Raw genomic sequence first — 144,179 nt, 5'->3', positions numbered from 1 at the left:
TATAGTTTACTTTCAAAACAAGAAGATCTTTTATAACAAACGGTAAAAGGAATGAAGTTTACATTCAAAACAAGAAGAATATATATACAGAACTGCAGGGGAGTAATTATCAAGGCACTTGTTTACCCATCGAAAAAGAAAGTAAAGAAACGATAACTTAAGGTGAAATCGTATGTTGTTATTTTGAATTACTTATTTACTGTGACTTCATTTATTTTCGTTGATACCAATTTTCATTGATTGAGGAAAACTTACATATTCGAGGATATTTAAATTTGATTTTGGCAAAGTTTATATATTTGCCTTTAGATTATTTGTATTCATGGTTTCCCTGTATCCACGAAATCCACGAAAAGTAGTATCAAAGGAATATTAATGAATCCATAGTACTTAAGTTTATAATACTGTGAATCACGAATTTATGCTTTCGATTTTCATATATTTGAAATTCTACCATACGTACATGTTAGCATGAAATGACAGTTTTTGTCTAAGTGTCTAATTATTACAACTATGTTATGCAATCAGTATTATATCAAGACAGAGATTGCACTGAATGAGTCATATTTAATCAATTGAATAAAAATAACGCCTTATGAATTCGATGCTTAAAATTCCGAAGCGCTACTAAACGTATTTAAAACTGATTTTTTATATGAACACTCAGATTTGATAAAATAAGAGCGATAGATATGCTGTTGATATAATTTGGCACAGAATAATATGCTATAATCGGGTTTAAAGTTATTCTTATTACATAAACAGAACCACTTTTGTCTGTACCAGGTGTTCATTTCGATATTAAATGTAACTTTTGAAATAGTGATTTTAGATATTATATGGTGACATATATAATTTTACCAGTTATCCAAAAAGCCCTAGACAGGAAATAAAATAACAACAAAAGCACATTTTTTTTAATTAAAAGTGCTTATACCTCCATAGTAGAACAGAAACAACCATTATTAATGTTTGTAGACGACCTTTTTGCATTAAATAATATAACAATAAACGCTGAAAACATTAACTATGACCATAAAACTGTACTAGGTATGGTGAATTAATTGTTGTGTGTGGTTTTTTAAAAGACATTTTCTATGTGAATTAAGTAAAACTTTGTGTTTGATATACATAACTTGCTTGGTTTTAAGTCTTATTTTTTGTACATAGATTTGTACAACAAGCAAAATCTAACACAGTTTATTTTGATTCGTCTTGATGTGGTACAATTTGACACGGATAAGAAATTTCAATATGTCAGAATTATGAATGTATGTACAAAAATAGCAAAGCTTGTCAAAATAAATGTTTTTTTTAATGAAATAAAAAATGACGTCTCATTCGAATGAATACTATAGCTTAACATATCTACTTTAACAAATTTCAGTTCAGTACATATTTTCCGCAATTATTGATAAATAGGAAATTATACTAATAGTATATGTTTCGAAGCAAAAACATGGTTTTATACATGTAAGTCCTTTGCGAAGCATTTCGTTTCTGATTAACAGTAATGTTATCCCATTTTCGTCAATGACAAGCTTTCATTTAGTGTTTTTTTTTTTTTTTTTTTTTTTTTTATAGATTTTCTCTTTAAAATCGCGACTCAAAATGATTCGTGCAGGGAATTTTATAAAGGCAAATATAACTACGACACAACAGAAACACAACAGTAACACACATGCTTATGTTTTCATACTTCTTAACTTCAATTTGTTTATAAATGAAATATGTAGCTTTTTCGCAACCGTAAGTAATATTGCTTCATTTGTGACCTTAGACCTTAAACTTTTATCGGATAACCTAATATCACATTATAGGTTATTGGTTGGGTTGAATTATTTTTTTTATGTTGTGTTTTGTAAACTGATGCTGGTCTCCTAATCTGTTTTTTTTTCCATTGCTTTGTTAGTAATTTTTTTACTTTGATTTTGACTGTCCCTTTGGTATCTTTTGTCTCTCTTTCAAATACATTTAAAAAAAAATACATGAACATAATATTTTAGTATATAGATATAGGAAGATTTAGTGTGAGTGCCAATGAGACAACTCTCCATCAAAATAACAATTTATAAAAGTAAACCATTATAGGTCAATGTACGGCCTTCATCACGGAGCATTGACTCACACCGAACAATAAGCTATAAATTAAAGGGCCCCAAAATTACTAATGTAAAACCATTCAAACGGGAAAACCAACGGTCTTATCTAGAAACGAGAAACACGTTTAAATTACATAAACAAACGACAACTACTGTACATCAGATTTCTGACTTAGGACAGGTGCAAACATTTGCAGCGGTATCAAACGTTTTAATGGTACCAAACCTTCTCCCTGTTCCGAAACAATAGTATAACATCACAACATAGAAAAACACACGCTAAAATATCAATTGGAAGGCTTAACTCAATCAAAAAACGTAAATTAACACACTATGCGTGGTTTTTACTCTTTTACTTTTATAACAAAACGGATGTATCTTGCTTCTTTGCGGCGAAATATATCCAACTCGGACAATCAATATTTATTTGTCGAAGACAGTCCATAAAAAGGGGAAAACGTACGAAACGACAATATAAGTCTACAAAACGACCACAGTACACATAAAACTATTGACTGAGAAAGTCGAACCTTACTTAAAATCTAAGTAATCGCAATAATTTTATGTTGAGAAATAAAAAAAAAACATCCGTTTCAAAAAACTAGAAATTGTTTACAGCTTAAAAAGGGTGTTTGTTAATGTTTACATCGTACAATAACCTTTGTCATATGTTGTGACCATTTGAATTATGTAAAATCTTCTTTAACAACTTGAATGATACATTGGACGAACTTACAATTGTTTACTGTTTATCATAAATATGTTGGTATACATAGATACAAATTTGAAAGAGATTTTAACAAGTTTACTAACATATGTAAATTTTGTAAGATCTCTTACACCTTTAATGTGTTGGAAAAACTTTAAATTGATTTCCGTGAATTTAGAATTATTTTATTTCAATGTAGATTATACTTTTGAAAAACTGGACAATTTGAACAGTATGTACTACACAATATTAAGGAGCAACATTTAAAGTACACGGGGGTAGGAGGAGTTAAGGTTTCTAGAGTCAGAAATGTTTTCTATATTTTTTTCCATCAAATTTTGGATCATAATATTTCTTAAGAAAAAAAAACTATTTCCCCTCATCCCTTTCTAAATTTAAATGGCTGTTCGCTTAACGCAAAATAAAATAAACAATTGGTCAACAGCTTCGTATTTTGACAGGTGATTTCCCCCTAATACTAATACGCAGATGTGGTGTGAATTATCCACTAGAGATCAAAGGAGGAAGATGTAAACAACACTATAGGGCACTGTACGGCCTTCAAAAATATACATCATGTGAACATTCGGACAATGCTTATTATACACATGATACATTGCCTGAGTTACATAGCAAATTTTCACATTACACACAACGTCTATTACAACAATAAAATTTCCCCTTTGATTTATAATTCTATAAATCAAACTATACAGTGTGGTCATTTCAGATGACAAAATTGTCTCGATGTTAACAAAAATAAACACAGGCTATATATGTTCAGTCCATAAAAAAATATACGTTTATTATCAATATGAATTTGTATGTGGGGTTGTTACATTGGCATTGGCTCAGACGTGTGCGGAATACATTTAAAGCAAGCATTCTTTAGATATAAGAAATTGTGGTATGAGTGCCAATGAGACAACTCTCCATTCAAGTCACAATTTAAAAAGGTGGACCATTATAGGTCAAAGTACCGTCTTCAACACGGAGCCGAACAGCAAGCTATAAAGTGCCCCAAAAATTACTAGTATAAAACATTTCAAACGGGAAAATCTACGGTATAATCTATATAAAAAACGATAAACACTTATGAACCACATCAACAAACCACAACTACTAAACATCAGATTGGTATTTACTAATCTCAACTGCGTTATTTAGAGCGCGAGTTTTTCTGGTGCAATGTTTTTTTTTTCATTTTGTGACTTTTTTACACGTTATTATTGAGTGTTGATTCGCATGCAAAGCAGAAACCCCTATTCAAGACGACGTATCTTGTACATTGTATTGCTCCGTTCTAAGATATGCTTTCCCCCAAGGTTTGTTTTGTAAGTTGTATGGATTTACGAGATTTAACTATCGGCAAATTACAGTTGTCTCTAATTTTCATATGTTTTCTGATAATTGAATTAACGTTTTGATTTTGAGAGTTTCTGACTAAGATTGCATTGTCTCCTGTTCTGCTATTTTCACAATGTCAACCTAATTCAAATTCAAGTCAGATTTTGGAGCAGGAACTGTGGATGTATTCAAGCATTATCTTAGAATTCATTATCATTAGAAAATGACCGAATGTTTAAAACTCGAAAACATTTTGTGAATATTTGTATGTCATTTTATTTAAGTATTTTTTTTTAACTTGTCAAGATTTATAGTAATAATTATACAGGATTGATACCCTATGGAGTGAAAAGTTCAAAAACAGTTGTCAAGGAAATATGTTGTTAATTTAATACAGAAGATATCACCCAAGTTTTTGGTGGGGTTCGTGTTGCTTAGTCTTTAGCTTTCTATGTTGTGTCTTCTGTACTATTATTTTTCTGTTTGTGTTTTACTTTTTAGCCATGGTGTTGTCAGTTTATTTTCAATCTATGAATTTGACTGTCGCTCTGGTATCATTCTTCCCTCTTTTAAATAAAGGCAATATAGTAGTATATATAAAAGTACATTTAAAAGATTATGACAAACGTTTGAGCGAATAGAGAGACAGAAAACACCCTCATACATATCAACCCCTTTTCTGTGAAAATTAAGGCAAAATAACTAAGAACATTTCGATACTTTGATACTTACCCTGTGCAATTATCTTAAGCTAAAAATACATATAACTCAAGTCATTTAACACCATGGTTTTATATTTATACTAGTCTAGTAAATCGAAAGCCTTTAGATGGCACTTATTTTCAAAAACTTCGTTTCTATGTACGTTTTTATTTGTTTTTGTTGCACTTCGGTGTTAAGGTTGTTCCGTTGTTTTCCTTTTATAGTTGATGTGTTTCCCTCGGTTTTAGTTTGTTACCTGAAATTGGTTTCTCTCGATCGATTTATGACTTTTGAATAGGGTAAACTGCTGTTGCCTCTATTTACATATCAAAGCTTTTCTTTCTAAATTGTGTAATTCGTATTCAAGGACGAGAGATTAATCGTCTGTACCATACTCGTTCTATTTAACCTAGACATTTGAATCATACAAGGAAATCCGTTATGATTCTACATCTATAAATTAATATATGATTAAATGAAAACTAACACATTTAACTGCTTCAAAGGATTGATGATGGGTGCACAATGTCAAGTGGAAATCTTACATGTATATTTACTTACTACTTTTTGATTCGTCATTTGTTTATATCTTTCGCCACTTTAAAAAAAAAAAGTACATGTTAAATTGATATGACTTTTCCCCTTTTAGTACTATGCTGAAATGCTGACACTGCTCATAAGTTTACAATTCCTGGCCATATTCATCTTACTGTATGCAAACAATTTGAAAATAAGAAGATGTGGTATGTTTGCCATGAGACAACTAACCATCAAAGTTCACATTGAAGTGCATGTACATGTAGCAGTTATAGGCAACCCTACGTAAATATCATATGAATGGAAGCGAACGGCAATTTCCAGTCTGAAAGTTTTAAAAGTTTGGTTTTACCCGGACGGGTTTTAATCCAAGACTCCTTCTATTCGAGACGAGAACGCCACTACGAAACCGACGAGAATGTTATTCGAACATAGGGTTGTTAACAATCGTGATAAGCCAAATAAGCAATTTTCAAGAAGTGTAAACACTGTACACGATATTCTTTGGAAAATAAGTATCTGTAAAAATCTCGTTACTTTAATCAAAGGATGTATTAATTTCTGAGAATTACTTACAAATAATATGCAATGATAGTATCCATTGAGAATATGCACAACTTTTGAAAATTTTATATATTTGATTTCTTATATTTTTACCTGAAAAAATATAGAATACGAAGGGAAAAATGTTTTTAAAACAAATAATGGACAACGAATGTTTTCTTAAATTCATTAACCAGTTTTAAGCATTTAAAGGTCAATTAGGGTATTGAAAAAAACATAATGTATTGTCTATCACATAAGTTGTACTACACAATTAGTAATAGTAGTAAATCAAATATAACACACAAAACTGTTATTACTTTTGGACAGATGACGCGAAAAATGCGACAAATGCAGCGCTACAAAATTGCATAATTATACATTCCAGCCTACCGTCAATGATTAATCGAACAATGTGTTACATTTAATATGTATCCAGTGTAATTAAAATGGTTCATTCAACCTATGCTAACATTTTCAAATTTAGGTATAAAATTGTATGAAAAAATGTTGGCATTAGTTGAATAATTTGTGACAGAGTAAGTGTTATAAAAACATAAATTAATTAGGGACTAATCAATTTACAACCAGTTTAAACCTAGCGTTAAAGTATACTCAATATACTTTCTTTTACAAGTACTTAGACTAGTGAAAATGTAGGTACATTTGTAATTGTGTGTGTTAAGGATCTCTATTTCATATAGGAAATAGTTTAAAATTAGTATAATGAAATAATGGAGAAAGAAAGAGGATTTTATGCGTTATTATTAAAGGAACAATCATCTAGTCATATTAAATATCTATCAGAGTCATTCTCATGAATAATATATAAAAAAAAAAGATAAAAATATTAAATTTGATATAAAATAGATTCCTTCAAGTACAATGACATACAACACTGTTGAAACTCATGTATTTCATAAATACTGACTAATAAAATCTATTATAAATGTATACTATAAATTCCACCACATACAGAGAATACGACAAATTTCACTAAATAAATATGATTGTCTCAAAAGTCATTATATAAGATACGATGCTGCATCGATCTGCACAATCTATTGGTTTTTCTAAGTAAAAAAAACTGTCCATGAAGTTAGCCAAAGGTTTATACAAAGGAAGTTTACTCTATAGGAATAAGTTTTCAATTTCACCCACCATCCACCCCAATCTACCACCTTCATTTTTTCACTGAATGTGGGAACAGTTCTCAGCAACCCAGTGGTGTTTTATTAATAAATGACCATTACGAAATTCACCTATAATTGTATTATGTTACTCAAAATGATATATCTATTAAACAATCAGGATCTTCGTCGTACATGTATATTTGTTTGTTGCAAGTAGTTATGTTACAATTAATTCTGCAATTGACCCATTCACTAATCCAATACAATCATGTGAACGGGTTTCCGACGCGTTTGTACATTATAAGTATATACTATAGCCCAAATATTTTCGCCAGCGATTTTATTTCCGCAACCTTCACGAAAAAAAAATGTAAAACTTGGATCTTTCCTTATTCAACTATATCGAGTAAAGTAAAAAAGAATCGCTAAATTAAATAGCCACGAAGTTGACTAGAAAGGAGAAAACGCAAAATAAAGTATTTTCGAAAACAAAGTGGTTTACCGTTATCCCCTGTTATAGATGACAAAAAAACTTAGGAAAGCATGATAATTTGACATATCGTACGAAACATGTGTCTTACTCCTCGCATTAATAATTCTTTAATAACTCGGAATAATCTGGAGCTGATATATGGTTGCACACTTCATTTGTCTCTCTCTATGTATTTTGGGTTTTTTCTGTCGTTCAGTTGCTGTCTTATTGACTTATACAGCATCTCCTTTCATTCATGATGGGTTTTTTTTTTCTTTTTTTCTCTGTTTTGCCATGTTGTTCTCTGGCTTTTGTTTGTTCCCTTGGTCTTTACTGCCTCTCTTATCATTCTTTCGGTTAATATATTTTAACTCAGTTTTCTTCTGTAGCAAATTCAGTTGTTTTCAAATCAATTGCTTTCGTTTTTTTTTTAAAGTTAAGCTTACATCATGTGCATGGAAATAACGAACGTAGTATTGTCTTAAGGATAAAAAGAACGTGTTTAAAAGGTCAAAGATTAAAGTAAAATAAATAGTAAAATATTTTTTAATGCATAAAAATGTCACTCATTTTTCAAAACCACAATTTTGAACACATTATTTATGTATCTTATCAACGATGATTCAGACATTTTTTTTTATATCCGAAAACCACAAATTACTGGTCAGAAACAATGAATAGGCATGTACACATGCAGCGTGATTAAAGTAATTAGATTTATTCAAGATACTATATCGTATGTTAAGATGCGTAACACTGTCATAACATAGCATTGGCAGTTGGGAAAATTTGAACAATGTTGAATAGAATTTGATTGTTAGCGCATATCCGGATACTCACCTGAAGATTGATGATTGGTTGTTTATTAGAGTTTGAACTCCCTGTCAGCTTTTATGATATATCATGGCGTTCAATTTTCATAGATGGAGTAAACCAGATAACCCAGAGAAAATCACCAGCATGAACACTAACAGTCCTAGTCAATTAAGATTGAATTCGCACCACGCTCCTACTACGTGCGGGGTTCGAACTCACAACCTCAGTGTTGAAAGGCTAGTTGAAGAATATATAATGTATCCTATGGATAAAAGAACGTGTGGAAAGGTTAAACAGTAAAATAAATAGCAAAATAAAAATATAAAATGCATTCTTCCATTTTTTCAAAACCACAATTTTGAACTCATTATTAATACAACGTGTTGTATCCAAAAATTACTGGTCAGATATACGTAACATTTGATAGGCAAATAAACTAGAATTGTGGTTAAAGTAATTATGTCTATTTCAGAAACTATGTTGACTAATTGATTTTTGGTGTTTGATCGAAACCTTCAGCTCTAGTGGCTTTTTGTGGCGGTCAGTTTTGTTGGTGGAGGCGAGGACAGGAAAAGTTACACGACTAGTCTATTGAGAGTCTGACGTACTTGTCACGTGCAGGTTTAGAACTCACAACCTTAGTGTTGACAAACAAGTGATCATGCAAAAGATAAGATATCTTAAGGATAAACACAACGTGTTGCTAAGGTTAAAGATGACAGAAAAATAAATAGTTAAAACAATAAAAAAAAATCTTACAATCAATTTTCCTAACAACAATTTTAAACTCAAATTGATGCAACTTCTCAACGAAGACATAATCTAACTATTTAGACAGCGTGGTCACATAGCCCCAAAACCAACACCACCTTTACCAGAAGAGCTGAACACGACTGGTGAAGGACGTTTGTCTATCTAATTACGACAAAACAGTCACCAAAAGACCAAAATAAAAAAATAAAAACCCATCTTAATTCATGTTTGTTAATAATGCCGTTAACTTCAAAGTAAAACTTCCGATTGAGTTTATGTTTTTGTTCTTTGTCACATGCAGATGTTTCGTAACAGACAAACTTCGCACTATCTTATGGAAGTTCATTTTTTCAAATTGACACACTTTTGATTTATATTATCGTCTTCCAATTAGCAACTGCATGATTTTGACAGAGTATGTACATCAAAATTAGTTATTTGTAACATGCGTACGTATTAGAATTTAAAAGTGCGTAGATCTGTAATACTTCCTCTGTTACAAGGCCTCGCTGACTAGAAATATGGGTTCGGTCTTTTTCCACACATTTTCACAGATGTTTCGTAACAGAAGTATTTCGCACTATCGTATAAATATGTTTTTTTATTTTAGATTGACAAGCTTTTGATTTTTATTATCGCTTTTCAATTGCAATTGCATGATTTGAACAAAGTATATCAAAAAAAGTTATTTGTGACACACGTACGTACTATAAGTAAAGTGCGTACAGCTGAACTTCTTCTGTTACAAAACATCAAGTACAAATAAGGCATAACGGGTTCCGCTTTTAATTTACTTGTTCGTTTTAGCTTAAAATAACGAAAAAGAATTATAAAAAAACAAACATAAAAAGATTTCATTTGAAAGTAAACTTGCACTGTACCCCAAAATGCACAATTAGCAGTTTTGATCTTTGGTGGTACATTTTTTATATGTATGAAATAAGCACTTTATTATCCCGTGATCCGAAACGCTTTTCTTGATTTACCATAATCAGGATCGCACAATTAAACATAACAATTTGTATGCCATAGGTGCTGAAATACGCTCAAACGTTAGAAGTTTATGACAAAAAAGGACCAAACAGAAATGTGAACTGAAATATTTACATTTAAGGTGTATTAATAGGTCTCAAGGCAGAATCAAACTCTAAATATGGGCCTTGAAAACTTAGTTAAATTACTAAATGTTTAATATAATTAAAACTATAGATTTTCAAATGTAATGTGCTGTTTATCAGCCGAAATAAAGATCCGTTCATATACATATAAAAAAAGAAGATGTGGTATGATTGCCAATGAGACAACTATCCACAAAAGACCAAAATGACACAGACATTAACAACTATCCCCGTACGGCCTTCAACAATGAGCAAAGGCCATACCGCATAGTCAGCTATAAAAGGCCCCGATAAGACATATATACAATTCCACTTTAAATGGTACAATACTGACTAATCTAACTTCTCAGTAGTTACAAACCATGCACCCATTCTAATACCAAATTTCATCCGGCAGAATACAAATACGCCAAAAATAAAAATTCATTTCATGTACTATCAGCCTTCCACTGAGCATTGACGAGCGACTATGTAGAGTCGTTTAAAACAACCGCCTCACCCTACATGATTTGTATATAAAAAGAAGATAAGGTATGATTGCCAATGAGACAACTGTCCACAAGAGACAAAAATGACACAGACATTAACAAATATAGGTCACCGTACGGCCTTCAACAATGGGCAAAGCCCATACCGCATAGTCAGCTATAATAGGCCCCGATAAGAAAAACGTGTCTATTGTCGAAGACCACAAATTCCATGTTTTCCTTCAGAAGTTTTTAAGGTTCTTTTTTATGTTATTGAGTTTCAATGACGTACATTGTATACCCTATATATCTTTTTAGTAACATAAGGGAATTAATTTTCGATTGCTTCCTGATACATGTATCACGAAAAGCCCTATATATTTATCAAATTCAGCAAAGTATACAGCCATCTTTCAGATGATAACATCTACATACATTTGTGTATACGTATGACAAACTTCAGTTGACACACTTTGTCCAAACCCAGTCTCACTACATGTTTTAGATGAAGGCGTCTCAAATCGTGGGGGTATCAGTTCCTAAGTTATGAGACTACAACGTGTACATCTGATATACATAGATATAATATTATATTTTCTCTTGTTCTAAAAAGAGCAATTCATTTTGATAAAACAGTAAAATTGTCGTTATCTCAAATTTTCCAAATATAGTAACACTTTCTGACGATTTTTGTAGTTATAGATTTGGAACGAAATCTTTCTTGCGTCTATGTGTCCGTCATCACAACTCTTATTACCTCTTTGTATGGCAATTTGAGTAGCTCTACTATCTAGTCCTTTTCTGGTTTTATTGCCGAAATCGGAAGTTTTTGCTGATAAATGGTAACACTTCTATGTATTAGTACTAATCTGTAAATATCATCATTAGACGCTGGTTTGCTCTCTATAAAAATACACTGTATCTCACTGATATATTCAACCTTAAAAATAAGTTCTTCAAATTGTTTCACGTTGTTTAAAAATATATACAAATTTATAATGTTAAGAATTTAAAAAAAAATGTACAAAAATTATTATATTGAGATACTGTAATGAAATATCTTACATGTTAAACAATTCCAAATCCCCCCATTTTGTAAATAAACGAAACATTGCGAGAAGTCCAAACGAGGAATGTTTGTAATGTAGCTAATAGTCGTATAACATTTTAGTGACGCAAGTTTAAGTGAATTTAGAAACAAATACAGAGGTCATCATCAGAGATCCCCTATAGCTAAAAATACCTTACATGTTATAGAATTATTATAATTTGAACTTACAAAGGCGGCAAACTCTAAATTTGGTAAATTGACGACACATGGCGAGAATTAACGAGATTTGAAAGTTCGAATTTAGTGAGGCAAGTTTAAGATAGCTTCAATAGAGTACTTGTGTTGCATCCATATCTTTGTGTAGTATTGCAAACTCATACACATGTACAAATGTACAAGGATAATACATGAGGTTAAAATATAGAGAATAATAAGACACCAAAATAATCTCAGAAAAAGAACAATTGGATAAGTAGATAATTTTTGGGTACACTATAAACGAAATAAAGAAATACGACCTAATAACTACGAAAATAAATTTTCATGCTCAGAAGAAGCTATTCAAATTCTGATTTTATTACCTTACTCATATGGTTTATTGGGGTATAAAGTATAGCCAACCTGCAGCTTCTCCTATCCGGCAGTACAGTGGTGCGTGTTTGGCTGTGCACCACGCCCGGTCGGAATGCGAGCTTCAACTCTAATGCCTTATGCAAAGAAAGTTTCAAGTTCTATGCATTTTAAGGTAATTTAAAACCCATGCAACAACTCTTTGAAGGGTTCGTATGTGGGCTTTTGCAAGGCATAATGTATGCCCCTTTAACAATGTTCCTCTCTTTCTAGTGACATTCGGAATTCCTTGTCCTTCATCCCGGTCGACCTTCTTTGGTAACATTCCAAACGAATACAGACGAGGTCATAATGACAATTCTATAACTAGCCTAATCATAAACAATTGAAATTCGGGGACCGTCCACTTCACGGTCTAACACATTTTTACTGGTAAGTATGTCGGGAATGAGAAAACACGTGTTTTGACACCTAAAATACATATTAATGTCATTTTCATAATAGGATGTCGTAATTTAGAATGAGGAATGATCACCTCTGATTACGTAATTATGGCGCGATGAGCTACATACAAATTATTATAGGCTATTGTTATTATTAGATTAGCTGTCAGCGATAAAATCAGCAATTTGGCATTTTTATGCAAGATTGACAAGACAAAAATAATTTCATATCTAACATGCCATTATATTTACTTTTGGAATTTCAGTAAAACACTATCAAACAAGACAAAACTCGTAAAGACATATTTTCTTTAATACTTCTACGATAATAACTATAAAAATAAAAAAGGTGTCATACCACCAATTAAAAGTCCCTATCTGTTCAACCAAATTTTGCAATTTTCACAGCTTTCTAAATATTTTAACTTCATAAAACCAAGTATATCCTGAATTGTACATGTATCAGCTTTTTACATGCTAATTTTTACCATACCTTTAATACCCCAGTCCCACTAGGCCACGATCGCACTACGATCTGTGAAAACATTGCAAATTTTGATGATCGTAGTGCGATCGTGTAGATCGCAGTAAGGTCGTATCACGGTCGTGGTGAGGTCTTCAAGATCGCGAAGAGCGTGGCCAACTTTGAACATGTTCAAAACAATCGTGGTGCGGTCGTGGCGAAATCAGGTCGTAGTAGAAGCGCAGTGAGAGCGCACTAAGATCGTAGTAAGATCGCAAAGGTCGCTGTACAATCATAGCGAGAGCGTAGCGAAAGCGTGATTCTATTCGGAGAGACTGCGCTACGATCGCACAGCGACGTTATCACGACCTCACTACGACCATCACGTTCTCACTGCGACCCAACTACGCTTTCACTACGACTATACCACGCTGTTCACGACCATAGTACGATTCTAGCACGCCCTTGCCGTCCTCATCACGCTCTTCTTACGACCTGACTGCGTTCACACTACGACCATCATTCTCATTGTCATTTTCACATAAAATATATAAAAAAGATCCCTAGATTTTGTTTGTTTGAATGTAATTATCCATTTGCTCTAACGGCTCAACCATGCTTCTCGTTTTTATATAGATAATTAGACCGTTGGTTTTCCCTTTTAAATGGTTTAACACTAGTAATATTTTGGGTCCTTTATAACGTGCTGATTGATGTGAGCCAAGGCTCCGTGTAGAAAGCCGTACCTTGGCCTATAATGGGTTACTTTTATAAATTGTTACTTGGATAAAGAGTTGTTTCATTGGCACTCATACCACATCTTCCTTTGGTGGCATGACTGTATTGTTTCCGAGAAATCTACGATTTAATCAGAAATAGAAGGAATTGAACTGTATTGATATGGAACACGATGTTAACGTTAAATTGCTGAGAACGTAGTAAGATCGCGCTATGAACGTAGTATAATCGTGGTAAGATCGTGTTGCAATCGGATAACTCGTGGTATGGTCGTTGTGAGAACGTGAAGAGCGTAGAAAGATCTTGATAAGCGTAGTGAGGTCGCAGAATAAGCGCGGTGAGAACGTGGTATAATCGTAGCGGGAGCTTGGTAGAAGCGTAGAGAGGACGTAGTAGCATCGTGAAAGAAACGAAAATTTTCATTTTCATGCCGCTCATACCGCGACCTCACCACGATCTAAATTTATTTTAGATCACGGTGAGCGTGGTGCGATCGTGGTCTAGTGGGACTGGGGCTTAAAGCCTTCTAACAAAATAACTGACCTTCGAACAGAGGTACCTCAAAAATAACCCCTGGTTTTCTGGAAATCTTAAATTAGTATACTATGGAGCGCATTAATCCTCAATTTTAAATGCAAACTCATAGACAAGTAAATTTTGGCTCAAAATGGTCAAGATATATTTTTCTTTCACCAAAAGTTTCATTTCTGCACATGTGTTGGTAAGTTTAAGTAAACAAGGACATCAAAAGCACTATTTTGTGTCAGAGTAGGGCTAATTTCACATAGTTACGTTCTAAATTGGAGGGAGTAATTGGTGGTGTGACACCAAAAACAATCCGGAAAAAAATGTAGAAATATTCGTCCTTAGCCTTAAAAGAAGTCCATGATACATGTAATTATAATAGATAAAGGAATATTATTATATAGAACACAACATATTTGATTAACATGACTTTGTACATTTTTACATTCAAATCAAAACAAAAAAATAAAGATTTAATATACTGTTCACGAATATTTTAAACAATACAAAACATAACAAAATTAGCACAAACTGGTAGGCTTTTGTAAAAAGTAAAATCACAAAAATACCGAACTCCAAGGAAAATTCAAAAACTAAAGTCTCCAATCAAATGGCAAAACCAAAAGTTCAAACACATCAAACGAATGGATAACAACTGTCTGATTCCTGACTTGGTACAGGCATTTTCTTATGTAGAAAATGGTGGCTTGAACCTGGTGTTAAAGCTAGCTAAACCTCTCACTTCTATGACAGTCGCATCAAATTCCATTATATTGACAACGATGTGTGAACAAAACAACAAAAACAATAGGTAAAAATGTCACAAATAGGGGTAAATAGTCTAATTCGGTAGGTCACATTCGTGAAAAGGGAACGGGATTTTTTGTAAATGTTTTGAATAACAAAAAATCAAAAGTGTTAATACTGCTAGTAATAGATGGTTTCCGAAAGAATAATGAAGCTTTTCTATAGAAACTACGGAAATATCTGAAAAACAAAATTAAATACTATGATAATTGATATAAGTTCAAACTATGGCAACCGCATTGAACACACGAAATTACCTCAATTTTGGTTTTTGCGTTTAATCATACATGTATCATTGACAGATTCAACAAGTATTTGACAACCCCAAACAATGCAAATGCCATTAAAAACATCAAAAATTTAATCAAACATAAAAAAATGTACACAAGTGTGAGAAACAACATGTATGTACATGTATAATGAATAAATACTTTGTTTTGTAATAAATAATAAAACTGCTACATTGTATATAATGATTTTACCATAATTAAATCGGATCCGTTCATTTTTTTCTTGACGTCATATCCTTAGTCACTTTAGTCTGACGGACAACTATAGTAATCGTCTCTTTCACAATTCCGTTTACTAATTGACCCTGTTAATAAAGATTCATTTGTTTGATTATCTCAATTACATGTAGGAAGAACATTGACATTCATGAGCTAGCGAAAGGAACAAATTCATCTGAGTTTGTTATGGTTTTTTTTTAAAAAAATATTCGGATCCCTGATTTGATGAAAAACCATATCCTGGTCAAGCGGATGTCAAAAATTGTTGCTCAAAATTATGGTCAACATGTTCATTGAAAACAACTTTGAAATTTAAATTTTAGTCTAGTATTCCTATATTTGTTGTAGGTTTTAGACCCTTTTTTAACCATTTCTCCCGATGCAAATTAGCTAATATGCACTGACCCAATCAATCTTTTCAAGTCTTAATCATCAATTATAGTTTTATAAAGTACATATCCCATACATTTATATCGTTTTATTTTTTAAAATATATATCTTTAAGGAAGTTCGCTACTCAGTTTCAAAATAACAAGCTTTTTATAACACTAGTATAAATTAATAGAGGATTAATAAAGGAAAAAAAATGCAAAAAAAATAGATAGGTCAATGTGCTTGTTTTCGAGATAATAGCCATTGAAATTTTGGCGGGAAAATATTCTCTCTTGACTTTTCATAGCTTTATCATTGACAAGTTCAAGTTCTCAAAAACTATTAAAAAATAACAAGAATTTTATAAGACTTTTACAGATGGCTTATAATTATACAGGTAAAAGATTTATAAAATAAAAAGTGGGGGTCAATGGGCAAAATTTTTGAAGGCATTCAAATGGATAAAACCAGAGGAATCCGAAAATCTGACAAAAATCACAAAACATGACAAGCGAACATCTTTAAACATCTAATTATGTTACAATGTATGTGTACAACAATAACTTCAAGTTTATTTCTATTTTTATAGACCTAGTCGTTTGTTTGAGTAATGAAAAACTGGGCCTGTATGCATAACACCATTTAAGTTAAGATAATTCAATCGTAGTACTAATTTATCGCAGGACATGTATAAATAAGGCCGTCAGTTTTTTCGTTTGAATTGTTTTACATTGTCATTTCGGGGTCTTTTATATGTGACTATGCGGTATGGGATTTGACCATTGTTGAAGGCCGTACTTTGACCTATTATAGTTGTTAATTGACGTTTCTTGTGGAAAGTTGTCTCATTTGGCAATCATACATATACCTCATCTTCTTTTTTTATATGTAGAAAAATCCGTCCAGGAGCCCTTTTCACCAAATATATTAAGATCTTAAGTATAAAATTTATCGTAAGTCTAAAATGTTCCTTAACAATTAAACTAGATATTTTTATCGCAAGATTGATTTTACACTTTTAAGTTTTTTTTGCGGAAAGGACTACTGTATACTTATACCGAGTTATTAACCGGGAATACTTCAGCTGATTATTTCATTGAGAACGTCTAAAATTGATCGTAATTATGTTATACTGCTACGTCATGTCTTCAGTGAAACTGACCACGGGATGTAAGTATTATATTTATTACATCACAAAAACCACCTATGATACAAATCTTTGTGTGCATGTCATGTGGTTTTGGAAGACATTATACTGTTTAAAGACCAGGATATGGGTATTATGCAAAATATAACATAAAGTACCTACAATACCCATACCACACTGGTGACATGTGGTTATGGAAAAACCTTGATCAGACACGATTTGCACAATAGAAATATCGTACAGTAAAATATGTTATTCACATCTTATAAAAGCGGATGCACCGGCTTTTTTGGAGCTGATATAGTCGTGGCTTTAAGTTCTCCGTGAGCGGAAGCGACTGATTGATATAAATATAAAAAAAAAATATCGATGTCAGCGTCTGCGTCTAAGACATAAGTTTCTGGAATAAACTTTAACAAAGTATACTCGAGACTAAAATGTTTTGAAGTCAAATACATAAATATTTCATGGCATCAAAACGAACAGGCCTTAACATACTGCTAAACTTTTACTGAGATATTTGACTTCTTTGTTTCAACATCATGTTTTAGAAAAAGTACAAACAAATAGATCATTTTAATAAGAGGGGTAGGACGGGGGTCTTATCCTAAATTCCTTAATTCCCGAATTTCAAGAATTCAAAAAAAGTCATTCCACTCCTTAAATTATTTGGTACTGGCTTCTGGACAGTTGTGGACACATTTGTAAAACACCAAACGTCAAGTAACCAATCAACCATTAATTGTGTATGTCTATAATGTGCTTGTTTAGTCAAGTTTAGATCAGCAGTCGACCTCAGATCTCAGTAAAGCATATAAACGCCGCCGATTTTCATCTGCTTGTGGCTGTACGACATGGTCTCTCGCATGAAAGCATAGTCCCCTCGTTAATACGAGATTTAAAAAAGGTGTCTGCCATCTTACTCCAATAGTTGTTGGTTAACGAAAAAATAAAATAAAACGGGCATGTGATCAGGAATGATGTTAACGCCGTCGAGCGGAGTTATGTACAAACCGTATTATACTTTTTAGATTTGTAATTCTAATATGACGTGCTTCTTTCGCTTTGTAAACAACACTGTGATAAAATGCTCGATATATCTATACTTAGCGCAGACTCCGAGATATACATAATAATGGCTGTTACAATATACTTCCCACGTAAATCTACATGCATTGGAACCTATTTGCAGACCCTTTGCCGATGGTATTGATTTAAAAAGTGCAATTAAAAACATGACAAAATAACTGTTATTCTTATTCGGATGCATAATAAAAAGCAGTAATGCGCAAAAGCTCGGAGAAATCAACAAATAAAAATAAAATAAAATTCCGCTAAAGTCTATGGCGCATCATAGTTAAGTCCGATTTCAAAACATGACGTTATAGAAATGAAACCGCTAAAAGTGAAAGTTTTCTGTTACGTGAACCATCGAAATTCGTATGATATTGTATTAAAACTAATTTTTGAGGTTAGGTTTTGTTTTATTTTCTATTCTATTGAATTATTTGCATATTAAGTAATTTCAGCAAGTCAACATGGCGGCTCCTTAGTTACGAAAGGTCAACTTTTGATTTGACGGAAGCTTACGGAGAAATCATGTAAATTATAAATGACAATTGTTGGGTTTGAGAATTAGAAGAATTAAACAGGTTTTTTTTAGCGGTTTTTCACGAAATAACCCATGCAAGCTACGGTTTTATTAAGATAATTGAGCTTTTTCTAACAGGGAGTAAAAAAGATCAGCCACACACAAACCAAACCAATCCTCGCTTCAGTATTTTAATGACCGTATTTGTCCTATTAGAATCGAAATAATTCATGGAAGCCATAGATTGTTGGAAATTTACACATAACCTGGTCCGTGATAATCGTTAATTTTATCCCTCACCAACGCTCAGGATAAAATGAATTTCCAACAATCTATGGCTTCCATGAACTATTTCTTAAATTGAAAACTTTGTCTTAAGATGCATAGCTAGCAAATGTAATAAAATGTCAAATAATACATAAACTGACAAAGTTTCCATCTAAAGGTGTTGCTTTTCTATATAAAGGAAAGATGAGGATATAGGTTGACGAACACATTTTAGCACAGGTAGATGCAATTAAGGCTTTTTATTAAGATAAATTACAATTTACTAATGTACTAACATGTTTATATGACATTTATTGTTCTGACTATCCATCTTGCATGTGAAAGTTATTTTTGATTCTTGACCATTCAATTCGTCCGAAAACGAGGTTTTGAGCAGATAATATGCAGGAGTATTTTCAAATCAAGACTGTCTGGGTACATGTATTATTAAGTTGAAAACATAAAGTATAAAAATGTACATCGCATATACCTGCATGTGCTATAAGGCCGTTGGTTTTCTCGTTTGAATTGTTTTACATTGTCATATCGGGGCCTTCTATAGCTGACTATGCGGTATGGGCTTTGCTCATTGTTGAAGGCCGTACGATGACCTATAGTTGTTAATGTCTGTGTCATTTTGGTCTCTTGTGGACAGTTGTCTCATTGGCAATCATACCACATCCTCTTTTTTATATATACAATTGGATTATATTATATAAACTTAATTTTTATATGCATGATGTAATATGACCACGTTAACATTCGAGATATCTCTGACCTTACCATGTAAATTGTAGCTGAGACTACTATAACCCGTGTGTTATAGTAGTCTCAGATTGTAGTTGAAAACAGAAGTAACTAGGTGTTATGACTACTTGCACGTCGTATTTTATGTAGGTTTATGGGACACTTTTCCAATTTCAGGGGTGTAAACATACATAGTCATCATCAATGTTATGAGGGAAGTTAAGATGTGTACATTTTTAGCCCAAAACAAAATACAATAGTGACTGTTTCCGTGTTGTGGTTGTGGGCTGTACTAATCATTCTGGTTTCTCATTTTCTACTCATACATGTACGATGTATAATTATATATAAACAATAGTTCAATGTTGGATGTTACATGTCTTCTGATTGGCTAAAAATATAAGTCTATCAGCTCATATACATAATTTTGTCATGAGACATCTACTTTTTTCATGATTTACTCCTTGATAATATAATTTAGAATTTAATTATAATAAATGACTGTAATATCTTGCTGTCTATTGGAAAAAAAACTAAAAAAAAAATGTGGTGCACACTTTCAAAATAAACTACTACGCGGGTTATTGATCGTGCACCACATTTTTTATGCAATTTCTTAATTGTTAGAAAAAATATTTCTTAAATGATATTATACCTGTATCTTTTTATATACAATGTACAAGTGTAAGATAGAAATAAATCGAAAACATTTGGAAACATAAACTTTAAAACGGCAACCAATAACAAAAGAAGTACGTTCAGTAGAACTTATTTAAAATTACATTCATGCTATATAAATGATTATTATAATTGAAATCATTGTACTTTTTTTTTAATGATCTCGGGATATAGTTTTCTAATCAAAATTTTCAGGTTGAACTTATTGTTTTATAAAAATTTTTAATTGAAAGAATGACCTTTTTAGTTCATTAAAAGTAAAATTCCTTTTTAAACTACCACTTTTCTATACTGTAATGTTCCGAACATAGACACAAAGGACCACTGTGTATTATGCTTATTGAGTCTATAAATCTAAATATACTAGTCAACTAAATAAACGATACAAGGCAATGCATTTTTCCATATATAATGAACGATAAGATACACTGTACCAAAGTAAATAAGTGCAAAATTGGTATAGTTTTTACAGAGTGTAGTTTTCAAAACGAGAATTTTTGTTTTGAATTTTTGTTATTTCAAAAAACGTATTTCAAAAAAAATAAATATTAGATCTTACAATTTAAAACTTAAACATGATCTGCTTAAATGCCTTTGTAGATATGGATAAGTTAATACTTTTAAAATTATCATCTTCGAAATTAAGTGCCGACTTTTCTCATCATTTCCCGCAATCTAAATTTAAACCCTGTGTTCAATAACTCGATATTTTCTAACTTTCCAAATTTGGTCGGATTCTTTTAAGTATATGTTTTTGCTTTGTAAATGAATGTTTTACATTGGATGATTTAACAGTTTTCCCTATCTATTATATTTACAGCTAATTTCCTAATGCATGTAGAACAAAACTTTGGTTAGCTTGCTTGCTTTGTTTGTATATTGTACAATCATAAGGATAACACCCAGTTAAATTCAAATATGAAATATACAGGTTGAGCAATGCCTGTATAAATTGTTTAAAGATGTCAATCTTATTTACAAAGCTTGTATAAACAAGTATACAAACAAAGCAAGCAAGCCAACCAAAGTTTAACTTTGCAAGCATTAGGAAATCAGCTGTAATGATGAATTGGAGTTTAAACTTAATTAGCGTTTCTTTTGTTGACTTAGTAGTATATGATACGGTAAAGTTTTCGATCCTTTAAATTACATTATGTCAATTCGTTGCTAGTTTAACACTTTGATTAGATCTTTGAATATAGTTCTTATTAGTATGACTAATATAAAAAAGAAGATGTGGTATGATTGCCAATGAGACAACTATCCACAAAAGACCAAAATGACACAGACATTAACAACTTTAGGTCACCGTATATATAAAAAAAGAAGATGAGGTACATGTATGATTGCCAATGAGACAACTTTCCACAAGACACATCAATTAACAACTATAGGTCAACGTACGGCCTTCAACAATGAGCAAAGCCCATACCGCATAGTCAGCTATAAAAGGCCCCGATAAGACAATGTAAAACAATTCAAACGAGAAAACTAACGGCCTTATTTATGTAAAAAAATAAAAAATAAAAATGATTTAGTATGACTAAACTTTTTCTCAATATTAAATTAAAACCCAACTAAATATTTATCCCAGGAATAGATTACCTTAGCCGTATTTGCAACAACTTTTGTTAATTTTGGGTCCTTAAAGCTCTTCAACTTTGTTCTTGTTTGGCTTAATAACTGTTCTGATCTGAGCGTCACTGACGAGTCTTATGAAGACGAAACGCGCGTCTGGTGTATTAAATTATAATCCTGATACCTTTGACAATTAATTATAGTTTGCAATTTTACACTACTCACTGAGCAAGGAAACGTTGTGTCAAAATGACGAGTGTTCTTGACTTTTATTGAAATGAATCGTGTTCTTCCTAACTCATTCAATTGCATGCAGCAACACAAGTCCAGACCCGGTAAGCTGTTAATAGTAAAACAGTAAACACATAGTTGTAAATACAATATGAAAAACATTTTTTATGTTAATGTAAGTCAGACTATATCGCCAACAGAATATACAACTGTAGATGTCAGACTATATCGCCAACAGAATATACAACTGTAGATGCCAGAATATATGGCCAACAGAATATACAACTGTAGATGTCAGACTATATCGCCAACAGAATATACAACTGTAGATGCCAGAATATATGGCCAACAGAATATACAACTGTAGATGTCAGACTATATCGCCAACAGAATATACAACTGTAGATGCCAGAATATATGGCCAACAGAATATACAACTGTAGATGTCAGACTATATCGCCAACAGAATATACAACTGTAGATGTCAGACTATATCGCCAACAGAATATACAACTGTAGATGTCAGACTATATCGCCAACAGAATATACAACGGTAGATGTCAGAATATATGGCCAACAGAATATACAACTGTAGATGTCAGACTATATCGCCAACGTAATATACAACTGTAGATGTCAGACTATATCGCCAACATAATATACAACTGTAGATGTCAGACTATATCGCCAACATAATATACAACGGTAGATGTCAGACTATATCGCCAACATAATATACAACTGTAGATGTCAGACTATGTGGATTCATTAATTTTCGTGGGTACCAATTTTCGTGGATTAAGGAAAACTTGCATATTCGTGGATATTTAATTTCGTGGTTTTGCTAAAGTCTGTTTACAAAACCTTAGGAAATTCGTCATTCGTTGAACATTGAATTTCATGGTTTATCTGTACCCACGAAATCCTCGAAAATTGGTATCCAACGAATAATAATGGATCTACAATATATCGCCAACACATATGATGGAATATGATGTTTCAATTACTGCATTACATAGGGTTAATAGATATAGACAGATGTGGTGTGAGGTTAATGCATGTTTTAAGCTCCTGCACTACAAGTTAAAATTGATCAGAAGTGCAATTGACAGACGGAGCATTTAATAAACTTAATCAATAGAACATGTAATACCATTTTCGCATATCCTTGTTTTTGATCGATTTTACAAATGTCACATAATTTTTATACGTTATGCATAAAACAGTATTATGTAATTTCGTATTTTTATGTTGTTGAAAAATGACAATTTTAGCGGTTGGAAATTTGGAAAAAAGTGACAAACATTAATCATGCGGATATCTTTAACAAGAATATAAGACATTTTAGATTTGTAAGTGTTACAGTTTTTTAAGAATGCCCAGTTGACAAAATACAATTAAATGTCACAAAAACTGATAAAGATTACAATTAATGTGTTGATCATTCTATATATAGATAAATAGCTAAATAGGTTGACCGTCACATTCTTGCAAAAGTAGATGCATTTTTTGTATTGTATTCATGATGACATAAATCACAATTTATTAATGTTTAGATATATATATGACATTTATTGTTGAGACTATCTGACTTGCATGTGAAAATAAATTTAAATTCTTGACCAACTATTCCCAGATGTTTTTATGTGATTTTGGACATACAACCTAGAGATATATTATAATAAACTCACCATAGATACCAGGTTTTAAATTTTGTACGACGCGCGCTCGTTATCTCTACAAAAGACTCTTCAGTGACGAAGGTAATGTTTTCCTCTGGTAGAAATCCTTAGTATTTCGAAAACCTTTAACACTTGATTTTAGTATTATATGTATGATGATATCACCAACACAAAAGTGTTGTGTACTGGGCAGGTGATACCCCGCCCAAATAGCTCACAATGCCATGACAAAAACTATTAGGAAAAATCTCAAAAATGACAAACAAGTCTACTTAAACACCTCACAGATAACCTACGACTGGACAATACGAATTCGTCCGAAACCGGGAGTTATCTCAAATACACAATCACAACCTGCCTCATTCACAATTTCAGATTGTTAACGAGGTACCCCATCAGAAGGCAGAGGACTAGAATTGACACAACTATATGAGACACTGTACAGCATTCAGTCATACCGTAATGTACAGATTTGGTTCTGACACAAATATCTAACTATATTCTGATATGTTATCGTTTGACGCCAGTGTAAGCTTGTATTGCTCATGAAGTTAATTATACTTACTAAAATATTGTTACGTGTACGGGTACCTTTATTCTTTTTTGTCATATATGATTAAGCATCTGCTACAAGGCTACTGAAATGATAAAAAAAAAAGAGAAAATGTCAAAGAAAATATAATTTAAAAACTCATGAAACTGAGAAACTTGAATATTCTAAAAAAGAAAAGAGATTTTAACAAACTTAATCAAATGAAAATTGACTTTAATATTTTTTTTTACCCCGTGGTCCATATAGTATTTCAATTTATTGTTTTACGAAAACGGAAACCGAAGTCTAAGACATTATTGTTACCTTTTTCTTAAAATATTAATGTAGATACATGAACAATGATTTAGTACATTTAAAAATGTTTTTTATAATTATTATCCTTTTAATGTCAAGGACACATCTTCACTCTTTGCACTTGTTAATTAAGTTATAAATGAAGTGTTTTGTCAACTTATTTAATTCTAGTTGGCCACACAAGGACGTATATAAATGTGTATAATTATTTTTATTGTCTACAAGCATTTTGTGTAATAAACAAACAACCGTTTACGGTTTAGATATGAACTCATTCAAAGAAGCTTACTGTACATTTTTTCTTTTTTTTTATTACCACTAACAGAATCGAATGTCTATTTTGATTTCCAAATTGTGTTTGCCACATTTCATATTTGTTCATTGCCTGAATTTAGTTTCAAATGCAGTTGACGAGATTCATAACATAACATTAAAATTCTTACACAAAATATGGGAATAACTAGACAGTGTAATTATTAATAAATTACCAAAAAATACCACTGACTATAAGGCCTTTCCAGCGTCCAATGCACCCGTAGAAGTTTGAACCACTGTTCCTCTGCAATCCGGCATCGAATGTTGAGCAGATGCTTTCGTCTAGATTATCCGACTATCTACATTTACAGCCATGTTCGGTCAATGAACATCGAAATAGCTTGAAGTTTTCCTTAGATAAACCGACATATAAAACGTTATCATAACATTTTTTGTTTGTTTGTAAATGGTGTTTTTGACCTTGATTTATTCTTGTGGTTGCAATAATTGCTTTGTACCATTATAATAACGAGTTAATCTTTTTTCATAAATATATACGGGCAATCATGTTTGAAATCTTTGTTATTATTTCAAAATTTCAGAACGATAAATTTATTTTAGTTTTATTTATTTGGAGTCTGGCCCTTGGATACAATCTGTATTTGAACATTTAACACCCCTAGTTTGTGGTGGGGTTCGTGTTGCTTAGTTTTTATTTTTCTATGTTGTGTCAGGTGTACTTTAATTTGTCTGTTTGTCTTTTTCATTTTTAGTCATGGCGTTGTCAGTTAATTTTCGATTAATGAGTTTGACTGTTCTTCTAGTATCTTTCGCCCCTCTTTTAGCAATTTATACCCCAGTAATTTATTAATAACTATTTATAATATAGCAGTTAACATTTTCCTTTGTTTTCATTTACCCAATAAAGGTTTTATTGCTGGCCGAAACACATACTATAAATAACATCTGTTTGTATTTATCACATCACAGAGGCTGCTACGAGGCAAACTATTTCTATAAATAAATATTAGTATCTATTAATAAAACATTATATGTTCTCAATTGTGACCATGTATATATGTAAGGTCAATGAGCCGACACACCTGCATTGTTTCTTTAGTTGTTGATAATAATGATGAGATGCAAAATAGTGGTTATCTTATATTTATATCAGATACACCCATGATGGTATTAGTCCGACTGGGTGTATATTATTAAGACAATATGGTTAGTTCAAAAGATTGACTTCCAAATGTTCATAATGTACATGTATTTGTTGAATAAGATACATTATTTTCAATTTTCATCTCATGACATTTCTTGTAATTAAGAGTCCATGTTCATGGTAGAAAATGACATTTTACATTCCAGACCTGTCCAGCTGTTGAATATGACCACTCGGTCAAACACATTAACTCAAAGACGATTAAAAACAATACAAACAGTTTCGGCATATGATACAAAAAAGTTAACAAAATTAATTCCGAATCTGGAGGAAAATTCAAAATGGAAAGTCCGTAATCAGATGGCAAATTCAAAAGCTGACTGACATCAAACGAATCGATAACAACTAGCATATTCTGAACTTGGTGCAGACATTTGCTAACAAATGTATGTAGACAATGGTGGATTAAATCTGGTTTTATAGATAGCTAAACCTCTAACTTATATGAAAGTCGGATAAGGTTCCATTATATTGTTAGCGATGTGTGAACAAAACAAACAAACATTATATGTAAAAATGTAAAAATAGAGGTACAGCAGTCAACACTGTGTTATAATCTTGATTACTATAAAAACAAACACATATGCAACAACGAAACTTAAAAAGGCATATAGACAAAGCTCATTAGCAAAAATAAAAGACAAGAATACAATAATGTATCATATCACAATAATCCAATGAAGGGATGTATAAGAACAGAGCCACGTCAAACTGATATCACCAACAAACAGTACCCATAATCTATGCTTCAAGACCATCGTGTTTTATTTGTGAAGCTGAAAAGGAATATTTATCAACAAGGTCTAGGTTCCCTAAGTAAAAACAAATCACGTTTCTATGCTTCATAAACTCCAACTTAGAATCTGTTATATAAAGTACACATTGCATATAAAAGAAAATATGGGTATCAATTTCACTATTGAAATCATGTGTTTCGGGAGATAAATAATAATGTGCACCCTCTTCCCAACTCTCCTCAAGCTTCGTCAATGATACGATTCCTAACAAAAGATACATGTGCAAGGAATGATTTGAGTCATTTCATTATAATTATGTCTTATGATACTTTTGTCCATCGACCAAAAATAATCCGTATGACCTAGACTAGCAACACAGTTAGATATATAAAAATCAGGAAATAAATATAAATTATTGTACATGCATGTACACCTACAAACATAACCTTTGTTTGACTGAGTATCATCTGACCACCTGGTCTTCTAATGACTACTATGGACATGGCATGATGCTGTATCTATAAATAGAATAAAGGTATTCAGTTATATTATAACAGGACCACTTACAGAAAAGGTCATCCGATGGACAAACATACATAAATAACATTAAAATAAACAAAATTATGTATATACATTAAGTAAAAGATCACGAAGACAATTATAATACTACACGATAATTTAAGATAAAAAAATGTTTGTGTGGTTTTAAAAAATGGTGTTATCACCAATTGCCCCCTTCATTTCCAATGTTTCACGATGACCTACGAAATTTGACAATTGTCCACTGTTTGACTGCCAAATTCTGACCACAACCACAAAATAAGAACCAAATTGATAAAAAAACACCGAAAAGTAAAGTGAAATTAAGATAGAAATGGTACTAGTTTTGATAAAAGGGTGATGTGATGTCAATGGGGGAACTCACAAACAGTGCAACATTCATCAAAATACTCATACCTACCATTAGAATAAAACGGACATTGCAGTCGAAAGCAATATGTCGAGAAGACACAACAATATTTTAAATGTCGTATTTCTTAATAAGATTGAGAATAAGGAATGTGTCAAATAGACAAAAACCCAACCAAAGAGCAGAAAATAGTAAAATTCAACCATAGCCCCAGAACTAAAAAAACAGAGTTATACACGAGGAACATAAGCTAATTGGTGTCAAATGATTTCATGGGGTCCTCTATGCTTTTCAACTTTGTACTTGTTTGACTTTTTAACTTTTTTGATCTGAGCGTTACTGATGGGTCTTATGTAGACGAAACGCGCGTCTGGCGTAATGAATTTAAAGCCTGATACCTTTGATAACCAATTAAACCGTAATGTCTGATTTTGTCTTATACATGGGACCAACACAGATGCCTTTACTTGTGAAGTGTTATTCTGAAATGATGACCGTGATCAAGGAACCAGTGTTTTACAATTGGTTTGAAATTATAACGTGTTTTTGAAAATATTATTCACAGGTGCATGATAAGCAAATTTTGAAAACATATGGTTATAACGCACTCATGCAAATGTGACCATAAATGGTTGAAGCTATTCTAAGTTAATTGTATGTGTAAGAAGAAGATGATTTTATAAGTTAAGTAAAAACGGATTATTTATTGTGTTGACATTCTTTTAAATAAGTATGTACTTTTATTGTATACGAGAACATTTATTATGATGTTTATTTCTGACACAACCAGGGGCTAATGATAATGCAAAATATTTCTATAAACAAAAACAAAGGTGTTTTTTTTTTATAATTTCATGTTCACTTGGTTACTTGATTTAATGGTCCAATTTTTAACACGCAAGCCTTTAAAATTGTTTGCAAGAATTCAACCCATACAAACCGCTCATAATTAATTTCTGTCATTTCGGTCTCTTGTGGAGAGTTGTCTAATTGGCAATCATCCACATCCTGTTTAAAAAAAAAACTTTTTTATTCTATGCTAAAAGTTTACAATAAAAGACATTCCTGTGACAAATGTTTTTCTTTTAGGAATAATGACATCACAAAGAATTTCCCAATCTCCTAAACTAATTGTGTGATGTACATCACTTACAAACTACTCAAATTGCTTAACGTTCGTGAACATACTGCCATTTGTGCTCAACGTTGTTCGCGAACAGATTTTTTTATGTACTCCGTATTTGTATACAGATGACCTTAGATGTTACCTATTCGTTTAAGTAAATGACAGATTTGTAACGGCTTATAATTCAAATCCGTTATCTTTATGATCTTTGGTTATGATCTCCAGAGGTCGTTTTGTTAACATGTATTCTTAACTGGTGTGGCCCAAGTGTTTTTAATTGTTGTATTTATTTTTTTTGCCAATTATTCCAGAGTAAATTTCAGTGGAGCATTTCGCTCTTGTCTTTTAATCTCAGAAAAATATAATCGCTTATCAGTGTTGTATCAATCAGTTACAATTGCCATTTAAACGTGCACACGTTTTCTCATCACTTCCTCTGTGGTATCATGGTACCATGATCGAAGGTAGTTTAGGAGGTCATTGGAAAAATTAACGACCGGTATGAGACTTTACAATTGGTATCTGCTTCTTGGCTTAGCATGCGACATCACAGCTAAAAGTAAGAACAAATACTGATAATGTCTGAGACTGTAACAAATTATGTCAATGATGGTTGACATGACTTCCTGAGGACTGTTGAAATTTCGGGTTAAACATCTGACCGTGTCTGGTCTAATACAAAAGGGGGTGAAATATTCATATCATACTAACATATTTTGTTCTTATATAAATTTGATTTTTTACCACTGGACATTAAACAGTCAAATATCATCATCATTATATAATTCAATCATCGTTATGGTTTAACAATTACAAACTTCAATTGGCCGTTTCAGAATCTAAAGAATCATGGGTAATTTCATTGTTCGTACCCCAAAATGAAAATAACGTCACGTCATTGGTTAAATTTTCATTGTTTCTGACATTTTTAACCAATCAGGACGTTTTGGTGAACACTTTTGAAAATATTACCCAGGATGCATTAGATTCTGAAACGGCGAATTTGACGGTCTGAACTTACTTAACAGTACGAATACAAGTAATTCAGTTTGAAATCATTACAAACACTAATATAACAGGTTAGAGAAAGTTAAAATATGTAGGGAAATATTATAAATGGGACGGTCTGTGATTTTATATATTTTCTAACTGTTGAAAGCCGTATGATGATCCATAGTTGTTTATATCAACCTATGTGAACTCTAGTGGATAGTTGCTTCATTTGCAATCATATCACATATCCTTTTTTTCAAATCAAAATTATGCATACCAATCATGTTTGGATCGTAAATATCTTATTATGATATAGATAAAATAGCGCGAATAATTTCACCCGTGATATGAGGTGTACAGCTTGTTATAGTCGCTACCTGCATATTCCCTGGATACTGGCTGTTTATCAAATATAAATAATTGACCAAAAGTATAATTTTACAGTTATCACTTTAAGTTTATTATTAATGTGTATATGTGTGTTGTTGATTAATTGTCCTTCATCAAGTTAAATTTGTCCAAGTGGACCCCGATTAATACAAGTGACAGTATGAAAGTAATACGGTCATGTTACGGGTCAGGTCCGGACAAATTATAGATATGAAAAAGGATCAACTCTTTACGCTTTCCAACACCACTACTTCAGTATGTAATATACAAATAACGACAAAATAGTTTCGACAAGTGTTCGTTTTGATCCCTCTTACCTGTGTATCTTTGTTATTTCGTAGTCATATACGTTGGAGGTTTTGCTAGCTTTTAAACCAAGATCAACCTCCATTTTCTGTCTAAAAATGTTCATTGCAGGGCTATAATTGAAGTTTTATGTAGAAATACTGAATTATGAAATTATTTTCAGTCTCTCCGTTAGTTTTAAGACCTATCAAGAAAATAAATTAAGTACAGTTCAAACATTTTCTTTGCTTTAGATTAAGAAATATGAAGTCTATGAAGTTGTTTTTTTCACCTTAAAGTTATCAATCAACAACACACTGAATAGTTTCACAAGCTCCTGAACAGATAACGAATTGTCTCATCAATTTTGAATTTACTGCAGTTGAAGTATGATTTTTTTTCTTCAGATGATGCTATCAGTAAGATCCAAATCACCGTTTTAGACATAGTATCAGAAGTGCTTTCCTACATACAAATAATGATGGTCAATTATCTTGGATCTTTATTTACAGACCTTCCAAAAAATATGAAAAACATCAAAATCCATGATAAATTCAAAAAGTCCAAAATCAAACGACCAAAGGATATAAACCGTTAAATGAATGGATAACTGGTATATGGACACTTGCTATAGGCATTTATCAAGTAAATAATGGTTTAGCCTTCTTCATAGCTAGCTAAACATCACACTTGTGTGACAGCTGCTTAGAGTTAAGCTATGTTGCCAACATTGGTTGAGAAACCAAGAGACCTAGTTGGTTAGCCTGAAAATAGTTGGTATCTTTCAACAGACATCACAGGTGCAAATGACTTAAATATCCATACAAACATACAAATAGGAATCATGCCTAACTGCAATCGGGATATGCACATTAGGTCGAATCTTATTTTATGTTTATTCGCAGTCGTAAATAGTTTACTAACAGTTGCAATTCGTAAGATACTCGGAAATTCATAATTAAAAGTTTCTCATAATAATGAAAGATCTAAATGTGGCGATTGTTCTGTTGATAAAACTCTAGAAATAACATGCAAATGCTAAGATGTAGGAAATTTTAGTAATAACGCATGCATTATCATAATTTATTATACTTCACGTTAAAATGCCATATTTTGATTGGCTAATACGAGGGTGTTAATTTACCCTATCACATGGCTGAGCGCGGGTGACAATCTTTTTGAATGTCGCCCTCTCGTCTAGACCAATCCAAAGTCGAAAATTTAAAGGATAATGCATTGAATCTACATCAAGCTATTAGAGACAATGCTTGACATCTACGTTTTGGCTCATATTTTATTATTTGACTATCAAAATAATAATAGTAAAACATCTTGCTTCAAATCGGTTGTTTTTCTAATACATGTAACGTTGGTATGCCCATGACGTCAAAGAAATTACTTTAAAAATAAAATTGACCCGTAAAAGACAATAACGAAAGAATATCCAGTATAATATATTAAATAAAACATAGCTGAGAGGTTGATAGAGCAGATTGGAACAACTCGAAAAAGCACCGCGGTTGACAATGTTTTATCGTGGTAACAATCTGCTCTAGCAACCTCTCAGCTAAGTGTTATTTATATAATAACAAACGCATTTCGCTTTCCCTTTTTATTTTTTTTAACAAAAATTAAGTGCAAGTGTTCTGCCATATATATAGTTAAGTGTTTATCTAAAATATATGACAGTACGTTTGTTAAACATAAAAGCTGCTTGTTTATATCACAAACAATAATATGTATTTCCTATATATAATAACAAACGCATTTCGCTTTCCCTTTTTATTTTTTTCCAACAAAAATTAAGTGCAAGTGTTCTGCCATATATATAGTTAAGTGTTTATCTAAAATATATGACAGTACGTTTGTTATACATATAAGCTACTTATTTATATCACAAACAATGATATATATTTCCTATTTATAATAACAAACGCATTTCGTTTTCACTTTTTATGTTTTTTCCAACAAAAAATAAGTACAAATTAAGTGTTCTGCCATACATATAAATTGATCCACTACTAAATTGTCTATCCTTCTTACCAGTAAACTTGGTACAATCAAAAACTTGATAATAAATTGTTCAAAAAGGCCTTCGAAAATAGTGAAATTAATTACTTTTGGAGTGTCAAGATTTCGTTGGAAGTACTAGATAAATTGCATGTTTATATTTATGGTGAATTTGAATCTGTTCAAAGTTTTGATTTTTCTACCCTATATACCACATTGCCTTATATTTTCATTAAGAAAAAAATCACACACCTAATTAAATCGGCCTTTATAAAGTCAGAATGTGATTATATATGTTCAAACTCTTTTATGTCCTTTTTTAGTAGCAATAAATAAAAAAAAACTATGTCAATTGCACATGCTTTGATACTATATCTGCCCTTGATTGTTTACTACATATCATTTTTGTTCGCTTTGGAGATTCTGTATATCGTCAGGTTATCGGAATTCTAATGGGGACTAACTGTGCACCACTTATTGCGGACCTGTGTTTGTACTGCTATGAGTTTTATTTATGACAAAAATCAGCAAAGACCCATCGTAACAACATCTGACACACAAATTTAATAATACTTTTAGATATTTGGATGATTTTGGCTCTCAATAATGACGACTTCAGTATGTATACTAAAGATATTTATCCTGTTGAACTTACATTAAATCAATGCTATATATATATTAATTCTTTTCATAAGAGTACAAAACTAATCTCCAAAGTAAGCCCATTTTGGACAATTTGTCAAAATATGATGATTTTGTGCCTTTTTCTGACCTAAAATCTTTGGAAACACATTGGCCGCCACCTACGATCCAAAATGTGTTGTAACCAAAAGATTCCAATTTTGATATAGATTTTATCAATTTAAAAACTTTTTGGATCGTAGATGGCGGCCAAGGTTGATTACGCCAAAAAAAAAATTATGATGAAAAAGTACCAAAATTGACCTTTTAATACAAATTATGTTTATTTAAGGGGTCTTAGCTGCATCAATTGTAAAAGAAAGTGCCAGACAAAATATTTTTGACTTACTAGTATTATCACCAGTATTTCTATGTTAAATATGTAATATTTTGGCCAGATTTAAAAAGCATAAAAAATTCAGGTCCAATTTTAACCATTCGTAAATCTTCTCCTTTATGTATTACTGAAAAATTATTACACCAGGGTTTTTTATATCACAAACTAGTCAAAACATTTACTAAATGTTATCATCGGTATAAGGAAATCATTGGGAAATATAACTCAACATGCAGACTTCTTAAAAGTTCAGGTATTTCACATCCAATTTTTTATGGAAATATTCTTTATAAAGCACAAAAATGTCAGTATTCCCCTCAGAAGCTAACGGAACCTTTAGATATACTTATCAAGAAGGGGTATAGTTACGATACTGTTGTCAGGTCATTATAGATTGCATATTTTGGCGTTAATATTGATTCACCTATAGGGTCTTTGCATCGGAACTAAACACATTAATTTAAAAACCTGTTGTTGGCATGACATCATGGACATGGATGATGTTCTTCTCATATATGTTATGATGGTATGATACTAAACCCCTAACGGGGAGGATTATGCCTGATATTCATATGATGAAGACATAATCTTTCGATCAGTTTAATTGAAATCTTGAGCTGGCATGCCAGTTTACTGCTAGTAGTCTCTTGTTATTTATGTATTATTGTCACTTTGTTTATTTTCTTTTGTTACATCTCCTTACATCAGACTCGGACTTCTCTTGAACTGAATTTTAATGTGCGTATTGTTATGCGTTTACTTTTCTACATTGGCTAGAGGTATAGGGGGAGGGTTGAGATTTCATAAACATGTTTAACGCCGCCGCATTTTTGCGCCTGTTCCAAGTCAGGAGCCTCGGGCCTTTGTTAGTCTTGCATTATTTTTAATTTTAGTTTGTTGTGTGCAATTTGGAGTAAAGTACGGCGTTCATTATCACTGATCAAGTATATATATTTGTTTAGGGGCCAGCTGAAGGACGCCTACGGGTGCGGGAATTTCTCGCTGCATTACAGACTTGTTGGTGACCTTCTGCTGTTGTCTGTTCTATGGGGGGGGGGGGGGGGGGGTTGTCTCTTTGACACATTCCCAATTTCCATTCTCAATGTTATATAAGCTACTTATTTATATCACAAACAACAAAATATATTGCCTATATATACATGTGGCGATGGGGAAAATAGTTTTACCATAGAGAATAGATATCTATATATCTATAATAGGCAAAACTACTAAAGCGTTATTATCATATAGTTTCATTATCATTTTCTTTTAAATATCAACTTAAATTTAACAAAAACAAATTCTCGGAATAATCGACTTAACATTTATGTTATCAACTTTAATTTCCGTATTATCTGCTTTAATTTTGCAATTTCCACATTTGGTTTAATATAATCAACACAATTCTTGGTATCCTTTGTTAAACAGCACTTTTTGTGCCCTTAATATGTTTATTGAAATGTCTTTCCTCGACATTTAATTTTTAACTTTAATCTTTATTTACACACCTGCCAAAAAATATGAAAAATATCAAAATCCATGATAAATTCATAAAGTCCAAAATCAAACGATCAAAGGATATAAACCGTTAAAGGAATGGATGACAACAGCTGACATATGCACACTTTATCAAGTAAATAATGGGTTTAACCTTCTTCATAACTAGCTAAACCTCTAACTTGTGTGACAGCTGCTTAGAGTTCCGCTTTGTTGCCAACATTGGTTTTTGAAAAACCAAGGGACCTAGTTGGTTAGCCTGAAAATAGTTGATATCTTTCAACAGACATCACAGGTGCAAATGACTTAAATATCCATACAAACATACAAATAGGAATCATTCCTAACTGCAATCGAGATATGCACGTAAGGTCGAATCTTATTTTATGTTGATTCGCAGTCTTAAATAATTTACTAACATTTGCAATTCTTAAAATACTCGGAAATTCATAATCAAAAGTTTTTCATAATAATGAAAGATCTAAATGTGGCGAGTGTTCCGTAAACAAAACGCTAGAAATAACATGCAAATGCTAAAATGTAGGAAATTTTAGTAATAACGCATACATTGTCATAATTTATTATACTTCACGTTAAAATGCCATATTTTGATTGGCTAATACGAGGGTGTTAATTTACCCTATCACATGGCTGAGCGCGGGTGACAATCTTTTTGAATGTCGCCCGCTCGTCTAGACCAATCAAAAATTGATAATTTAAAGGATAATGCATTGAATCTACATCAAGCTATTAAAGACAATGCTTAAGTTCTACGTTTTGGCTCAGATTTTATTATTTGACTATCAAAATAATAATAGTAAAATATCTTGCTTCACATCTGTTGTTTTTCTAATACATGTAACGTTGGTATGCACATGACGTCAAAGAAATTACTTTAAAAATAAAATTGAACCGTAAAAGACAATAACGAAAGAATATTCAGTATAATAAATTAAATAAAACATAGCTGAGAGGTTGATAGAGCAGATTGGAACAACTCGAAAAAGCACCGCGGTTGACAATGTTTTATCGTGGTAACAATCTGCTCTAGCACCCTCTTAGCTAAGTGTTATTTATATAATAACAAACGCATTTCGCTTTCCCTTTTTTTTTTTTAACAAAAATTAAGTGCAAGTGTTCTGCCATATATATAGTTAAGTGTTTATCTAAAATATATGACAGTACGTTTGTTAAACATATAAGCTGCTTATTTATATCACAAACAATAATATGTATTTCCTATATATAATAACAAACGCATTTCGCTTTCCCTTTTTATTTTTTTCCAACAAAAATTAAGTGCAAGTGTTCTGCCATATATATAGTTAAGTGTTTATCTAAAATATATGACAGTACGTTTGTTATACATATAAGCTACTTATTTATATCACAAACAATGATATATATTTCCTATTTATAATAACAAACGCATTTCGTTTTCACTTTATATGTTTTTTACAACAAAAAATAAGCACAAATTAAGTGTTCTGCCATACATATAAATTGGTCCACTACTAAATTGTCTATCCTTCTTACCAGTAAACTTGGTACAATCAAAAACTTGATAATAAATTGTTCAAAAAGGCCTTCGAAAATAGTGAAATTAATTACTTTTGGAGTGTCAAGATTTCGTTGGAAATACTTGATAAATTGCATGCTTATATTAATGATGAATTTGAATCTGTTCAAAGTTTTGATTTTTCTACCCTATATACCACATTACCTCACATTTTCATTTAGAAAAAAATCACACACCTAATTAAATCGGCCTTTATAATGTGATAATATGTTCAAACTCTTTTATGTCCCTTTTTAGTAGCAATAAATAAAAAAAAAACTATGTCAATTGGACATGCTTTGATACTATATCTGCCCTTGAATGTTTACTACATATCATTTTTGTTCGCTTTGGAGATTCCGTATATCGTCATGTTATCGGAATTCCAATGGGGACTAACTGTGCACCACTAATTACGGACCTGTGTTTGTACTGGTATGAGTTTTATTTATGACAAAAATCAGCAAAGACCCATCGTAACAACATCTGATACACAAATGTAATAATACTTTTAGATATTTGGATGATATTTTGGCTCTCAATAATGACGACTTCAGTATGTATACTAAAGACATTTATCCTGTTGAACTTACTTTAAATCAAGCTAACACTCACAATGATTACTACCCTTTCCTCTATCTTGATATCTATATCATTAGCTTAATACTAAAATTTAAAATAAAAGTGATGATTTTTCATTTCCTATCGTTAATTATCCATTTTTAGATGGTGACGTTCCCTTGTCACCATCATACGGTTTTTATATATCTCAACTTGTACGATTCGCTCGTGTATGTAACAATGTGTTAGATTTTAACTTGAGAAAGGACAAGGTTCATTAATGGCACAACATGCGCTAAAATATCAATTTTATCATAAAACACCAAAAAGGTCTCAATTTGGTTCTTAAAGTGTCTATTTGAAAAATCCAAATGCTAAATATATCAAGTCTTTTCATAAGAGTACAAAAATAATCTCCAAAGTAAGCCCATTTTGGACAATTTGTCAAAATATGATGATTTTGTGCCTTTTTCAGACCTAAAATCTTTGGAAACACATTGGCCGCCACCTACGATCCAAAATGTGTTGTAACCAAAAGATTCCAATTTTGATATAGATTTTATCAATATAAAAACTTTTCGGATCGTAGATGGCGGCAAAAGGTTGATTACGCAAAAAAAAAGGTTATGCGGAAAAAGTACCAAAATTGACCTTTTAATACAAATTATGTTTATTTAAGGGGTCATAGCTCCATAAATTGTAAAAGAAAGTGCCAGAAAAAATTATTTTTGACTTACTAGTATTATGACCAGTATTTCTATGTTAAATATGTAATATTTTGGCCCGATTTAAAAAGCATAAAAAATTCAGGGCCAATTTTAACCATTCAAAATCTTCTCCTTTATGTATTACTGAAAAATTATTACACCAGAGTTTTTGATATCACAAACTAGTCAAAACATTTACTAAATGTTATCATCGGTATAAGGAAATCATTCGGAAATATAGCTCAACATGCAGACTTCTTAAAAGTTCAGGTATTTCACATCCAATGTTTTATGGAAATATTCTTTATAAAGCACAAAAATGTCAGTATTCACCTCAGAAGCTAACGGAACCTTTAAATATACTTATCAAGAAGGGGTATAGTTACGATACTGTTGTCAGGTCATTAAAGATTGCATATTTTGGCGTTAATATTGATTCACCTATAGGGTCTTTGCATTGGAACTAAACACATTTATTTAAAAACCTGTTGTTGGCATGACATGGATGATGTTCTGCTCATATATGTTATGATGGTATGATACTAAACCCCTAACGGGGAGGATTGTGCCTGATATTCATATGATGAAGACATAATCTTTCGACCAGTTTAATTGAAGTCTGGAGCTGGCATGTCAATTAACTGCTAGTAGTCTCTTGTTATTTATGTATTATTGTCATTTTGTTTATTTTCTCTTGTTACATATCCTTACATCAGACTCGGACTTCTCTTGAACTGAATTTTAATGTGCGTATTGTTATGCTTTTACTTTTCTACATTGGCTAGAGGTATAGGGGGAGGGTTGAGATCTCATAAACATGTTTAACGCCGACGCATTTTTGCGCCTGTTCCAAGTAAGGAGCCTCGGGCCTTTGTTTGTCTTGTATTATTTTTAATTTTAGCTTCTTGTGTACAATTTGGAGTAAAGGATGGCGTTCATTATCATTGAACAGTATATTTATTTGTTTAGGGGCCACATGAAGGACGCCTACGGGTGCGGGAATTTCTCGCTGCATTAAAGACTTGTTGGTGACCTTTTGCTGTTGTCTGTTCTATGGTCGGGTTGTTGTCTCTTTGACACATTCCCCATTTCCATTCTCAATGTTATATAAGCTACTTATTTATATCACAAACATCAAAATATATTGCCTATATATACATGTGGCGATAGGGCAAATAGTTTTACCATAGAGAATAGATATATATATCTATATTAGGCAAAACTACTAAAGCGTTATTACCATATAGTTTCATTAGCATTTTCGTTTAAATAGCAACTTAAATTTAACAAAAAAAACCATTCTCGGAATAATCGACTTAACATTTATGTTATCGTCAATTTCCGTATTATCTTCTTTAATTTTGCAATTTCCACATTTGGTTTAATATAATCAACATAAATCTTGGTATCCTTTGTTAAATAACAGCACTTTTTGTGCCCTTAATATGTTTATTGAAATGTCTTTCCTCGACATTTAATTTTTAACCGACTGATAATTCCATAAAATAATCAAAGTTCATTTCAATCATAATAGTAGATTTATTTAAACATACCAATAAAAAAAATCCGCCGATTTGGTACTCCAGTAATAATAAAATGTTACCGATGTTGGTATGAAAAAAAGAAGATGTGGTATGATTGCAAATATGGCCATGAGAAAACTCATCAAAAAAATACCAAACGACACTGATATTAACAGCTGTAGGTCACCGTAGGGCCTTCAACAATGAAAAAGTCCATACCACATAGTAAGCTATAAAAGATCGCGAAATAAACCTATATACCCTGCATTTCAAGAAACAGCCAGTTAGTCTTACATCTAGGACTTGAAGTCAACTAAAAGATCTACCAAAAAATGGTACATAGGAATAATGGATGAGACATGTAACTTTCTTAGACGTCTGCGTAGTTTTTGTGTATGGACGATCGAAATGCAACAATGATGCTAATCGAAAACGAAAAATGTAAATGCAATGGAATTTTCCGTTTCAAATTTAAACAAAACTTGGAACATAATTTAAACGTTTACGTGTCTTTCAAAGTTAAAATATATTATATGAAATGTATGTTATGCAATTAACTTTTGACGAGGCGTAAATTATCTGCGACGATTATTAAATATCATACGGATTTTATTTTTTGATTGCCGAGAAAAAGGTGAGACTGAAGTTAGCATCAGATTATCTATTCAGCGTTGAGCAGAGGACTGATATCTTTTATTTTGTATGTCTGGTTTCTTCATAGTGCAAAAGAAAGGCAAAAGGTATCAAAGGGACATCAAACTCTTACAAAACACGGTAATCACAAATAAATATAGTGACAGTCAGTGCAATTTGACTGTTCAAATAACACAATTGCTGTATACATGTATATAGCAATATTATTCCATATCAGTATTTGTTTCTGCCATTGGTTAACTCAACTTGATCTTAAGTAATAGTTTTCGTAAAATAGTACACCATTAAGAAGTTTATTGAAATTATTTTAAATTTAGATTGAAATAAATGGTACGGGTTTCTTTGAAGGTCGTAAACTGTCAAAAGTTGTTAATATGTCGAACAATTTTTTTTTTGTAATTTTCTGACCTTTCCGGTATCTATTTTAAAACTTTGTTTAAATTATGTCTAGATATATGTGACCTTATGATGTTTTACGGTGTTGTTAATCCTTGTGAGGGAAAAGTCAACCTAATTGACAACTTGAACTTGATATGCGGACGTAACACTGATGTTTTAGCAACTATAACTACAATCGAGGCTCCTTTAACTTGTTTGATGCTGTTAAACAATCTTCAAGGTTTTTGGTAAATCTTCATGTAGTGATAAGTTATAGTTTAAAACAAGTAAGGCAGGTCATTTTTGTCAGATTTAAAAGTTAATTGTTTACCTTTATTAGAATTAATTGAATTTTATTTTGAATCTTTTTCGTCGTTATCAAATTTCTGATAATTTCATGTTTTCCCTGTTTGTTTCTATTTGTAATGCCTTTGTTGGTCACCTTAGAAAAGTATAACCTTTTTTAGTTTCTTAATATGTTGGTTTACTGATAAACATATATACACGGGTTATGTTCTTCTCATATATGTTATGATGGTATGATACTAAACCCCGCACGGTGATGAAGACATACTTTTTAATCAGTTTAATTGAAGTCCTGAGCTGGCATGTCAGTTAACTGCTAGTAGTCTGATGTTATTTGTTTATTATTGTCATTTTGTTTATTTTCTTTGGTTACATCTTCTGACATCAGGCTCGGACTTCTCCTGAACTGAATTTTAATGTGCGTATTGTTATGCGTTTACTTTTCTGCATTAGCTAGAGGTATGGGGGGAGGGGGGAGATCTTACAAACATGTTTAACCCGCCGCATTTTTGCGCCTGTCCCAAGTCAGGAGCCTCTGGCCTTTGTTAGTCTTGTATTATTTTAACTTTTAGTTTCTTGTGTACAATTTGGAGTTTAGTATGGTGTTCATTATCACTGAACCAGTATATATTTGTTAGGGGCCAGCTGAAGGACACCTCCGGAAACGAGAATTTGTTGTCTGCTCTATGGTCGGGTTGTTGTCTCTTTGGCACATTCCCTATTTCCATTCTCAATTTTATCTAATGTTCCGGTCAGAAAAGTAAACATGGGATAAGGAAAATACAATGAGTGTTAGCATATCTACAGAAAGTGAGATAAACACATTCGGTATGTATGTTAGGAAATGCCATATACAATTAAATTAATTTTTTTTAAACACCAAAGACATGAATTTAGTAAAAATACTGCTTTGTAGTTGAACACTAGTTTTTTTTTCTCTTCTGATTCATTTATCGTTATGTTAAACATACGGATTGATTAACATGTATTTAATTAACTTTTCTGGAGGAAAGTGCATAGATGAGATAAAAACAGAAGGGTGTAACTATTTATTAAATCATAATTTAAAGTATAGGTTGTTTAATTTGTCTTGGAGCATAAATAAATTGCCATATGATTCATTCTTTAATGGAATGTTTATTTGTTTGTTGTTTTTATTGGTAATATTTTGACATGATTAAAGTGCATGCAGATTTATTTGTGTCATAACAATTGAAAATACTGTGAGGCGAATACCGCCCCCTATCATAATATGTTAGTATTAATTGAAATAAACTTATGCGTTGGCACGTACAAATACTTAGATTGATTTTTGAACAATCAAATATGAAATAAAAGATTAAGTTTGGTCTGTTTGCGGATTTCGTATAACTGTAAAGATTCATGTAGATTTGTGCAAGGATGTTATTATATTTGTATAAGGTCGATTTCTATCCGAAGTAGGTCAAATGTATTTTTGCAGGATTTCTGCATCGAAATGATACTTCTTCAAAACAAACATGTATACGATGTTTGTATATATGATCTTAATTGTTTTACAAGTAATATTTCTTCGTTCAAATTTGAGAAATCACTGCAAACACAGGTTTGTCAAAACCACTATTTTTTTAAAACATTATTGTCTAAGTTGGATATAAAACGTTTGTTCTTCGGTGTTTACAAGAATATCATTTTTAATAAATTTCCTGTTTACAAAACTTTTAATTTTTGGAAAAACTAAAGAGTTTCTTATCCCAGAAGTAGATTACCCTAGCCGTATTTGTCACAACCTTTTGGACTTTTCGGTCCTCAATGCTCTTCAACTTTGTACTTGTTTGACTTTTTAACTGTTTTGATCTGAGCGTCACTGATGAGTCTTATGTAGACGAAACGCGCGTCTGGCTTATTAAATTATAATCCTGGTACCTTTGATATTTATTAAGATAATCGCGCCTATACTGTTAAAGCGACATTAACAACATGGCTTTCTATAGGCTATCATATACAAATATATATGTTGTAAGTCGAGTGATCTCTCCTCTCCTCTGTTTATCCAAGGATCGTGACACAGAACATGATTAATGGTGGCATGAAGATTGAATGCCTTGCATATTAGCTATGTTACTTTTCAGTCGTTACGGTTTATAAATACTTATAACGCAGTCTCCTCTATATGTCTAAATATATATATAACATTCTCTATCCAATAACCTAAGGTTATATAGGGAAATCACCACATATTACATATAATCCCTCCGAAATTTAGGCCAATATTGTTAGATTCGCAAATTATCCGTAGCACATTTAATTCCTTTTTTCAAACGAGATATGCAACAATGATTCTATGTTACGAGCGCAAATTAGACTGCTTTAGATTACATTTTACCAAGCGCGATAGACCATTCCGGAACAAAAGTTTTTTATAAATCCATGTTCTTGGCTGATAACGGTTTTATTATACCGTTGTTCTGCAAAACGTCTCATTTCTTTAAAAAAAATTAATATTTCGCTTATTTCTTGTGTGACGCAATACTACAATATGATATATTTCTGTATAATTTGCTTTGGTATTGCAGAAGATCATGTTTTCCTTTAATGTTTAATAAATTGTCTTTGAAATATTGAATAAAGAGTATTAATGAATTGTACATTGATTTAAATATTAACACTTTTTGCAACTGTAACAAACACGAGACGACATGTATATAATCGTCTTGCTAGAAGACAGTTGGAGGCTTTTCGAAGTCCAGTTGCTGTTTAATGGCCAAAAACCTTTATATCTCATACTACCATAAAGTATTATTTCAACCCTAGATTACACAGGTGGGGAAATGCATCACCAAACTAATGAATAGGTTAAGTCTATATATACACCATAGTTGGCATATTAGTCTAGGGTACTGTGAGCATAACCAAGGAGAAACCCATACACTGTTCTACGATACTTTAATATAATTTTGAAAAAGGAACAAAATTGAAGACAGTTAATTAATTGAATCCTTGGAATGTCTTTAAAATAAATATTTTTGAGAAGATGGAACTAGCTGAAAATAAATAACTTTAAGAGGTTTACAATGAAAAGAAATAACTTTGAACTAGACATGATGGAAAGGAATGTTTTGCCACATAAAATGCTAGGAAGAATTGTGTGCAATCGTACCGATTCTTCTTATTTGTATATACATGTAGGAACAGACGAAAAGTATTTCAATTCAGGAATCCTCCTTCAACATCTCCGAATATCATATTGTCGTTGAAATTTTATATTGCAGAATATAATCTAAAAACGTGTTAAATATATCTATATGCACCAATTCATTATCTAGTCATAATTTTACACGTAAATTTCATTGCAATGAACAGATCCCACGCAAAGAATAAAAAATACTTTGTACATGTATTTACTAGACTAGTCTTAAGATGTTTTGTTTGGCTTCGACAAACGGCATATGTTCTTGTTTCCCTTGACAATCAACATAGTTTTGAGGTCAATAAAAAATCATTTCAAATTAACTACAAAGAACTCATGTTTCAAAAAGTTTCTTGTAGATGGCAGCCTCGTATCAAATATATAATGATAGTGAACGCAATGTCTAAAAAATTAGGATGTTTTAGTTATTTTAATTCTTACTATGATAGCCTTTTTGTTTTATCTTCACGTTGTATGGTCCTGATAGAGTTTGGAATATCACTAAACTACTGCTGCATTCCTATTCCTCTTAAAACACCGGATATACGCTTACGTAATTTCTATCGTAAATAAACTCGAAATAAGGGGTCAGGTTTGAACGATGTTTCTTTCATTTGGAGGATCTAATCGGTTAATATAAATAAATAGTATATGAGGCATTTTCCTATAACCTTGGATAGTTACTCGTAAGACCATTTGTCAAGCTGAAAGAGCGTTCTTACTGGCATAAATCTATTCTGTACACAATGGACCATTTATTTCTTTATTAATAAGGTGACTTTCAGACAACCGACTTTCATAAAAGTACACGTTTGGCATTTCCAATAACCTTTTAATTGCATGATTCATCGAAGACCATTGACAAGCTAGTCCAAATGTTGACAGTGATAAACATGCAGTAATAATACATGTCCATTATAAGTCATTGATGAAATTAATGGATACTAATTACTAAGTTAATCATCTTCAAAAAACCGAATCTCATACCTAAAATATGATTGTAAACTGAGTCTAGTAAGTTGAGATATGATTATTGTGCAATCATAAAGTTAATGCTATTAACTACGTATGCGTAAAAGAGGCACAGACAAAACAGATATAACTAAGAAGTAATATTGAAAAAGGTTTTTAAAATCTTGGAATTTTGACTGTATATTTGATATTTTGAAGATAATGCGTTTGATTACGAGAGAAAAAAGAGCATTGCACAAACATATAATTTTGAACAAAATGCATGTGTTCAACGTAATGTTGATGTTTAAAAATCAATACTAGACGCTTTCCTGTTAATTTTAGCAAAAGCAAATTATAATATACGCAAATACAAACTACCTTTTTGAAAACCATACAGCCAGTTATTGCTGTTCTTAGTGATGTTAAATCCTTATAGAAATTAAAAGTATGACCTATTAATTGGTTTAGTTGAAAGAGATGCGTGTTTTTATTAACATCGAATATTTATTTCTAATATTAGGTTTTTTTTCTACCCGATCAATGTTCGTCTTTAAAAATTGTTCTCATTACAGTAAATTATACAAACATGGTTCCATGAAATAGATATCATGAATATATTCAATCAGACCTATAACTATGTTTTTTTTTGTTATCTTAAGAAAATGCAATGGCAATTTTCATGCATAATATACACAATTTTCTTTTTATTCCTATACATACAGTCAATGGTATAGTGGAATAGAAGTTATCTTTTTATAATACTGGTAAAAGCTTAAGTTTTTGAAAATATTACAGAAAGTGATTTCCAATGGTAACAATGTTTGTTCGGCACGGAAAAGGTTATTGTATTAGTTGTTGGCAAACAGTTCGTTTCCATGTGTGATGGCGTTTGTTTTTTGTTGCACTTCGGTGTTCCTATTAATCCTTTATTTTCTTCTTATAGTTGATATGTTTCCCTTGGTTTTGGTTTTTTACCCGGACTTATTTTCTCCAAATCGATTTATGACTTTTGAACACCGATATACTATAGTTCCCTTTATTTATAGAAATTCATTATTTGCTTTAACATATTTTCACGAAGAACGTTAGTAAGAAGTAGCAAATTGAACCTGTTACATGTGTTATTGAAGGGCGAACTGTTGATTTATCTGTCTTGATTTGTTCAAAAATGTACTAAATAGTTATGTAGTATTCTCTTTTCAATCTCTGTCTTTATATGTGATTGAGAACGATGAATAAGTCAAAGCGACAACAACTCGACAAAAGAGCCGCGACAACAGCACATTCCTACCACGAAGACTTCGAGAAAATCATCAAGCAGTTTCGGACTTCAGCTAATCCCTCAACCACAATGTATACCAGTGTAGTGCAATTGGCTAAACACAAAAGTCCAAAACTTACAAACGAACTAAAGGAAAAGACACACAAGATCAACAAAGGCTAGAGATTTCTGACTTGGGACAGACATGAGATGTTTAGCGCTATAAAAATCAGGTTCAATCCACCATTTTCTACATTTGAAAATGCCTGTACTAAGTCAGGAATATGACAGTTGTTGTCCATTCGTTTGATGTGTTTTATCCCTTGATTTTGCCATTTGATTAGGGACTTTCCGTTTCGAATTTTCATCGGAGTTCAGTATTTTTGTAATCTTACTTTTTATCAATTCAGTCGGGTGAAATATGTTTTAAGATATCTTAATCCTGCTCCCTGTCTGTATCCAATGTGGAATAAAGTAACACACATCAATACGTAGAAAACTTAGTTTTAAAAAGTTTGAGTCCAATGTCAGAACAGGTAAAATAACAATGATCAACATTAATTAACAAAGGTCTACTCGCAGTTGACGATAACCCGTATCATGGCAACAACTGGTTTTAGAATACATGCGTGTATTGACATGCAAAATCTTTAAGAGTGAATCAATAAATGGCATCATTTATGACTTCACAACAGTATTGTACCTATATCTCTTCTGAATGAGTCTCTTTAAGAAGTTAAGTTAGCTTTTTTAGGTGAATAATGAAATTTTTGTTGGTTTAATATAGAATTTCACCGTAAAAGATGGAATGTGAATTACCTAACCGTATACGATGTCTGCGCAATGATTTGTATTTACGAATGATGTCAATATACCAATAACAAGATTTAGTAAAGTTTGTAGTATAGAAAACTGTTACAGTAGTGCAGATTTTTCTTCCAACTTGAATGAAATACGTCATGTCCAATGAGAATGAATCATTCATTTCACGCAGTACTTGTCCGAAACTGTATCATGACATTATTGAGATTCTGGATGGCGTTTACACTATACAAAATAATGAACACAAACTGCTAAATAAATGGCGAAATAACTAAATAATTCAGAAAAATGGACCAAACAGACTGCAGACTAGAGAATATGAAATTATGGGCTAATCACTTATAAAAAATTATAGAAAATGTGCTAAAAAAAACAAAAACAGAAATGATAGGAAGGGCACACATCCACGCCATCGATTGTACTTATAGGATGCTAATAATAGAGGGTTGACCTACTGGTCGAGATTGGGAGATATAAAATTGTAATAAAATTAGGGAAATAATTATGCCAAATATGTCTAAATATTGGTATAATAACAATTAAAACAACAAATGTTTATAGCAAGATCTGTCAACATACGGACGAGAATTAATGATAAAGAGGATCTTAACTTCCGTCGACTGAATATTAATTTGGAGAATGCACAAATTGTTTGTATTTATTTCTGAAAAGGAAATTGAACGACACATGTCTAAAACCGATATTTCCTTATTACTTCCTTTTGTGTATCATAAATAAAAATAATAATATGTAAAATTATCTGACAATTTCAAGTGTTCAATCTTCTTTGATTCTGGTGATGTCACGCAAAGTAGCGAAGCATGTCCAAATGAACATGACCTTATTTGGTCATGATGGATATAAGAACATAAATGGGACCATTTCAATTAGGAGATTCTATAAACCACTGAGAAAAAACAGCAGGATATAGACATAAGAAGATGTGGTACAAAACAAATGTATGAGTGCAAATGAGACAACTCTCCATCCAATTGACAATTTATAAAAGTTAACCATTGTAGGTCAAAGTACGGTTCTTCAACACGGAGCCTCTATTTTTACTTAAACAATATTTTTGAGATATAATCGAAATGCAGTGAAATAGATTTATTTAAAGATGCTTTCAGATTTTAAAGAGTGATAGACATGTTTCGTTTTGGCGGCGCAGGATAAGTACATATATAACCGGACCAATTTCACAATACAAATTCAGTCACTACCCATGATAACCTCTTACATGATACTTAAATGCTGCTCATAAATGTTGGAGGTGTTGTATTGCTTGTTCAAAGTCAGGATAATTACCGTCATTCGGATAACGTCCCATCCATGTTGTTTGAACATTTTGTTCCACAACTAGCAAGTATAAAGTTCACCAGCTTTTCTACATTATTTATTAAAATGTTTGTTTATTCAGTAAGTTAGTTGTTTGTACTTCATTTACAATACATGCTTGCTCTACGTTCTGGTAAAGAAAATTAAAGTGAAATATGCATACGTGTATAAAACAAACGTGCTGCCTTTAAAGCATTTTGTACCGGATAAGTCTTCTTCTGGCAGGTCCGGAACTTAAAGTTCGACTTACACAAGACAAGCAGATACATAGTGATTTTCAAGGTCCAACCGAAAGGGGTCATAAAAGTTCCTCCTAATATAAACTTAGCATTAAACATCTTTATATATTATGGTGTATTTTCAAATACATGTATGATTCGAATTGAAAGCTTTAAAAATTTGTAATGCAAAAACAAATCCGGATTCTACAATGAACCTATATTTATTAAAAAAAAACCAATAGAGTAAAACTAAACAATCAGTGTTTTACCGATATCTTATAGTACCAGTTTGTTCTTGCTTTTTGTTTTTCATTTATCTGTATGTATGAATGGCCTTAAAAAAACATATTAGTATTTCAAAATCACGGTGGTAAACCCATTGATACAAGGGAAGAATGTGAATAAGAAGCAGTTAAAGCACGAACCTTGCAAATAGTATATAAACAGGTTAACTTATTTATTAAACAGAGCCTTTTATTCCAAATATTCATTGTATTGTCATAACACATAGTGACATATGACGTTTCAAAAAAAAAAAAAAAGTTCTGGCTACTACATACTTTATGTTGATTCCAGTTGATTCTGCAGTTGTTGCTTATCAGCATGAGTGCGATGCTTATGATTCCATACATCAACACAAAATATTAAGAGGTAAGTGATCTGATGTTTTAATTTTGGTACAACTAAAAGAATACAGATTAAGATGAGTATTTTGACAAACTTTCAGAAATCACTCGAAAAAATCCAGGATCGTTGTACAATGTATATCTTCATAAGTATCTTACAATTGCTTATTTTTATAATTTTATTTGGATATAAAAGCTTTAACTTCAGCACATTGTTTACGTCATTAATTTGTTCTAAAAGGTGCACTCGATCAACGTTTTTACAACTCTATAAAACTTTAAAAGAGGCATTAAATTCTTATCATTTCATTTTTATGTTACAACCATAAAACCAAAAAAATATTTCTAGCGTTTCGGTTGCTTTTCTGTTCATTCTCATTATGATATCATCGGCGTCTTTAAACTTAAAACAAATCTTTTGTTATATATATCATGATTTACGATGCGTTTAATTATAAACAGTTGTTGTAATAAGTTATCGTTATGGAATTTGCTGGTTATTTTTCTAATGAGTGCAACTGAACTGGAATTTCATTTCCTTGTACATATATCATGCACTTATAACATCCTACACAAATATCAAATAGTCAATACATATATTATGTATATAAATGATTCTTAGAGTTACAAAATATGTTTGGGATTTTCTCAATGCATATAATTATTAATTTGAACTGTAAACGAATAGTGAAACATATATCTTCCTTTATGTTTTTCTCCAAGTTTCAGCCGTTGAGCGAGGAAATGAACATATATATCTTCTTTGTACTTTTACAGCTTTGTATGAATTCCCTGCAAAACACAAAATGAATAATCAAAATTTAATTATCATAATGAGTGCATTTAAAACAAGTTACAATGTGTGACCAGTTTTTAATTTTGTTAAGATTCACATAGTACGTCAATACATCTTACGTTCCAAATTGAACTGATAAAACGGTGTCTGCCTTTGATAGAATCATCACTCCAGATCATATGAATATTCACGACCATGATTTGTAATCGGTCGAAGATTTACTTCTACAAGAGAAGATTTTTTTCAAATTCAAACTGACCTATTTTTCGTGCAATCTTCATTGCTCGTTCGTTATGCGTGTGTGTTCTATTTATTTATCGTGCTTTCGACGTGCATGCGCTCATCATTCCGTGTATTTTCCATTCAACGTGCGGTCATTGTTCGTAATTTTCAGTTTAGAATTTGTAAAAATTGGCAAATTTGAGGATTTTATTGGAAATATTTTTGGATAAACATCCCATTTAATACAGGTTTATATTATGAGGAAACACAAGGCAAATCACTTACACCCTTTCATTAACTTATCATCCACATAAACCCCATATTACTTAAAAGTACGATACAGTTAAAACACAGCAAGGATTTTAAGACTGCTTAAACTTGTTTCACCAGCCCAGTAGTCAGTACTTGTGTGTTGATATGAATTATCATTCATATAGTCATAATTAAAAAAATCTGTTTACGAAAATTTGAATTTTTGAAATACAACTAAGGCTTTTTTACGTCGGGTTTACATTGCCTTAGCTGTATTTGGCAAATCTGTTATAAATGTTTCGTCCTCATTGCTCTTCAACCTTGTACTTTTTTTTTGCTTTGTGTTATCTTTTGTGACTTGAGCGTCACTGATGATTCTTTTGTAGACGAAATGCGCGTCTGGTGCAAATAAAAAAGGTCAATCCTGGTATATATGATGGGTTTATTATATGCATTTAAAAAAATATTTTAACATGTTTCATGATGAAAAATCTGGTATTAGAACGTAAAACATCAGGACACGTTTCATTCTATAAAAACTAACTGACACGTGCATGGCCCAATTACAATATCAAATTCTAATGACCTTGAGGCATGTGACAGATATAGACAAGTTTGACGAAACAAATAAATAAAGCGAAGTTACAAAAATCCAACGTAAAAGTCACTAATTAACAATGTTCTAATTATCTTACAAATATAATTGCAATATCAAAAGCCAATGACCTTGAATAATAGTCATATCAGTTTTATATTAAAGAAATAAAAATGACATATTTACAATTGACCTGATACAAAAAAGACAAAATCTTTTATATTGACAAGTCTGACGAACATTACTATATGAAACGGAAGTTAAAAAAAATCGAGCGTAAAAGCATCTAGCTACCACGTTTAATTATCTAAGCGAAACAGACAACAATTCTTAGGAATAAAACAAAGACTCTTTCGCATTGTACTGAAAATTTGTCATAAGAAAAGTTAGTTTGAACAACTATATTTTCGAACATCACGCGTTTATGTCCATCCACTTGAATGTATCAATAAACAACACACTACTTCATTCATGTAACAGAACAATTTCAAAAGGGATTGTATGCGTAAAAATATTCGTGCTGTTTTTTGTTCATTTTATTTTATATTCTGAACGAAAATGAACACTATAAATGCATTTTTTTTCTAATACAAATAGTTGATAAAAAGAATAATGCCATTTTAGTTTTGTATACAGACTCTAAGTATAGAACCTATCAAGATTCGCCTGCGGTCGAAAATTCACTTCTGCAAATGTATATCACATATTGAATAACGTTGTGATTTGTGATCAGAATGATTTATGTAAAACGCAAAATATCAGTGACACGTGCTTCACCCAATTGAAGGTTAAAAGTGTAATGACCTTGATGAATTTGATGCTAGTTACACAATTAAGAAATACAGAAATACATATTTATGATTTACCTGCTATTAAAACAAGGCCCGTCATGTCACATATATTGACAAGTTTGGAGAGAGAAAACGGAAATGGTTTTCTAATAGTTGAAAACCGTACGGTTGCCTATAATTGCTTGCATTTACTTCCTCCGAACTTTGATGTTTGTCTCATTCCCTATCATACAACATATCCTTTTGTTTATTATGAAATTATGAAATAATTATATGCTCGATTTTACATTTGGTAGTAATTGGCAAATGGGAGGTTTTTTTAGAACTATTTATGAATGAACAACAATACACTTTATCACATGCTATCTAAGACGGACTTATGAGTATATACACAAGGGAGACAACTAACACATTTCCATATTTTAAACATTCACATAAACAACATCTTACTTAAAAGTATGATACAGTGAAGCACTTCGAGGCTTTAAGACAGCTAAAACTTGTACGCATTTAATGCTGTTATTAAATGTTTCGTGATGCAAAATCTTTTATTGAAACGTAAAACATCAGGACACGTTTCTTTCAATAAAAACACGTGCATGACTTTATTAAAATGCCAAAATCTAATGACCTTGAGGCATGTGACAGATATAGACAAGTTTGAAGAACAAATACATAAAACGAAGTTCCCAAAATCGAACGTAAAAGTCACTAATTAACAATGTGTAAATTATCTAACCGAACCATTGCAATGTCAAAACCTAATGACCGTGAGGAATGTAACTCAATAGTTATACTAGTTGCACAATGAAAAAATTAAAAAATGACATTTTTACAATTGACTTGATACTTAAAAAAGGCATGTTTATTTTTACTGTTTACTGTTTACTGAGGTTTTTTAGTAAATAGAAGATATGGTATGAGTGTCAATGGGACAACTCTCCATCCAAATAAAAATTTATAAAAGTAAACCATTGTAGGTCAAGGTACGGCCATCAACATGGAGCCTTAGCTCACAACGAACAGCAAGTTATAAAAAGGCTCCAAAAATTACATGTGTAAATCCATTCAAACGTGAAACCAACGGTCTAAATAGAAAAGAATTTTTCATAATTCGCCAGGGGTCGACGATTTACTGCAAATGTGTATGCATGTATCATATTGAATTATGAAATGATTTCTGACCAAAAACGTTTGTTGAAAACGTAGAATATCAGTGACACATGCTTGACCCATTTGCAAGGTCAAAATATAATGAACTTGAGGAAGGTATCGCAAGAGTCACACTAGTTACACAATGAAGAAATGCAAAAAAAAAAAACAGATTTATAATAGACCTGATATCTAAACAAAGCATGTCACATATTTTGACAAGTTTGAAGACAAGGATCAAAAAGTTTCAAAAATCGAACGTTAAAGTCACTCATTAAACATGTTATAATTTACAAGCGAACCAGACAACAATACATTCTTGTAAGGATATACATATACGTAAAGGGACATAACTCTTAAATTCATCAGTACGTTTGTGTAAACAATTTATATATATGTGTTCTAACTAGGTCACATATGTTTTCGAATCTGTTTCAGGTAAATGCTTAATAAACATTGATGAAACTTGACTTTTACAAACGCATCATTGCTTTATTTCATTGTTATCTCCCCAAACCAAAGCTACCTCCATAAGTGCAAAATAGTCCCAATCACACTGTACATTCAGAAATATTGTCCTGGTATTACTGATTAAAGATTATATATTGTCAAAATAAGAAAAGCGTAAATTTTCAAACTTGACAATTAAAGTTTCAGTCAACTCTTTATTATAACGTTTGAACTTTCCAATTGTTGTCTGTTTCTTTAACATCTTATGGTGTTTATATATCTAAACTTGTACAATTCGCTAGTGTATGTAACAACGTGTAAGATTTTAGCCAGAGACATTGAGGTATTACTGAAAAATTATTACACCAGAGTTTTCGATATCACAAACTAGTCAAAACATTTACTAAATTGTATCATTGGTATATGAAAATAATTCGTAAATATAACTCAACATGCAAACATCTTATACATTCAGGTATTTCACATCTAATCTTTTATGGTAATATTCTTCACCAAACACAAAAATGTCAGTATTCACCTCATAAGCTTACAAAACCTTTAAACAGACTTATTAAGAAGGGATATAGTTACGATACTGTTGTCAGGTCATTAAAGATTGCAAATTTTGACTTTCATATTGATTCACTTGTAGGGTCTTTGCATTTATTTAAAATAAAACAGGTGTTGACATGACACGGGTTATGTTCTTCTCATATATTTTTTGATAGTATGATACTAAACGCCTAACGGGAGGGATTGTGCCTGATATTCATATGATGAAGAAATAATCTTTCAATCAGTTTAATTAAGGTCTGGAGCTGGCATGTCAGTTAACTGCTAGTAGTCTGCTGTTATTTATGTATTATTGTCATTTCATTTAATTTTTTTTGTTACATCTTCTGACATCGGACTCGGACTTTTCTTGATCTGAATTGTAATGTGCGTATTGTTATGCGTTTACCTTTCTTCATTGGTTAGAGGTATCGGGGGAGGGTTGAGATCTCATAAACATGTTTAACCCCGCCGCAATTTTGCGCCTGTCCCAAGTAAGGAGCCTTTGGTCTAGTATACATTTTATAAGGGGCCAGCTGAAGGACGCCTCCGGGTGCGGGAGTTTCTTGCTACATTAAAGACCCATTGGTGGCCTTCGGCTGTTGTCTGCTATATGGTCGGGTTGTTGTCGCTTTGACACATTCCCCATTTCCTTTCTCATTTTTATTGTGTGCACAATAACAACCGTGATATAGCTGATTTCTAAATTCGGTCCTTTTGACAAAAAAAATCAAACTGCCTTGATTTTATAAACATAACAGTTGGTAATATTTCTCAAATAAATTGCTTATCGGCTAAATGACTATAATTGCTACAAATATAAAATGAATATCCCAGTTCACTTTATCTTAAAAATCTGGATCGTTGATATGCAGTTTTGTCGGCAATTTGAACGTTTTTACTTTAATCTCACTACCTGTCTTTCTCTAGATGATAGACATGACTTGATACTCAACAATATTAGGCAATTACGGCACCAGTATGTGCAGTAATGTCACACATTCAAGTCCATCCACGTCAATGTATAAATGAAACGCTGTTTTACTAAATAAATGATTTTAATTCATATCATGATGAACAAGAATCACCATATTTTGTTAATACAAATTGCTGATTAAAAGAATATTGACATTTCATATATACTGATTTTAGAATTTCGCCCTTGTGGGCTCGATTCCTATCATAGCTGATAAATTAAAACAAAATACCATTATTCCATATGTTAACTACTCTTTTAATACAGGTTCGATAATGGACTCTCTTTCATACACGGTGAAAGCATAAGACTTTACGCTGTAATTGTTATTTTTATTAATGATATTATGTTAACATGTTTGTGTTTGCTTTATGTCGTTAGAATACACAAATTGCACATACCGTCTTTAAATCCTTAGTGGTGATAGCTTCGTCAAAATTAAACACAATACCATTTGACATATCTTCCATAGGATCAGGGGATAGAGAAAACGTTACTGGTGAATTAATAGCAGTCGACACTCCGCTATCGACTGAAACTGAACGTAGAATATGGTCTGCCTTCTTTTCCAGTTCTGAGTTATCTAATCCGATGTCCCCTTCCTCTTCGTCAGAACTATCGCGCGCTACATGTAAATCGGGTACACTCGATACTGCTCCGATCATAGCAAGTGATGCAAAACTGTTCATTGCGGAGAAAACAGAGCTGACTTTTCTTTTTTTCCCTGTGTAAATAAAGGCAAAATATGATTGTGTGTTTAATAATCCCATTAGTTTTTTGTAACATGTTGTATCACATTGCATTAAACTTTTGAGAAGCGATACGATTTTAAAATTCATAAAGGCATTCATGTTTTCAATCAAAATTAAAAATTAAAATTTTTTCAAAAGAGTGTTCTTGGGTTCAAATGTGAATGAGACCAAAATGTAGCAACTAAACTATAAATTCCGTTGAACAATGAACAATGAAGTGTAAATGTCTTAGTATTTATTTCAAGATCTCCTACAACTGTGATCTCTACCAATACATTTTGAGCAAATCTTTTTATTTAACTTTCTATATAGAAGCTAACAAAACCTTTACATATACTTATTAAGAAGGGATATAGTTACGATAATGTGTTCAGGTCATTAAAGATGGCATATTTTGGCATTAATATTGATTCACTTATAGGGTCTTTGCATCGGAACTAAACACATTTATTTGAAAACCGTTGTTGGCATGACACGGGTTATGTTCTTCTCATATATGTTATGACTGTATGATACTAAACCCCTAACGGAAGGGATTGTGTCCGATATTCATATGATGAAGACAAAATCGTTCAATCAGTTTGGCTGGCACGTCAGCTAACTGCCAGTAGTCTGTTGTTATTTATGTATTATTGTCATTTTGTTTATTTTCTTTTGTTACATCTTCTGACATCAGAGTCGGACTTCTCTTGAACTGAATTTTAAATGTGCGTATTGTTATGCGTTCACTTTTCTACATTGGCTAGAGGTATAGGGGGAGGGTCGAGATCTCATAAACCTGTTAAACCCGTCGCATTTCTGCGCCTGTCCCAAGTCAGGAGCATCTGGCCTTTGGTACTCTGGTATTTTTTTTAATTTTAGTTTCTTGTGTACAATTTGGAGTTTAGTATGGCATTCATTACCCCTGAACTAGTATATATATTTGTTTAGCGGCCAGCTGAAGGACGCCTCCGGGTACGGGAATTTCTCACTGCATTGAAGACCTATTTGTGCCTTCTGTTGTTGCCTGCTCTATGGTCGGGTTGTTGTCTCTTTGACACATTCCCCATTTCCATTCTCAATTTTATCTTTTGTTTAAATAGTGACAGTAGTTTGTCATTTTGGGAATTTTTGAATGAGGTTATGTGATGGTAAATTAAATAAAGAATTATGGGTCAAAAGTTCAGAAAAACGGGTCAAAATATAAAGACTAGACTAATATAGGCAAACTAAATTGAATAGAATAAAAATAAATTGTCTAAAAAGTTTTAAAATATGGAATTGAAGCCTCTTGTATTGTTTGATATTTTCCCATTTGTCTCACTTTTTGTTTCCTGAATGTATGTATAGGTTCATGTCGTGATTACAGGCCTGTCCGGAAATTCATTTCCGAAATAACTGAATATGACTTTTAAGTACAATTTGAAACATTGTTCAATGATAGAAATGGTTTATACTCAAATCTTAAAATGTTTTAGTTTTTAACATATTTCTAACCTAAACAAATTTGAAAGTTGAAAACGATTTTTAATTGAAGTGACAACCAATTTGTATCTTCTTTTGATCTTTTTCTCTAGCATGCTACGAACCAGTCATACGTGCTTAAAATACAAATAACTTGTAACAAATTAGCATTTAATAATTTGGCAAATTCAGGCTTTCGAACACATGCACTTGTCTCTGAAAAATGTAACCTATATATACTTGTTTTCAATGGGTCCTCAATGTTCTCCAACTTTGAATTGTTTGGCTATTTAACTAGTTCGATCTGAGCGTTACTGATAAGTCTTATGTAGACGAAACACGCGTCTGGCGTATTAAATTAGAATCCTGGTACCTTTGATAACTATTTCAAACTATTTAAGATAGATGCTTGTGTTTCGGAATTTTGTATATTCAAAAGCTTGTCCCCTCCTGTTTTGAAATATCTTTAAAGTGGTCACTATTGATTTATAGCCAAAATATACAATTGAATTTATGTTAGTTGTCCAAATTCTAGTTTGTGTTAATTGTGACATTTTATGTTTTTTTACGTAGATGTAAACAGGATATTACGCATCAAATATAGATGACATTTTTTGACAGTATTTTTGTCCTGTCAAACATCAATAAAACGTAATAAAACTATAATTAAATTGATTTTTTTAACTTAATTTGAGATTTCATTAATGAAATAAATGAATAGACCTGTTTGTACCTTATATATAAAACTACAAACTACTTCTACGTATCTTTTGGTGGCAATGTTTTTTTGCTGTCAAACATTTTGAGATAAAACAATAAAAATATAATCAAATTGTCTATGTTGAACTACATTTGAGGTTCATCAATGAATAGATCCGTTTGTCAAAACCTAATATTGGATCATTTTGATTCATACATGTACTACGTGTTCTCTGGCACATCATTCATAAAACTTCAGAAGGTTGAAATAAATAAAAAAAATAGTATTTGTCTATTTTGAAATAGAGTTGGGGTTTCATCAATGAAAAAACAAACAGATCCGTTTGTCATAGCTTATCTTGAATCATTTTAATTCGTACATTGTACATGTATGAGTTCGCTGGTACATTATTAATAAAACTCGAAAAGAGATCTTTTAGTCAACCTTTTAGATACAATGCTTAATGTTAAAAAAGCTATCGTACATTTGCGCTAATCATAGTTTTTTTTTTTTAAATATATCAAAGGTACATGGGCAGTAAGTCACATTTTAGAATCAAATCTTTATACATCACTTGAAAGAGCCGACGAATGCAAATTGATTATGGTTGCGCAATCGTTTATTAATCAAAATGTTAAAGAAGTTAGCGATACATATTGAGAAAAAAAACGTGCATTAAAAGTTGCTTCATTTGCTTCATGCATATCATGTGATGTACATTAAAATACTGAATGGAATATCCCGCAACAGATGTCAAACATTTGTAAATAAATGCAATAATATATGTTTACTGTTTCAGATTTTCATCATATTTTAAACAGACTGTACCAATGTCTGGAAAGGTCAATATTGCACTACGTCTTCGGTCGAGCTTTTCCTATTTAGTATGTTTACGAAATTCGAAAAAAAAACCCGAATTAATAAAAAAATATTATTCACACCACGTAGGAACTTCCCCCCGACAAAAAAAAAGGTAAAAGTTTTCCTTTAAATTTTTTTTTCTCGATAAAATTGGAATGTGGTTTTTTTCTATTTATTTTGAATAAAGATAATAATTATGAAGATAAGGACATATGGTATTGTTATGATTGCCAATGAAACAACTATCCTCCAAAGGTTCCTATGTGCAAATATTTTCTCACACTTGCAATTTTGATCCGTCTTAAAGTTTATGAATAATACTTTGATTTGATATTACTTATAATGAAACAATGCCACTAGGTACGTATTAAATTCCTCAAAACTGACTATTTGGTGAGTAAATTATTAAAAAAAATCTGATAACTTTTATCGTCATTTTATACTTCAAATTCCCAAATCAAAAGAAAATGAATGACGAAAGACGCTAGTTTCTGTCGTATAATATGACTATGTGTGATGATATGACCTTTAATCTCTTGTCTGATCGATATTGATATGACATATATTGGTTTAAAAAAAAACGTTGATCGACAGCTGAGCATGATTTTTATTGCCAGAAAACATAATAAGGTCAACATGAGACAATCAATCGGTCATTACTATTGAAGTATACTACCGTATATATTGTAAAAAGATGGTTTTGAAACTTTGTGTATTCATTGTTTAAAGGCATTGTGAATTAAGTAAAACAATTGCCGTTTCCGAAAGAAAACCATCGAATCAGGTATAACAATCATTAGGTGCAAATAATCATTTCTTCAGTTTTGAAACTAGTTTTGTCTTGGGTTGTAGCAAGTCTCCAGTACATAGGGCAACCGAACTTTAAGCATAATCAGTTTTATTAGTTTTCAAACTAATCAACGTTAATTATAGTTTATAATGAGCTAATGTGTTCCCGATAAGAAAACTTTCAACTCGCGATCAGGGCTGATATGCATAAAATTACTTCATTTAAGATTTTTCCCAATTGACGAAAATTACTACATTTGTATATGCCAAGAAGTACGATAAATTAGTACTACGATTTGATATCTTTACTTAAGTGGATTTATGCAAACTCATCTTTTCCTATTTTACATTGCATTTTTTATACATCGCCTTTTTCTACTCTTTATCTACACGGAAAGTATATCCATCGTCAATGTCGTTTTTCTTATTGTTATTTAATTTCATTTTTTTTTGTATTTTAATCTATATTACTCTTTTCAAATTCTATGATTTTTCTATCACTTTATCATTTAAAAAAAACTTTATATAATCCGTGCAAAACAAGTTGTTTTCCAACAAGTTAATTTCGCAAAAACGTAGGGATTTTTGCGGCAAAGGTACAACGAAAAATTCGCGAAAACGCAACACTGCATTTATATTAAATATATCGCTATTTTGATATAATAAGAATCTGCACCAACTCTAAAAATAAACAGGGAATCATGATTAAAGATCCTGAAGGAATTATTCGAACTTTTCAATTCAAAAGTAAAGAAACATTTAAATGGACTTGTATGTATAGACACGTACGGAAAGCTTTGCAGTACTATACTGTGCATTTAATATATCAGTTGCTCGAAGGATGAGTGCATCTGGCTTTGCCTTCACATGAGGTGCAAATTGCGAAGAGTAGAAAAACACTACTCCTGCATTCATTTACAATTGCAACAAATAAACAAGTGACACTACTTGCCCCCTACTTAGATTTTAGAGTATGTCTCAAGACCTTTTCTCGATGTACTTCAATTGAACTGCGCATGAAAGTTTGAGATTTCGTATTTTCTTGCAGTCGAAATAAATAAAAGAAAAATGAGAATAAAAATGAGAAAAAAAATTAGATTGTCAATGTTAAAGAAGAACGATCATATACAGATATATCAAACAACAGAACAAAATATTAACTACTCAGACCAAACATTTAGGTTACGGGAACAATTCAATAGAATGGGAACAGGGAAATTAACGATTGCTATTTAAAAAAAAATAAACAAAAGTACTTAACTTATAAAATAAATGGGTTAATTACTGTAATACATAATGCTATGTCAGAACGACACTGTTTCTGTCTAATTATATCATATTTGTACATTTTCTTACATACAGTTATATATAAAACAACTGTAATGGTTTTGTGTTGTATTTAGTTTTTTCTCATATTTGAATGTGACACATTTAATTTAGTAAGTAGATCTGATAATTGCAGAAAAAAAAATGACATAGATTTGAGATGATCGCACTTAACAATGACTAGGTCAGAGAAATATTCAAAGAAAAAAAATCAACATTCTAAGGTATGTACTCTGTCAAATCTGTTTTAGCATTGCAATCCGGTCAACGGGGATATCTCTGAAGGAAAAAAATAATAGACTGACGAAAGTTCCTGACCTTGAACAGCAGGAAAAATTTGGCGGAATGATTGGTTATCAAAGGTACCAGGCTTATAATTTAATATGACAGACGCGCGTTTCATCTACATAAGACTCATCAGTGACGCTCAGACCAAATAAGTTTTAAAGCCAAACAAGTACAAAGTTGAAGATCATTGAAGACCCAAAATTCCCAAAAGTTGAATCATATACGGCTATGGTAATCTATGCTTGGGTTAGAATTTCCTTTATTTTTCGAATAATTCACACTTTTTAAATATCAGTGGCGAGACAAAATGTACATTGGATCAAATCCTTACCAAATGGAGCACATGACTGTATCTCTGTTTCATTTGCTCCGTATTTCCGACACAATCCTTGTAGCTGTCTTGTTTCTGTCTAAAAATAAAACAACAATATTTTTTAGTTAATGATGGACTTTTAGATCTGTATAAAGTTCGATAATAACTGAATATCGTATTACTATTTGAAGGGCTACAAAAGATTCATAAGTTTCACTTTTTTTTATTCTTCATATACGTATTGTTTAAGTGATTATAGGAGCTACATTTATCATTTGATTTTATGGGGTGGGGTGGGGTCTAGGATAAAATAAAAAATAAAAAAGACAGGACAAAAGTTTGGAGTAATAAAAAGGTAGGATGAGCAACTGGGCTAAAAAGGACAGGATGATAATTTATGTAAAGAAGTCAGGATAAACAAATTAAAAAGGCATGACCCACAAGAGTAAGAAAAAATGCAGTACACAATTTTTTATCTTGGCCCCTGCCCCTAAAAATCAAATGATAGCGTCCTTCGTCAAGAATTGTTTTCCACCAAAAAGACATATACTTCAACAAAAAATTTTCATAAATTGTTTTGGCTTTACAGAAATAGTTAATAGACACTTGTATAGATATATTACCCTGTATCCATCTGTTTTAATCTTCATTTCGTTTGCTCTTTTCACTGTTCGTCTGTATTGCTGTTTTACTATTTTAAGTTGTACCAAATCTTTTTCTTGTATAACTAATACAAAGCCTTAAAACAAATAAAACCACTTTAAACATATGTTAAAACGAGGCGATGGATACCAAATGGACATTTAAACTCAGGAGTCGAAACTAAACTGACAACACAAAAAATATGAAAACTTGACGTTCGTGACGTCACATACAATATTAAGCCAAAAAAAAACCAAAACTGACTTTATGTAAAAAAAAAAAAAAAAAAAAAAAAAAAGTAGGAGTGTGATAAAGGGTATGCGATAAAGGGTGCGCATCAAAGTTGCGCGATATGGATTAAACAGCAGGCTATTTATCACATATGCAAAACTACTGTATTTACTACTAAACATATGATAAAATGTATTATAAGTCTTCCTCGAACAGATGCATTATTTTATGATTGGCCAACATCATTTCTAAAGAAAAGAGTAATTGTCAAATTTTTTAAATTTGTATTATTGAATAATAAAACAATCACTTTTTTCTTTTTCATCATTGCATTTTTTAATGTCCGGTTTTCCTACAAAAAATGCATTAATTCTGTAACCATGCTCATGCCATAATTTCAAATCATATGAGTGAGTATGACTTTTGACCTCCTGTACGATGCTCTTAAATTATCTTAAAAATTTCCTCCGCAATAAAAGATCGAATGCAAATATAAAAAAAACAACTTGAACTTGAAAATGTTTTGCATACAATCACGTACTGTATACCTTTCACAATATTGTTGTGAGGGGATAATTAATTTGGAATAGTTAGCATAATTTTTCATATAATATGATAGATAGCCTGTTGTTTAACTACTTTAATTTTCCATTTTCCCTGTCTCTATGAAATGAAGAATCCCATCTTAATCTGACAATCAGCGCGCGAATAATGGACAATTTAGTTCATTAAGATGACATAATGGTGTAAGATTTTAGATATAAACGTGTAGCATTTGTTTACCATTGGCAGTGCTGTAATTTATGTTAATTCCTTACGCCTACTACGGAATATTTTTGGCACGGCAGAGTTATTAGGAACTTATGATTAAGTAACTTATACAAATAAAATTAAAAAAAAATTAAACATCTTTTACTTTCTTTTTTTTTGCATTTTCCGAAAATTAAAATAAAAACATCAATACAAATGCTATTTTTAAAACAAGCAAAGTTACAACAAACATGTAATATTGTGTCATGCTTTAGAAACAAATAGTTTTATTTTCTAAATTTGATATACGCTAATTTCAATTTAGAGGCAGTTTTTGGCTGTTGTCATAGTAGTAAAAACATAGCAGATATCACAAGAGATATTCAAACAAGAACTGGATGCCCTTCCGGAACACCGGATTTCAAGCCAAGTTTTTTTATAAGGGTTTCTTGCTAAGGGAGCTACCATTTGAATTTTATGGGGGGGGGGGGGGGGGGGGCTAGGATGAAAAATTTTGTCCTGCTTTTTTTTTAGTTGTAATCTCTGTCCTGCCTTTTTATTTTTTACTCTATTCGGTCCTGCCTTTTTTTTTTTTACTAGTTTATCCTGACTTATTTTACCCAAATTGTCATCCTGCCTTATTTTTTTACTTAAAACTCCTGTCCTGCCTATTTTTTTCAAATTTCATCCTATTGTCCTTTCTTTGCATACCAGTACCATCATACCAAGCATATACGTATAGGTTAATCATTTTATTGTTTTGTTACGAGTTTATACATGCAGTGTTAACAAGTTCTTGCATGAAATTCTTGAGATTTTTTTTTCGAAAATTGCAATAGTAAAAAATTAATTCAAATTGAACAAGGCCCCAGAATTCGACTTTGAAATGGTTTGTTTTCAAAAGCAATACACAGCGGAATGAACAAAAAGTGAAACATTTTGGACCCCTGACTGTACATGATTGTGAATTTATGACATATCAGCTGTAACATTTTAAAAACCTTAGTTGTCTTGATAAAGTAAATGTGAAATCCAGCTGTAAAAAAAAAAACTAAAAAAATGTTAAATTGCACTATTTATAGTTTTATTAGTCAAATAAATGAATTAACTCCGGAAATCGGTTGTCTCATGATTTTTTTCTTTCTATTTTTATTCTACCGTTTATATTCTGACACTTGACGAAAACAAACTGTTGAAATGCTGAAAAGGATGTGTAAAGCTAGCTTCTATAAACATTACACTAAATTAATATTTTGTGTTGCTTATAAGATATACTACTAATTATTAATTTCCCACAAATATGACACTTAAGGCAGACTTTTGTCTATGTTACGTTATAATTGCATGTAAATGTGTTCTCAACTGTCAAGCTAATGAAATGTTAACAAAATATAAATAATGAAAAATGAACCCTTGATCTACGGATCGGATGTTTGACCTCAAAACGACGAAATTTGACGCGTACCAGAAAACAACTGTTGGGACATGTTAAAGAGAGCAGCACTCATTAAGAAAGACAAATTACAAGCAAACATTGAATTAATTCACATATTTGCTTGCATAACCACTATTGTTTATAACCAAATCAATACTGCAGATGAACATCCATATTGAGTAAAAAGAACGACGAACTTATTGCACTCTTCTATATACAGCATGTCACTTGTTATTGGCCTCGATTCAACTTGCTTAAAACTAATATTTGACGATCGAATATTTAGTTAAAAACAATTAGCAACAATAGCTAAAAGTACATTCTAACTAGCTTTTTGAATATCAATGCCATATTTTAATTTTAATTTTAATTACGATTTATTGCAATTGTTTTGTTAGTTTTCCTGATATGCATTGTCATGACTTGTTATGGGAAGCACGTGCTGAAGTTGAAGTTTATTGAAAAGCATTTTAATATTGAATATAATACGTCTATGGTCAAAGTTTGACCCTGACATCATCAACGTTTTTTCATGATTTCCTATAGAGTGTAAAAGCGTTATCCGAAACATATTTTGAATGAATTGCGGAAGCAATCGCTTCATTCTCAAATTATGAGCACAAACAACGTTTTTATAACCCTGTAAAACTATAGAAAAAGCATCCAATTCTTATAATTCCATTGTTATGCTTCAACCATGAAATTAAGAGTAAAGTCAAATTTTATGTTGTTTTTCCAGTGCATTGTTTTAACATTGTCACGGAAATATATAGCAAGTGCCGTCATTACTGTTGTATTTCATACGGAAATAATATAATCACGACAATGGAATGCGTCGCAATTGTGGTCGGCCAATCAAAATGACTGATTCAAATGAAACATACATGTATTTTAATTATTTACATTTATTTGATTTACATTTGTTTATGTCTGTCTCATGCAACCTATACCACATTCCTCATGTCTGTCAAACAAAGCACACAGTATAAAGGAACTGTCTTGGGTTGGTACATGTATTTTCTTCCTCATTGCTTTGAAGATATTGGATGTCCATGTATTTGATGTTCGTGGAGTATTTCTAGTACGAGATATAATTTTTAATTTGACTGTATCTGTACTACATAGTTCATTATTTGTTATTTGTACCACACGGTACCATGTTAATGATATGATTAGCTCCTCATATACTATGCAAACGACAAAATAGTACTAGTACGTCGTTATGTGTTCCAAATATGATCTTAATCTAAACATTGTTGTTTCTTTGACACATTCCCCATGTCCGTTATCAATTTCATTTTAAGCCTTTTGAATAACAGGAAATGTAAATTTACTTTTCAGATCGCACAAAGTATAAAGGAACTGTCTTGGATTGGTACATGTATTTTCTTTCTCAATGCTTTGAAGATATTGGATGTTCATTGAGTGCTTTGGTGACATTAGATGTGTGATGAGTATTTCCAGTACGAGATAAACATTTTAACTTTGAAATTACTGTATCTGTACTACATAGTACATTTTTTGTACCACATGGTACCATGTTAATGATATGATTAGCTCCTCATATACTATGCAAACGACACAAATATTACGTCGTTATGTTCCAATGAAATATGATACAAATGTAAACATGTTGTCTCTTTGACACATTCCCTTCCGTTCTCAATCTTATTTTAAGCTTTTTGAATACCAGGAAATGTTAATTATATTTCAGAAACCAGGCGAAAAATAGAATCAAATTCAAATGTTTTGAAACAAAGATAATAGTTTTGAATTACAAAGCAAATTCGTATCAATTTTCGTTGTTTATTGGATTAGTCTCTGAAATAACTTGCTTTTTCTTTAATGGTCTTTTCTCGTTTAAATTGTTTTACATAGTCATTTCGGGGCCTTTTATAGCTGACTGTGTGGTTTTGGCTTTGCTCATTGTTGAAGGCCGTACGGTGATCTACAGTTGTTAATTTCTGTGTCAGTTTAGTCTTTTGTGGAGAGTTGTCTCTTTGGCAATCATACCACGTCTTTTTTTTATATTGCCTATTATTCTTTTGTGATTTCAAAACATGCAACCGATTACGTTCACATATGTGTATCGGACGGACTTGTAAATACCCTTTAGATTTTTACTATACTGCTTCAGACAAATTGTACAATCATAGTCGGTTTTGTGGTCATTTCTTATAAATATTTATTTTCTTTAATTGCTATATTTTTAGAACATCTTAACCTGCGGCAAAGATGAAATTACATATATGGCTTTGGTTATCTATTTTAGACCTTCTTTACGTTGTCGCCCTGAATACATGTTTTCGGAATTCCTGTGACTTTCCAGCTGTTTCTGTTAGGGGTTTATCCAAAACAAAACAATGCAACTTCTTAATGATATATTAGTACGATTGGCATGGTATGGATAAACATCCCAGACAACATGAGTATGTTGGCCCAACATTGGCACAACGTATATCATTGCATTGGCCCATCGTTGTATTTTAACGTTGGCCCAACGTATAAGTGCAAAGTGGGCCTACGTTGGCCCAACATGATGGCTTCATGTTGGCCCAACGTTGTACGGTTATATGCAATACATAGAGCCAACGTTGGCCCATTGTATGAAAAACGAAATCCATGTTGGCACAACGTTGGACCAACGTAGAAATATCTTTTCTTATGTTGGCACTATGTTGGCACTATGTTGGTCCAAGGTAGGTATTTCTCATTTTTATGTTGGCAATTCGTTGGTCTATTGTTTCAACCAAATTACAATGTATGCTGCATGAGTAGCTGTATATGATAAATACTCCGGAGCGCATTTGATCTTTTTTTTGTATTCCAAATTGCCAAAGTTTAAGGTATCAATTCTGTATTTTTGTATTACCCATTGTTGTTACTGTCCTTGTTTTTTTCATGAACTTTGCCTCTTTAATTTTATATTTTGTGTGACGCTAAGATATTTCTTTGGCAATGTTTGATGGATCGACCAGATAAACTCTGTGTCATTTGGTGTCTTGTAAAGAGTTGTCTCATTAGCAATCATACCACATCTTCTTTTTTCATATCAATTTCATTTATTTCTTTAACAGAACAAAGGACGTATGGCTTATGGTTAGGCGATCATACAAATAGTTTTTTCAGAGATGTAATCTTAGTTGTATTGGTTCCAGATCCAGAATGAAAATTAAATAATTCAGAAGATGAAACTTTATTTATTTTAAATTTGATATCATTGGTCGTCACCACAAGTAGTGTCCTTCTCAATTTGAACTTCAACAGTGTCATTATTATTTATATATGTTATTCTTTTTTTCCCTTCTCTGTTTCTTGCCACCTTCTCTGTCAAGGCTTAAGCGCCGCCAATCTTTAGCTGCATCATCTATCATTGCGTATTTGTCTAATGCATGCGTGCATAATCTCCCTTCTAGATATGTAATATAAATTAATGTATATTCTTAATAATTTAAACACTATTTAATACAAAATAAAATCTTAAATAACCATTTTTTTATATTGGTTATTTGTCTAATGGTCAGAAATTCATTAGTATTAGACGGATTTGTGGGTATAACAAACCCTTAATTATTACTATTATTTCAGAATTCGGTATCATACTTTATATATTCGTAATATACATGATATATAAAGAATAATTTAGATGTGCATTAATGAACAGTTATATATTTGATATATAAAAACACAGTTACACATTCAAGTGTGTATATGATCAGATTTCACAAATATATCGTATCTGTTTGCATGCGATTTAGAAATACAATAAAACTAACAAATTCATTTATATTTTAATGAAGTAGAAATCATTATACCACATTTTTGAAACATTACGGAATAAGGTACATCTCAAGACAATTTTATTCCATTAACTTCAGTAATGATCATACATGTTGTGGTTATAGATTTAAATAATTTGCCATTTGTTTGGAGATACTAATGTTCAGTGGCAAATATTTCATGATAATTAATAGGATTGAAATGATTTAAAATCTAGAAAATATTTCGCCCGAAACGTATAATCTTCAAGATCAGCATTATAAAATGATGGAAATTAATATATGTTTTGATTTATAACAACATCCCTCAGATTAAAAAATCATATTGTATTTGTCATTCTTAATCGTATATATATATATATCAGATTTTTTAAAGTTACAACTTACATGTTACTATCTTTCTCTTTGAATCTCAGATGACATGATTTTCTCTTTTTGTTTTCTTCGTATCACTGCTTTCTTACAAATACACAACAGGAAATAATCACAAAAGTGACCATCCCATTACATTCAGATTTCCTATAAACTTAATTACCATAGCAACTATCTTTGAAATTTGTCGAACATATGGTCAAACCTTATCAGAATGGGCTTGATTAACAGACTGGCTGTATCAAATATCACTCTGCATATAATTGCTAAATATTATTTTGTTTCACAAAGTTTAATGAATAAAGTTATTATAAATAATGATTGCAATAAATTTTAATTTTTAACCAGGCAATCTATGTTTACGATATACATTTTTTTTATTACAGTAATGATATTCCAGTATACATTTTACCTGACTTAATTATATATAGAGTATAATATATGATCACGCAACGTTGGGCCAGTATTGGCCCAACATAGAGTTGTAAATGTAATTTCAGTTGATAAACACTTTCGGTATAACATTAACTTTTCATAAAGCTTGCTGCAATCGAAATTATCCGCCTCCCAAGAGAAATAAAGCGTAAAATATTATATAATCAATTCTATTAACAAAATTTCATATCGGCCCTATGTTGCTACTAACATAATGCCAACATTTGCCCGATTATTTATAACCAACATGAGATAATAATATGAATTTACAACAACAGACCAACGTTGGGCCAATGTTGTGCAGCCGACACCAACGTGCGACCAATGTACCGACAATTTGCCAACGTTGGGCCAATGTTGTGCAGCCAACATAAACTTGCGACCAACGGACCGACAATTTGCCATCGTTGGGCCAATGTTGTGCAGCCAACATAAACTTGCGACCAACGGACCGACAATTTGCCAACGTTGGGCCAATGTTGTGAAGCCAACACCAACGGTCGACCAACGGGCCGACCATTTGCCAACGTTGGCCCACTGTTAGTCTGCTGACTGGGATATAACTATGATTTCTGAAAACGTCTTATAGAAAATAAAACAATATAGTCTGTTTCTTTTAAGTACTTACTATTTACAATCCTAATGACTCTCCATGGTAAGATAAATATAAGTATTGTAGCTGCTTCTGTTCCAGGTTTAGCCCAAATACCATCATAAAATGCTATGTCTAAACACCAGGAGACTGTCACAACAAAGGCATCAAACACCTACGGTCATTTAAAATATTTATTAATATTTACTTTGTGAAAGTTAAAATATCATTTCAAAAACGTCAATAATTGCTACCGCGTCCGAAATGTTTATTTCATCGTTGGTAATCGGTGAGATTCAGGTGTTCTCTTTTGTCGTTATGTTGTTTGTCCATCGGCAAACAATTTTTATTAATCCTTGTCTCAATTTGTTAGTACGTAGATGAAACAGAATACAAAATTATAAATTTGAAGGTAAAAGCAAATTACAAATGTAACTATGAAAAAGGAGAAACGATGTACATGTATAATGATAATTCAGTGAGTAAGCAAACCAACAACTTGAACAATAAAAGACAACCAGACATATCAATCTGGAATAGTATGATATATTTTGTTCAGTTTATAAACTTAAATGACAGTTGATTTTACAGATGTCATGTTAAGGTAAGATGGACGAAGGCAAATATTGCTATCTTAGATGACCCATCGACTCACCGAGAAGTGATATTTTGTTTTCAACTATATAGTATTATAGTAGCAAAATTATACTAACTTCTAATCTGTGGTGTAAAAATTTCTCTCCCATTACAAACATTTTGGTGAAAGTCTGAAAAGAAAACTTTAGATTGTACCTTAAGATTTATTTTTAAAAGAAATTGAGTAAAATTGTAATACTAGTAATTATTAAAATCTTATTCACGCTTACTTGCTAAGAGGCATACATGTATAGTTAACGCGAGTACACTCGTCAGTATCTCATTTTCTACATATACTTTTTACAATTTTCAAATAAGTTCTTGCTAGGCAATATATTAATTATAAATATAAGTGTATTAAAAAGCAAACTAACGACATTAATAAAAAAAAAACCCTAAGAAAATGCATCTGAGATGCCACGAGTACCGTCTAAATATATACAACAATTGAACATGCATTGTCACATCTCCATTAATATGTAAGTTATAAATTCAGAAAGACATTATCAGTTGATTGTTGGTTGCTTAACGTTCAGTTGAAAATATTTTATTTTCGTTCAGGGCGATGACGGATATTATTGGAAAATGGTCGTAGCAAATATACTTCTAGAAAATGGTTGTAATATTCAGAATAGCATGTATTGTACGTTTTTTCGGTAAATATAGAAATGTCTTGGTGGTATGCAAGATTTTCCTTATTTGAAGAAAAACAAAAGAATAATTATTCTAGCATGCTATACATGTATATACTAATAATGCTACTTGTTGTTAGTACCTCAACCACGAGTATTGAAAGAATAACCATACTCCCTAAATGAAATACGTGTGTAAGTTCCTCCAAGAGTGTGTGCTCGTGGTGGTCATGATCATCTCCTCCTGCAGATGCTCTGTTAACACGCTGACGGTGCGTGTTCATACTTAAAATTCTCCGTTTAAAGAATGAGCTTGTATCTTCCGTCAAAATTCTGTTCCACTGTTTAGTCTCGCTTTCGGCATCCCTTAAACCATGAGTATTGCTATGAATGTCAGAATAATGGTCATTAAAATGACCAGGTGGAGAACTATTACAATCATCAATAGTTTTTAAAATGTTTACAATTGATGTAAGCGATTTGGTTGTGTCTGTCCCATTCAATGCTGGGCATGCGCTGATAAATGTTGTTGCTGCATCCGTTTCTAATACTTCGCTATTGTGAATTTTTTCTACAATGAAATATATTGGATGTTCATAAACGTTACCAGCAACAGCAACTGGTTCAATATTATATTTGTGGCCCCCGTACCGCCACGAAAAAGAAAAGAAAAAAGAAAGGGGGCATAACCTAGGGAAGTATCAACAACAGAGAGTTTAGTCATTCACAAAAGCTGCTCTATGGTCGGGTTGTTGTCGATTTGACACATTCCACCTTTCCTTTCTCAATTTTATATAAAATGAATGTCACATATGTACATGTAATAGGTATATTTGTACCAGATAGTGATGATTTGTTAACAAGTTTTACTGCGCACGAAACTTTTTACCATTCGACAGAATGTAATTCTAATTGCGAAACCGGTACCAATGCAAATGATATATGTATCAGTCCCTTATAAACACAACACGTGACATGACAAAAAATAAACATGCAAAAGCAATATATTCACGAACTTATGCAACAGTATGGAACTTAACGTTAAATTTTAATATCAAACTTTTACACTCTTCAAAACGACATCGTTTACTAGTGTAATTACACTGGTAGCAGTGTACTGTTTTCTTGAAGACAAGGTCTAATTTATCAGTTATGCTAGACACTTGATATTACAAATGAGACAGCTATCACGAGACTTACTTTGTTTGTAGAATGTCAAAACATACGGATGAAATAAAACAGTTGTCATTGGACAATGACAAATGATGTAACAAGATGCAGGAACTAAAAACCATTTTGGAATTTTACAAGAGTAAAAAAAAATATGAATTTAATGAGTGCGGAGCGATTTCCTGGGTTTGCCTATATCAGAAACGCTTAATGTCAAATGCATGTATTTTAGAGTCAAGGAAGAAAATAACCAGAACGGTTTTAAAATGTAGATGCTAAACAATGACAAACAAGGATTCGACAAATTATTATAGTCAAATTCATCTAAAGTCAACTCGCCTGACGTCAAAATTCCATCTAAAAAATATTTTGATTGCAAAATTAAATGATATATATGTATGATTTATTATTGGCATAATCTTTTGACTAGATGAATACTGGTAATACACGACTGTGTTCTGCTCTTTGGCCGGGTTTTGTTGTTGTCTCTTTGATACATTCTCCATTTCCATTTAAAATTTAACGTGTACGCACCTGTCATTATGAGTATATCACAGATGATCTGACCAAGGACGCATGAAGCATCTAATGCGCTGAGTACGCACACAGTTATAAGAGCAATGTGGGTATGTAACAATTGGGATACCCGTCGACGACATCTGAAAATAAACATGAGTAGATATATAATTCATAACATTTAGTTTATAATTTTAAATTTGAAAAAAATAGATAAACAAGTAACAATTTAAAAGATCCCTTCATTCGAAGGAATGAATAAAAAAGCAAACTATAAAGTGAGAAGAATTGCACAATAGACTAGAAGGAGCACCACATATACAAACTGGCCACCATACCAAAGCTGCTATCGCTGAGAGTGGCGTTTGACACTAACAAAAAGATAACATAAAACTATCAGGCCTTGAAGGCATAAAACTTTGATGAGTGCTCGGAGCACAAAAATCATGCTCGAAATGTGAAATCCAGCAATTTGATTGGTTGATTCTTGAGTCTGAGTACAAAAATCGTGCTCGAAAGTTTTATGACCACAAGGCCAGGCATTGCTGCTATTGAAGGGGACCCTCGATGACTACAAGGTCTAAGTAGTTCATCTAGTACAATAGTTTGCCTGTCAACATTGAGGTTGTGAGTTCGAAACACGAACAATTGAGGTGCTTTGCTAGTTTCCTTGACGTAGGTCGATGGTTTTCTTCGAGCGCTCCGGCTTCCTTCACCAATAATACTAATGCGATATAGCAAAGAGTGCTGAAAGAGGGACGGAAGATACCAGAGAGACAGTCAAACTCATAAATCGAAAATAAACTGACAACGCCATGGCTAAAAATGAAAAAGACAAACAGACAAATAATAGTACACATGACACAACATAGAAAACTAAAGAATAAACAACACGAACCCCACCAAAAACTAGGGGTGATCTGAGGTGCTCCGGAAGGGTAAGCAGTTGCACTTAAACACCAACAATCAGTTATTTAATCACTTTGAACATGATGAAAGGTCCAATGTACGAATATGATCATGCTTCTTGGTATCTGCCAATTCCGATTATGTCGCCCCTTTGTCGACTTTTCTAAGGTTTACATTTGTACCTTGCTAAGAAAAAGCCAAAACATGGGTCATAGATATAAGACTATGTGGTATGATTGCCAATGACACAACTCTCCATTCAAGTCACAATTTGGGCATGTTAACCCCAAAAAAGCTCTGAATTGTATTGTACTATAATACATAACATCTCTATGTACGTTTTTCAAGAAGTTCTTAACTGTAAATGCAATTATAAAAATTACATCGGCATATACTTGAGTAATCAATACTTTTTAAACTTTTTAAAACTTTTATTTACTGTTTGACACTTAATAATAATTTTATTAAATTTACCACTTTCAATCATGATGCAAATGTATAGGGAAAGGAATGTTTTGTAATTTCTAAGACCATGTCGAAGTAGCTTGTCCAAATTTAAGTACACTTGTTAGCTAAAAGTACGGTCAAATGCACTTTGAAGAAGGCTAATGATCTCTAGTTGATTTGGTTTGAGTATAAACATACTTTTTTGTCAGACATGTGCGTCACAGGAAATATACTACTATACAATTCAATATACATTAATGAAAGAAAGTCATGTCCGCTAAAGATATGGACATTTTTCTTATAAATAATGGGCGGTGATATCTTTAAATAACACTTCAAACACATTAACGACACCAATAACTGTCCCCTATCAAACAAAATATATCAAGCTCGTCAGAAGCTTGCAATTTTTCTAAGAATGTTTTTTTAATTCTTCAAAAATAAATCGTACTATTATTTTACATCAAAACCATGTCATTAACAGCTTTTGGAAATTTAAATTTCTTAAAAAATATATTCCTAAAATTTTAATATACTTTATGAATGAAATAATTAGGCGTGTATTAAAAGAACTGGGCGTAGTAGCGGATATACATTATGCAACAACTATCAAGTTATAAATTAAAGACAATAATATTTTTACAGTTCATTTCGTGTTGAGATTTCAAATTAAGAAAAAGCATCTAGGCTAAATAGGTAGCAAAGGAAGTTTGCGAAAAACAGGAAATTTAAATCCCAAACGTACAGCTATGCTGACAATTACTTGGTGCCATCATCTGATTGAATTATATTATTATCATAATATCAATTTGGGTGCGCTATCACACTGTTTTAATTTCTCTGGTTCATTTTGAAAGTACACGCTTTTAGACATATTGAATAGAATGATGTTATAATGTTCTATTTTCTGTCCATCATGTATAGGTGTCGTGCCTATTGCACGGTTGTTTTCCACTGCAACGGGAATTCGGTCGTTTATTTCGACACAGTTAAAATAATAGTACTAACATGCTTGGTACGTTTTTATTTTATGTGTTAAACCTTTTTTCTTTTCTTACCAAAGATGTTTTAAAGTTTCGTTGAAATTCAGTGACTGGTTTAAGAAACCGGTACATACAGTTAGTGGCGGATCCAGAAATTTTCATAAGTGGGGGCCCAATGAATGACCTAAGAGGGGGCCCACTCCAGTCACGCTTCAGCGATTCCCTATATAAGCAACCAAATTTTTTCCCAAAAAGGGGGGGCCCAGGCCCCCTGCCCCCCCCTAAATCCGCCTCTGTTGTAACAGTGCAGAATGCAGAAGGACAACCAAACTGATAAATAAGAGAACACAACCGTCACCAACATACACAGACCTCACATTTTAACACAATCGCCTTATTTCACTGCAATTTTCATAAAACCTTTCGTGCAGACACACACTGTCATTATGAATCTCAAATAGAATGAAATTCAAAACAGTGTGGCTGTAGCCATTGATTGACACATTAAATTCATCCATTGACTGGGACAATTTAGGTGAACGTTTTTTTGTAACGACCACTGTTCACTATGTACTTTTTAAAGACACTTAAACTATGGGGTCACCAAAGGTTCTCAATACCTTAATAAAGTAATTCGATAAAAACTAATCAGAAATAACTCGATGTTTTGATTTATATCAATTATATAAATCAAAACATAAACGTTATTCCTGATTATTTTTTCGAATTATTTTATAATTAAAGGCGTTAAGAAACCTTTGGTGACCCCACAGTTTAAATGTCTATCGTAGGTACGTCGTGAACAGTGGTCGTTACAGACAAACGTTCACGTAAATTGTCCCAGTCAATAGATGAATTTAATGTGTCAATCAATGGCCACATCCACACTGTTTTGAATTTCATTCTACATTTTTTGTCAAAGGATAATGATATGGATTTTACATAACAAATTAAAGCACTGTGACAACAGTAAGACGTATCTTTACAAATGGCGGAAGCTGAGTTTTGAGTTTTCATCTCTTATGCAAAACATTAAGCAACTACTGAATGTAGAATCTTTTCATATCAGCGTGGGCAATACTATTTTCTTGCGCAGTCAGGTTATAAATTGACTGGGTCAGTTGAGTTCAACGTTCGTCTGTAATTTCCACTTGTCATTTCGTACGTGTTGTAAACACATTTAATATATGGGGTCGCCAAAGGTTATAAACGCCTATATAAAAAAAAAATACGAAAAAATAGCAGAGGACTAAATCTTGTGTGTTGGTTTAAATGTTGAATACTTGACTCTCTGTTCTTCTTCTCGTGCACCCGCATGCACTTCACTCTTTTATTTTATTAAAATCCTCACTGGAAGGCCTCTGCCAGACTGAGTGAGCTGTTATCGATAGCCGATGACAAACAAGTTAAATGTTAATGATTCAGTATTATGACCAACATAAGTATTGCGGTTATCCACGCTGTTATGGAAATGATTCTATCATATGTGACGGAGTCAATATTTTGTAGTATTACCTTCAAACAAATTGAATATTTGGTGAAATTTAGTTACTCCTTTTAACATTCAAAGTAAACAACATTATGATAAACTGTACAAAAATACTATAAAATTTGAAACTATGCAATGTATGCAACTTTGTACAGCATATGGTCAAGGATACATGTATTAATGAAATGGACTTGAAAATTAGTAGACACAATAAAATTACAGACGCGATTAAAATTCAAACAACGTTTGTGTAAAGAAATAAACATACCTTTGCAATTATATAATTAATATTATGTAACAAAATGACAGAAAATAATTATAGTGAGTCCAACAATAAAAAGTATGTTACCTACGGTAACAGTTACAGTATCTCAAAATTATATTTTCTATAATTTGACGTGACAGTCTTTTCAATGCTTGATGAAAAAAAAAATCCTTAAAAATTACCGTAACGATGAGTATGAAAATAAGACGATGTGGTATGATTGCCAATGAGATAACTTCCCGGCGTAGAAGTCATCAACAATAGGTCGGTATTTAACAATGGGCACAAAAATATACTGCATAAAATTGAGAATGGAAATGGGGTATATTATAAAGGAGCAAAGACTGGCGTCCAGAATATGAACCCGCATACAATAATTTGAATAATTTGCATAACACGCTTTAATAGGCTCCGCTCTGAGAAATGTATTTTGGAGTGGCATGTGCTAGAATTGTATTAGTCTCTTCTCGAAAAAAAAACCGTGAAAATCTGAAAGTGAACATGCAGATCTTGAAAACTTCATAATTAATAATGTTCAAACAAAAAGTTTGTATAACGCATTATCACATGACTATAATATGGAAGCTGGTTAGTGTCAGGATGTAGAGTTTGATTTATTAAGGATATTCGCTTGTCATGTTTTGGATTTTTTGTCACATTTTCAGACTCCTCTGGTTTTATCCATTTGAATGCCTTCAACAATTATGACCATAGACCCACATTTTTCTTTTTATAAATCTTTTACATTACTGTATAAGTAAAGGCCATTTGTAAAAGTCTTATAAAATCTTTGTATTTTCTTTACCTATATATTTTTTTGCTCTTTTGATTCCTTCTATAATCCCCTATTAATATAATACTAGTGTTATGAAATTAAAGCTTGTTATTTTGAAACTGAGTAGCAAACCTCCTTAAGTCGTTATAACGACTTTGCTAACCTGTTATAACGATTAACTACGTTATTTTAACGAGTTAAGTAATACAAGTGTTTTTAACTCGTTACCAGTGTTAACGACTTAAAAATAACACTACACCCTGACACTAACCGGCTTCTGTACTTTTGAAGGTTGCAAAGGGTTGACACATAATGTTTTTTAACATGAAACATACTATTCGTAATATGCGTGTCCAAGCCAGCAGCCTGTGGTTCAGTGTGCACCGTCTTCTTTGTATGTTTATCTTTATAGCATCAATATGGCTATTGTTTTGCTCTTTTGACTTGATTTACATTTTGTCATTTCGGGGCCTTTGATATCAGGGACTTTCTATGCTAACAGTTTCTATACTAACAGTATAGAAAGTCCCTATTGATATAGAAAGAAGGTGTGGCATGAGTGCCAATGAGATAAATCTCCGCACGAGACCAGATAACACAGAGATTACGAACTATGGGTCACCGTATGACCTTCAACAATGAGCAAAGCCCATATCGCATAGTCAGCTGTAAAAGGCCCCGCAATGACAAATGTAAAAGAATTTAAACGAGAAAACTAACGGCCTAATTAATCTACAAAAAGTGTACATATATACAGAACGTAGCGGGGTTTTACATGTTAGCAGGATCCCATCCCTCCCCTAACCTGGGACAGTGGTGTAACAGTACAACATAAGAACGAACTATAAACATCAGTTCGGAATGAGGCTTTAGAAATACATCTGACAAAAACACATTAGGACGTGTCCAGGTACTTGTATATACCGACAATAAAAAGACACTTAGTACTGATCTGAGAGTACTCGCAGCTACTGACAGCTAGTTCAAAGCCAATGCAAGCCACTAGTAATTAATACAAAGAAATATGCATTTTTGACTTAATAGTTCATTCTACGGCTAGGAGTTCGCTCATTGTTGAATGAGGGTCTGGTTAAGGTTGACAGTATAGACAATAATTGACAATAAATGCAAATAAAAACGTAAAACATAAAGAAAGACAGGCAAACAAAAAATAGAGAGTAGAGAATGATGGGGTGCTGAAACATACAGAATAAAGAAAAAATAAATAAGCAAACCGTAATAATAATAATGAAAAATAGGCTTATAAATTTAAAGAGTACAGCAGAATTGAAGAACCCCTCACAATCTAGACCATCATGGTTCAAATGACGTTTGGTGAGATGTATCCTTATTTTCATCTCCTTCCTTTGGTATTCTGTGGATACATACATGTATTTGCCGTGTTAAAATATACATGTAACAACAAGTCCTTAGCCAATCAATTTTACCACATCAACCTATTTCCATATAAGGAAATTTTCCAGTTCTTTTTCAGACGATTCATGATCATTGATCTCTTGATGTTTTATACATCATACATTAACCTATAAATGCACAGATGATTATATACGTGAGATGAATTTAGGAGAAAGTTTCATGGCCTATATTTTATATCTGACAGCAAAATGGGCACATTTCTGTCAATAATTGAATAAACATGCGCAACATGTGACATTTACATTACCAGACAATAGCATTTTGCATATTTATATACTTAAGATTCGTTCTGGGTTTTCAAGAAAATAACCTCGTGCTTTGTCTTAAAGAGAATTCTTTCCTCATTCCTTATGTATATGTAAAAGTCTAGCTAATTAACCTATAATTAGATTTTTATAGTTATTAATGACCTAAATTTTGTACTTGAGGACACTGGTATGTTTTCGACTGGGATCATTCACTTGACATTTGGAATATAAAATGAAAAGAACTATAATTGCATTTGTATGAAATTTAATACATAAGCATTTAATTTATGTTTTTGTTGCATCTAACAGATAAGACATGCATCATGTATATTTATAAAAACAAAAGCGGTCGTGGTACATGTATGTGGATTAGTGCGAAAAACATATCGGTCATACATAAATATAACATAAAGAGCCCGTCATTCCTTCGAACATAAAACATGTAAGATGAAATTTAGCACATACATTTGTATATGAACATAAAACAAGGTACCAACGAACATATTAAGACTTAAGCCTTTTATAAACCAATAAATGCATCGAATCCACCTTTAAGCCATTAGAATACTTCAATGTAATTCATTACAAGATTAAGGATCACGAGGAAAATCATCATATCCACGATTTCATCTTAAATAGCAAATATACAGTAGATTTTCCCTATCACTTAGACATTGATTGTATGTGTTATTTGGGTGATTATTGCCCCTTTCAAGTCGGCGACCTTGACTTTTATAAGTGTAGTCAAGTCATTGGATTGATTTTGAAATGGACGATTAGTGGTCCCTTCAAAAGGGTGTGTTGAATATAACATTGGAATTAATTACCGGTGCTAAGAAAAGACCGTATGTGTAATGAAAAACTACATGCATAAATAAAGCAGTTGTTTGTTATGCATCAAATTAAATAAAATATGAGAATATCAAATTGAATGATATTTTGATTTATTATACAAACACATCACAGGAAATTGTGCAAACAAAACTGAAGGCAACTCGTCAATCTTGCACATGCTATATATGCTGTTGTTGTTTATTTAAAGTCAGATCAAAACAAACAAATGATATCTAGACGTACTTCGTTTGATATTAGTTATACTTTGTTTTAATCAAAATAACTACATGTAACAGATAATTACAAACAAGGTGTAAATGAACTGCTAAAAGGTTAAGGTCAAAACAGAGTTCGTATGCTCAGTACTTTGTCATTATATGTGTAAAACTTCATTTGTTTTCTTTTTTATTTCTTGATTGATGCGTGTTTGTACTTCTAACAGTTGCATGTTATAACACCGCCAGAGAATGACTCATGCTATATTTTTTTTCGTTTCTTGGTGTATGCAGGTATGCAACTATGATAGCTTAGACACTTATGAATAAGATTGCAGAGTCTAACTTAAAGGTCAAAGGTCAAGGTCATGTAAGGTCAAAATGCAATCCGCAAGGCGAGAAATGGTTTAATGTCAAGACTTTTAGTCCCATCGAAAGGATGATTAGAAGGATTCGTTCGACCTATATATCTACCTGACTATGATTGAACAGTGAGGCATACACCACAAGCTCAGGACATATTATTATTGTATTGTGATTTTTCGTTTCTTTATTCCTAAATGTTTAATATTACATGTACAGTATGTTACTTTACCCTTTATCTATTTTTACTTTTAGTGTCTATTCGTTATATATATTTTAGTACAGCATTATTCTCTATGCTTTATTTTTAAGCACTATTATAATTCTTCAATTTGTATGTCTATGTTCTTATAGTTTTTAGCATTTTCCCTGCAATATTTGTCCAAACTCTCATACTTTTTGAGTGTGCCACGGAAAGATGGCCGATTTCTACTCAATGTCCTCCGCTGTTTTTTGTAATTGAAATTGATAAGGGTATATGCATTATAAGCGTATTGAAACACATATTTAAATAGATATATCTGAACAAATGATGGTGCTTGATTCAGTTTGTTTGAATGCGCGAGTGTAAAGTAGCTTTCGTTTCATTGATCTCATTAACTCTAACACATGCACTAACCGTTTTAAAAAAACGAAAGCATTTTAATTTTTCCCGAAAACATGATTATTCTAATAAAGTCAAAAATAATAAATGAATAGAATAGTATGTTTCCCATTAAAGCTAAATAATTTAACGTCACGAAGCACAAGGTCAAAAGTAAATGTCAAATTAGGTCAACTCAAGGAGAACTTAACCATAAATTACCATTTATAACTGATCGCATTGTTACGATATAGCATCTTCCTCCTTGTTCTGTCTCTTGTTAACATTTGTTTTCATGTATTACACAACAGACTATTTTCATAACAACACTTTAAGGTTAAAAGTTGAAGGCTAACACTGTGAAATCCAATATGCATTTCGTGTTGTACACTTGTACACTTTCATTCTGTTTGCAACGACTACAAATTGTACTAACATCGTGGCCTAAATACAACATTCATGAAAAATATAACAACACTCTTTAAAACTGTGAAAATATGATTTATTCAGTCTTAGATCGGGGCCTCGTGCCTTGTTTCTTTTTTTAGTTTTTCTTTAAATTTTGTACCGACTAAATTAGTTAAGCCTTTTCAACAAAAGTTTACACTTTGTTCTAGTAACTATTTAGAAAGATTTGAGCGATACTGATTGTCAACCGATATCGATAAAGTGTTTAAAATATATAAAAAAAAAACACATCACGTCTAAGGCGTTTTTCAATGCTGGGCACTTTTTAGTTTTATATACTGCAGTTTTGCTCATCTTTGAAGGCCGTTCAGCTGTTTACATGTACATCAAAGTTCTTGGGTCTCTGGTGAAAACGTGTCTCATTGGAAATCATACCGCATCTCGTTTTCTTTAAACTTGCAATAGTTTGTCTCTAATTGACTTTTTTTTAATGACAAGGGAACTAATTAATATACTAGTAAATTTATTCAAAGTGGAACAAATGTCGATATTAAAGTGTAAATCATTTATCCAACAAATATATAGTTGTAAGGAAATTCAATTTATTACTCTGACTATATCTTCGTGGGAGAGACATTCAAATTAAGGACTCATCTTCAAGGTTATTAAACACAATGGCAGTTATTCAGACAATAAATCTTCTTTAATTAATATTAGGTTGAACGTTTGTATATTAAGTCAATGAATAGTTAGGGGTTTTTGTTTTACATTTAACTTTTTACTTATGACTAAACTTTGCAACTCCGAAACGGCGACGCAAAAGCGATGTTTTCATTGTGACTGAGTTTGTAAGCTACTTTATTATGACCCCCCTTTTTTCCCTAAAAAATGAATGGTACATGTACATGTCATTGTTTTTAGATTCGGATCTCGTAAACGTCTCTTTATTATTTGATTATACATAGCAAAAACAGACAATTGAACACTGAAATAAAAATTAAAAAAGAAAAACGGGTTTTGGTAAGGATTAAAAAAAAAGGAAATTTGGGATTTTTTCTTATTTCTTTGACCTCAATAATAATGGTAAAATTAAATCGGAATTATTAATTAATTTATAGATTTGGAATATTTTAACTTGTAACATCATAAATATATCAAACTTCAATAAATGAGAATTCTTTAACATTTAATGAAATGACATTAATGTGTTTTATGAACCCTATGCCATAAAAATACATTTTTGTACATGTATTTAAGAAAATCATTACCAAGCATTTGCGTTGAAGATAATTATATAATCTGTATGAGTAAAAGGCATCGTAGAATCAATCACCCCCGTTTGTTTTTGTAGCCAAGCAACTATAGTTGTCGTATATAAGATGACCAAAAAATAAAAGGAGATTGTGCTATCAGTCATGAAGACAGCAACCTTACAACACAAAACACCAAGACATACGAATATTAATGATATACAAGTAGTGTCTAGGGTTTATATATACAAACTCCTCATAAATCATCATATCTTAAAAAAGAGGTGAATACATTCAGTTATCAAAACTTTTTTTTAAGGTTTGACGTCAAACCAAATTCTAACACGACAAAAGACAAAGACAACCACTGACAAGGTTCCTGATTTCAGACAGGAACATAAACATACTGCATGACGGGATTTTCCCTATAGTTCTCCAAGGTTACTAATAGTATGTCTGGAAGCTACAAAACAATACGAAACAAAACACAGAAGCTGTTGAACTTATCTTTGGGAGTAAAGGATACTGTGGCAGTTTCACGGGTTATTCATAATATATATTATATATTCTGTGACTGCATCTTACATTTTTTTGTAGGATCCTTTTCAAAAGATCATTCGGCTGATCTGTTACAATTCCATCTGCATGCTTTATATCATGTACTGTGTTACGACGCTAGATTAAAACTGACGAGGAAAGGTAACACCACGCCACCGAAAGCTCTACTTTTATGTGCCTAGGTGGTCGAGTGGTCTAGCGCGTCGGGCACAGTACAATACGATTTGGTGCCACGATATCTCAGTAGCATGAGTTAGAATCCCGACAAGGGACGAATAACATTGTTGGGATGATGTTTGGACGAATTATATAACTAGAAACGAATGTTTGATGCTCTTTCTTTTTTCCTTATAAATCTTTACTGCATGTGCATGTAACCACGCAGCAAGGCATGCACAAGGTTAAAAGGCTAATGGAAACCGCGGTAGCTGTTCATTAATCATACATGTATATTTGTTTATATTTCAATGATAAACAAACTTGACAGTCGTGCTTGTTCTTATTAGAAATCGGTACAACATGGTACAAAGAACATTATTTACACATGTAACACCGTTCCATATGGAAAGATGTGAAATCGTCAGAAAACATGCAAAGGGCGACCATTCAGATTAAGAAAATAAGTTTACTACAATAAGGTTGGGACAGTGTAGTTCATAGCCAGTACAGTCTCCATATAAAACAACTCTTCCTGTGCGCTTTTCAAAATCAATTGAACGAAATATAAAATAAAAAGAGTCTAATTTTAAATCAAATTTCAATAAAGTTTTTTTTCACTTTTTCGAATTGTACAACAAAGTTCATGTAATACATGCATTGTCTCTATAGTAATTTCCGCACTTAATAAGACTGTGGAAATACACAGTGATTTTCTTCAACATCCATTTAATTGTTATGAAAGATTATTAAAAGGTCATTAACATTAAGGTTATAAAATAACTGTTTTGTCTAGTAGGTCAAAGAATAAATATCTGCAAGGTTATTATTTTACTAATCACAATTTCAATCGAAAACGTCTATACTTTTGACCTAGTAATGGATAAGTTAACCTATTCAGGGGGTGCTTCTGTCTGAATCGGTTGGATATACTGTGTTTATTCTGTACCAATAACTTCAGGGATAACGGAAGTGATATTCTAATGATGTATTTATTAAGCAGGACCTTTTGATTTTTTCTACCGTAGATCACACTATCACAATTTAATATTTATATTTTGACCTTTTGTCAACATTTCATTATATGGAAACATCAAATCTAATTACAAACTGAAGGGTAATTGTAATGAATTAAATCTTTTATTTTGAGATCTGCAATTCTTAAGCTATCACCCAACACTATAAAGAAAGAAACTTATTTTTAAAGTTAATTTGTACTGAAGCGTATTGGCGCCACACAACTTTACTTTTGCGTTTATATATCTCAAATGTTTGCGTTATTTCGCAAATGTTTCCTCTATATTGCAAAGGTTTGCGTTACAACGCAATCAAAGAAATATAAAAAAAATGTGTGGCGCTAATACGCTTCCGTAAATTTGAACTTAACAATGTTTGATAAAATGTCAAGACGACATGAGTTTTGGTGATATTTTGAAAAGTCCTTGAAATATTTTTCTGAATTTTATATCAAATTCCAAGTAGAGGTTAATTCAACCTTCCAATATTCACATTGCAACAAAGCCACATAATTAAGCCGATGAAATTTCATTCTGTAACCTCCAAATCACCATAAAATATATCAATGCATTCAACATTTTTGTGTAACAATAAACATAATTATATAAATCATTTGGTAGATATTCATGAGTATACCGTTTAATTGCATCATATATTGAATATTGAAGCATGTGACCTTTTTATAATCGAATATAAATGATAATAATTATGTATATATATAAATGTGTCACATGCATTCATTTAAGAATTGAATGCTCTTTTTTGTAAATTTATTGGGGTGTAAAAGCGTTAACCGAAGTACATTTTGTATGAAGCGCGGAAGCGCTTCATACTAAAAATGTGCGCACGGTCAACGCTTTTACAACCCTATAAAGTTACAAAAAAAAAGCATTCAATACTTATAATTACATTTTTACCTATAGGATCATGAAAACACGCCTTTTATCAAGTTTTTATTTCATTTAACTGTGCACTTTATTGTGGGACCTCGTGTCATCATGAATGAAAAGTTTTATTGTGTGATACAACTGCTTAAGGAATAACACGTGATGTACAGTTAGCCAATCAGAATAACGTATTATAGTGAAACATACATTTAATGTAATTATATGTTGATGGATATTTACGTAGGCGGTATATTCAATAGTAATTTTTTTGCAAAATCAATTTTATGCTTCCAATCCCTTTGATTATCGGAAAAGTTTACATATTTTGAATTAATATATTAATATGACACCATTGTAAGTATTGTTTTGAATACATAAAATGCATGCTAGCACTATAACATAATTCCTAATCATCTATATACACCGTGTAGAACGCCACATGCGGGGTGTCGGCTATGTTTGACATGGGGTAGCAATTTTGAAGCGACGAAAAAGTAAGAAGGTAAGTTCAAGCATCAAAATTTCTTATTTCTAGAACTCTCAGTACCATATAATGTATTGCACGGAAGGAACCGCAACATAATCTATTTCCTGAAAGCAGAAGCAGTCGTTTTCAGTGCTCAGTTTTCTCAAACACCTCGCCCTAGTTTTCCGTGTTGCAGATTTTGAGGCTTTATATGCAAATTTCGGTATAAAAAACTACTTTACACAGCCATCCCCCGTATCATTTATATATAATTGTATTCCTCTCATTGACTTTTACCAAATACCAGTTTCTTAGTTAAAATTAATTGGTTATAAAACTGTTATTCATCAAAATATAAAGTGTCGCTCGGGGTGTCAGATTTTGCGTCGCAAGGGGTAGAGGCTTGTCATAAAAAAATACATATTTGCTGGTAAATTAGTCTTCATATGATACATTTTATTTCAAACACATCTACTTTACCATGACAAAACAAGGATTTTTCATTTTGCCTGTTTTTGGTCTTATAAAATATATGTTTTTGATTTCATTCACACCTACTTTACAATGACAAAAATAAGGGTTTTTCATTTTGCCTGTTTTTGGTCTTATAAAACATGTGCTTTTGATTTCATTCATAGTAAAAAAAAATGGCTTAAAATATTTAGTTTTCAAGCTGGTAAACGATTTCTTTTCCTTTTCAGTCACTATCATGGTAAAAAAAAAGTGAAGGCTATGGCTCAATAAACAAAAACATCACAAAATAGTCCTCAATATAAGATATGCCTGAAGCCTCCACCAGCCAAAATGCATCATAGTTCATCACCAGGTTCATCTAAAAAGCACTCGTGCACGCCGCAAAAATCCATTACTCCTAAAAGAATTAGAACACTCTATCCAATGAAACACTCACCGGCATCTTTTTCAGCGAATGACAACACAACTTCAAGTAATCCTGAAGACGATGATACTACAAATGTGAATGAGAAAACAACGACTTGTACACAATATACAACGGAACAGGTTTACAAAAAAAATGATTCAAGACAGTTATTTCGTTCGTAATCGCCCAGCTAGAACTGTCCGTTTTCTGTTACACATCTATCATATCATATATACTTTGAAGGTCTACTCTGACTATATACATATCTCTAAACGAACCGGAATTGAATAAAATTTGAAGAATTTGATTTAACCTGTGTTTTTCTAGGTTGAATTTCTGTTACATTTATGTTCCTATTTGTGTAGGTGTGTTTGAATTAAGAAGTATCAGATAGAGATCGATTTATAAGAAAATGTATTCTTTTTTATGACAAGCCTCTACCCCTTGCGATGCAAAATCTGACACCCCGGGCGACACTTTATATTTTGATGAATAACAGTTTTATAACCAATTAATTTTAACTAAGAAACTGGTATTTGGTATAAGTCAATGAGAAGAATACAATTCTATATAAATGATACGGAGGGTAGCTGTGTAAAGTAGTTTTTTATACCGAAATTTGCATATAAAGCCTCAAAATCTGCAACACGGAAAACTAGGGCGAAGTGTTTGAGAAAACTGAGCACTGAAAACGACTGCTTCTGCTTTCAGGAAATAGATTATGTTTCGGTTCCTTCCGTGCAATACATTATATGGTACTGAGAGTTCTAGAAATAAGAAATTTTGATGCTTGAACTTACCTTCTTACTTTTTCGTCGCTTCAAAATTGCCACCCCATGTCAAACATAGCCGACACCCCGCAAGTGGCGTTCTACACGGTGATATAATAGTTTAAATTTAAGAGGGCCAAAATACAGTTTTTAATAACCAACAACGTATTTGATGTTCATTATTTCACACGTCTCTATTACCAAAAATTCATGCACGCGGTAATACGTAAAAAATCTTAAAAACTCATCTATTAAAAAAATTATGTTTGACCTTGCATCAATTAGAGTGAAAGCTCTTTCATTCACACTGGACATATATTACACATTTGACAAATGAATATAAAATTAGATTGTATTTTAAATGTGTTTAAGACTTTGATTGACATGAAAAATTAGTCATTCTTAACAGATTAACAATTTGCATCGTGTGTATATTTTTCAACATTGGACAATGAACTTTAATTTTCGTAATCGCGCTTGACCCTTGTATACTGGATAGGCTAAATGGTATAATAACCTAGGAGACTCAAAAAGCAATTGAAAAATACCATTATGTACACATTTTTTTTTTATTTAAGATCTTTAGTCAAGTTTCTATATAATCATATATGCAAATAAAAGGAGATGGAGATAAAAAAAACTTAAAAGTTTGTACTTAGATTAAACGTCTAAATATATAACGAAACGTTTATAAATATTCTCCCTCACTACGTTCGTCCGAATATAAAGTAATTAATATTCTATGGCCTTAACAAAGAACAAACGACATAATGTAGGTGACTGTGCTACTCGCTATAACCTTTATTCTATATAATACATCAATTTATGTATCAAATACAAGCATTGTGGCACCGTTAAAGTCCACAATTCCTCTAAAGTCCACAACACCGCTAAAGTCCACAACAAATTTCCGCTAAAGTCCACAACGCCGCTAAAGTCCACAAACTTTCCGCTAAAGTCCACAAAATTACCTCCGCTAAAGTCCACAAAAAAAAGCCGTTAAAGTCCACAATAACAAGTTCCGCTAAAGTCCACATAAAAGCACCGTTAAAGTCCACACCAATTTTTTTATTGTTAAAAACATATTATTCGTTATTTTTATCCTGTTAGTACAATACAAAGCATTGGCCTTTCTTCTCGGTAGTATTTTTTTTTATCAGTTTGATTCATGAAAAAAGTACAGTATCGGTATATGATTTTGTTCTATCAATTTTGATCTTGATGGCCAATTTGGACATCATTTCTAAAAAGTTTGTAAATTCGTTATTTATTATTACTGCATTCAACAAGTAATTTTTTTTCTCTTATTCTTTGCATATAATCACTTTTTGACATAATTAATGTACAAAGCAAATGTGCCTCCTAATCTATAACATTTGAACGGCATGCAACAATCTTGATTATATCATTAAACAAAAAAAAAACTAAGTTTATGAATTTCCAAAGGTCTGCTGTCGCAAAACTTTTAACCAACGTTTAACGTTATTAATTTCTGTTATGATTTTCAGAACGGAAAAATGAAGCCAGTATGATAAATTCCAAATAAAAAAGAAATTATGCTATGCTTTAAGTTATATTTTTATCGATTAGTATCAGATATCGATGCGTTGAATGGGTTTCTACCAAAATGTCACAACAAAACCTGATTTGATCGATGTAGGAAGATGTGGTATGAGTCACAGTGCCAATAAGACAACTCTCTATCCAAGTTAAAATTTATAAAAGACCATTATAGGTCAAGGTACGGACTTCAACACGGAACCTTGGCTCACACGGAACAGCCAGCTATAAAAGTCCCCAACAATTTCAAGTGTAAAACCATTCAAAAGGAAAAACCAATGCCCATAAATGGGGCTTAAGAAAATATACATACACTAGTTGTTTATCTTGGTAAAGTGTTTTAATCACATGTAAAATTACTCACAAGATTAATTTCTATAAACTTACAAAACGCTAAATCTGTTCTACAGTATTAAACCAATAAAATTGTATTGAAAAGAACAGAAACATTCTTTGATATTATATAATTCGTAAAAGTTTCAACTTAAAACTTCATACTAGTCTTCGGTCATCGGTATAAAGACATCATTCGTAAATATAGCTCAACATGCAGACTTCTAATACGATCAGGTATTTCACATCCAATTTTGTATGGAAATATTCTTTATAAAGCACAAAGGTGTCAGTATTCACCTCAGAAACTTACAAAACCTTTGAATAGACTTATTAAGAAGGGATATAATTACGATACTGTTGTCAAGTTATTAAAGATTGCATATTTTGGCGTTAATATTGAGTCACTGATAAGGTCTTTGCATCGGAACTAAACACATTTATTCTAAAAACAGTTGTTGGCATGACACGGGTTATGTTCTTCTCATATATGTTATGATGGTATGATACTAAACCCCTAACGGGAAGGATTGTGCCTGATGTTCATATGATGAAATCATAATCTTTCGGTCAGTTTAATTGAAGTCTGGAGCTGGCATGTCAGTTAACTGCTAGTAGTCTGTTGTTATTTATGTATTATTGTCATTTTGTTTATTTTCTTTGGTTACCTCTTCTGACATCAGACTCGGACTTCTCTTGAACTGAATGTTAATGTGCGTATTGTTATGCGTTTACTTTTCTTCATTGGTTAGAGGTATAGGGGGGGGGGGGTTGAGATCTCACAAATTTTTTTGCGCCTGTCCCAAGTCAGGAGCCTCTGGCCTTTGTTAGTCTTGTACTATTTTAATTTTAGTTTCTTGTGTACAATTTGGAATCTAGTATGGCGTTCATTATCACTGGACTAGTATATATTTGTTTAGGGGCCAGCTGAAGGACGCCTCCGGGTGCGGGAATTTCTCGCTACATTGAAGACCTGTTGGTGACTCTCTGCTGTTGTTTTTTATTTGGTCGGGTTGTTGTCTCTTTGACACATTCCCCATTTCCATTCTCAATTTTATTCCATTTAGCCTTTTCAAAATACTAAAAAAAGTATCTTTAAAAGAGAATAAAGAAACGAAATTAACTCTGAAAGCGATACCGTGAACTTTGATGTGACGTACATTTTATCAATCAATATGACTATAGGATAGTTCAACAATTGTTGGTGTTCGGGCTCAATGCAAGATGAACGTTCCTATCGCCTTTATTCTATATCCACATCCTGTCTTTATCCTATATCCACACCCTCCAATGCTCATAGACACTTATTTTTATTAGTTTTGGATTTCTCAACACACAAATACGTCGGCAAGTTTTTTTTTTTATTTGGTCATACTTTTCTTCGGTTAGTTTTGTTTTTCATTTTTGGTGTAAATCAAATTTTTGGATAAGATATAAACTGTGGTATATCATCAGAAATTGAGAATTAACGCTTCAAAATAGATAACTTACCAAATAAACGAATAAACCTATGAGAGGTCTGCTTCTATTGGTACTAATTTTGATTAAAATCTTACATGAAATAGTTCCTAAATATTTGTTATGAAAAATATCCGTAGATTTCATGATATATATAACAACTAATTATAGGTGACAAATACTTCTGACCATTTTACTTTACTGGCTTATCGGTTTTTGAAGTACAACGTTCCTAAATGTTCTAAAAACTTATCTTCCAAAATATACATGTATGTACTTCCATAACTTCAATTGCAATTTGAGCATTTGAACTTAATTTCATACTAAAAAATGTAGCGTCACTTTTTTTTTCTCATCACTTTGCGTTCGGCGTCGTCCGGCGTCGTCGTCGTCGTCGTTAACTTTTACAAAAATCTTCTCCTCTGAAATTACTTAAACAAAGTGTAACTAAACTTATCCACAATCATCATAAGAGTATATAGTTTAAAAAATGTGTCCGTGAACGAAGATGGCAGACTTGGCTAAAAATAGTACATAGGGTAAAATCAGTTTTTGGTTTATATCTCTGAAACTGAAGCATTTAGAGCAAATCGGACGGTGGCAAAAATGTTCATCAGATTTAGATATATCTGCCCTGAAATTTTCAGACAACCAGTTGTTGGGTTGCTGTCCATGAGTTCTTTGCTATTATCTTAGATATTATTATAGTATCTAAATATAAATGATATCTTATACTATAAATTATGATTTTAACCTTATTTTACATGATTTCCAAAGGATCAGTAAATACAGGTGAGCGACACATGCTCTTTAGAGACTCTAGTTTATTTGGTTAAAGTTTTTATTTCATTTTTTGACTCTTGATAAATTTGACAAATGCACATGTATGGTCGACCTCATACTAAACCATACGAGTATACTCATACGGTACGAGTATAGTTACGTTCAGGTATAATTATATGGTCCACATTGTACGCGTAAGGGTTAAAATCAGATACACTCATATTGTCTGGAACATATATATATATATATATATACATGTAGCATTGTTGACAAAAAAACTTATACTTGTACTCACCATGGATAATACACAATACAAAACCACATCCGCGTATAATTTATTCAATTCATCTTTCATTCTGAAACAAATTCATTTTCCTTTTTGAAAACAAAACAAACAGTTGTTTTAATGTTTGTGTCATTTTGGTCTCTTGTAGACAGTTGTCTCATTGGCAATCATACCATATCTTCTTTTTTATATGCAAACCAAAGAGTGATGGAAATCTGCTGAGCACCACAAAATGCATGAATGTGTGGTATTAATTCTTTATCATTATTTTGATTTAAAAAAAGAACATGATGGATCCAAGTCTATTTTTTGAGATTTACGGACCGTTTTGGCTGCTGTGGAACCTTACTGACACTGAATGGAAATCTTACTTATGTTTTATAGATATTGCAAAGGAAATTTAAATATCAAATATAGGCTCCAAATTATGTCTCCAGCATATACATAAAGAGAACGCTATGTTGGAGTTTCTTGTGGATGAACAAATATTTACTAAAGAATAAAAAGGGTATAATAGTTAGATAACTTTTCAGAAATGATGTCTGTTTGATTGATAGAAAATCGCATAAAAATCGATAAAGCAAATACTATAATTTTTTCATTCATCAAAATAGAATTTATGCTGACAAGAAATACTTTCTAAGAACAAAAGTCCGTGCTTTTAATTAGATCTATAATATCGGGTGTAAAAAACAGAAAATTGTCTTCTGATAATGAAAAAAAAATGTTTGGACTTTAACGGTGCTTTTTTGTGGACTTTAGCGGAACTTGTTGTTGTGGACTTTAACGGTGTTTTCTTGTGGACTTTAGCGGAGGTCATTTTGTGGACTTTAGCGGAAAGTTTGTGGACTTTAGCGGCGTTGTGGACTTTAGCGGAAAATTGTTGTGGACTTAAGCGGTGTTGTGGACTTTAGAGGAATTGTGGACTTTAACGGTGCCACAAAGCATATAAATAACAATTATATCATAATTCCAATTACAAATTCACATTTAATCCGTGAATACACGTGTCTTCTTACTGGCTATAGCGAGAGTCGATGGTCAGAAAGGTGACCGCACGGGTTTTAAGTGCGGACAAATGGTCACATGTCATGAATATTAACATGAACTAAATTTTATTGATAGTTGGCTATCATATAAACATTAAAATGTGATTGTGTGATATACAGTACATAATTATCAAGGGTCCTGCTATATAAATAAAACATTGGAATATAAGTTCTGTTATCTCTCCAATTATTCGTTTCAATGCCGAAATGTCAACGCGTGGATTTGACTATATCTACGAAAAAACTGAATTGTATTTTAGCTCCGACTGCATCAATTGGAGATTTGATGGTCGCAAATTAAGTTTACTGGCGACACGTTTGCGGAGACAGTAAACGGATATTTGCGACCATCAAATCAACAATTGATGCCGTTAGAGCTTAAAATACAATATTGTTATCTCCATTCTTATGAAACTGACAGAAAACGACGTCAAATCATACGCCACTACTATGCAGGCTTTAGTATCATTCCATATACAAACATTTCTTCTGGGCTCTAAAGTTAATATTATACCTTTCCAGTCACGAGTTATAGATTAATTACCCAAACCAACTTGATTCATATAGATCTAATACGGAAATTACTAACGTTTGATTTATAACAAACTGTCAATGCCCATTTAAAACCAGTAGAGAACAAGGGATGGACAAACTATTGTTTAAATAATTGCCGACTTATTAACACAAAATGTCATTGTATTATATAAGAATGCGCATACATGCATGATCAAATGCACACTGTCTGCTTATATTCATTTGTATGCAGTATCGAAACTGTAAGAGTGCAATTGTGATTGAATTTTTCTTTATATTTTAATTAAGCAGCCTTTATGAAATACTAGTAGGGAGACGGATACAAAGTAAACAACATAGTTTTGCATATGTACTTTCTATTTTCATATTTGTATCTGCCATCTCTGATAATTATGATCTGAACGCGGGTTCTTCATTCTTTATTCTTTATTTATGAAGTTTTATGAAAAAAAAAAGATTTGTTATGATTGCCAATGAGACAACCCTCCATAAGAGAACAAATGACACAAAAATTAACTGGTACGAATTTACAGATCATCATACGGCCTTCAACACTTGACTAAGCCCACACCGAAAAGTCAGCTATAAAATCTCCCCAAATCACAAATGTAAAACAATACAAGCGAGAAAACTAACAGCCTTAATGTACAAAACAAAAGCCCATCATTCTATATGTTATCACCCTATTGTTCTATTTCTTAATTTATTTTAGCTTTTTTTTTCTCTCTTCTTTTTGTTTATCATTTAATCTGCACCTTTTGCTGATTATTTTCTATTTGTGTGAGCCCCACCTAGACCCTCTGACATATCTCGAACGTTTAGGGACTTATTATACTGTCGTTCGTTGACGCACATGTGAGAAGTTACATGTATATATATGTACATGTACTTTAAATATCGGTCAATGTTAGGGTAATCGATGTACCGAGAAAAAAAGAGAACAGTAGTATATTACCTTAAGATTTATATATAAGGCCAATAGAATAAATCTGTTAATACATATGTATGTTTTTACTATCTTTCGTTCAATGTCTATAAAAAAATTTGAATTTTGTAATTATATGCTTTTTGGTCTGAATTACAAAATGTGCATATCAATGCAAAAGTCTTTTAAACATTTGATTATTATCATGTCCAGTAAGTCTCAAGAATTATAATGCATTTTTAGGAACGTGTAAAATATACACACGTTTAATTTGGGATAGAAAAAATAAAGAACAATTTGTAAATTTTCTAACTAACTTTTATCAACGTCCATGGTGTTATCGGTCACGTTAAGCTTGTGCGGAGGCATATTATTCCTAGCTTATGACGCCACAACTTTCGGTTAAAAACACGACGAGACAATGTAAATACGGGATCAAAACTGTAATGCCCTTAATACTCCTTTTCGATTTATTTAGGGAGGGAAATAATACACGTCTATTGAAAAAGAGTTTTGGGATATGTATAGTAAAGATAGGATTCCTGGACCTCATAATGGATCTCGACTAACACCTCGGGCTATGTATATCTGTGAATATTGGCAGGATATCGGGACTGATATTATCATAGATAAAGACATGTAATAAAAATACTGTTTGATGAAAAAGTTAAGTACAGATGTCAGTCCATGTCGAATTTTGAAATAAAGCACACACAAAACTAAAACGATATAGGTCTAGATACAAAATACTCCGGAGTCACCAACAACTAAAACAAAGCTGTTTGCACTAAACTAAGGGAGCTACCATTTGATTTTTAGGGGGGGGGGGGGGGGCTAGGATGAAATTTGAAAAAAATAGGCTGGACAGGAGTTTTGAGTAAAAAAAAAAGGCAGGATGAGAAACTTGTTAAAAAAAAGGCAGGATGACAATTTGTGTAAAATAAGTCAGGATAAACTGTTAAAAAAAAAGGCAGGACCGAATAGAGTAAAAAATAAAAAGGCAGGACAGAGATTACAACTAAAAAAAAAGCAGGACAAAATTTTTCATCCTAGCCCCCCCATAAAAATCAAATGGTAGCTCCCTAAGTATATTTCAGTGCGTTTAACTCTAGAGGCGTTTGTTGTTACTTGTGTTGTTTTGATATATCATCCCATTATTCTATTAATGCATTAGCTGCACATGTTATCATTACTTTATTGCTTCTGTTTAAATAATACTTTGGGGCTTTTTAATAACAATGAACAATTTATAAGGTTACTTTAAATTTAGGTACTTGCAAACCAACAATTCTTTTGATCGAAGTATACAATTTACGAACTGTCAATCGAGGTAAAATGACTGAATTTGTAATGTATACATGCATGATAGTTATAGGACACTGACGCACTGCGAACAGCACGTGTTCAAGGTACCATACCGTTTTACTTTGAACAAGTACATCCTTTAAGAAAAACTTTCCAACTAGAAGTTGATTTTTTCTGAGAGAAACACAATCATCCGTAGTCTGTGTAGAAATACAATAGATTGAATGATTGATTGACTGCCGTTTAACGCCGTATCAGTGATAATTTTGACTTAATTTGTATAACTCATTGATATGGTAGTAATAGTATATGAACGATTTTGCGTTTAGAAGAATGATATCATCCCCGATTTGCTTTCCTATCTCAGGGTAAGCATTGTAAATTGGTTGAGTAAAAATTCTTTTTAGCAGTCAAACAGACTGGATAATATGAGAGGAAGGGAATGACCATTTAACTTAAAAACTGGAGAGGAGGCTTACTCAGACAAACAAAATTAACCCTCTTGAAACTGGTTGCTCCTCCAACGTATATATGTTGTGAAACAATGGTTAATATATGGTAAACACAAGCTATCATTTGTTAGTCTTTTACAGCGTTTTCAACTTATCAAAACCCGGAAAAAATAACCATGTAAAATTGAGAAAGGAAATGGGGAATGTGTCAAAGCGACAACAACCCGACAATAGAGAAGACAACAGCCGAAGGCCACCAATGGGTCTTCAATGTAGCGAGAATTCCCGCACACGTAGGTGTCCTTCAGCCGGCCCCTAAAAATATGTATACTAGTACAGTCACTGTGATAATGGACGTCATACTAAACTCCGAATTATACACAAGAAACTCAAATTAAAAATCATACAAGACTAACAAAGGCCACCGGCTCCTGACTTGGGACAGGTGCAAAATTGCGGCGGGGTTAAACATGTTTATGAGATCTCAACCCTCCCCCTATATAGAACTGTACCTCTAGCCAATATAGAAAAGTAAACGCATAACAATACGCATATTAAAATTCAGTTCAAGAGAAGTCCGAGTCCGATGTCAAAAGATGTAACAAAAGAAAATAAATAAAATGACAATAATACATAAATAACAACAGACTCCTAGCAGTTAACTGACATTCCAGCTCCAGACCTCAATTAAAATGATGTGTTTGTGATGTATTGTGTTGAGGGTTTCAATTGCGTGTATGAATATTAGGAGAACTGGAGTAAACGTCAGACCATGGAAGTATTATGTCAATATAATACTTCCATGGTCAGACCAATGCCAAAAATAACCAAAAGACATTTAGAGGACAGCATACAAGCTTAAGTTTTCAAGTTAACATCTTTGTATTAGATTCATATGATCACGTATGACTTTTGTGACGTGAAACATTTTGCATGCAACAGCTATAATTTTCCTTTGTGATTATAATATTATCTTAGTTTCTTGAACGAACAAGGAAACTTCATTATAATCTAATTAATTGCATGTTCATTTTCCTTTGATCTGAAATTGTTATTACTTGCAAATCTTTATGAAAAAGTTTAGATATAAAATTGAATAATTAATTATGGCTTATAAATGACATGTTATGTAAAATTTTAGATAGTAATGTACAAATGTATGTTAAGTGGTCACCAAAGTTGAAATGTTGGTGTTCTTATTCAATGCATGTCAACTTGTATCACCTGAAAATTCTATAATGTATGACATGCGGTAGATTTCATGTGATCGTACAACGGTATGTTTAGGGTGAAATTTGTCATTTGAGGAATAAAAAAAGTGTCTAAATAAATATTGAATATCATAGGTAAACTTAAACATGTCCCACCACATGGAAATATTGCAATCTGGAGTTCTCCTGTAGATTTAAAATCCAAGCAGGGCACCATCTCTTATACTGTGCAGGGTGTTCAATATACAGTCCGGTCAGAACGAGGATATCTAAAAATGTAATACCTCGTATAGGCAAAGGTCTACGCTTAGAGAGCTGTGGTGTAGTGGTTAGCGCATCGGACTACTAACACAAAGGTTCCTGGTTCGATCTTCGTTCCGGGGAGAAAATTTCAGGGACTGAATTTTCGGCCCTCCCTCGACACCATTTGCGAGTATGGTCTTGAGAAACGATGCTAGTCCGTCGGATGGGAACGATAAATGGCTGACCCGTGTGAGAGAGAGCAATATCTCTTGCACGTAAAAGACACCCTTGTAGATTTCGAAAAAGAGTAGGCTAATGCCGCTACAAGGGCAGCACTCGCACCCGCAAAGTGGACAGGGATTAATATAAGTTGTAATAACTTGTTTCCCAATCCACAATAAATAAATATGTTTAAACTACGCTCAGTGCACGTTACCGAAATTTTGCAACGGTTCTATGAGAGTTCCAATGGTAGCATGTTGCAAAACCACGTTTTTGAAACTAACAAATGTATCTGCCATATGTACATGTATGTACATGTAACCACAATTATTTCAGTCGATCCCTTATTTGAAGTTCACCCACTTTGAATGAGCCTTAGTATAAGTTTTTATCGTTTTATTGTTTATTCATTTTCGTCTTGATTATGAAATATTTGCCATTGGACGATTAACCCTTAATCAATCACATCTTCCTTTATTCATATTCTATTTGTCATCCAAGTGTGTGTCCATGATGTTAAGTGCAGTTTTATCCATGTATACCTACATTAATATTCATTGTTGTTATTCAGATTGTAAGTAACAATGCTGTAAAATATATTCTTAAGTCATGACAGATTACTATTGATTGCTTTAGGTCCAGTGGCAAATGTTTCATGCTTTTTCAAAACGAGAACACATTAATAATAAGCATAATTTGAACGTTTGTTTTTCAACATTTTTTACTTAAACAATTCGTTGGTGAGCTACTCTACACCCTCTAATGTTAGGACAACGAGTATCGTAGAAAATGGGTGTCACATGTGAAACAGGATATACTTACAATTCCGAAGCATTTGAGATCTACCCGCATTTTAATGGGATCCATTGTTGTTCAGTCTTTAGTTTTCTATGTTGTTCCAAGTTTCAATAATTTTTATTAGTTTTAGTGGAAATGTTTAATTCCATTTTGAAACCAATCAATAAACTACTAACAATAGACATGCAATTACATTCTTTAAAAAAAAAAAAATCGATATACATTGTACATGTATATCTAGGGAGTCAACAAACAGCTACTTATAGATCGAAAAAGTCAAGTGAAAGTTTCATTCACTTGTTATCACAGTTTTATACGCATTATTCTTTATATTTTATCCCTTCATCGTAAGCTTTTCAAAAGATTTAGCACGATAAGTAATACCAAGTTGAGGATGCGATCTATATAATATCTTGGTATAGAGATACATACCATATATATTACATAATACATTTGTACTGGTATAGAAAAGTAAGACATAGGTAATTACGTACAATGTCTGGCTATTTATTTCACGATTTAACCTGCATTTTAGTGATGTTTTTTACGATTTAGTTTGTTTATTGCATACATGTAAGCATGTTGACACAGTTTAACTTTATTTATATTGCACATAAGCTTGCAAATCAAATACAAAACAAAAGAGGGCGAATAGGGGGTCCTATTTTGGTTTAAAAATTAAGTAAATATTAACGTTGATATAATAAATAGGCATGTGCAAAGTCTTAGATGTAAGTTCTTTACATTATGTCATCTGGTTAACACATATATTTTGTTAAACAGGAAACATTTTATGATCGAATACATGTTAAAATAACGTCTCCTTATCTCTAATGCTAGTAGCCTTTTTTTTATAACTAATATTAAAAAGAAGATGTGGTATGATTGCCAATGAGACAACTCTCCACTATTTACAACTATAGGTACATTTAACTGTACAACCTTCAACAATGAGCAAAGCATATTCAGCTATGAAAGGCTATATGTATTAAGTGCATAAATTCATGGATGAGAAATACCAATTCCGATGTGTGCAGCTTGTCCAAAAATTTCCGGACAAGTTGAATGTTCCAATTATATGTCAGATAATTCATTCTGTAGTAGAGCAACCAGGGACAAGACATTTCCACATCCCCGTTATCACAAAGACAAGCCCCTATGGTTAGTTATTTAATTGATTTATACATGATTTGAACAAAACTATGGACACAGACAGAAACCCCTTACAAGTGTAAATTTAGATTCATTGAAATTGATATAAAACTATGGAAGAAAACAGAAACCCCTTACACGTTAGCCTTTCCTTTCATGTCATAGACGTAGTTATAATGTTTTCTAGTCACTTTTCTCCATAAACGTTAATTTATTTTAGCAGTTGTAAAATAGTCGATTCTTGGAAACCACTAGTTTTTAAGGTGCGCTCGGTTGATGAGTCCCAGACAATCGGAATGCAAAGAAACTACTGGAAGTTCATTAAAACAAGACGGGTTTGTGTTCAGAAAGCTTTTCAAAAATACGAAATATTAGTTGAAGACATAATTCAAATTGCTAGAGAAGGGAACTGAAAGTTACAGATACAATAATATTTAGCTTTGAATGAAATGTAAACTTCAAGCTGATAATCAGTTCAGTCAAATTTGTATATTAGTAAATATAAAAAAGAATCTGTGCTATGATTGACAATGAGACAACACTCCACAAGAGACCAAATGACACAAACATCAACATCTATAGATTAGGCTTAATTAATGTACAAAAAATGAAAGAAAAACAAATATGCAACACAGCAACAAACGACAACCACTGAATTACATGCTCCAGACTTGGAACAGGAACATACATGCAGAATGTGGGGCGGTTAAACATTGTAGTGATATCCTAACACCCCTCCCTTTACATGAGAGACCATAAAAAATCATTGGTTCATAATCAATATGTTTGTAAGGGGATTCTAAGAAAAGTCATTGTTTGTCTGACTGAAAGGTCAATAACTACAGCCTACGGACAAGTGAAGCCAGTTGCAATTAAGTCTTGCAACTCGAAAATGCGATTTAGTTTTAATTACTCATTATTATCTCATGTATTCGTAGATATTGTTATAAATAAAGTAAAATAAAATGAAAAGTCATAAAACAATAAACAACACATTTTCGTACAGTGAATTTGAAGTGTTATTTTGTTTCCATCGATGATTATAAATTACATTATGGATATGACGATAAGGCAACGAACGGAACTTGTAAACTCTTGAATCGTCAAACGTTAAGCTTGTTCTTGGCTGACTACTACACTTTGTTCATAGTTTGAGAGAAGCGTAAAGCAAGCGGATTTAAGTTTACGTCAAACTTCTGAAAGTCCGGAGAAATACGTTGTGCGCGCACTTAAATCAATATCATCTTTTTTATTAGATAGTTCTGCAAGGTACTACTAGACGTGCTAATGGACCGTTAGTATTGTCCGATTAGAGACAAATTCAAAAGCAAAAATCAAAAATCAAAAACAAAACATTAATCCATACGCACCACATAATGTATATTATATGGAATACACTTAATCAGGTTCAGCTGAAAATATACGTATAACGTACATAGATATAAGAAAATATGGTATGAGTGCCAATGAGACACCATTTCATCCAAGTCACAATTAAAAAAAAAGTAAACCATTATAGGTCAAGGTACGGTCTTCAACACGGAATCTAGGCTCACATCGAATAGCAAGCTATAAAGGGCATAACAAATTCCTAGTGTAAAACCATTCAAACGGGAAAACAAACGGTACCCGTATGATCTATATAAAACATGAGAACCGAGATAGAATGTAAAGTACTGAATACAAATGTGTTTGTAATCGTAAAGACTAACAAGAGACACTGACTTCGAAAGCCACAATGGCCGTGTTATGTCAATTTTTTTTTGATAGAGTTGCAATCTTAATTTTACTACACCCTTTTTTGAATAAACTTTCCAGTCACTGACAAATAACAAAGAAAACCTTAAAATAAAAGACATTGATTAGGTTGATATCTTGTTATTACTTATCTGCACATACGTCATTAATGGCCGTCAATAATTTTGGAAAATGGTGTTAAAAAATTATTGCGTATATCGATTAAGCGGTAAATGTTAACAATTTCAACTATGGAATGGCATACATGTGCTCCTATAAATATTCCCATGTTGGTATCCATTTATTATATTATAATGAAATATGTATTGACACTTGCCAAGAGTGACACTTAAAACACGTACAAACTGTAGCTAATTATGCGTTGCTATGCTTACCGATACCACTTGCTTTTTCTTTGGAGTTTAGATTTCCTATGCTCGTCAAACTTAGTCACAAGACTTGTATCACCAAAAATGTTCTTTTCCATGTCTGCAAGACTCTTCGTACTCGGACTATAGACCATTTTCTTTTTTCCATTTCTAGTTTCTTTTGCAGTACCCATTTTTAAGGACGCGCACTTTAGAAATTTTGAAGTAAAGGGGTGATGTTAATTACTTTATATATAACGATTGAACAATACTTCAATAAATTAAACTTAATCCTGTTTATTTAATATAAGTAAATATCTACTAAATTTATTGCACTCGAAGCTTTCCGGTTCGAATTAAGGTGAATAAAAATTCGAAGTCGTTAAAAATTATATTGATTTAACGTAAAATTAATCAAATAATTGTAACCACAAAAAGGTTTTATCTTTTAGTTAAGTTCTCTTCAAAAGTGTTTTCTCCGTCAAAAATAATAAAACTGGCATTCAGAGACAATACTAACAACTTAAACTTGTTACCACAGACATTTTCTATGGAAAACATTTTTATTGTAAAGTTAATTTGTATGTGTTTTCTTGGTTTGAAATAATTAAAATGGCAACGAAAGATAAGATTTACTGCTTTAAGATTGATTAGACTATCACGAGGTTGTATTATATGTAAATGTACACCAATGATTATATTAAAATGTTATTAAATTCTAAAAAAAACATTTTTATCAAGAAGCACTTATGAAACATATACATGTTCATATTTGAACTTAAATTAGTACGTGTTTCAAGTTTTGTTGTATTTCTGTTTCGTTTATGAAGAACATGTCTTGTATACACATTTTTTTAATCGAGTTTTCTTACTACATCAAGTCATGTATTAAAGGAATCTCGTGTTCAAACTCACAGGAACCAATTGTCAACAACAGAGCATAACATACAGTACGTTTGCGAAGTCTCTAGCAGTATGGAAATGAGATATCTGGTTCTTTACTAAACATTTGTAATTATTATGTGTATACACAAACACATTTTGCCTGGAAAAATGAATATTGCTGTCTTAAACTATCAAAACATTTCGAGAAAGTCAGAACTATTTTCACCATGGATCAACAATGCTTTCAACAAAGTTTTCATTTGCTACTGTAACAGGTCTTCTAACTAATTGCAAAATTTGTAATTCTTGAATCCCCGTAGTATTTTTTTTCTCTTATATCTTTATTCTCATAAAGCCAATGCATTACATCAGTACAGTGATAAAAACAATAACTATTTACAATATATACAAACCAAGGAAAGAGGTTACAGAAGTCACTAGCCAGGAGGACAAACACAAGTATTAATATATTTTTTATAAATAAACAAAGTTTCTTTTCAAATTAGTTGATGTTTAATGTAGAGGAGACAATACATACTGTTATCCAAGATGACAATATATATTAGTTTGACCTCTTTTTTCATCTCTCGTAGACTTTTATTTTTTTAAAGCTCCGACTATGCAAAGAAGTGTAAAGGTACTCTATTAGTTAAGTAAACTTATTGTTTTCTGCATAATATTACATATTTACAGTACATTAATAGTCCCTGTTATCAATAATATAGTATAGCAACAGCAATAGCAACTAGCGCAATGAAGCGTTGAGCTGTAATATTTCCTTGAAATGATGTCATGACTTTTGAGTTGTGATGCCATATTCTAGGATTTTTGATTAAAAGGGAGATCACCAGAGACTAGATAACAATAGCTTTTGTAAGCTGGCAATATACATCTAAATGATCATTTTAACACCTAGGAGCCTCTATTTTTTTTAATCATCGACTCTCTTAATGTTTTAAGTGTGTATGGTAGTATTTTACCATTAGGATATAAACATTTAAAATGTTTAGTCACTGTAAATATAACACACATGTTTGTGTTCAACTAGTTTGTTCCTGGTTTTCTAACTTTTTGATATATATGTCATGCCAAGCATCTTACCATACCTACTTTACATGTACATTCACGAAAAACAATTACAATTATATAATTCGAATTATTTTTTTGAAGCACGTTTTAATACCAGTGTACACTGGTTGTGTTGCAATCAGGGGGTTGTACTTGAATAAAAATCTAACAAATCATCGAAAATGTCATTTGTTTATCAATTTAAATGGAAAGTTAAATAAAAGTCGAGAATAAAGTGCCATATAGGTATCAAAATATTGACAAAGGAGAAGCCTACCTGTCAGATATATTTATGTCCATTGTCTACGATATATAGATACAGAAAACGATTTATTAAGGTTAACTCTTTAAGTTATTGTATAATTTTAAACTGAGAAATGTTTTTTAAGTAGGTAAATTTACTAACAAAAAATAGTCAACTCATTTGCATATCATCGGTATGTAAATGATAATATTTCGTAAATGAGAAATATTTTGCAGATAATACAATACATGTTGTCTGTGTCTGCCAAATATAGTATCCAAGGTATTTTTCATGCAATGTCTCTTGCATGTCTTATTACTTTTCTTTACACTATGAAGTTTGCTTTAGGATGCAATATAGTGTTATAAAAATATTTTTATCAGGAAAGCACTTATGAAACATATACATGTTCATATTTGAACTTAAATTAGAACGTGTTTCAAGTTTTGTTGTATTTCTGTTTCCTTTATGAAGAACATGTGTTGTATACACATATTTTAAATCGAGTTTTCTTACTACATCTTTTTTTTTCAAATTATTTGATGTTCAATGTAGAGGAGACAATACATACTGTTATCCAAGATGACAATATATATTAGTTTGATCTCTGTTTTTTTCATCTCTCGTAGACTTTTACTCTTTTTTTTTTAAAGCTCTGAGAGTGGGGGCGACTATGCAAAGAAGTGTAAAGGTACTCTATTAGTTAACTAAACATATTGTTTTCTGCATAATATTACATATTTACAGCGTATTAATAGTTCCGGTTTTCAATAATATAGTATAGCAACAGCAATAGCAACTAGCGCAATGAAGCGTTGAGCTGTTATATTTCCTTGAAATGATGTCATGAATTTTGAGTTGTGATGCCATATTCTAGGATTTTTGATAAAAAGGGAGATCACCAGAGACTAGATAACAATAGCTTTTGTAAGCTGGCAATATACATCTAAATGATCGTTTTAACACCTAGGAGCCTCTATTTTTTTTATCATCGACTCTCTTAATGTTTTAAGTGTGTATAGTAGTACTTCACCATTAGGATATAAACATTTAAGATGTTTAGTCACTGTAAATATGACAAACATGTTTGTGTTCAACTAGTTTGTTCTGATTTTCTAGCTCTGACTTTTTGATATTATATCATGTCAAGCATCTTACCATACCTACTTTACATGTCCGTTCATGAAAAACAATTACAAAAATATCTGTACATGTTTACGATTTTATAGTACATAATATAATTACATAATTCGAATTATTTTTTAGAAGCACGTTTTAAGACTAGTTACAAAACACTGATTTTGTTGCAATCAGGGGAATGGACTTGAATGTAAATTTAACAAATCATCGAAAATGTCATTTGTTTATCAAATTAAATGGAAAGTTAAATAAAAGTCGAGAATAAAGTGCCATATAGGTATCAAAATATTGACAAAGGAGAAGCCTACCTGTCAGATATATTTATGTCTATTGTCTACAAAATATAGATACAGAAAACGACTTGATCAATCCAACGGAAGGTTAACTCTTTAAGTTATTATATAAACTTAGAAGTGTTCGATTTTTCAAAATGTGCTACTGACAAAAGTACTCAATGAAATTAAAATAAAAAAAGTAAACAACAATTTAAATGCGATTTAATTATATGGCTGTTCGGGATGTATGAATACCTAGCCACGTCCGTTAACTAAGATTCAATTATAGACTGTTTTGGAGGTATACATACCCAGCTGCATCCGTTAATTTATGTAACATAGTCTGTGAGCTATATGTATACCCAGCCACGTCCGTAAATTAAGATACCATACACTGTGTGGGATGTCTATATACCCTGCCACGTCAGTTATTTAAGATACCACATACTGTTTGGGATATATAGATATCCTACAACGTCAGTAATTAATCAAGATACCATAAACTGTTTGGGATATATAAATACCCAGCCACTTCAGTAAATTAAGATACCATAGACTGTTTGTGATGTATATATACCCTGCCACTTCCGCTAAATAGGATACATGTACCATATAATATGTGGGATGTATAAATAATCTACCACGTCATTTAATTCAGATACTATAAACTGTATTGGGTATATTCATGTAAATACCCAGTCATTTCAGTTATTTAAGATACCATAGACTATTTGGGATGTCTGAATATTCTCCCACATCTGGTAATTAAGATACCATAAACTGTGTGGGATGTATATATACCCTGCCACGTCAGTTAATTAAGATACCATAGACTGTTTGGGATATATAAATATCCAGCCACCTCCGTAAATTAAGATACCATAGACTGTTTGTGATGTATATTATACCCTGCAACTTCCGCTAATTAGGATACATATATCATATAATATGTGGGATGTATAAATACCCTACCACGTCAGTTAATTAAGATTCCATAAACTGTTTGGGATATGTACAAGTAAATACCCAGCCACGTCAGTTATAATTAAGATACCATATGCTGTGTGGCATATGACTGAATATTCTCCCACATCCGTTTATTAAGATACCATAGAAATAACCTCTCTGTTTCTTCTCTTTCAATGAATACAACATGTATGTGATCAATTACAATGCAACATATTCCCACTAAATTAATTTACAGTTTAATTTATTCTCATCCTGAATATCCAGTAACTAGTTGCCATTGGACATTTGACAAACAGAAATAAAATGAAATCAATTTTTCTAATGAGTCTTATGTAGACGAAACGCGCGTCTGGCGTACTAAATTATAATCCTGGTACCTTTATTAACTATTTACAAACTAATATCAGAAAAAAAGTCTTTTAGAAGAAAATCAAAGTTCGATTTTAGCAAATTCCGAATATCCAAGAATCAGTTGTCGCTGGAAATTCGGCAAACCCAACTATGACATCAATGCTAAAAAAGTTTAAACACACTGGCGGATCTAAAAAAGTTCGTAATTGGGGGCCCACTGACTGCCTAAGAGAGGGCCCGCTCCAGTCAGCCTTCAGTGATTTCCTATATGAGCAACCTTATTTTTCCCCAAAAGAGGGGCCCAGCCCCCTGCCCCCCACCTAAATCCACCTCTGAAACAAATAAGATAATGTCTACGCCGGGTGTCAGTCATAGATTGATTATAAACAAACATGTACATGAATGAACATTTGCACTTAAATATCAAAATTGTTTATACAGCAGATCTACTTTTTTTTTCAGGTTGCACTGATTCAAATTTGGATTTTATTGATATTTATGAAAATATATTAATATATCATTTAAAATTTTAACTAGTTTAGACTGTTTTCGTGTATTCATAGATTTTGCTGATTTTGTAAAATAGATATAAGAAGATATGAGTGCCAATGAGACAGTTATTCACAAGTCACAATTTGAAGAAGTAAACCATCATAGATCAAAGTACGGTCTTCAACACGGAGCCTTGGCTCAAATCGAACACCAAGCTATAAATGGACAAGTGTCAAACCTTTCAAACGAGAAAACCAAAGGTCAAATCTATATTAAAAACGGGATGCATGTATGGAAGAAACATGGTTGTCGATGCTTTTTATTGTATTTGTATGCAAGGTTTCTGTTATAAAATCATCAGGTTTGCTTTTGCTTTACAAGCAAATAAAAATTTCACTTGTTTAATATGCTCACATTTTAATTTAAAGCAACTAAAATTTGACTTTTCTCATCATTTACGAGTTTTAACATATTCCTCAAGGACTGGATAGGGTATACAACATAAAGTCATCATTTCTTCTTCAATACACGAACGATACAATAGTTCATATTAAATATGGTCGTTTTAGTAAATCGATAAAGTGACTGTTGTTGTCTGCTCTTTAAAACTGTCTAATGTTATAATAATTGAAAAAGCGCTCGCCGCGATATCGCATTTTAGGCTGATTGGGCGGAAGGCAATTCAGATTAATTAATCAATCTAAGCCTATGAGCGGAAACATGGAAACAGAACAATAAATCTTTTAAGTTCCAATCGATCACAAATCTCTTTCATGATTAGACGTCTCATATTCGTGTTTCAAATGTACCATTCATTTAAGAATTGAAGAATGATCCCGATTTGACAATTTCGCTGAAATTTGCATTTTGAATTTTGAATTAAGAAAATGTAATTTCTTAAATTTAATAGTTATTTCTTATAAAATATAACAAAAGGTGTCAGTGCAATATGAAGATTAGTGAACATTCGAATTCATTTTTTGTCCTCTGAATGAGTCGGGACAATTTCTCACAAAAATTACAAAAATACGCTTCATATATTTTATTTTGTTTTATACAACTATATATATATATATAGCTAATGTGTAGCAAGCATTACGTTTAAAAATTGACGAAGTCCGTGCTATATGTATGATAAATATTGGTAACAAGATATTGCAAAATTGCGGGAAATCGTATCAACCAACTTTGCTACACAACGTGGCATACTCCGTCAACAGAACTGATGCGAAGGTTGTCAAACTAATTCTATGATTTTTGATTCGCAAGTATGCTGAAATTTTCTTATTATAATAGAGTACTTCATCTTCATATTTTACTTAATTAAGCATTTCTAAGACTCCTTATGTTAAAAGAAAACCGAGATTTAGGTCCGATCATACTTTTGTTTTGTGATGTTTTGTGATATTATTTCTAATCAGAAATTTGAATTAAGTACGAAATTAAACGAAATTCTTAGTTTTTCGAAAAAGGAGTAGGTCCAGTAAGACCCCTTTTCGGCCCCAAAATATAGCAGTTTTATAAAATTGTTAAAATATAAACTTTTAGTTATTTATTGGATAGCAGAATGGTTCTGCTACATAAATATGGACTGTTTTTGACAATACAATGCACATGTATTGGGTACTAGCACCAATAAGTCATGCTAAATTACTGAAATCTTCACAATTCCAGCATTTTAGTTAAATTTCAGATGGTTTCCGTGTTAAACGAAAGTGGCCGCATTCGTGTTCATCCAAAATATTGAAATGGAAGTTGTATTTGATGATAATACATAACATATATAAAGATTGAGGATGAACACGGATGCGGCCACTTTCGTTTTTGACAAAAACCATCTGAAAAGTGACATTTTTCGCATATTTGGTAGATTTTTCATATTTGAGCTTGAATCGGAGCGGTTTTAATGACTAAATAAGTTAAAATATTTCACATAAATTAATTGAATCATATGAAATAGACACTTAAGTGTTTAAAAAGTGGTCAAAATCTTTCGTCAGATGAAACTGAAATTTGAGGCCAAAATCGGTCCTTACCGACCCTACTCCTTTAAAGTTTTGTAAACAGGAAATTTATAAAAATGACCACATTATAGATATTCATGTCAATACCGAAGTGTTGATTACTGGGCTGGTGATACATGTACCCTCGGGGACGAAACTTCCACCACCAGTGGCATCGACCCAGTAAAATATGTAATACCGAATGAAATAGTAATTTGAGTTTTCACAATCTAAACATTTAGAAAATTATTGAGATATCTGAATACTTAAGCAACTTATAAGTGATCAAATTAACGAAAGTTCCTACTATTTAATTCAATTTTTTTAAGTAGAAATAATATCACAAAACATCGCAATACAAAAGTATGCTACCTAAATCACGGTTTTTCTTTTAGTATAAAAGTCAAAAAATGCATACATGTAGTTAAGTAAAATAGGAAGATGAACTTCTCTATAACAATAGGAAAACTTCATCAGCATACTGGTGAATTCCGAATAGTTGACTTCGTTTTACAATAATCACATTACCGCATTACTCTGTTTACTGAGGTTGTCATATTAGAATATTGTATAACAAAGTAGTAACGATTTCTCTCAAATTTATAATATTTTATAACCAAAACGTATCGATCACGAAAAAAGTAAGCACTTCGTCATTTTCAAACGTAATATCTGCTTATTTTTTTCTTCACACAAAACAAAATGATTATTCAGATAAACTAGCATTCAATGTTGAAAGTGGAATGAATCTGCTGTCTTTGAGAATATATTCTTTATAGAAAAAATTGTAATATTAAATTTTAATTTTCACAATCTAAATAATTTGTAAATTATAAAATAATAACAAGATTAACGCGAAAAATAATTCATGGTACATGTATTGGTATTCAATTATATTTTGATATAAATATGTATTTCAGTTCCAATTTTAGTTTTAAAACATATTTTTTGAATTTAAAAAAACATTCAGAGGTTTCACACCACCAAGCTGCAGTTTCTTTGTGTCCTAAACTTGTTCCAATTTAAATTTGAAGCAAACCATTTCAAATATGCCGAAATTTGGCCTTTTCCACAGAAACTATATTCGAAAATTATGTTGTTAAATATCGACTACCTTTTACTTTTCTTCCGTTTAATTTTTTCATCCACAGGTTTCTCCGTTAACTGAGTGGATAATCCGTTTTCACTTTTTTCGCCTGTCATGTTTGACATTAGCTTACTAAATGAATAGGAGATGGACCACAAGACCGAATTATATTTAAGTACCCATTGTTTCCAAATGGAACAGTATTTAAAGGCCCGTAAATTTTACTACTGTATTATCCAGAAGCGCTTCCAACATTTTACAGTTTTTAGAATTGCATCCTGTTCAAATAAAATTTGATTTTATTGTTATGAAATACGATATACTTATAACCCAATAAAATAATATAATATGATGTACTGTAGTCTAATTATATACTATAACATCAGTGCTAATCAAGGATATATTGTATAATGTGAGGTTTTCACTTCATTTTACTTTCTTTTACTACATCGGTGTGTTACGTACCAGCCATTTTACCATTAACCTGAATAATGTGTAAAAAATGCAGTTAATAGTATTGAAATAGTCAATACAAGTACCTATGCTTGCATTCGTAAAAATTGTGCATAGCTAAATGAGATTTTTATAATAAAAAAATAAAACAGAAAACATACGGGGAACAACTCTTTATCATCAATGATGTTGATTATCACAAATATGAAATTGTGGATCATGACTTCGGTCATAATTATAATTTAGTGGACAACGCAAATGAATATAATAATGATAATGATAATAATAATAATAATATAATTGATGAATATAGTAAAAAAATACTATATATGTATATATGTACGTCTGAGTCAGTGACAACTCTACAACAGATTTATCCATCGGATCGCCATCAATGATGGTGATACATGGCTGTGTACATTATGTATATACAACTCGTCTAAACATCAACCCAACAATGTTAGATCTGTAAATTTGCTTTCGCAAAGTTTTTGTTCTTCGCTCGCCAGGATTCGAACCCATGCTACTGTGATATTGTGACACCAAATCGCCTGCACTGCAGCCGTCCCGCTAGACCACACGACCACCTGGGCTCTACTTACCACTTACTTACTACTTACAGTAGAACCCAGGTGGTCTAGAGGGACGGCTGCAGTGCAGGTGATTTGGTGTCACGATATCACAGTAGCATGGGTTCGAATCCCGGCGAGCGAAGAACAAAAAATTTGCGAAAGCAAATTTACAGATCTAACATTGTTTGGTTGATGTTTAGACGAGTTGTATATGTATATATGTATATTATTAATAATAATAAAAATAATAATAAAGTTAATGATAAACAAGAACATAATGCTAAATATAATAAATAAATGATATTAAAATTATAAACATAATGATATAATGAAAAAAAAAAACTAGTTTAACCTAAACACAAATGTATGTACCTGTACAAAGTTTGGACCCTCATGATTTGTTTTCATATGTATTATATCTATGTTTTTGATGTTTGTAGAAGTTGATGTTCATGGCAGTGCCTTGATATGTTCTATTTAAGACAAATATGTTGTTGACTTCGGTCGCTATTTTAATAAAAGTAAATTAACAACAAATAACGAACTCCGATTAAATTTTAAACGGAAAGTCCGTAAGAAAATAACAAAAATCAAATGCTCTAACACACCAAACGATAGGATAACAACTGTCGTATTCATGACTTGGTCCAGACATTTTCTTATGAAGAAATGGTGGATAAAACCTTGTATTATAGCTAGCTAAACCTCTCACTTGTATGACAGCTGCAATGATCAATTGTATAGAAACTATCGATTGTTAGAGAATATATGTTGATCCCTAGATACATGTATATTTTGGAAATTGTTGTCGTTAGTTTGCTGTGTGTTTGAAGACATGTAGCTGTCTTTTTTTTTTTTTTTTCTATCTCAAGATTCATTTATTTTTGTTTTTAACATTTTTTGTTGAATCAGGAAAAAGTATCTTATGAATATTCTACTTAGTGGTTAAACAAAAGTTTGCATTATACATTATACATTGTACATGTTTGGAATCGAAAAATTTTACTCCCATGAACATTCAAATTCTTAGTTCACGAGAGGCCACGAAATTCCTGACAATCATTATCTCATGGATAGTGACGAATCAACATTCTCTTAATTGGATTTATGTATTTGATTTCCGTCTTGATAACTTTTTAATTTTCTAAATAGAATCGACTCTATAGAAAACAAGTGAAACTTATCACGTTTTTGCTACGTTTTCTGCTTTGCGTAAGACATTGAAATGACTTTGACATAAAAGTGTCAAACCTGAGGTTTCTGATACAGAGCAATGGATTATACTACTGTTGCCTTATTGAAGAGTTAAAGTAAATACATATATTGACTTAACTTATGTACTGAAAGTTTTATTGTTATCAATAATACTTATTCCTAAATTGTTAAGATAAACAGTTTATCTACGCGTGATTTAAATACGAACATTAAATTTTGACACGACCTGCTTTCATTTATCATTATCCAACTTGGCGAAATACATTTAAATTTCACTTTTGTGAAACTCTTACAAAAATATAGAAGTGTATGCAACTTGACAAGGATTTTTTCCAGGAGTTGCATATAATTAACTAAAGATGGTGCAATAGCAATTCAACTAAGTACATTTCCGTCAAATCGTTATACTGATAAAGCCTTTGATATATGAGTTGCTTTCGGGCATACATGTATGATACTGTATGATACAGGTTAAATAAATAGTGTCACTAAACTTTTGTAATTATTCTATACAGCGGCAAAAATAAAAAAAAATAATGCCATATTTAACTTTCGTCGTGAGCAGCTCTTCTATGAGTCTGCATATAAAGAAGAAATATACATTTTGACAGAAGAAAACACATTTAAAACACTGAAACGTATAAACTTTGGTCTACTTCGATCCTTATATATGACAATCATGAATATACAATTCATTTAAGTATTATTGCTTTTCTAAAATAAACCCAAATACGCAGTTAAAGATTTTATTACATAGTATTAAATAATAATAAAATGAAACTTCGAAACACGTACATGCTTCTATATACGTATTCATAACCTACTATACCGTATTTCACTGGTGATCATTTAAACATTTATGATTTTTACCTAAGGTGTTGACTTACATTTTTTTAATGAATATAATTTAAAAATGAACGTTCAACTATTCTACATAAATAACGGCAACAGTAGTACTGTTCAAAAGTCACATATCGAATAAGAGAAAAACCAATATGGGTTACAAACTAAAATCGAGGGAAACACATCAGCTATACGAGAAAACCAAAGGAACAACAGAAAAACTGAAGTGCAATACAACAAACGCCAACATGCGTAGAAACGAACTTCATAAAATTATAATAATATTTAGGCCTTTCTTGTTTGTTTAACGTAAGTCTGAACTTTAAAAGATCCCTTCATTATGTTATTGTTCTATAATATGTCATTACGTTGTTTTTCTATAATATGTCATTATGTTGTTCTATAATATGTCATTACGTTGTTGTTCTATTGTGAATTTGAAAATACTTTGAACGACAACGACAAAATTATATTACTCAGGTAGTGGTATTAACCATATGTGGATTCTTACAAATTTTACAGAACTTCTGGATAATTTTAAATCAATTTTTATTCTAAAATTAGTTCTAACATACATTTAGATTTTTTAATCCTGTATACAACCATTCCCCATGTGAAATTATATTTGTTTTGAATATACATTAAACGACAAAATTTCTTCCTTTGTGATGTTTACATTTTCTGACGTCAAACACGCGAAGCAACGAATGTGTTTTAAAATTTGATAGATGCTTTTTGTGTTTTTTTGTAAATGTTTGTTTGTTTTATCGCTTGATGACTGCTGTACCCATATTTTGACTATTTTACCTATTATATCTGTTTTGTTCACGCATCGTTGTAAATATAACGGAATTTAATACGACTATCATACAAGTGAGAGGTTTAGCGCTATAAAACCAGTTAATCCACCATTTTTTGCAGATGAAAATACCTGTACCAAGTCAGGAATATGACAGTTGTTATCCTTTCGTGTACATGTAATGTGTTCGAGGTTTTAATTTTGCCATTTGGTTAGGCCTTATATCTAGAAATTGATAATGAGGGTCGGTTGAAAACAATACGTTTCGACTAAAAAGATGATTTCAACTTCCCAATTTGACCTTTTCAATTTTAAACCAAGAGTTTTAAATGTTGAAGTTGAAATTATTCCTTCGTAAATTTTACGGACGCCATCACGAGTTGGTTGACCGTTATGGAGTATCCGTTATACATATTGTATCGGATATGTTCTCTTTGTCGTAACTACAATCCAGGTCCATTTTCACGAATGTGACCTACCAAATTAGACTATTCACTATGCTACATGTTAAGTAGGATCTGCTTACCCTTCCGTAGCACCTGAAATCACCCGAGTTTGCGTTGTTACTGTACCCTTATATCCCTATTTGTGACATTTTGTTCACGCATCATTGTCAATATAATGCAAGTTGATGCGCCTGTCGGACAAGTCAGAGGTTTAATTAGCTATTTAATCAGGTTCAATCCACCAATATCTACATTTGAAAATGCCGGTACCAAGTCAGGAATATGACAGTTGTTCTCCATTCGTTTGATGTGTTTTATTTTTTTATTTTGCCATTTGATTTGGGACTTTCCGTTTTGCATTTTCTTCGGAGTTCAGTATTTTTGTGATGTTACTTTTAACTTATCTTTATTTTTCAATTCTCTCTTTGGAGAGAAAACAAGGAAAGTGTGATTATTGTTAACTGCCTTCAAGTGCATACAGCTTTATAAAAAGTTTATGTCTGTCAAAAAATGGATACTTTACATGAAATTCAACTTGCATGCTGAAAATAACACAGATCAAGTTTAATGATACTCTCATATAATGTATTACAAATGATACATACTCTTAACTTTCTTATTTTGTGATTCTGCACATGCATTGTGTTAAAACTAAAACGTTATCGAGTAAAATAAAATAAAAGATCAGTTTCAGATTTTGGAAAGTTACTTTTTTTTAAAGAAAAAAGAGTGTAGGCTCTTGGACCAAGTCAGTCATTTAATTTAAATAAGAATATGTGGTATGATTGTCAGTGCGATAGCTTCCAATCAAATAAAATTGAAAATGGTAGTAGGGAATGTGTCAAAGAGACAACAAACCGACACAGAACAGACAACAGCAGAAGGTCACCAAGAGGTCTTCAATGTAGCGAGAAACTATCGCACCTAGAGGCGTCCTTCAGCTGGACAAAGACTACATGACGTATCTGTTGGTATCTATATGGCATCATAAGGCCTTCAAAAATTAGAAAAACTCATATCACAGAGCAAGATATAAAAGCACCATGAAGACACATGTTAAACTATACAAACGAGAAAAATAACGCATTGATTTATGATCAAATCAATAAACTAAACTGAACACACATTTGCTATACAAGTTCAAACGACAACCACTTAAATTACAGGCACGTGCAGAATGTGTATGGGTTAAACATTATTGGCGCCTCCCAACCCTTCCCTTAAACCAGGACAGTAGAATCACAGCACAACATATGAACAAAGTATACAAAGCAGTTGTAAAGGCATTAACTCACCAGATCAATATATAGCTATCACACAATTTACAAATACACTGAAGTAATAGACTTAAAGTGCAGATCTGAGAGTATTTGCAGTTACTTAATGCTAGTTAAAACGAATAAAAATATTTGAGAATAAAAGGTACTTGAATGAAACGGTTTTAATTAGTTTATCAACAGTTACCACAAACCTTTCAACATTGAGGTTGTGAGCTCGAACCCTGCTGGAGGTAGATGTTGTCTATTCCAATCATGATTGACTAGAATTGAGTTTGTCTAGTGAAGGCTTGTGGCTCTCTCAGAACATAAATTAATCTATAGTTCGCATAATGACAAGAGCTACGTCATTAGAATGCAGATACAAACACATTCTGAGGTCATGAAGGTTCATACAGCTCTCGTCAACACCAATACACAAACGTAGTCCGGCAGTGGGTGGAGCTTTAAAGCGATATCTGTATAGTTTAAAGGTACAGCCTAGCGATATCTATTGAGCTGTAAATGTATAATAAGACATCCAATTGCAGGATAAATACATTGGCACAGCATTTTTAAATGCTAGGCCTGTATTTCTCTCGAATTTCGTAGTTGATTATGGCCCGCTTGTGTTGTTACAAACTATACTTTTGATGATTTTTCGTTGTATAAATACATAGTGAAATTGACAAACGTTTATCAATACAATCTTAATTTATTAATCATGTTAATATTTATTTTGATATTAATGCCTATTTTTTAAAATCTTCTGTTGTCTATGAATCGTTTTTTATAAACATTTTCGTTTTGTTCTTCTGACTACAAACATATTTTCTATACACATGGAAAAAAGTATTGCACACCTTGATTTTTTAAAACTTGAAAAATCAGCCTCTTATTTTGGATAGAATATAATAAAATAATTGTAAAATTATATTGAAACATAGTTAATGATAACATTGGCATTTAAACGAACAAAAAATGTATGAAAAAAAACCTGTGTTATCTAACCACAATTTTGAAGTGTTTTTTGTAAAAAAAAATGCATTTTACAACTTTTATTGTAGTTGAACTTGACAATGTAAGACATTTCAAAATTAATCTTAAGATGATTGTTCACATCATGGTTGATCGTTATACCCCAAAGAATTAGTACTTTGTGCGCAGCCTCTATTCAAACAGATAACCTCCGCTTAACGTCTTCTGATTCCTGCTAAAATTTGACTAATAAGTTGCTAAAGTAGCAGCAACCATCCCTGATGAAGGGCATTGTTTATTTCATAACGTGCTTGAACTGGGGTGTCCTTTCGCGCACTTTACGCCCAATTCTGTCCCATATATGCCCGATATGGTTCAAATCCGGGCTACATTCGAGCCAAGGAAGATAAACAGAATTTCATTGGAACAACTGATTTTTTTCCACGATATTTATTGCCAACTTTGGCGAGCTCTGCACTTCATTGGATACGGGCAACTGTGTGTCTATTCGTTAGCGAAGGTCCCCAACATGGTCTTATCGCACGATAACCGGTAGCGATCAGTCGATCTCGAACAGTATTTGTTTAAAGGCTCCTGAATTGCCATCACTCTCTTTTAAGAATTGTATTGTTTGTAATGAGTTTCCTTCTGACCAGCCTTCATTATGCTTGATTTTCCCTTGCAAATGTTATAGGGGGTCTTCTTGATCTCGGAAGGTCTTTGACATCGTTTGTTGGCTGATTTTTATTCTCAAAATGACTTATAGTGGAATGGTGATGACCAACAATACTTGCAATTGTCACAGCGACATTCCTGTTTCTCTCATACTGATAATCTGCTATCTTGCTGCAGTTAAGAGTCGTGGATGACTAATTACGAGTTGTCAATCACATAACTTTATAAACTTGGTTATTTAAAGTTTAGAAAACAATGAGGATAAAAACATCTGTTTTATTGATTACGGGTACAGTTGCTGCATGTGCAGATAAGAACTTATCGAGTTGATATTTATTGAATAAACTCGGGTGAGATTTGAATAATGTTTAACTATATAGTTCTATTTCAACAAATTATATCTAAAAAAAATAAAGAGTGTTTTTTTAATTTGAATTACAATTTTGTGTTGCAATACTTTTTTCCATGTGTATATTTAATACATCCACCGATAATTGGTCGATACATCGTACAAAGAGAGATAACATTGGGCGATGTTGCTTTACTATTTAGTTTTAAACCTGGATAATTCACATTATTTGAAACCTGGTGTAAACATATACCTATCAAAGAATCTTTTATAAAATTACTGGTCGATGAAAAAGTGAAAGAAAAAGGAAAATTAGCACGGGGAACTTATATGTGTAACACTTTCAAATTGGTGTTTTCTATTTCATGATCTAGCCAAAATATTAAATTCAGGTTTTAAACTTTAAAAAATAGGAATAAGGAGCAACCATTTAAATTTGTTTAAGCTTAGTTTTTCGATGCTACATGTATCAATCAAATTTTACCACGATAAGGTATGGGGAAAATATGGATTCGGAATATTTTTTTATCATCTGCTTCACCACAATTTTTTTTTATGAAATTGGGGATCATGATATATTATAGTCATGAAAACACCATAACCTCCCCCTTCAAGTCGAATGGTCGTTCCCTCAGAAATATTGACATTCAAATAAAAACTTCAAAATCATGTACAAGTCCCAAATGTTCTGCATTTCTTAAATCTATTAATCTCCAAAAATCGCTCGTGTGCTGCATTTCTTCTAACAAAAGTACCCTGTATAACAGAAAAATAATTATGATATAAACTATAATATGAAATGTATAACATTTGACGGTCTGATAAATTGATTTAAAATAAGCTCTGAAAAATATCATATTTTTTATTGGAAACTAATTATATTTCTCTGAGAGGAGACATTACAATATGCCTAAATCATACATATGATTGAATTTCGATGAAATCTTACAGGGAGAACTTAAAGCTAAAACCCCTACAATACATGTTACTTAATGTTGTTAAGGAATATATTGACAAATTATAATTGTGATAAGGCATTAAAATTATTCAGTAGAAGATAAGTAAAAAGTCACTTGTCTGAATCAAAACAATTACCAAATTCATAAAAAAAAAACGGCACATATTATACACCTTTTAATAACTGCATATGAAAAATTGAAAAAAAACCACACATATGTTTTTCGTAACCAAATCAAGAAAAACCTAAACCATTGCATATAGAATTATCTCAAGCATTGGAAGATTTTTGTAAAAGTTAACGACGACAGACGCAGGACAACGACAGACGCAGAAAAGCTCACTTGGTCCGTTTGGCCAGGTGAGCTAAAAATGTGAAACAATTCAAACATGAAAATTCAACTATTTTCGAAACAAACTTGCCTTCAGAGTTACATGTGATCCATAATGATTAGCACACAAGATTAGGTAACAAGGAGTAATCAGGTAATTGATGAGCTTTATACACCAAACAAACTAATTTCCTGGTATTCGAAGCGTTACTTAATAAATTTCTAAAGAACTCATTGGGATACAAAGAACAATGATAGACAATCAAGTAGTAGAGAAGACAGTCGATCAGACTACAAACAAGACTAGTAGTGAGATTTGTCAAGGCTGTTGTAAATTTGGTAATGAACTACCATCGCTAATCACCGTGACACGACTCTTTAAAGATCAAACGACTAATCAACACGCTAATTGGTAAAGAATAAAATCGTCGGTCGTGGATATATAATACCATGTAACGGCGCTAGCCTGGGGTCCTGGCTAATCTTAGATAAAAGACCCCGCAATGACAAATGTAAAACAATTCAAACAAGAAAGCTAACGCTCATGAACGAAAATCAAATATGTTAAATAGCAACAAAAGGCAGCCACCGAATTACAAACTAATGATATGGGACCGGCACAAACATAATTTGTCAGAAAGCACACGTGTACAGTCCTTAAATTTTACAGTATTTGAATATCCTAATCTTTAGAAAATTTAGAATCTGTACGGATCATTCTTGAAAGGACTTATTATTTTGTATCTTGAAAAAAAATTTCTCAAGTCTACGCAAGGTTAAAAGAAAGCGTCTGTAACAGAAAATAGCATTCTCGTAAAGGATGTATTTAGATTTTTATACATTTTTTGTAGTTCCCAACCCTTGTCCCTCCCCATCGGAAAATCACATATCATCCTACAAGTACAAATGTACATGTACCTGACAATGAGAATAACTGATACGGATTTTTGTGAAACGAGTTGTTATTCATTACAAAGTATTTATCAAAAAAAAAAAAAAAAAAAGAACACGTAACGACACGTGAAACAATATGAATACACTAGTTAGATCGAATCTCTGACCGATTCTAATAAATTTTAAAATCCGTAAAATTGATTTGAAATCAATTTATAAAATATTATTGCACATTTTTAAATCGTAAAACGAACTTGACATCAATCATTCATATTAAATTTAAAATTGTTATAACCAAGAATTGACATCATTCTACAATAGATGGTTGACTAGACGAGCTCAGATTGGCCGGAAATGATTAAGGCTCTTACGGGGAACGTAACATGTATGTCGATTCATTGGATTATGGAAAGTATCTCTTCGAGCTTCTTATCAAAAGGTTGCAATTGAATAAAAATGAGACATATCTCAAGTGCCGTGTGCTGGAAACCTCATGTTGAAAGAATTATGCAAAATAAAAAGGTTTTATTTCAATAAAAATACATTTTTTTCTCCAGTGCCGTTTACTATCCATATCCGTTTTTGTCCTTAAATAGACGACGAAATCAAGCATTCACCAATCTTAAAATCAATCAATGTACCGACAAAACATCGGATGACTACAAGTTCTTTTGGGTGGTGACAAGCACTTGTATCAGAAAAAAAATCGCATCTCTATACCCAACAGTTAGGTTAAGGTATAATACCTCACAAACACATGTTTTCCGCAGACAAGTTCCTGTGTGGATGATGAATAAATGACAGGAATTCAACCTCACTGTAACAACTATTATATTGTTAATCAGTATACTCTAGTTTGTTGTTATACATTATTAATAGTACTTTTACTATTAACCAACTTTTTTTGTGATATACATTTGACGTGACTCTGTACTTATGTATCCCGTCATACTTTGAACCACACTATTAATTTATTTATTATTACTTGATACTGTTTAGTCAGTTTTTGTTATATCTATTTTTCGTGACTGTATTTATGCATCCCGTCATACTTTGAACGACAAAATTATTTCATGTCAAACCATGCGAATTTCAAACGCGCAATTTTACACCAGTACTCAAAACCCTCATTCCTTGATGGGTGCATTTTACATAAACAAATAAAATCGTGTAATATAATCAAAATGAGGATGTTAATTTGATGTATGCCTTTTTGTGCCTCTTCGTTACATTTGTTGTTTTTATAGTGATTAAGATGATAACACAATGTTGACTGCTGTGCCCCTATTTTTGACATTTTTAACTATTGTGTCTGTTTGTTTTGTTCACGCATCAGTGACAATATAATGGAATGTGATACGACTGTCATACAAGTGAGAGGTTTAGCTAACTATAAAACCAGGTTCAATCCACCATTTTCTACATTTGAAAATGCCTCTACCAAGTCAGGAATAAGACAGTTCTTGTCCATTCGTTTTTGATGCGTTTTGTTATTTGATTTTGCCATGTGATTATGGACTTTCCGAATTGATTTTCCTATGAGTTCAGTGTTTTTGTGATTTTACTCTTTGTTTATGTAAATAATACGTTTTTCTCGTTAATCGTTTTTATATAGATTAGACCGTTGTTTTCCTCGTTTGAATGGTTTTACACTAGTAATTTTGGGGCCCGTTATAGCTTGTTGTTAGGTGTGAGCCAAGGCTCCGTGTTAAAGGCCGTACATTGATCTATAATGATTTACTTTTATAAATTGTTATTTGAATGGAGAGTTGTCTCATTGGCAAACACATCACATCTTCCTATATCTATCAACGCATCAGATCAATACAAATAAAAACATCAAACAAAAAAAGAATGGACGTGTGACAAATTTATTCACCCTCGCTCCTAAAAATACAGATGTGAAAGTATTTGCAGTTATTGACAGCTAGTACAAAGTCAATAATGACTTGTACACAAACTCATGTATCTGAGACTAAATATGAATCAGTACACATCCAGCATCTATTGATTGTACTGTAAAAAGTTATTCACATTCTGATAAAAATATAACCTTGAATACGTTTATAAAAAGAATTGATAAGCTTACCCAGATCGTATCAAAATATCCGGGCTCAAAATATATTTATGTTCAAAAAATTTCTTTGGTGATGATACTGTAGGACACAATGGCCACTAGTATAAGTTCTATGTACGAGCCTAATTTTTCGTTTTTATGAAAAATAAATGAAAGTACATATTGTTTTTCAAATCACTTGCTTTGGATCGATTGTGACCCGAAAGAGAAATATTTATTGGATCATTTAGTAAACATAGTTAGTAGTGAAATAGATATACGAAAAAGACAACGACTACTTATCACAAAAGACATGATCTACACTATTTATTTGAATAGCACATACATATCAAGTGGAAGTTCGGCGGAAGGACTTAGTTTACTAGGCAGTAACATTGATGTAAAATGTAATGTTAGTACAAAATTGGGCAGTCATAATAGAGGATATAGGGAATATCGAACATCTTACAAATAGTACATGTGTTATGGAACTAGATATTGATCATCCTGGATTCACTAAACTTACATTTGTAGCAGTCGAGGATGGGGAAAATCTTTTTGTACCATGTGTTTGTCAAAGGCAATATATTTTACCCAATCTCTTTATGAATCAGTGTAAGCAAACGTATACAAACCCGTCATGGATTGTACACGGTCCATGTTTGTCAGACGATAAACTACTTTTAGACATTGCATCCTGCCTACATAGTAAACATCTACCTCACAGCGCAAAGCCATGGGTACCCCGTCATCGAAGACATGGCCTCCTAATTTTGTAATCGTTAGGATCATACGTTACGGTTGCTTGTTAGTACCTAAGCCTTTACTAAATAATCGCTTACTATGGAGATTATCTTTCTCTGTGGCTGAAAAAATACTTGTACATTCGTTTAACTTCGCTCAATTATTATGTTACGGTCTACTCTAACATTAAAGCATATTTTTAACACAAACAATGATGCTAAAGAGTTATTATGTTCTTACTTTCTAAAGATGGCTTTATTCTGGGTCTCTGAAGAGGAGGATATTGATACCTTTATATTACCAAAACTGAGTTATTGTTTTTCTCTTTGTTTGAATAAATTAATATCATAGGTAAACATCTGTTACTGTCCGAATTATTTTATACCTGAACATAATATGTTCCTAGGAAAGATCAACCAGAGTAATAATAAGATACTACTATTTGAACTTGAGAGGAATTGATGGATTAATGAATAATTTATTTCCGATAGATGGTAAGAATCACCGGTTAACACATACAGAGAGTGGATTGTCGGTCATCATGTTAGACCGCTTTTTTTTACAGGAAAATTCTATGGATACTATTACATAATATTTCACATTGCTATAAAGGACTTGAATTTCCCGAGTCTTTACTGAAGTCCGAATCGTCTCCATTTATCATTGATGTATGTAAATATTTTTATGCTAAAATCAATCAAGAATTAGCAACACTATTACTTGTAGATATCCATAACTCAACAAGTCAAACGTACAAGTTACGCAAACTTTATCACATACATTTAAAAGAAGGCATTCAGACAGATGCTTTGTCTGGTTGGTTGGTATACGCGTCATATTATTATATGATAGGGCAGTACAATATAACACTCAGATTATTAGATCATGTTATATCAAGATGTACACCAGATATGGAGAACGTAAGATGTTGCAACATTACTGAAACATGTATAAATTGTTATACTTCAATGACACTGAATAACAAGATGAAAATAGCTATTGTAGACGATGTCATGTAAACATATATTCCTCATCATTAATACCGGAAGAACCTCAGGTTATAAACATGATAGGAACATCCATACCACCTGCTGTGGTGTCTCATTAGATTTTAATGTTACCATCCACTTGGTGATGTTATAAATAGACAACAGGCATTACAAGATTTAAGTTTAACAAATATTGCAGACAGCGACGACGAATTTTTATTAACAATACTTAGAGTATGCTTTCAGATATCTGAAGATAAGAACACATATTTTGATTGAGTGTTATGATAGTGCTCTGCAATGTAAAAACCTCATATTACCTATAGCAGAAGCAAGCAAATGTCATATGATTTATATATTTTATACTTACTTTTATCAGTTCCAATATTTGGAGTAAACTGTGAAATATTAGCCATGAAACATAGAATTAGGATCCCGCTAACATGTTTTATATTAATGTACCTGTCTCAAGTCATTAGCCTGTATTTCAGTGTTTTTTTTGTACATCTTTCGATTTGATTAGCATTTGCGGCCGTAAATAGTTATCAAATGTACCAGGCTTATAATTTGATACGCCATACTCTCGTTTCGTATACTCAAGACTCACCAGTGACGCTCAGATAACAGTTATAAAGCCAAACAAGTAAAATGTTGAAGAGGATTGAGGATCTAACATTCCAAATAGTTGTACCAAAAACGGCTAAGGTAATATATATGTCTGGAATATAAAAATCCGCAGTATTTCGAAAAAATCATACTTTTGAAACAGTAAATATATTATAAAAAAGACCATATATTGATATTCATGTCAATACCGAAGTGCTGACTACTGGACTGGTGTTACCATCAGGACGAAACGTCCACCAGCTGTGGCATTGACCCAATATTAAATAGCTATCAAAGGTACCAAGCTTATAATTTTATATTCACGACTTGTGTTTAGTCTACATAAGATTCATCAGTGACGCTCAGGTCAAAATAGTTGTAAAGCCAAACAAGTAAAAGTTTTAAGAGCAAACATGTCTTGCAAATGACGATGCGTTTTCAAATTCTAATGGCGTGGTGTTTTCATTATAAATTGATCTGGTCATTGATGGTCATCAAAAAATCCTGTCAAAAACAGTCAGACGTCAAATTGTCTTGTCATAGCACGTGCACGTTTTCCAGCTGCAATATTCTAATGGGCAATTCTGATTTTCGTTGCTTAGTCTCGCCAATATAAAGATGCAACATTTTGTAACTGATTTACACTTAACTGCGACCAATCTTAGAGAAAGACGGTTCGACGTAATCAATCAAACAATCTTTATAAGATCAACTCACCAATGAACGATTGTTCTCATTGATCAATGTAAACATATGACTTTACAAAAACTTTAAATAACCGCCGCCTGTCTTCAAAACTAGAACACGTGTACTTTTATGATCTAGAGTTGAATATACTGATCACGTGCATAACTGTGTATTTGATTATCTCATGGTAATACTACCTTAAATAAAGTGCATCATCACTTGTTAATTTTAAAAAGGTCGTTTGAATTTGTTATATACAAACTTAAGACACAATGGTTTTCACGACGAAATACTAAATCCAAATGTCCTGTTAAAAAGTTCTGGATAATTATAAATCGTCATATTCCATTGACAGCTTATCAAAGTCATGTAATCGTCCCTAAAACAAGGCTCACCTAGACTTAACATATTTGGTAAATACGAAACTACGTAGAAAAAGGAATTCCAATGACTAGGTATAGATGACAATTTGCATATACATCATTTCATGGCATAATCTAGTAACCTTTTAAGGCAGGGAGACATTAGTTTTCAGGATTTAACATTGGATAATGTTTATTTTTCTAAATAGGCTACCTCCTTTTGAAAATAAATCCCGAAATTGTCAGTAAATTCGGGCCCCCTCCCCGCCTAATACAGAATAGGAGACCATGCTTTATTTAGTGACAAATTGATATAGCAAAACATTGGCGCGGTGAAAGGAAATGAATTTTGGTTTGTAATGCACAAAAGAACACGTGCACAGACATGTTATTCAAAGCTCTGTTATTCTGGTAGGTTCATTTAAGTACGAAATCAAAGGACAAATGTGCGTCCAATTACAATACCCGCTAAACAGTGATTTCATTTCATTCAAAATCAACTCAGAGGAGTGGTCATGCAGCCACTAAAACAATTTTTAAGTCTGATATGGACCAACAATGTATAACCTGAAATACAGTTTGGCAAACATTTACAATACTTCATTTGTCTCTGTTTGTCGACTTACTAGTAATAAAAAGTTCATGTCATTTCTTCCAAAGACAACAAAAACTGCACCACCATTAGTAATGCATGACTTCTAATTATGAATGAAATGAAGAGCCAAGTTCAATGAAGACTCGAAAGTGCTAATAAGTACGGTAACAGATCATACAGCACCAACTAATCCTGTCTACTATAAATAAAATCAATGATTTAATATGTTAGGTCACGAGATTTTAAAAAGTGAATACACGACTTCCTTTTCCTGTTTTTTCACACCATATAGCTTCTTCATTAATACAATTGATTCACTTCACCAACTAAATGTTTTAAATATTTGTGATTTTAATTTTGTTTGTACCACCCGAATATAACCCTATTTTCATAATTTATTTTAGCTACCGATACTTTGTCCCAGTAGTGTTGTGCATTCTCCGCAGGTAATGTGTCCCTTTTCAATGAAATAATTGCTTTGAAAATTTCATCTTTCCAAATTTCACTTTCACAAACACGTTTTTCCTGCTTCAGAGAGATAGTAATATGCATTTTGAGATTTTCCAAAGCCTCTTGGTACCATTGCTCCTGTTTGTCTTTAAATTTGTGTATGTTATGTTTCCAAGAACTTCAGATTGTTTCGAATATATCTTCATATTTTTAGTTCACCTGGTCAAAAGGGCCAAATAAGCTTTTCCCATCAATAGGCGTCTGACGTCTGTCGTCCGTCGTCATCCGTTGTCCGTCGTCGTCCATTAACTTTTACAAAACTTCTTCTGTGAAACTACAAGGCTACCATCCAAACGTGGTCACACTCATCACTAGGATATTTAGTTTTAAAAATGACCTCGCCCGCCAACCAAAATGGCCGAAAAAATGGTTACAAATATTCATTAGGTCAATATCAATCTGCCCTGAATTCAGATGAATCAGACAGCCTATTGTTGGGTTGCTGCCTCTGAATGGGTAATTATAAGGAAATTTTGAAGTTTTTGGTTATTATCTTAAATATTATTGTATGTAGAGATAAACTGTAAACGGCAATAATGTAGTGGAGGGGCATTAAGTTTCACCCACTTCTGTATGTCTGTCAGTCCGTACAACCCAAAATTGATTTCCGTTCTCTAACTTTATTTATACACAATGTTTTAACCACAAAACACTGATGAAGTTGGAATTATGTTGGCGTAAATGTCACCATTCTAGAGTTATGACACTTTATATAAACAGATAAACGAAAACAAATTTTGTTTGAAAAATACTTGGTATTCCTTTCCCTTACTTAAGTTTGCCTCAACCAAATGTTATGAATTTGATACGTAATGCTCATTATCACAAACTCAGAACAAGTTTGTTGGCATCATTTTATTGTTTTAGAGTCTCAGATGTCCATTTACAAATCCATTCTCTAACTTAAGTTTGCTTGAATCTATCTGCAATTCTTATTACCACAATAGTCAGATCAAGTGCGAATATGGGTAGCGTCACTTTTACAGTTCTTAAAGTTATGTCCCTGTTTAACAATACATACCAGCAGGGGCGTTCATCTTTACCTCATAGCCACATAATCATTTACAATTTATTTTCATAAAGATTTACATCAGCATTACTACAAATGAAGTTTAAAATTATTATTAATCAATTATTTTATGTCTGTCTTTTGTATAAAAGAATATGATATGGAGGATGTTGACATTGGTTTTATATACAATTACTGTATACCTTGCAGCAAACGTTTTGCTTTTTTATAATCATATGATTCTTACTAACTGCGACTGCGAGATTAACCCTTAAAATATTACTACATAATATATTTTGCTTTGTTTGCATCAGTATTAATAATCAATATCTTTGCCTCACACACAAATGTGCAACCATTTGTGTCAGTTATCAAAAATTTAAACTGTATTTCTTACATTATTATGATTCAGATGAATGAACCTGCACTTCTTTCACCTGAAGAATATACAAAAAGTATTGCAAAAAACTTGTTACAGAAAACTCAAGAGAAGAATTAAGAGGCAAAGTCGTGAGTTCAAGAAAAAAAAAGGACTGAACTTAAGAAAAAAGGAAATGAGAAAGAAAAGCGATTTAATAACCATGAATCTGTTTCACATCAATCAGGAATTGCGACAATAGGATTATCATATACTGCGGCTGTACCTATTCCATCGCCATTGAAATTGGACGGCACAGAATCATTTACATTTTTTATCTTAAAACCACAAGATTAATTAGAATAAGTGATATTACTCAGATAGCAGCTGTTCATGATAAGAAATTATATCAATCTTGCGTTTTACCTAAACGTCAAATAACAGTTGAAGCCTCGAAAGTAATCGGAAAAACCTGCTGTCTGGCTAAAAATAAAATGCATGTACACGGAAAAGAAGTGGATACTAAATACCAATAGGAAGCATTATTAGATTTTATTGAATTCTTAAAAACAATTCAAAATCCAATCCTTATTGAACATGACATATGCAATTTTGACATGGCAATTCTGTCAAACAAATTGAAGGAGTTCAATTTATTTTCTTCATTTTGTGATGTTACTTCTGGATTTCTTCACACACTTAAATTAGCTAAAAGGATTCCCCCCTGAAATGAATTAGACAATTAACTTTTATCGAACGTAATAAATGCATCACTGGGAAATTATTGTGTCAGGGATTTCGATACTATAAATTACTTAAAACTTTTACTGTATTCTTTCATAGATACAAAGATTTGATTAGTAAATTTGGCTGTACCTGTAGAACACTTATTAGAAATGGTATTTCACATACTAAATTTAACGGTAATATTGTACTTAAAGCGAGGAAATCAATATGTGATCCGTGTAAACTCATCGAACCTTTAAACAAACTTATTAGTAAGGGTTATCGTACCAATATTGTAATTAGATCTCTGAATATAGTTTACATTGACACTAATATCGATCTTGTCATTAGCAAATTAAAACATAACTAAATTGCATCTTCTTTTGAGGCGGGATATATAGAGACACAGACACGTTAATTTTTATCTCTATAGAAGTCGCTCCTCACCATCCTACTACCTGCCGATACATTTATTTTTGGCATTGCACAAGTCATGTCTTCTCTGACTGTTCATGACGTTAAAATACTAAATCCCTGGGATGTGTTTTAGTTGATTTTAGTCTCTGATGCATGATTTTTTTTATTATTGATTGTTTTTGGCTTTTAACTGGGAGTATTGTTGATTGAATTTTCTGTAGAGATGCAAAGATGGGCAATAATATAAGACATTGTAAATGACAAATTCTAATGTTAGAAAGTCAATTTTAACAATATACATGTTAAGCATTCACATGATAAAACTATGTGAAAAATTGGTAAAACATTGTACAAATTGGTGTATTCAGATTGAAAAGATTAATTCAAGTGTAAGAATTTATTTGAAGGACATTTGGATTCTTTATTCTGTCAACATGTTGAACATATTGTGATAGTTCTAAGGGCTGTGTTATTTCATAAGCTGATAAGAATTGTGATTAGATCTATCACAATTTACTTTTATATTATAACCTTAGCTTTAAATTGTATTTTTTGAAGTAAAAAGCTACGTATATATTGACCCATTTATTTTGCAGTATTATATCACATTGTTATGAAATAATGTACACATGACTGAAATTCAAATAAAATGCATGACTTTTAGGTTTCAATAATATACCGGGGATAAATTAAAGTGTCATTTGACTACTTTGGTACTCAATTATTTAATGTTTTAAGAAGAAAACAATAGAGCTACACTCTTTATCCTTTTTTTTTACTTTGGAAACCTGAAAAAAAACCATACATTCTTCTTTCGAGCTTAATTTCTGTTTTTTTTTATGTGGAATCGAAAATGGAAACATATATTGTGTTTAATAGACAGCAAGCCGACTTAAGAGAAGAAAACAACCCAAGGCCTATAAAGGCAACAGTAGTATACCGCTGTTCAAAACACATAAATCCATGGACAAAAAACAAAATCGGGGTAACAAACTAAAACCGAGGGAAACGCATTAAATATAAGAGAACAACGACATAACACCGAAACGTAACACACACAGAAACAGACCAAGCATCAGACAAAACACCACGAGAATAACAAATATAACATGAAAACCAAATACATGAATTTGGGATAGACAAGTACCGTGCCACGTCTTATCTCAATTTCTCAAAAATAAGAGAAAACACAAACGACTCAACGTTAAAATGCAACACACACAGAAACGAACAATAATATAATTGGTCTGCAACACAGCGAGAAAATATACTTGTTCATTAGAATGTTTGTGCAGATGGAAGAAATAACAGGGTTCATAACACCACTTGGTCGACGCCACTGCTGGTGGACATTTCGTCACCGAGGGTATCACCAGCCCAGTAGTCAACACTTCGGTGTTGAAATGAATATCAATAATGTGGTCATTTTTATAAATTTCCTTTTTACAAAACTCTGAATTTTCAAAAAAACTAAGGATTTTTTTTTATCCCAGGCATATATTACCTTAGCCGTATTTGGCACACTTTTTTTGTATTTTTGAATCCTCAATGCTCTTTAAATTTGTCCTTGTTTGGCGTTATACATATTTTGATATGAGCGTCATTGATGAGTTTTATGTAGACGAAACGCGCATTTGGTGTACTAAATTATAATCCTGGTACCTTTGATAACTATTCATATCAATGAGACAGCAATCTAAAAATGTTTCAACCTATTGGAACTGTTAGCTGTTGATCACTACAATATACCATTAGCATTTGATATTTAACAAGAAGTTGAAATGTGATGGAAGTGAAAATGCATCAAACAGTATAGATTTTGTTTTCAAAAAAGCTTTTAATACCCACAAAGCCGTGGTTTGTAGTTTCTAAGAACGGTCAAAGGAATATGTATGCAAACACACACTGTGACAGATATCGCTTATCAGGTTACAATATCTTATGAATACATTCTTTATGATAAAAAACAAAAACCAATAACTGAACTAGATATATATAAAAGACTATAGGGTATAGTCTTTAGACCAGAAACATGTAATTAAAAAAAAACTGTTATATTTTAACCTACTAATTCTACTGAGACCATGAGAACTTTTGAACAGCACATAAAAGAAATGTTGAGATATTTGCATTTTGTCCTTCTCTTGGTAAGTGAAACATTTAGATCAGATCTCTTCGCATGCAGAGAGGATCGGGGTTGAGGCTGGGGTTTTCACTTCCTATATACAAAGTGATAGGACGTGCCGCTGGAATAGGTCACCATTTTTCGAGCTTACAATTTGGGAATAGGTGGGGAAACAACTATCAGAAATATACGATAAGGTCAATAAAGTTTTCATAACTTCGTCAGTCATCTTTATTGGGGTTAATGTTAATGTTAATTTTTTGCATTTTGGTATTCCACTTCTACATGTTCTATATTACACACCCCATGATACCCAGATAATATAGGAAAAGGTAACATGAAAATCTAAATTATATGACAAGGATGGGGTAACAGAAACCCAGCGGTACCTCCTATCAATTGAGTATTGAAGTCCTCCTCTTCTTGAGCAGACAGGTCGCAGATTTTAATAATGCAAAAAGGGACACGCCGACTTGAAAAAAAGCCGTTTGCAAAATATGATATGTTGAATTACAAATCCAGAAGTCTTACCAAAGTCTTATGATCATCATAGGGATGCAATTTCAAAAGTCGATGACGCTTGTCAGATCAAAATCTAAAGTCTTCAGATTCAAGTCCTAGCAATCATAACACAGCCTACTACAGGTTGTGCTCTTGTAGATAATATCTCAACTATTATCAAAATACAAGCTAAAGCTAACAATTTACTCACATTAGCACACAGAAAGTATTTTGAAAGTGACGGATTCTGTCCTTTTTGGTGTAAACATGTAAAACAAAAAATTAACGGAGCGTTTGTAGTCCAAGGGAATGAAACCAATGTCATTGTGATGCAATGTCATTTTGCACTATATTTATTTTTGGGCCTATTGTTACTTAATTAATACATAGGTGGAAGAATGATGTGTCACAAACAAGCACCAACTTATGGCTTAAAAGAGGGACGAAAGATACCAGAGGGACAGTCAAACTCATAAATCAAAAATTAACTTATACGGTTAATGCATAGATCGTATCAAAGTTCCACTCAAGTCGTTTCTTTATCGGCATCCCTCACCCCTTTTTTACGTCTTGAACTTGTATACCATTAGTTATGTCTATGAGGGTTTATAGATATCAATATTTGTTATTTTCTTCAAAATACACTATTTTCAGGTCACTTTGATCAAAATATTATTAACATTGAAACGGTGAAAATTGATAAAAAGTTGCTATTAAATTTACGAAAACTCCAGTTATCGTTTTCTAATTTCCCAAGAATACTTATTTATCTAACGTTAATATGTAGAGATAATTGAAAAAAAAATCATATTAACTCAATATCACAAAAACAAAATCAGTCGTAATTTCTAATTTAACACTCAGTGCCTTTCTAGAAATTTTACACACCTGTATCCGTTTTCGTTTCACAACCATGTTCAATACACATACTTAATTATCCCGGGCATAAAAACAATGCCGTATTTGGCGAAACCTTTTCAACTTTTGATCTTCAGTGTTGTACAACTTTGTACTTTTTTCACTTTCGATCTTTTATATCTGGGCGTCACTTGTAAGTCTTGTGTGGACAAGGCGCGTTTTTGGCGTATTGAATTTTAAACCTGATGCTTTTTGTTATCTATTAATCATGTTTTTCTTTGTCTAATATGTTCTATTAATTTGTATTGTAGTCCTGTAATATTATGTTGTCATTTCAATGTTATATTTAACTTTGCCATTAAAGTGCGAGGTTTGGCATGCCACAAAACCAGGTTCAACCCACCACTTTTATTCCCCTTTAAAAAGTGTCCTGTACTAAGTCAGGAAGATGGCCATTGTTATATTATTGTTCGTTTCTGTGTGTGTTGCATTTTAACGTTGAGTCGTTTGTGTTTTCTCTTATTTTTGAGAAATTCAGATAAGACGTGGCACGGTACTTGTCTATCCCAAATTCATGTATTTGGTTTTCATGTTATATTTGTTATTCTCGTGGTGTTTTGTCTGATGCTTGGTCTGTTTCTGTGTCTGTTACGTTTCGGTGTTATGTCGTTGTTCTCCTCTTATATTTAATGCGTTTCCCTCGGTTTTAGTTTGTTACCCCGATTTTGTTTTTTGTCCATGGATTTATGAGTTTTGAACAGCGGTATACTACTGTTGCCTTTATTTACTATAAAACACTGGATTGCAAATTAAAAATATCACTTATACAATTACGAACATAATTTAAAAACCACATACTACGTGTTGCTGTTTGACTTTATCGAGTTTGATATTATGCGTGTTATCACAACAAGTATATGTAATGTATCATATGCATATGTAATTCGGTGGTTGTCGTTTGTCTATTTATTAAATATTTATTTTTCTTTCATTTTGTTGTACATAAATTAGACCGTTAGTTTTCTCGTTTCGGAGCCTTTTGAAACTGACTATGTGGTATGGTTATTGCTCACTGTTGAAGGCCGTACAGTTAATTTCTGTGTCATTTGGTCTTTTGTGGAGTGTTGTCTCATTATCAATCATACTAATCTTCTTTTTTTATATCTTATTGCACAATGACATTGTCAGTATTTCAAATCATTAATTATACGCTTGATGACAAAGGTCACTCTCGTGAAATGTATCGAATTTATTGTTCTCATTTTACTTATCTTAATCGTTTATAAACTAGTGTTATATTCATAAAAATAACGAGCAAACCTGACAATGATTATTCCATGCATATTACTGGTATATTGTTACTGAATTATTGATCATTTCATAGATGCAAATTTTTCATTTTACAGTTTGACTGTTCCCGTAATTAATATTGCCCTACATCCTGTCGATACTTGCATTGTGGTATTATTATAACATATTTACACAAAGTCCGTAAGTTGTGTACTGATTGAAATCTAGGTAAGGGAATGCATGTTTTAATCATTATTTGTCATTGGCTCAATAACGCTGGTTACTCTTGTATTTGCTGTCCTTTTGTTTTTTGAGTGATTCAAACGAATGTGATGAGATTTTTTTCATTTGGTTAATACAGTTCTTTAATAAAGTTTTTTTGATTTTGTTATCCTGTAACCTCTATCATAAGTATGATTAGGGTTGACTAGTTACACACTCGTGTCACTCAAGTCGTATTCCGTAGTATGTGTTCACCCACGTGAGGAGTATGTAATGGTTGTCATTAGTTGAAGATGCCGTATTTGTTTTTCATTTGTTAACAATTTCCTGTAGTTTCTGATAAATAGTTGTCTCGATTGCAACATAACAAATTTCACATGTGTGTACGCTATACTGTCAGGAGAATGAATGATTTTGGATCTTGTAAAGGTATTTCATGGTATATTTGATTAACAGGAAATTGAATGCCTGTGCCTCAGGAAATCCAATATTATGAAGTTAGAATAGTTATTCAAGTATATAGAAGCAAAGTGTCAACGTTCGGTCTCTTTTAATGAGAGAAAGGGTACAAGAATTGGTGAGCCCAATGTCACACTAGTTCTTTAAAAAGAAAAAGAAAAAAGATGATCTTTGAAATTGTCAGTGAAGTAAATGTTTTGGAATATCAACACAGCAACACATATTGGGATACACGTCTTCCTTACAGAGACCGATATGTTTAAATCTAACAATAGAAAACTAATGCATAACAACATACGGTCATGCATATTCTTGTATTATGATGTAGTTGTGATGATGGTCTCACTACGATAACATAAAGCGTGTTAACTTTGTCAATACCTAACAAACTTACTAGGTTCAGTGATGACATGCAATTGTTTCGACGGATACTTATATATTTGAGGTTGTTGAAGATAAAAGAGATAACGACTATCAGACGACTGGAATTTAGATAAAGACAACAGTAATATAGGGAAAACGGTACTATTACATTTTCCTTGCATAAGGTAATACTGTGTGTATATTTACAATATATAAATTTTGAAAACTGTTGAAATATTTTCTAAAGAATTATTCGAAATGACTTTCAAAATTTTATAAATTTGGTGTAAAATGACGGTGGGCATGGATAACATAAACAAGCTCCGTTGGAAGTTGGTCATGGTACTATTTGGCTTTAACTTTTAAAACAGAATTATAAAGTACTAACACCACAAATAACTGTTTTATCCAGGTTTTTATTATAAAAAGTGGTAAATGTAAAACATAGTTATAACACGCATAACCTTGTATTTTTTAAGGTTAATAAGTGCAAATTTGTATAGCTAAAGTCTATTACAAAAGTATTTGACTACAATATTGAAATTAAATATAAAACATTTATGTTCATCACACAGTTACTTTGACTTGCTTTTTCTCAGCAAAGAATGCATATTTTAAATTTAGAAACTCCTGCATCTGTGGTGAGAGGAACTATGAAATCTGTCAAGAAAAAAAAGACATACCTGTAAAATAGTTACAATCTTCTACTACATTTGATTGAAAACATGATTTCCATAATCCCATGAACTAAATCTCCAATTGTATACCAATATGTAGTTGAAAATCCTATTATATGCAGAATGAATGATACAGTGGTAATAATACTTCCCTCAATAATCATTGGTGGAATAGTAGCGAAGGTATCAGCCATAATCATATATTATCGTCTGTAGTGTTTACACTCGCTAATGTCTAACGATAACACGTATTATCTGGTTTTATAGAATTATGTTCGTTATTGCAAAAGGGATTTTCTAATTTTCAATCTTTTGTTTTATAGTAAGTAAGTCGAAAGATGACGTTTAATGGACATGGTTCGGATACGCACACGGTTACAAGTGAAACCTTCCTAGAAAGTCACTGGGTGCTTTTTAAAGTTATAGATTCCTTAGATTTTATTTGTGTTTGTGTGATTTTTTAGTTAAAACTCAAGTTTTGTTATTATTCAATACGTATTACTGTGGATACATTAGTTTTCGAAGAAAACCAATTTTCGTTATAACTTCATAGGTAAAGGTGAACTACGAATTGAGAAATTTTCAACAAAGTTTAAATTTTCTAGATCTTTGTATGCTAACCACGAAAATACCATTTTCCCATAATCACCTTAAAAACATGAATCCTTTCATAAAGTATATCTATTATCTTAGTTTGAATTAAAGCAAACGATATTGAATATATGTAAAAAAGGGAATGTATTGTTTCAATTGTGTTAGAATTTTTTTTTTTGGATTTTATATGTTTAAAAAAAAAAAAAAATCATTGTAAAACATTGGTAGAAATTAATAGGGTAAGAAATGGGAAGGGTTAAGTTTTTGGTGTAACGGGACTTCCGCCTTTTACGAGATATCGATTTCAGTAACACCAAGTAAAGATATTAACGTTAATGACAAATATAGATCTGCAGAGGACGGAAATTGATGGTTGAATTTAAATTAGACTCAAACGAAATTGTTCGAATTTTAATGTCTACGCCCCTTATTATAGCATAGAAAGAACAGACTTCTTCATGTTCTTTGATACGTTAATCAAGTATAAAAAAATGTGGTCGTGAACTATATGTTATGGGAGATTTAAACTTGTCTAAATAAGACATTAGATAGATCCAAACAAAAAGCAATACTCATTTTCAAGGGATAATCATACTCGTGAATAGATTAAATATTCACTATTGAGAATATCAATTGTAGATTAAACAATTCAGATACCGTTTATTTCCCGTTCAGTGATCACAACGGCGTGACAATTACTATGAAAACCAACGAACCAGAAAGAGGTCCTGGTTATTAGGAAATTAATAAAAATGAAATACAAAACCCAAATCTGACGTAATTTATAATTTTAAAAAGCACTCAGTGCCTTTCTAGGAAGGTGTGCTTATCCGAACCATATCCTTAAACGTCATCTCTCGACTTACTTACTATAAAACAAAAGATTGAAAATTAGAAATATCACGTATGCAATAACGAACATAATTCTATAAAACCACTTTATATGTGTTACCGTTAGACATTAGCGAGTTTAAACACTACAGACGACTTATATTTGATGATGGCGGATACCTTAGCTACTATTCCACCGATGATTATTGGGGGAAGTATTATTACCACTGTATCATTCATTCTGCACATAATAGGATTTTCAACTACATATTGGTATACAATTGGAGATTTAGTTCATATGGGATTATGGAAATCATGTTTTCAATCCAATGGAGTAGAAGTTTGTAAATATTTTACAGGTATGCCTTAATTTTCTTGACAGATTTCATAGTTCCCTTCACCACATATGCAGAAGTTTCTTAATTTTAAATATGCATTCTTTGCTGAGAAAAGCAAGTCAAAGTTACTGAGTGATGAATATATATGTTTTATATTTAATGTCAATATTGTAGTTAAATATTTTTGTAATCGACTTAAGCTATACAAATATGCACTTATGAACCTAAAATAACAAGGTTATGCGTGGTTGTTTTTCAAAAATGTAATATGTCGATATCGGTGATATCGCATCAAGTATGCATGTCATGTACTATACATGTTAGATGTATTTCATTACACAATGATATTGTCAGTAATTCAAATCATTTATCATACGCTTGATGACAAAAGATCCAGTAAATGAATATATGATCCATGTAAACTTATTGATTATTCGAATCATTTTATCCTAAAAGGCTATACAATTCACGCTGTTGTATGATATATTTAAATATTGTTTTTATTTGTAGTCTTGTCTTAATTTTTATTCATTTTAGGAATGACTTTAACATTTATTGAAGAAATAAAATTAAAAAAAAAACCTGAATAATCCCTGTAACGGTAATTTAAAAGTGTGCAACACATTTTTGAGATTATTTCGAATAGGCAGACAAAATATTACAGTTATTTCTTATAATTTAATTCAAAATTCCATTTTTAAGCAGTAAATCATGAACAAACATTGTTGACGTCACGGTCACATACAATACTATGTCTATGAGCTGATAGAAAAAAGAAATAAACTTAAACCCTACATCCAGTCGATACTAACGTTTTTGTATTATTATGACGTATTTACACAAAGTCCGTTGGTTGTACTGATTGAAATCTTATTAAGGGAATGCATGTTTTTTTACTAGTTGTAAATGGCTCAGTATGTTGTGTTGTCCTTTTTTTTTTTGAGGGTTCAAAAATAATGTGATGAGTTTAGTCTTTTTCATTTGGTTAATATAGTTTGTTCTGATTTTGTGATGCTATATTCAATATTCTTCAATGCTGTGGCCTTTTATAGCTGACTTACAAGATGGGTTTTGTGCATTGTTGACTACCCTATAGTTGGTTACAATGTCCTTTAGATTCTGGTAGACTATCGGACTGATATCAGTTTTTACTGATTAAAAAAATACTTTCCACATTGCGTACGCTATACTATGAGGAAAAGGTAGGATTTTGCATCTTGAATTGGTATTTTATTGTTTTGTATGATTAACAGTATGGAAAATTGAGTTCATGTGCTTCAATAATTCTAATATAGTTTGAATAATTTTCTTGTATTATAGAAGCAGAGTGTCCTCTATCTCTTTAAATGAAATAAAAGGTTACACGAGTTGATGGTCCCAAATTGACATGTGTTATTTCATAAGATAAGAATGACAGGTTTTGAAAATTGTCGGTGAAGAAAATGTTTTTGAATATCAACACAGCTACACATTTTTTTAATAAATGGCTTCCTTTACGTGATCGATATGTTAGCAATCTAATAATAGAAAACAAATGCATCACAACATACGTTCATGCTTATTCTTGTAATTAAATCCAGTTGCACGAAGGTATCACTACAATAACATAAAGCGTGTTATTATAAGAACCAATACCTAGCAGACTAACTAGGTTCAGTGATGACATACAATAGTTTGTTTGTATATTAACGGACCTTTGGTATATTAGGGGATGTTAAAGAGAAATTGGAATAAAACCATCAAATGACTTGCTGTTATGATATATAAAAGAAATGCTTGTGTATAGGTTTTTTTTACTGTCGAATTTTTGAATGCCTCATAATGCTTTTATTAAGCTTTATTTGGCCATCTCGAGGTGAAAATTGACAAATTTGCAAATTATCGTCATATATTAAAGGTACAAAAGAAGCAAACTAGAAAAAGCTGTCTGCCAACATTCCCGTGTTTTTGCCGGAAGATATCCTAACACACATATTTATTAGCCTTATTTTTATAATACAATATCGCAGATGCACCAGTACGTGACGCTCAATTTACAGCTGCCGGAGTTCTGGAAATCTTTGCACTGGTAGCCTTTGTCGCAGCTTTGGTATGTTCTTTATATGAGATGTTTGTACTCAAGGAAAAGGGAATTATGTTTGTTGTTATAGGCTTACTCAACTTCATGGCAGGTAAATATTAATAACTTCATTTGAAATTATGTCAATGTGAAATTCAATATAACAAAAATATCGAACGACAAGGAAAAATCGAAACGGAAAGTCCCTTATCAAAGAACAAACATTAAAACGCAAACACATCAAACGAATGGAAAACAACTCTTATTCCTGACTTGGTGCTTATGTGGAAAATGATAGATTAATCCTGGTTTTTAGGTACCTAAACCTATTACTTCTATGACAGTTGCAAAAAATTCCATTATATTGACAAACATGAGAGCAAAACAAACAGATATATTTTGGTATTGCACAAGTCATGTCTTCTTTGACTGTCCATGGCGTTATAACACTAAATCTCTGAGTTGTGTTTTGATTGATTTTAGTCCCCGATGCATGATTTTTTATTATTAATTATTTTTGACTTTTAACAAGCTTTCGGTAATTTCAGTACTTTCGTGTTGATTTGACATGTTGACACAATTTGTAATGCATTTTTGTTATTCAATGGTGCTTGTTTTTGTGTTATATCTCGTATCACTATTTTTTTTATAAGTACCACCTTTGATAAGTGTTAAATATAACTTTATATTTTCACGTCTGTTCTCGTACTATGTACAACAAAATCATTTTGTAAAAAAATATTTCCGTACTCCAAACAACAAAATTATTATATTTAAAGTTACCGGAGTAAGTTATCATTTAACACCATTTTGTCCCAGGTTATAGTTGTCTTTTTGACATTGTTTTACATATTGTATTTATATTGTATCATAAATCATACTTATTCGTTCAGTGTATGTTTGCTTGTTTTGTTAAAAGAAAAATTTGATCGAGTTAAGCCATTTCTATGGATATTTTATGGTGTGTCTGTCTATGTTGTAGTGTTGTACTGCTGTTTCAGGTAAGGGTGAAGGTTGGCGCCTGTTAAAACGTTTAAACCGGCTGCATTTGTGTGCACCTGTCCTAAGTCAGGAACCTTTTATTCACGGGTTGTCGTTTGCTGATGTGGTTCAGAAATGTTTCTCGTTCTCGTTTTTTTTTATATAGATTAGACCGTTAGTTTTCCTGTTTGAATGGTTTTACACTAGTCATTTTTTGGGCCCGTTATAGCATGCTGTTCGGTGTTAGCCAAGGCTCCGTGTTGAAGACCGTTCTTTGACCTATAATGGTTTAGTTTTTACAAGTTTTAACTTTGATGGAGAGTTGTCTCATTGGCATTCATACCACATCTTCTTATATATATGGAAGTGGTAAAAATGTCAAAAATTGGAATACAGCAGTCAACATTGTGTTATGATCTGAATTATTATAAGACAAAAAACTATGTCAACAAAGGAAAACAAAATGGTATATATACTTAAGAATTGAATGCTTCTTTTTGTAAATTTATTGGGGTGTAAAAGCGTTGACCGAAGTACATTTTGTATGAAGCGCGGAAGCGCTTCATTCTAAAAATGTGCGCACGATCAACGCTTTTACAACCCTATACAGTTACAAAAAGAAGCATTCAATACTTTTAATTACATTGTTTAGCTAGGATCATGAAAACACGAATTTTATATATTTTTTTATTTAATTCACCTGTGCACTTTTTTGTTGGGCCACGTGTTATCATGTATAAAAAGTTGTATTGAGCAATGCAACTGCTTACGGAATAACACGTGATGTGCAGTTAGCGAATCAGAATAAAGTATTATAATGAAACATACATCTAATGTAATTATATTCTGTTGACAAAGCTCATATATAAAAAAGAAAGACAACTTCAATATACAAAAAATAGTAAAGTGCAGTTTTTAGTCATTTTATATGATGATTGTTTTGTAGCCAATTTTTAGCAAGGTTGAGGTTTAGAAAACGTAAGCTAACCCTACTCTTCAGTGTTACCTTGTGATGCGTCTACTGTAAGTGTCATTACGAAAATTGAGAACATACATGTTTTCATTATATTATCGTCATTGTCGAGGTGAAGAGTGCAAATGTTCTTATTCATTTTGTATTCAATTGTTTTGGTATTTACTAGAGTCTCAGTTCTACCTTTCTTGACTAAGGAACAAACTTAATACAAGCTTGTTTTAATTATTACAGTAGACAATATTATCAGAATGACTTATAACAACTATCCTACGCTATTTTTTCTCAACATCTTCGTGATTAAGTATCTTCCGTTGACAAATGTTTTATATTTGCTTTAATTTCACGGAAAATCAGTAAGTCGCAAAAATCTATATTAAGGTTTTCGTCATAACTAAACTCCCTTACTTTGATAAAACAAGGTGTTGTATTTCCCTATATTCTTTTATGTTTATGCTCGAACGGTTCCGTCTATAAACTATATATATAACCAATAGTTCGATCAAATCTAAATTGAAATTCATGTTTGTACGTTCCGATTATAGATAAATTGTAAAAAAATATAATTGAATTCGTGTTTCGAATTAAAAAGTTGGTCTATTCATCTTGAATGTAACATTTTTGAAAATCTATATCATGGTTGTGGAATTAAAAATGGAAAAATGGTCATTACACTGTTTGAAATATAAAATAAACTTGTTGATTTTAGTTGGTAACTAGAACAAATGAGACCGTAATATCGCTTAACTTGTTGACGCAATAAAAGCTAGTCACATCCCTTATACAATGTCTGTTGTGAAAAATGACAACGTTTGCCTAAAAGTTGCGATTGTGTTGAAATAGATGGGTTTATTTTTCTTCTTTAAGGTTGTGCCAAACACCTTGACTAAAATTAGTTTGATTCGTTTAATTTTAATTAAATTTTGACAAAATATTTACTTATAGAAAAATATATTATTTTGGAAAAACTTGAACTACACACTTTATCGGAATAAATTCATTGGATATATGGCAGTTTGACAAACACTAATTTTGATCATTGAGAAGCTTCATATCTTCTTAAGAGTAGAACTTGATTAAAACGTTCAGCTGATTTTTACAGCGTTATCTCCCTGTAGTTTGATGAACCACTTTAAGTACTTACAGGTTCAGAACACGTCTAAGCCATTAAATTTGACACTCTGGGATTTGCTTTATATTAGTTTAATTCAAATCAAATCAAAATGTATATCATTGACGGTAATTGAGAAATGAGCCATTTATTGACGTTGAGATCACCAGAAAGTCGGCCATCATAGAGTGCGTGCGGGAATTTTTCGCTACATTGAAGACCTGTTGGTGACCTTCTGCTGTTATTTTTTTCTATGGTCGGGTTGTTGTCTCTTTGGCACATTCCCCATTTCCATTCTCAATTTTATCATCATAGAAACAATTACAACTTGAAACTTGCATTTCCCGTCATACTATATACAAGGTAATATTAACTTGGAAATCAATAACTAGTCAGTTTAACACATATGTTATTTTCTTTCAGGAGGACATGCCCTGATCGGAACAATAGTCTTCGCAGCAATTTCTTCTGGTGGCATTATGTTGGATCCGTCCAACTTTCACTATTCATTTGGGCTATGTATTGTAGGTGGAATTGGAGGAATTTTTTCAGGCATTGTTTTCATCCTAGCATGGCGGTGGGTGAGAAACTAAAAGAAGTGGCTGGATCTAAAAGCTAATTGAATAAACGTTATTTCTATGATATATACGAAAGAAACTACATTTCGCTTCTCCATAGCAATATTAATGTATTCGAAGGATTTAAACGATGCAAGGTACTCAATGCTAGATAATGTCATATCATTATGTTCAAGGCGAGATAATGTCATATCATTCTATGCAAGGCGAGATAATGTCATATCATTCTATGCAAGGCAAGATAATTCCGTATCATTGTTTGCAAGGCGAGATAATGTCATATCATTCTATGCAAGGCGAGATAATGCCATATCATTGTATGTAAGGCGAGATAATGTCATATCATTCAATGCAAGTCGAGATACTACCATATCATTGTATGCAAGGCGAGATAATGCCATATCATTGTACACAAGGCGAGATAATGTCATATCATTCTATGCAAGTCGAGATAATGCCATATCATTGTATGCAAGGCGAGATAATGCCATATCATTCTACGCAAGGCGAGGTAATGTCATATCGTGATATACTAAGCATGATAATGCCATTCCATATTATGCAAGGCGAGATAATGCCATATCATTGTATGCAAGGCGAGATAATG

At 32.0% G+C, this 144,179-nt stretch overlaps 2 protein-coding genes across 4 annotated transcripts; one reads left to right on the top strand and one right to left on the bottom strand.

Annotated features, from left to right (window-relative positions):
- Positions 1–49,847: 49,847 nt before the first annotated feature.
- On the bottom strand, positions 49,848–110,966 carry LOC139481812 (uncharacterized). Of its 3 annotated transcripts, none has more exons than XM_071265318.1 (9): positions 110,812–110,966; positions 72,933–73,057; positions 71,372–71,799; positions 70,674–70,727; positions 69,997–70,135; positions 62,348–62,463; positions 61,743–61,821; positions 55,654–55,976; positions 49,848–50,258 (listed from the first exon to the last, which is right to left on the bottom strand). In XM_071265318.1, the coding sequence occupies exons 1-9, from the start codon at positions 110,907–110,909 to the stop codon at positions 50,238–50,240; spliced, it is 1,383 nt and encodes a 460-aa protein (XP_071121419.1). In that variant the 5' UTR covers positions 110,910–110,966; the 3' UTR covers positions 49,848–50,237. The 3 variants fall into 3 exon arrangements, with proteins under 3 accessions (XP_071121419.1, XP_071121418.1, XP_071121420.1); XM_071265317.1 differs by lacking the exon at positions 110,812–110,966 and adding an exon at positions 102,298–102,468; XM_071265319.1 differs by lacking the exon at positions 110,812–110,966 and adding an exon at positions 76,769–76,894.
- A 26,463-nt stretch (positions 110,967–137,429) lies between these two features.
- On the top strand, positions 137,430–144,083 carry LOC139483523 (uncharacterized). The gene is made up of 3 exons (XM_071267541.1): positions 137,430–137,891; positions 139,880–140,041; positions 143,418–144,083. The coding sequence occupies exons 1-3, from the start codon at positions 137,699–137,701 to the stop codon at positions 143,585–143,587; spliced, it is 525 nt and encodes a 174-aa protein (XP_071123642.1). The 5' UTR covers positions 137,430–137,698; the 3' UTR covers positions 143,588–144,083.
- The last annotated feature ends 96 nt before the right edge of the window (positions 144,084–144,179 follow it).

Source organism: Mytilus edulis, chromosome 7 (assembly GCF_963676685.1).
Source record: "Mytilus edulis chromosome 7, xbMytEdul2.2, whole genome shotgun sequence".
Lineage (NCBI taxonomy): Eukaryota > Metazoa > Mollusca > Bivalvia > Mytilida > Mytilidae > Mytilus > Mytilus edulis.
This window is presented reverse-complemented; position numbering and strand designations above follow the sequence as displayed.

Coding starts and splice junctions, on each gene's coding strand:
- LOC139481812 (XM_071265317.1), bottom strand. CDS start 102,464: ATGGGTACTGCAAAAGAAACTAGAAATGGAAAAAAGAAAATGGTCTAT. Junction 70,728..71,371: donor TTTCAATACTCGTGGTTGAG/GTACTAACAACA, acceptor TTTTCTTTTCAG/ACTTTCACCAAAATGTTTGT. Junction 61,822..62,347: donor TTAAAACAGATGGATACAGG/GTAATATATCTA, acceptor TTTTATTTTTAG/ACAGAAACAAGACAGCTACA.
- LOC139483523 (XM_071267541.1), top strand. CDS start 137,699: ATGATGGCGGATACCTTAGCTACTATTCCACCGATGATTATTGGGGGA. Junction 137,892..139,879: donor AGTTTGTAAATATTTTACAG/GTATGCCTTAAT, acceptor ACAATATCGCAG/ATGCACCAGTACGTGACGCT. Junction 140,042..143,417: donor CTTACTCAACTTCATGGCAG/GTAAATATTAAT, acceptor ATTTTCTTTCAG/GAGGACATGCCCTGATCGGA.